General features: G+C 33.1%; 9 protein-coding genes across 13 annotated transcripts; 2 read left to right on the forward strand and 7 right to left on the reverse strand.

Annotated features, from left to right (window-relative positions):
* Positions 1–7,086: 7,086 nt before the first annotated feature.
* LOC107946666 (dolichyl-diphosphooligosaccharide--protein glycosyltransferase subunit DAD1) lies at positions 7,087–8,868 on the reverse strand. The gene is made up of 5 exons (XM_016881083.2): positions 8,396–8,868; positions 8,258–8,305; positions 7,767–7,854; positions 7,641–7,684; positions 7,087–7,395 (listed from the first exon to the last, which is right to left on the reverse strand). Exons 1-5 carry the CDS (start codon positions 8,483–8,485, stop codon positions 7,312–7,314), a joined length of 354 nt encoding a protein of 117 aa, XP_016736572.2. The 5' UTR covers positions 8,486–8,868; the 3' UTR covers positions 7,087–7,311.
* Positions 8,869–9,034: 166 nt separating this feature from the next.
* Positions 9,035–11,597, reverse strand: LOC107946667 (uncharacterized). The gene is made up of 5 exons (XM_016881084.2): positions 11,425–11,597; positions 11,233–11,306; positions 10,283–10,917; positions 9,940–10,051; positions 9,035–9,458 (listed from the first exon to the last, which is right to left on the reverse strand). The coding sequence occupies exons 1-5, from the start codon at positions 11,497–11,499 to the stop codon at positions 9,419–9,421; spliced, it is 936 nt and encodes a 311-aa protein (XP_016736573.2). The 5' UTR covers positions 11,500–11,597; the 3' UTR covers positions 9,035–9,418.
* Positions 11,598–23,807: 12,210 nt separating this feature from the next.
* LOC107944153 (uncharacterized) lies at positions 23,808–24,317 on the reverse strand. The gene has a single exon (XM_016877986.1). It carries the CDS (start codon positions 24,315–24,317, stop codon positions 23,808–23,810), a length of 510 nt encoding a protein of 169 aa, XP_016733475.1.
* A 6,836-nt stretch (positions 24,318–31,153) lies between these two features.
* Positions 31,154–35,850, forward strand: LOC107946668 (inactive poly [ADP-ribose] polymerase RCD1-like). Its single transcript, NM_001327516.2, has 8 exons — positions 31,154–31,232; positions 32,045–32,192; positions 32,370–33,618; positions 33,888–34,126; positions 34,521–34,624; positions 35,108–35,293; positions 35,387–35,482; positions 35,564–35,850. The coding sequence occupies exons 3-8, from the start codon at positions 32,492–32,494 to the stop codon at positions 35,636–35,638; spliced, it is 1,827 nt and encodes a 608-aa protein (NP_001314445.2). The 5' UTR covers positions 31,154–31,232; positions 32,045–32,192; positions 32,370–32,491; the 3' UTR covers positions 35,639–35,850.
* Positions 35,851–36,209: 359 nt separating this feature from the next.
* LOC107946669 (probable inactive shikimate kinase like 2, chloroplastic) lies at positions 36,210–40,110 on the reverse strand. 2 transcript variants are annotated; one of them, XM_016881089.2, is made up of 8 exons: positions 39,636–40,110; positions 38,955–39,145; positions 38,682–38,876; positions 38,208–38,269; positions 37,549–37,615; positions 37,359–37,477; positions 36,797–36,973; positions 36,210–36,402 (listed from the first exon to the last, which is right to left on the reverse strand). In XM_016881089.2, exons 1-8 carry the CDS (start codon positions 39,846–39,848, stop codon positions 36,284–36,286), a joined length of 1,143 nt encoding a protein of 380 aa, XP_016736578.1. In that variant the 5' UTR covers positions 39,849–40,110; the 3' UTR covers positions 36,210–36,283. The 2 variants fall into 2 exon arrangements, with proteins under 2 accessions (XP_016736578.1, XP_040963227.1); XM_041107293.1 differs by lacking the exon at positions 36,210–36,402 and having other exon boundaries at positions 36,799–36,984; positions 39,636–39,981.
* A 9,663-nt stretch (positions 40,111–49,773) lies between these two features.
* LOC107944161 (probable transcription factor KAN2) lies at positions 49,774–55,314 on the reverse strand. The gene is made up of 6 exons (XM_041107294.1): positions 54,165–55,314; positions 53,885–53,961; positions 53,052–53,097; positions 52,483–52,654; positions 51,365–51,422; positions 49,774–50,479 (listed from the first exon to the last, which is right to left on the reverse strand). The coding sequence occupies exons 1-6, from the start codon at positions 54,832–54,834 to the stop codon at positions 50,357–50,359; spliced, it is 1,146 nt and encodes a 381-aa protein (XP_040963228.1). The 5' UTR covers positions 54,835–55,314; the 3' UTR covers positions 49,774–50,356.
* A 32,721-nt stretch (positions 55,315–88,035) lies between these two features.
* On the reverse strand, positions 88,036–95,643 carry LOC107946671 (lysine-specific demethylase JMJ706). 4 transcript variants are annotated; one of them, XM_016881091.2, is made up of 11 exons: positions 95,040–95,643; positions 93,283–93,667; positions 92,978–93,134; positions 92,665–92,884; positions 91,617–91,670; positions 91,463–91,542; positions 91,096–91,373; positions 90,622–91,017; positions 90,182–90,534; positions 89,816–90,088; positions 88,036–89,010 (listed from the first exon to the last, which is right to left on the reverse strand). In XM_016881091.2, the coding sequence occupies exons 1-11, from the start codon at positions 95,040–95,042 to the stop codon at positions 88,639–88,641; spliced, it is 2,571 nt and encodes an 856-aa protein (XP_016736580.2). In that variant the 5' UTR covers positions 95,043–95,643; the 3' UTR covers positions 88,036–88,638. The 4 variants fall into 4 exon arrangements, with proteins under 4 accessions (XP_016736580.2, XP_016736579.2, XP_040963230.1 ...); XM_016881090.2 differs by having other exon boundaries at positions 89,816–90,091; XM_041107296.1 differs by having other exon boundaries at positions 91,463–91,554.
* Positions 95,644–107,957: 12,314 nt separating this feature from the next.
* On the forward strand, positions 107,958–109,076 carry LOC107946673 (probable calcium-binding protein CML11). Its single transcript, XM_016881095.2, has one exon. It carries the CDS (start codon positions 108,258–108,260, stop codon positions 108,741–108,743), a length of 486 nt encoding a protein of 161 aa, XP_016736584.1. The 5' UTR covers positions 107,958–108,257; the 3' UTR covers positions 108,744–109,076.
* A 4-nt stretch (positions 109,077–109,080) lies between these two features.
* LOC107946672 (binding partner of ACD11 1) lies at positions 109,081–111,423 on the reverse strand. The gene is made up of 5 exons (XM_016881093.2): positions 111,294–111,423; positions 110,579–110,682; positions 110,415–110,490; positions 109,952–110,035; positions 109,081–109,879 (listed from the first exon to the last, which is right to left on the reverse strand). The coding sequence occupies exons 1-5, from the start codon at positions 111,300–111,302 to the stop codon at positions 109,301–109,303; spliced, it is 852 nt and encodes a 283-aa protein (XP_016736582.1). The 5' UTR covers positions 111,303–111,423; the 3' UTR covers positions 109,081–109,300.
* Between the last annotated feature and the right edge of the window lie 2,548 nt (positions 111,424–113,971).

Consider the following 113,971-nt stretch of genomic DNA (forward strand, 5'->3'; position numbering starts at 1 on the left):
AACTTAATTCAAATATTTGCTAAGAGTAAAGTTTATTATAAAAATTAAATATTAAGAAAACAATTAATGAATGATATATAGCCAGATAAAAATCATAACATAAAAGATAAAAAATTGATTAGAGGAAAATTGAAAGAGTCTTAGGTTGTCCACAAAAGAAGTATGCCAATCTTATCTCATGATTCCTTCTCGAGAAAAACGAAAGAGATCCATCAATGTCCCAAATCCAATATGATCCAAATCTTTTGGTTGGTCCAATAGATTTATTTGTAGTAATCTCTTTTTTATTTGAAGGAAAATACTGAATTGCCCAAATAATAGCTCAAAGACTTATGAAAGGAAATTTAAATATATTTATCATACCCTAATATAAAATCTTAAATTTTATGATTAACCCAATGCCATTTAAACAAGTTGTTTAGATTTGTAATGTCTTACAAGAATGGAAATCTGTGTGTTTTTGTGTTTAATAATTAATTGGTTGAAGGCCACCGTGTGATGATGTGTGGTTTGAAATTCCCTCCACCTGAAAGCACCCGTTGTTTCCCAGAGGAGGAGCAGATTGGGGTGGCGCGTGGGTCTCACACCCCACTTGTCAGGGGACATTACGAGTATCCTTGGGGACCTTCATTTCTCATTTGACTTGAGGAATGTGGAGTCGAAAGGGAATGCAATCAACTTATCGATGGTGATGCCTCACCCACTTCAACATTGTTCTCAATCTTACGGCTCTCTACATCCCACTTCTCTACCAGTCTTTCTCCACCACGTGTTTTCACCGGGTCGACTCTGTCTTGCAATCATATTTTGCAGACAATTTTTGCCACCTTTTTAGTAATCCTTTTTTTCCCTTATTACAAATCAATAATAAAAATCGATTTTGACAAAATCATTTTTAGTTTTACAAAATCAAGTCATATCAATTCGAAGGAAAAAAAAAAGTAATTTCAAACAGGGACTTACAAGTAAAAGTTATCAAATTGGCAAAGAAAGTTTAAAATTTCAAATAGGACACGGTCCTTAAAAGATACACGGACTAACCACACGGCCGTGTGACCCGATTGTATAATAAACACAAGTTGTGGCACGATTGTGTGAATGCAAGAAACAAATATTTTTAAAATCAGACGGTTCTCAAAATCCAGACGGCCCGAAAATACAATTATGTGCCCTGTTTTTCACAATAATCTTTATTTAACTTTAGAATATTATCTCAAATACAATGATGTTAAAAAGATTACCTAGCTCATCTCCAATCTCGATGATTAATTAAAAATATTCAACAAGATATATTTTTACTTTGAACAAAAAAATAAAATTTATTATTCTGATAATTAATGTAATATTTCTATACTTGGTGGGATTATGGTGTGGGATATAGGGATGTTAAATGCGAGTAGGAACACAAATCACATTAAAAGTGAGGGTTGTAAGAGGCTAAGAGCCATGTATCTCTAAAACGTTAAAGTCTACATAGATTAGAAAGTGGGCATATCAATGCCAACCAAATATGTTAACAAGTGCATAAAATTTTGGCCAAATTCATTTCAAAGATTCCTACTTGATATGGCAGAGATTCTTGACGTTGATGTTACTAGGTATCTGCCCATCTGAAATTGGTTTTGAGTAACCCAATTTTTCCTTTTTTTTTCTTTCAAATAATTTGAGTAGAAATGAAATTCAAGATTAAAAAAAAAATGGTCAAAATCAATTTCTCTTTCCTTAAATCAAAAGTTTTATATATTTGTAGATAATCTCAAACTTACTATAAATTTGCAAAAGAAGAGTGTTTTGCTTGGTAGGATGAAAAGAAAATTGAAAGCGTAAGGATCGATCGTATAAATAACGAAATAGAAAAGATATAAAAGATTGAATACAAATTTTAAATTGAAAACTCCCTTAAAAGATGATAAAAACTATGGGCAAAGGAAACTTTAACTTTTCACTAAATGAGTAAATAAATGAGAGTCCAATATGAAAAAAAATAAACCTAAATGTACTAAACATGCAAACTCAAATCCCAAAAAACAAAGCCGTAACTCTCGTAAAGTTCCCTCAAAAGGGGTACAAAATTCTCTTCATAGTCACCACGAAAACTCTCTCCCAAATTCATCTGCGACTGCATCTGGTCACCTCCAAAAGAAATGCATTGTAGTACTACATCTTTAATTGTCTTGCCGAAACAAGGATACGAGACCCCTTTAAATAGGCTAAGTTTAAAGGGATAAAACGACTAAAATATCTCTGAAGTAATCATAGTTCGATTAGGAGATGAAGTCCTACTTGACTATCAAAATGCGGCTGTATTACTTGAGGAATGCGTCATGTCGTCGTGACGTCCCATGCATGCTTGTCACAATATCACCCTCTCTGTCAATCGAAAAACTCGTCACAACGTTCTGACATCCCTTGCCGTGATGTCGCCCCTCATCACGATATCGATGTCCTCCACATCATGACGTCATGCATATTTCACATCTGTCTTTATTAAGTGCCTATAGACTATCCGGTAAATTCGAGTCACACTCCACAGAAAGGATGGACCAATAGAAAGATGAAAATATAATTTTCCTTTCCATTAGTGTACTTAATAGGATAGATGGAAAAATTAAAAGAAAAAATCGTTTTCTTTCCATTCATTACTTGATAGAGTTAAATAGTGGAGGAAAGAAAATGAAACTAATGAAAAATACATTTTTTTTATTCCACCCCTTATTTTCTCTCATATGGTTCTAATTTGGAATAAACTGTTTTTGTAGATTAAGATTAATGGAAAATAATCATTTATGATGTTTTCTTTCTTCTCCCTTTTTCTTACGGTCAAGTATACTTAAAATTTATTTTTTTTCCTATTTTTTCACAAAAAAACTCATTTGGCGTCAAACGTGAGGGAATGCTAGACGTTTGGTAATTTATCCTCCGGCCAGGAGAAAAGATACCATTGAAGCAGCCAATCCTATGCATATTGTATGCACATCTGGTTGCACAAATTGCATAGTATCATAAATAGCTACTCTGAGGATTACCCATCCGCAAGAAGAGTTTATAAACAAATATAGATCATTGGTATCATTCTCTATACTGAGATATACCATAAGACTAATAAGTTGATTCGAGATCTCATTATCAACCTCTTGGCCTAAAAAAAATAATCTTTCTCAATAAAGTCGGTTGATTAGGATAAAATTGTATCCTTTAGTAGTTTTTTTTTTCGACTCAGCTAAGCACACCATTAATTTTTCTTGAATAATTTTTTATATTTAAAAATATTAAATAATTTTATATTTATTACATTTAACTCAATATATAGAAGTTGTAGCTTAGCCCACTTAATATTCAACATTTCTTGATATTTGTAACTTTTTTGAGTATTCGTCATATCTGTTTTATGGTTTATGTTTGATGTTTGTGGTTGTCTTTTTTAATAACATCATCTCCTTGATTTAAACATGTACCTCTAGTTAAGAATAAAACATGTCCGATCATTATATCCAAAACTTATATCGGTTTCATTTATACCAAAAATATCCATTTATTTTTATTGGGTATAACCTTTTGTTTTAGTTTATTAGGGAATAGGACCTTAACTATTATCAAAGACACATTTAATAACTTTGGGGTTTAATCTAAATCAAATCAGATGAGAAAGAAAGAGATAATGAATAATCATAATAAATCACAAATAAGTAAGTAAAAGGAGATAGGGGATGGTGGAGGACACAATTAGTTGAATTTCTGGGAAGAACATAATTAGTTGGGAGAGTAATAAGAACAGGTAGCATGGCATGGCATGCATGCCTAATGCCTTTGTTTCTTTCAAACACTACTGTACTTCATAATGTGTTACATGGAACATAATAACCATTCATTAACCACATCATATCTTATCAACAAAATTCAATTTTTTTTTCAGTCCAATTGATTAAATCTAATCATTGAATTAAATAAATTATTTAATAAATATATAATTAATTTAATGGTATTATTTCAAACTCATCATTTATATATAAAAATATTTTTTAAAATTATATCAAAAAATAAATATATACATATAATTTTTTACTTCAACGATTTTTACTAGTTCACTAAAAATTGGATTCATAATAATCACTCCTTTTATGAAGTCAATTGACCCGTTTTTTAGGAATGCAATCATCTCTGCTTTTTGGGGCAAAGTTTTCTTAATTTTCTGTCCATCATGTAAAATGGTATAATTATAATTTGGGTACAAATGAAAGGTAGGTTTAGATGGGTGGTAGACTGTAGTGCGGTGCATTTAGTTTACTTTTTAGTTCATGTTATAGTATTTAATATCATCATTATCGCTGTTTTTATACTAATTACAGGTAAACGCATCGCCCATCTAAACTCACCCGAAATTAAAAAAAAATTATAATTTTTTATACATCAATTAAGATACATGATAATTTTATACTTTATTTGTGAAATTAAAAATTTCACAACTTATATATCAAAGATTTGTTGTACCAAAAAGAACATGCATCATGACAAGTATATTTGCAGTTACTTGCTGATGATATTTAATTATTAACTCATACTTATTATGTTGAATTGGGTTACAGATTAATTAGGTATAAATTCAATTGGAAAAAAAGTTAATATAATCTTATTAATGATAACTAGTATTATTACGATCATATTTTTGTTTAATATTTAAATAAAATAACTAAAAAAAACCACTATCCAAGAATTAAACAAATGTTTCCTGTTGAATAAGTTTTTTTTTTTATTTTATCCACATTCAGAAATTTTAATTAAAATTAAATGTATTGATTTTATTTTATTTAGTTGCATTATGCTAGTTTGAAATTTAGAGAAAGGGTTTCTTAAGCTTTGAACTCTTGACCTCATATACTAACTTAATTAGAAACTAAAAATGTGGAAGTGAATTTTTGTGATTAGATCCGTTATTTTTATTCAATGTGATGGTAAGATGTTTATTTCTATAAATATATAATTATGAGGTGTCAGAAATCTAAGGCTGATTAATTAATTACATGTGAAGGAAGAACAACTGTAAATTTGGTTTAGAAAAGAAATAAATAAGAGAAAGACAGGCATCATAAATCAGGTTTAGTTACCAAGACATGGCAATTTTTAAAACATAGTTGGAGCACTCACTCACCCTAAACAAATGCATCTATCTGTCTCTGAGTATCGTTACAAGCAAGATGAATACAATTTTTGGACATTTATCAATGTGAGATGATACGAAAACCTCGTGCATCTAACATTATTATATAATAATATTAATAGATATGCTGTAGGGGGATGTAATCTAATCCTCATTGAAAACTAACATCAAAAGAGTGAAAGGAAAGCATTCTCGTGCTTTGTTCAGTGCGTTTTTAGTTTAACAAATGGGAAGCTGCACAACCAACAATAAACATCGAATACAAGGAGACAAAAAGAAGGATTTTTTTCTTTTAAAAAAAAGAAGAAGCTTTGCTAGTATTTTCTGATGTTTTCTTCACTCAGCATGTGAGCTGCACCTTATATATACACTAACTACATATTACTGCCTTTGTAAATCTCCAGAAACAGACATAAATATTAGATGTATGTCAGGTCTCTTTGTTATCTAATAATGGAGTGTTTTTTTTTTTTTTCCACAACTTCTGTGGCTGTTAGGACTCTCATTAAGGCCTTCGTAAGAGGCGACACAACCCACCTCGTCGCATTTCCACTCCACGGATCTCTTGCTTGCAAATGGCTCAAATATGTCATATTGGATAAGGTTAGGCCCAATATAAGCATATAGCCTCATGAGAATGCATTAGATTTAACAATTCCTTCATGTTTCATGTTTTTTTTCTTTTTGGAAATAGAAGAGAAGGAAGTTCTAAAGCCGGTGTTACAGAAACAAGTCGTGGTAAAAGTAAAACCCGCTGCATCGATGTGAAGGATGGTTTCAATCTCGTTTGTCCTAGACCTTCCAATGTATCAGCCGCACGATTAGATATGGTTTATTTGGACCTGTCACTGCCTATGAGTAACCTGAATAAGGTTATTTACCATGCTAAGATCTCTCCTGATCATTTCTTTCCCTGTCAGAAGCTTCGCAACAGTTTCAACATCATTCAAGCTTCAAGCCTTCATACACCCCCCACACCGCAGGCCCTAAGCTTCGAGTCATCCTGATCTCCAATCACCTTCAGACTCCGCAGCTGCTCTATTTCCACATTGTCTTGCAGCACTGTATATTTAAGCTTGAACCAGCCTTCCTACGGTTTCTTCCACCCAATTTGCCTCTCCATCATGTATGGTCTTCTCCCTCCATCCTCATCTGCCCTACTCACATACCTTATCCGAGTTGGCATCTCCGACAGCAAAGATTATACAATTTCTTACTAAAGCCCGCATATCCAACTAAATGGGGTCATTCGCCCTTTCACGCTTACATCTTTCATTCATTATATTTATAACATTAATTTTTCATGTTTATGTAAATATATGGCATCCAAAATTAGTTTATATGTAATGTCTACGGATAAATGTAGGGAAAATGTTGAATTCGCATACGTTTCAAGCCCATGCATTGCCGATTGCAATGGTTGCATCGACTCTCCGTAAAATTATCCAATTAAGAATTGATGTTATGTTTCAACAAGGTAAATAGAGACCTAACTTCTTATCATAAAAATTGATCAGTCAAACCATGCATCACACAATTCTCATTGGCATACGCAACAAAAGGGTTTTTGCTCACTCTTAGGTCCTGGCACGTTACTTTTCTGCTCAAGGTTGCAACACTTTAATTGAACGAGCACCAATAAAGAACTACAGTGGCAAGTATATTGCTGTAAGAGAAATTTAAGCAGTTGGTAGGTACTTCCTAGTCCACGTACGTGCTTCATTAGTCCTACAACTTTCAAATGATCCATGTATATCCTAGATTAGAAAATCATGAGCCAGTATATGCTCTTAGTAGATGTAAATTTCTAAGTTGAATTTAAGTTCAATATGAATTTTATGTTTTTCTTTTAAAATTTCCAGCTACAACTTGTCAAACTATGCATGAAAGAGATCCCAAAATATAAAGTGCTTGTATAAATGACAATCATGTAAAGAAATCAGAATGATCAAATCTATACTCAAATGTCTTTTGTTTCTCATCAAGTTATCTTGAAACTCTTTAGCCAAAGATAAAATATCAAATTCCTACTACAGTTCTGGATGTATGCTCAAGCTCATAATGATGATCTAAGAACTTCATTTCATGCTAAAATTATGAATCACGGCCGGAAACTGAGAAAACACGCAGTCCGGCAAAACCTGGAAATTATGATTTTATCCAAGGAAATTCATGATCACCAAATGGAGCACCAAGTTGCAAAGAACAAAATCTGCAAAAGCTCTCTCAGGTGGTAGATCCTGCAATTGATATGAATATTTTCAAGTTGAGGATTTAACATGCAATCAAATGTTCACACCTATATACATACACCCAGTTGAATTCCCCCCAAATCCAAAAACTTCAAAGGAGAAAAGATGTTATTCCGTGAGGTTAAATTGAACTCCTCAATTTGAAGTTGGACGGATAATAAGACCATCCAATTTTGTTTTTATTCTCCTGCCCGAAGAACTACTGGAATGTAAGATAACTTTGAAATGCTTACCTTGAATTCCTTGTTTTCCTTGTTCACCTGAATGCGAAGACAAACTGCATCAATCAAAACCACAAGGGTGTCAGGTAAGTCTTCTATCTAGTAAAGCCAAAGAGCGATGATGCAAAGTCCACTTACCAGCAAGGACAGCAGTCCCAACACAAGAAAGCACTCCAGAAAGAAAAGAGTTGAAAGGAAATGATCCCACACTAGCCATGTAAACCACCTGTGGATCCTCAAGGTAACTCAAGATTTAACACTGTACAATGAACTAAACTAAATATATTCGATAGAATTACACAAACAAAATCAAAAGATACACCACTCAGTACAACAATTAAACAGTCGGCAATAGTTTGACACTATTATAAGCTGGTTTTCATGGAATTTCATTCAAAACATTGAGCATGATTTTATACAAACTCATTAATTCCTTCAATCTATACTTACATTTCCAATTTCTTATTCTGATTATCTATTTTTTTAAGTGCGTTTCAAGGAAGACAGCTACGATGGATTAAATATAGAGCGAAAGCAAAGAATTAGAAACCCCAGAAGAACAAATCAATGTATTTCAGTCACTAAAAATGAGGGAGAGAAAACGGATTTCTAAAGATGAGCGAAAGTACCTGGATCAGAGCAGTGAAGACTGCGAAACCCACATACAGATCAATGATCTGTACTTAGAAAACCCCAAAAAAAACACACAAGGATTAGAAAAAGGAAGTGAGAGCTAAAAAGGGAAGGAAGGAGAGTGCAAGAGAGACCTTGAGATTGACTGGAGTGGCAGCATAAGCAGAGCGAAGAGAATGGAATAAAGCTTGAGCATTTTCTTTGCTGGATGATGTTCTCGCCATTTTTGCTCTACCCTAATTTCCCAATTGCCCAAAGGGTTTTCTATTGCTGAACTAGCTAACGCCTTACTGAATCGTCTCTCTTATAATAACAATGAACCTTTTTGGTCAACCGAGATCGAATGTCAAGATTCAATCTCCACCATTCATTCTTCTTATTTTATTTAAAATATACATTAATCAGTTTATAAAAAGAAGAAAGAAATAAAAAAGCTAACTGATGTTAAAATCCATCAAATCACTAGTTTATCAACTCCATAATTAATCTATATTATTAAAAATATATTTTAAAATTAATTCAACTAATTCTTTAATTCACCAGTTTGTGAATCAGTGAATACGATATTTCTCTTCATACTGATTAATCCGATGATTAATCCTACCATAAGAATTCAGTGATAATTCTAGTAAATTTAAAAGAATTAAATGTTTAGAATTTATTAGCTACTAATGCAATGTGACGATATATAATTTTAGTTTTTTTTATGATAATATGATTATTCATACCAATGATGTTAAGTGGATTTGAGCTTATGTTGAATCCAACCCAAATTAACAAAAATGAATGTTGATCACTTTGATGGCCTTCCCATTACTTTTAACAGTACAAGCAACACATAATAAGCAGTGCAATCCAGAGTATCTAACAAAGTAACATGCCTAAGCGAACTTAGCACTATTTAGACTCCAACACAAATCCCTATTAACAGGATCATCAGCAAAGCTGTTCCTTAAACCATGCAGCCGTTATCTGATAATTTCTTGAATTTGTTGCAAAATCTGAGCCTGTCTACTACACTTCGTATCTTGGTCATACGTTCTCATGTTCCTTTCTCGCCTACCAAATAAATGTAGGGATTCCATGCAATGTGCAGGACGACTGATATCAGGGATCTCGCCTTGTAGCAGTCCACATTGCACAATAAGAATTGCTTATCACTGCCTTCTCTTAGCAATACTCTGCTCCACAAGGTACCTGCATATCAATGTTAAACTTCTATATGATTACAGAGCTCAGCAAAACTCTATTATTTTATTTGATACATACGTTTAAAAGCAATGTATTGGCAGAGTTAACAAAATACTTTTACATCTGAGATAGGGAATGTACTGGCATTACCCAATGAAAGAAATAGTCAACACATCCAGCAGGCATGTATCAACCTAATTAATAAATTCTCTTAAGAGATCACATCAGACTGGATACCTGATTCTTAGTGAATTATACTTGCCATTTAAACAAATTATCACAAATATGTATCCCACAAGACATATTTATTAATTTCAGATGCTTGTGAGTTACTTATTAGTATTAGCGTTAATACAAGACCGTCTGAGATGAAAGATATATTTTTGCAAATGCTCATTCATCATAATCATTCGGGGAAAAGAAGAGAAGAAAGAAATGTATTCAGGTTTCTGACAGTTCGGAGAAGTGGCTTAGTGGAATCACTTACTTTCCTGTATAGAAGCCGGCAGAATACCATGCATTTAAAAGTACAGTGAGATCAGTTTCACAACTAGTACTTTGATTCATTTCCTCTTCACCATCTTTCTTCTCCTTGCTCTCTGCATTCAATGCAAATATAAATCTATGAGAAATTTAATACACATCAAAATAGTGCTGAACAAGATTCAACCATTATTGAATAACAAAAAAGGCAAGAGTATACTAATCAACTTGGGCTAAATTTATGGGCATAACACTTCACTTTTCCTAACATATTACAGAAACAAGCTTGAGACGGTAAAACAAAAAGCCCGATAACTCTTTACGACACTTGGGAAAGCCATAGTTACCTTCATTTACATTAGGATTAATAGAAGCTTTTGTTGTCATAGAGGATATAGCTCTTTCTGCAGCTCCCATAGCTGTTTTAACAATGTCGGAATCTATGAAAGGTGGTAAGTTTCCATAAGCCACTGCACCGTTTGGTTCAGTGCTAATTTTACCAACAGATGTCCCAGCCAAAGAACAGCAAGGATATGATGTGCATGTTGTTGCCAGAGATTGACATGCATATGGGCAACACGAACAGATGACAGTGGAGTGTGAAGCTTGACTTGTAGGAATTGGATACTCCTGAGAAGCACAGGAGGTACCCCACCGTGCAGCTGTGCTAGAACCCTCACCCGAGTATTGATAATTCCAACTACCAAATTGCTGAAGCTGCTGCAGAATCATTTGCCTCTTGTCTTCAACCTTATAATACTGGGTGAGTAATTGGTTATAGTCCTGCGCAGCTTGCGAATCCGAATAGGCCTTATCCCCATCTTGCTTATCCTGCATTGGCAGACTAGATGAATCTATGCAAGTCTCAGGAGTCTGTAACTTTACAGTATGATTTTCTTTAACTGGTTCAACATCCTTCGCCGCCTCCATTTCCATCCCAGTATTGGCTCTGGAACTGCTGTTCTCTCCTGCATCCCTGGGTCTTTATAAACCAGAAGTACGTAAAAATGTAAGTAAACAAAGAAAATTTTAAGTAACCCTAAAGAAGGAGAAAGGCAATAAAGATGGGAAGAAATCAAACTGGAATAACATATCTTGATTCTTGAAATTCAAAATTACCAAAATTGAACTTCATATCAACATCACATTTGATCAAGAAGAGAATTATTACATTCCCAAGTGGTTAAAAAAATATACCATCAACAGTATATTTCATTCAATAATAATTTGTGAATATCAACCAAAATCGTATTTTCTGCAAATAACACAGGAAAAAGGTAACTAAACAAAGGCTTACTTTATGGCCTCATCACCGGTTTGATGAACAGAAACAGAGACATTGGCCTCACTGTTTTTCTTTCCATGCATTTTCTGCAGCAGAAATGCATATACCATTAAAACAACAACTAATTATAAACTTGAAAAAAGTTTGATTGTTGCAACCACAAACCCAAATTAAAATAAACGAAAAGAAGAGGGAGGGGGAAACCTTATATTTGGACATGGCGTTGTCGAAGGCATCGATGAGGGCGGAGTCGTCCCAAAGCTCACTTTCTTTACCCATGTTTTCGTTCGAAGGTTTCCAGAGCAGTGGCAGGAAGGGCTAAAACCCCTGCCCCCTTTCATAGTTTCTTTTGGGCCTTAAGCCCTAAGCCCCCTTGTGCTTTAGTCACGGTATTCTCCATGACGGTATATCTACTATTAGAAACCACTTAATTGTGTTTGTGTTAGGTGTTAATCGAGATAATAAGATTTCAACTCATGCCTCTTTAATTTTTCACCTTTCAATTTTATCAATAAATAAAATATATTATATTATTTAAAGACATTTTTGTCTTTTTATTTTTTAACGACAATTAAAAAATTACATATATAGGATTTTAAGCTTAGATGTGATAATGGGTTGGGCTCATGTAAGATATGTAGTCAATTTTTCAAACTCGAGTCCAATCCAATTCAAAAAATGGGTTTATTTTTTGTCCAACCCAAATTAAGAAAGATAAATCAAGCCCTACTAGACTTTTCCATATTTGATTTTTTTTAGATTAATTTTTATCTAAAAATATTTTTTTTAAATATATAATACACTAAATGTACTAAAAACTACCAAAAATAAATGTTTTCTTACACATTAAAAATACATTAAAGAAGTATTTATATTAAAAATACTAACATAAATATAATAAATATTTTATTATATTAAATATATCTTTTAAATTTTTATATTTTGGGTTAGGTTATTTAGGGCCCCTTTGGATGGGCGTATTCTTTCAATGCAGTGTGTTTAGCTTTTTTTGGTCTTACATTATAATATCGTTACAATATATAATCTCACTACTACTATTGTTTTTACACTAATTACAGGAAAATGCACCACCCATTCAAAGAGGTCATTAGTTGGGTAGGTTTTTTTGGGCTTTAGATAATGAATTTAATTGTTATTGCATGAGTGATTCAATATAAATATGTATAATTATTATTTAATATATATAATTAATATAATTAATTTTTATAATAAAAATATATTATGAGCCGAGCTTTCGGCCAAACAAATATTACCTAAATCCTAATTTATATAGAAATCGGACTTTAAATTTTATTTAAAAATTCATATTTTTATTTAAACCCTTTCATTTTTAAACGAGCTTTCAGATCTAGATGGATGGTCAGACGAGACATATTTATTGGTAGGTATGTAGATTTAGAATGTGCTTTGAAATGATGTGTTAAACATGAAGGTTATGTGTAGTTATTGATTTTGTGTTTAGGCTTTACAGCCTCTTTATCACCGAAAAGAAAAATTATCCAAACCTTTTTAATGTTTTCTATAAATTTAATTATTATCTAATTACAATGATTTAAAAATATAAAATGTTGTTTGAGACAGAGCTTAAGCGACGTAGAAAGTTGAGATGGACCCCTGAAATTTAGTCCAATGTAGGCCCAATATGGTTTTCTCAAGTCTAAGTCTGAAGTCTTTGTTTTTTTTTGTTTTTTTTAATTAGAACTACAATGCTAATTCGGCTTTATTGGCAAACGGCAAAGTAGTAGGCGAGAAGCATCGTCTTCATTTCTTTTTTGCTGGCGTTATAAAAACTAGAGTGAAATAGATTTGTCAACATGTAAAATCAGAAACACCCAAGAAAGATTCTAATGTTATTGTATAAAAATATCTGGATGGTGTTAGGGGCATAGTTGGGGGCTGACAGAGACCCGCCTGCTAAAATAGAAAATTATTTATTTAAATTTTTTAAAAAAAATTAAAATTTTAAATTAATAAAAATAAATTTATACTTTTCAAATTCATCCTCTAAAAAAGGCTATAACCACTAAGAAGGAAGCGTTGAAGAAAAAAAGGGCACATCAATTTGCATAGAATAAAAAAATTTGAAAAAGTGGAATTATTCAGTGTAGAATAGCCGGCACGTGGAATATTTAATTTTCTTTTTGGGTCGACTACTTGGCCAACAAGTTTATGAGGTCACCACCCCACAATTATTGTCCATGCATTCCCATCCAACTAAACAAATATCTTTTACCTAATTGATTTATTCAACCTTCTACCAAGTCTTTCTTTAATAGGGATGTTGAAGTTTTCGAATTTCCAATCTTATTTTATATAAAACAATTTGTATTTATTATTATATTTTTAATATTAATCTTATTATAATTTTTTATTATATTTGTTTTTTATATCATGCTTAAAATTAGATATAGTCCATTTCAACTTTTAAATAAGAGGACAATGCAATCAGCGTATTTAATTTCATGACTTCCTACACTGACAATAATATTAATATCGATCGAGCTAAAACTCAATCGGTTAATACTATAGAAAAATAGTCCATTCCTTACCGTTTATATGTTTGGAAAAACAAAGGTTGTTTACCATGAAAAAGATTATAAATGATTGACATGTTTAATCCACTAAACAACATCGACTTTTTTACAATTTAGGCTCCATTTGATTTTTGTTAACACAAGTTGTTTTTATTTTAGTTTTTGTGAAAAAATGAAAAATACTAAAGAAAAAATGTATTTAGTTTAAATTTTTAAAAATTATTTAATATATTAAATAATATGTTTGTTACCCTTAGTTTAGTGTAGTAGTTACACAAATAATTATACTCAATTCCAATTACCATGCTGCTTTCAAATATACTCCTACTTAATTTAAGTTTAAAAAGTTATTTTTATACCATAACAATAATATTTTAATTTTAGGTCATATATATATAATTATATGTTATTTTACTAATCTCATTTAAACAATCTGTAAATTTTATTAACGAGATAATTATTCACACATTTTGATCTACTAAATAATTAACTAACTTAAATAGTATTATTACACCCTATATCCTATGAGACGCATGAGTCTCCTCCCTCAGTAGAGTGACTTGTTATAAAGATCCTCCTGCAAAGGTCTAGTTCCACGTCCCCGCTTAAGTTATACCGACTTACTTTTCTCCCAAATATCACAGCCTTGAGACCCATGCGGTAACGAAGGCACCCATCAATCCATCACATCTTATAGCTCCTTTACCTAGTCCCTTCAAGTCAAATCCCATAGCACCCTAGGCTAACACCTACCACCTTACCATGGCCCTTAAGCTCGGTGGATACTTAACATCACTCTGTTTAGATCTCTCTTCATCACCTCTTTAAGTCTCCAAGTATAGCTATTCTCTACACCTCCTACAATATGAATCGTCCTCGCCCTAGCAGCTCTTTACATCCAATATGGTGTAAGCCGTCATTACAAGCCACCATCATATTTTATATTGTAACAAGTATTTATTGTGAATTAATTGTAATTATTTTAACTAATTTACAAAACATTTATTATTAATTATCTATACTTGGTCAATAATCAAGCGTTGATGATAAGGAGTACACGTTTAATGTTAGAGAGGGAACAACCTAACAAATATAAAATGCTTGAGTAAATAAATAAAATTGCATGGGATGTTTTATTTTTTGTTAATTATACTAGTAATCATATTGTTGAATACTACTAACATATTAAATTTGATGATTTCATTTCAAATAGTTACTTGTTTAGAGATTTTTTTTTCTCAATTACAATTGATCGTTTTTATAATAATTAATATATTTTAAAATCATGTAGTTATGTAATTACAATTTATGCTATCAAACATGACATAGGGAATTGCGATCTAATTGCATTTTGTAAATCAAACACATCTAGGTAATTAGAATTATCTAATAATTACACTTTCATCCAACTACTTCGTGATGTCCAAACACACACTTAAAAAATTAATTTTATTGAAAATAAAAAAACTTTGACATAAATATTTTAAATGTGTTTGATGATCATGTTATTTTTTATCTAATATAAAATTCTCAACAAAAACTTGGTAAATAAGATAAGTTGCCACCTATCTCTTAATATTGAAATTGTAAAGTTGTCTTTTTAAAATAATTATATTTGAAATAAATTATCTCTATTTCAGTTTCAACATATTACTTTTAGGGACAATGTCATATTTGCCTCTTGCACTTTATCAAATCTTTCAATGTGGTATTTACAATTTCAAATGTTTAATGTTCCCCAATAGTTTTATTTTGTCTTCTATTATGGTATCTGGGTCTAACGACATTAATGCTTGACTTGTTAAGACACATAGACCACTCTTATCACGCCATATGTCACATTTGTATAGAAAAATAATATCATATGTCAAGTCAAAGGGCTTTGAAATAATTTTACCGATTTTTCTTTTCCAATGCAAAAAAATTCATACAGCAGTAGAAGCGACGTTAGAAGTAAGTCCGCTGCCTAAAGGTAAGCCCTTTTCAAGTTTGAGTGAAACACTGAAAGAGTGAATATTGAACATTTTCATAGTGGCAATTGTTGTGATGCCAACATTTTCATAAGGAGTTTTGATAAAAAAAAGAAATTAAACTTTTGCTATGCCTAAAAAATCTATTTTCTAAATCAAATTTTCCAATAGAGATTTGCTTTATGGGCTTGGAATAATATTCTTGAAAGAATGAAGCTCCTAAAATGATGGTTGTGTTGGAATGTTGGAAATGGTCGCGACATTTTGATTTGGTGGGACTAATGGATCCTTAACATTGAAAGATCTCAAGTTTCAAATAACCCTACCAAGGGGATACTACTTTGGTGAGTGGACTTACTCTAGTGACTCTTTTCCTATAAAAAGGTTTAGGCTATTCACATTGGAAACATGTAAAAAAAAGGATGACATAATATGGTATTCCACAAATAAGATATGAAGTATATAGTGAGGTAAGGGTATAATATACTAGTGAATTCACCCATGGAAGGCATAGTGGATGAGACCTTTAATCAAACCACCAATAAAACAAAACTTTGGAAATCTATTTGGAATCTCAAAACCACCCCTAAGGTTAAAATGTTTGTTTGATATATGTGTATTAATGTTATTGCTTCTAAACAAAATATGACGAAATGACATAGAAGTTTCATGACAGATTGTCATAGGTGTGAGTAGGGTAAGGAATATATGGAAGACATTCTTTTCTATTTCTGTTGGGGATTGATCTGTATAAATAATGAAAGAGAAAAATAGAGAAGATCAAACATACAATTTTTTTTTGTGAAAAACTCCTCTGAATAAGATAAAAATCATGGAGAAAGGAGGTTTCGACTTTTCACTAAATGAGTAAACAAATGAGAGTATAATATGGAGAAAATAAACCTAAATGTACTAAATATACAAACCCAAAACCCCTAAAATAAAGCCTTAACTCCTATAAAGTTATCTTAAAAAGGGTACAAAATTATATTCATAATTACTATGAAAACTCTAGCCAAAACTCATTTGTGGCTAAATCTTGTTGCCTCCAAAAGAAAATCATTGTAGTACGACATCTTCAATTGCCTTATTGAAACAGGGATACGAGGCATCTTTAAATAGGTTAAGTTTAAAGGGCTAAAATGACAAAAATATCCTTAAAGTAATCAGAGTTCGACTAGAAGAAGTTCTGATTGGCTGTCAAAATGCGATTGTATTGCTTGAGGAATACACTGTGTCGTCGTAACATCCCATGCATACTCGTCACGACGTCGTCTTTCCATCAATTGGAGAACTCATCATGTCATCACGACGTCCTAACATCCCTCGTTGTAATGTTGCCTCTCGTCACAATGTCGTTGTCCTCTACGTCGTAACGTTGCACCTATTTTTTTGTCTTTGTTGAGTGCCTGTAAACTGTCTGATAAATGTGAGGCACACCCAACAAATCTTCACCTTGACTCGTATTTATCATACATTCTTCTCCAGGCCCCTTCATGGGTCAAACTAGATCTTTGTAAAATGTGAACTGAGCCCAAACTATTCTTGAACTTGGAAACTAAAATACTTCTAGTCTTCAACTCAAGGTTTTATAATGCAACCAATGCTAGTGATACACAAACGGACGTGTGCTTCGCAACAGGAGAGAAAATATCGAGTAAATCAACTCCCTCCACTTGAATGTCACCCTTTGTGACCAACATTGTTTTAAACATTTTGTTTTATCCGAAATTGCTACAATCCGAAATCTATGACTCTAGCAAACTTCTCGATATTGAAATTTGTTGTCGCCATCCCTGAATGAGTCGATTGCGAAAACATAACCTTGCTTTGATACTAGTTTGTTGGGGATTTTCTTGTATAAACAATAAAAGAGAAAAACAGAGAAGATCGAACATACAAATTTTACGTGGAAAACTCCTCCGAAAAGGATAAAAACCATTGGCAAAGGAGAATTCGACTTTTCACTAAATGAGTAAACAAGCGAGAGTACAATATGGAGAAAATAAACCTAAATGTACTAAACGTACAAACCCAAAACCCTAAAAATAAAGCCCTAACTCTTATAGAGTTCTCTCAAAAGGGGTATAAAATTCTCTCTATAGTTACTACGAAAATTCTCACCAAGACTCATCTGTGATTACATCTTGTCACCCTAAAAAAAAGCCATATAATACTACATCTTTAATTGCCTTATCGAAACAATGATACAATGCCCCTTTAAATAGGCTAAGTTTAAAGGGATAAAAAAGACTATAAATTTATTGAACTACTATAAATTTACAATTTAACCTAGATAAGTTCGTATGGTTAAAGTTTAATAGTTATTTGGAAATTGATGAATGATGTTACGTATTTAATAAATTGTTGAAAATGGAATATTGCTAAATTTATTGTGTATTTAATATATTATTGAATAAAAAATGGAATATTGTTGTATTATGAATTGGATTGGATATCTGGCTAAAGTGGAAAGCAGGATTGAGTACATTCATTCTGTGCAAATGAGGAATTGACGGTAAATTACCCAAGTAAACCGGGGGTTCAACATTTGTTGTGAACCTCTATGTTTGCTTTCCATTTAGCTCTCGTGAGCTTCAATTAACTCATATGAGTTTCAGTTTAACCCTTCTAGGTTTCAATTCAGCACTTTTGAGCTTCAGTTTAACCCTTATGGGTTTCTGTTAAGCTCTTATGAGCTTCTGTTTAACCCTTACGGGTTCCCGTTTAGCACTTATGTGCTTTTGTGCAGCTTTTGGGCTTCCATATAATATGTATTCATACTCGTAAGACGTTCTCCAATTTGAAAAAGGCTGGTAAGTGACATATAAATATTATTTGAAGACTTAATGATGTTATCGATTTTGAGATGAAATAAGTGAATTCATCATTTGAAGTTGTGATTGGAAAGAAATGTGTAATGAACGATTTACTTAAATGAATTATTATAGTATGTTCGATAAAATTTAAGTTTAAAGCCAACGAACTTACTAAGCTACATTAAGCTTACTTGTGTTGTTTAATGTTCTTTGTAGATTTTCGAGAAGTCGGGAGGTCAGATCAACACATCGAATCACACTATCCAACTTGCTGGTAGATTTTGCTAAACATACTATGTTTTATATGGCATGTATAGGATGTTTGGTATAAGTGGTAGTATGGGTAATGAATGAATTGGTATAACATGTTAATATAGTAGTTGCATGTGTGGATTAATTTATGTTCCAGTTTAAATTATTAGAGTATTTGTGATAATATGACCATAATAATGATAGGATTTGTTGTTTTGAAGATCTTGTTATGGCCTATATGTGTGAAATTTGATATGTGTAGGCTGGAGTCGAGAATGGGTTAGAAAAGATGCCACAAAATGGCCTATTTTCGTTCATACGGGCAGAGACAAGGGCGTGTGTCATATGGGCATGTGGTCTGGTCGTGTGTCCCCTGCACCTTAAAATTTTGAAACAGAGTGCTCAGGTTTTAGCACACGAGTGTGTGGCTTGACCGTGTGACCCAAGTCAGAGAGTTACATGGGTAATGACATGGGATGAGACACAACCGTGTGCCTCACATCGAATGCCCACATGGCCTAAGACACGAGTGTGTGTCCCCTGCTTCTAAGAAAAATTTTGAGATTTTGGAAAAAAAATTCTCTGAGTATCCGGATTAGTCCCGATTCACTTCTAAGGTGTATATTGGGCCTCGAGGGTCTATCTAAGGGACAATATGAGTATTTTATAACTGATTCTTGATATGTAAAACAAAAGTTATGAAATGTTCGTATTTAATCTGTAAGGTTTGATAATGCTCTTTAACCCTGTTTCGGCGACAGATAAGGGTTAGGGGTGTTACACGACGTCACCCTCTCCGTCAATTGGAGAACTCATCACGACGTCCCTTATCATGAGGTCGCCCCTTGTCACGACGTTGGTGTCCTCCACGTTGTGATGTCGTGCCTATTTCACCTCTGTCTTTGTTAAGTGCCTGCAAACTATCCGATAAATGCGAGGCACACCCTACAATTCCCTTTTGCCCAATAAATGTGGAAGGCATCTAGTTTTATTTATTCTCAACCTTCAATAATTCCTTCTTTTTTGTTGATAGGTGGGTTAAAGTTTTGGACACGTTCAATTAGAGTGGGCAAGGTAATAACCTAAGCCCTATTGCTTAGATTTGTTGGAGCATGTGAAAAGATTGAAATGATTCTACTATTAACAGAATCAAATTAAGTTTAGAGATGGTTTGGTAATCAACCATGACCAATCACCATGAGTTCATAATCCATAATAGATTTATTTCTTCACCAACAAATAAGAGTACAACATTCATTGAATAGTACCCTTTAGCGATTAATACAATCAAGATTAATACGAATTTTGCTTGGCAGATAAGGTGGATGCTTTTGGCTTAGATACCAGAGTCAAGGATGGCAATATTTGATCATGGAATCTGATAATTTGGGTTTGATTAATATGCTTAGTGGTAAATGTGATGCATTTAGGATATTGATGTGATCATTTATGATATCCAACAACAATTGTTATCTCCACACTCTATCATTAAGTTTTGTGAAGGAAACAAAGTACTGGATCGGATGGTTAAGAAAATGATGAATTGAATCTACCCTCCTAATTGAACTGTATTCGTCATTAATGAGTTGAAATATTTGTTGTAATTTTTATTTTTATTTTGCGAATCAAAGATATTGTTTACATCCATTTTACAATCTACGGAGACTTAATATTTTTGAGTTTCATGATTAACCCTTTTAACAATGTTATTTTCAAAATTTGGATCAAAATTCTTTCACTAAGAATTTAATGTGTCTTAACATTATGCTTAACACTTACTTGTTAACATTAATTTTTTATATATAATTCCTACTACTCATACCCACAATCCTTAATTTGAAGCCAATCCTCCTAATTGTTGGAACAATAATAATAATTGACTTAAGACTTAATTTACGTTAAATTTCTATTTTTTTAACGAAAAGAAATTATAGTTAGAGTGTGGAAGGGGCTAGACCAAGGAAAAAAACCCGTAAGAGTGAGTCACCCAAATCCGATCCTAAAGCTTATTCGACATCGAAGTCACTAACTATAGTAGATTTTTACTTCGGTTATTTTACCAAATTAGTCCAAAAAAATATTATATTTACAAAAAAAAACCCAGGTTTAAAAACAATCACCAAAATAACCTAAAATGAACAGTACCCACTCGTTTTTTGCACCCATGATTGCCTAATAATTGTGTCAGACTTAAAAAAATTAATTTTTTGGGTTTTGGCCTCTCAATGGCCGGAACCCAGGTATTTTTTTTAAATTGTATAATACTGATATACGAAAAAAATGAAAAAAAAGAAAAACGAAAAAAAAATTTGGGTGCTGGCTTGTCAATGGCTGGCACCCAGTACAAATTTTAAAAAAAAAATTCTTTTTTTCGTGTCAAAATCAGATATAAATATACGAAAAAAAATTGGTGCTGTCCTGTCAATGGCTAGAACCCAGTACAAATTTAAAAAAAATTATTTTTTTTCGTGTCAGAATCAAATATAAATATACGAAAAAAATAAAAAAAAAAAGTTTGGTGGTTGCCTGTCAATGGCCGGCAACCAGTAGAAATTAAAAAAAATTCTTTTTTTTTTCATGTCAGAATCATATATAAATATACGAAAAAAAAATTTGGTGCTGGTCTGTCAATGGTCGGCACTTAGTACAAAATTTAAAAAAAATTCTTTTTTTTTCGTGTCAGAATCAAATATAAATATACGAAAAAAATAAAAAAAATTTCGGGTGTTGGCCTGTCAATGGCAAGCACCCAGTACGAATTTAAAAAAAAATTATTGTCAGAATCATATATAAATATACGAAAAAAATAAAAAAAAATTTGGGTGCAAGCCTATCAATGGCTGGCACCCAGTACAAATTTTTAAAAAAAATTATTTTTTTCGTGTCAGAATCAGATATAAATATACGAAAAAAATAAAAAAAATTTTGGGTGCTAACCTGACAATGGCCGGCACCCAGTACAAATTAAAAAAAAATCTTATTTTTTTCGTGTCAAAATCAGATATACATATACGAAAAAAATAAAAAAATTTTTGAGTGCCGGCTTGTCAATGGCCGGCTTCCAGTACAAATTTAAATTTTTTTTCGTGTAAGAATCATATACAAATATACAAAGTCATATATTACAAACATTTAGATTTTCTTCACATATTAATTGCCTTTTTTTTTCTATTTCCTCCTATTTACTATTACAAAATTAAAATCCCCCAAGTCCTATATATTTTTTGTAAATTTAGAATTTAGTTTGTATATTTTTTTAAAGAATTTAGTCCTTATATTTTTAAATATTACGAAGTCATATATTCAAACAAATAATTATGTTAGATTCATTAAATACATATTAAAAAAAGAAAAAATGTAAAAATAAAAGAAATATTTACATAATAAATTTTAAGAAAGTCAAAATTAACATAAAAATTTAAAATTATCGCGATCCTGGGGACGTCCCCGGCGCTGGCGTGTAACGATCCGGATGCCTCCGTCGGCGATGCCGTGCACCTTGCTGAGGCGTTTGATAATTGCTCGGGCCAGAGTCCTGTGTCCCTTCCGGTGTAGTTAAAAAGGGGGAAGAATTATATTCATTGAAATCGAGACTTAATTGGTATTGCGTGACCAGAGGTGCCGATGGAAAGATATCCTCAATGGTGGGTGTACGTGCTTCGGGGTGGAAGTTCGGGTGGTATGAGGATGACGATCCAGATCGTGTCGGATGTTGACGGTGGAGGTTGTCACCCAAAAAATCTTCAAATGATGGAGGAACTTCATGCACTGTATTCGGATCTACGAACTGTGATGATGAATCAGATGCTTTATTTTCGGCCCCCAGTTCGGCCCCGAATGGTGGAACTCGGTTACTACGCGGTTGGGCGTTTCTTGATTGCCATCACGAAGAATCATGTCGCGCGTCTCTTTGAATCAACATGTACTGACCCTGGAATATGAAGGGTTTCCTATGTGCCATATACCAAGCTGCGTACTCGGACGTAGGAGAGAACCCTCCCTCTAAGACATACAAGGGTGGGCGCCTCAAATGTCGCTGATTCCACAGAAAGATATATGGTTCATGTTTCTGTGCCCAATTTAAAGAGTCCCGACCCGGTCCCTTTTTATCTATTCCGTAGACATCTGAGATGTCAACGGGAGGGTTCGGGATAGGCTATGCGCAACCGAATTGCCTCAAAACCCGACCTCCATCGTGCCACTCCACCATATGAAAATTAATCAACAGCACATTAGATACGAACACGTGTTGCTGCTCGACTACCCATAACGGTATGAGTGTCGCGAGATCTTCCTGAGTATATGGCATCTATATAAACTGCAAAATAAAGACAACACGTTACTCTATATTTTTATTTAGATTTAAAAAATTATATTTGGAATCGTAATTTACGCCATCGCCGGAATGAGTCTCTATCATCATACGGTACACAGGTAGTGGCGGGGATCGTCCAATTCCCGGTACAGTTGTCCATCTAAAAAAAATTTATCAAATTATTTTTCTCATGCAAAAAATAAAGAATATTAATAAATGGCCAGACATATTTAACTACATATTTACCTATTAACAAATGGCCAGACATAGGGTTGATGGCCCACTGATGCAAGAAATGGCATTCGGTATAATGCCCAAGACTGTAGTAGAAGGCGGCAACCGCCCATTGTTTTCGTAGTCAGCTTTGTCGATCGACAAAGCTCGCGGTATAAGCATGCCAACACTGCCGAGCCCTAACTAAATTTTCCAGTATGCTCGAGATCCTCTAACAAGGGGAGATACATTATCGAGACTTTATTTTGATTGACCTCGGGCAAAAGTATCCCACCTATTAGTTGCAGAATGAACGCTCTTGCAGCGTACATAATGTCCATCTGCGTTGGACTGCTCGGAAGATGCTCAAATTTTATATTTCCAATGCAAATTTCAAATTTTGCAAGAATATGCGCTTAATAATCTATCAGTCGTCATCTTGGAGTCTAGCATTACGAGACGATTAACCAGAAACGTAGACACGATGTGGGCATGTTGATCGGTTGTGTTCGGATGTTCGACACACAGTGCACAATTTCGATTCACCCGTCTCCCTAACGTCTATGTCATTTCGAATTCTTGTCGATTGAGGTCGACCTTTAGGATGCCTGCAGAGACTACGGCCAGGCACCATCTCGAAAGTAAGCGGTGGAACTTCCCAGATTGAGACATCGGGTATTACAGGAAATTCGTTCCCCCATATACATAATACGCGTTGCAACGTGTAGATCTCGTCTATGAATTGTTCAACATTTAAGTTTGCTCTCGCACACGCTGCATGAAGATGCGCACACGGATATCGAAGAGTCTGAAATATCCTGCACTCACATCGCTTGTTTCGCAGATCAATTACATACGACCTAGGTGGAAGACCCGAACGGTGACCGATGTACTCCTGTACTTGGAAAGTCTCCAAGTCACGTAAATACAATTCTGCGTTCATTGTTTGTGCCCTTCGACTATATACCGCCATGGCCTTTCGGACGACCTCTACGTACACGTGCCTAGCCTCGATCTAATTAGCTTGTTTCAACCCCATCTTAGGCATCAATGTCGCCAACCTATAGAATGTTGCCGAGAATACAACAGAAATCGGGAGATGGCGTGTACGCCTCAATACAGAGTTGACCGCCTCCACGAGGTTAGTCGTCATCTGCCAATACCGAAACCCTTCATCGTAACATTGAGTCCATTACCAGTTTTCCATGCTCTCCAACCATATCTGGAGATTTGTTAGTAAATATGACAACTAAGATTCAAGCCTTGCGAACCTCTGCTTGAATCTTCTCGGTTCTAACTCATAGGCTGCATATTTAATTTCACTCCACCAAATTAAAAACAATACAATTTTTGGAAAGTAATTTTTTAAATAAATACAAACAAATTGTTTTACCCATGTTCACAAGTTCTTTTTTCCAATCTTTATTCTTGTAATCTCTATGAAAGTTTGCCGCGATGTGCCGGATGCAATAAACAGACCTCCACGGAACCCCCGATTGCCTTATCGCAGCAAGTAATCCTTTCGATCTATCTGATATAAGACAAATATTGTCTTCTCAGACAACGTGCCTCCATAAATTTGTGAGGAAAAATTCCAAATACTCGAAGCACTCATGTTCTACGATGGCGAAAGCGATTGGAAGTACATTTCGATTGCCGTCTTGTGCAACAGCAGTCAGGAGGATTTGTGTGTATTTGCTATACAACTACGTCCCATCCACCTGCACCATTGGCTTGCAATAAAGGAAGGCCCTAACGCACGGCTCGAACGTCCAAAACAACCGGTGAAAAACTCATTTCCCCAGTTGTATCTCCCCGTTAGGGCTTTTATATGGCAGTGTCTGCAAATCAGTGACTGTCCCCGGCACATACTCATGCATTTCAGCTATCCACCCTTGAAGCTCGTTGTATGACACATCCCAATCACCATACAACTCTCGCATCGCCATTTGCTTTGCCCACCATGCCTTTCGGTAGGACACTTTATACTTGAATCGAGCTTGCATATCCGCAATAAGGACTGACACTTGAATGGTGGGAGATTATTTCACCAAAGGGATGATGCAGTTGCATATAATTTTTGCATCTAACTTTCTATGGTCTTGCGATATACGAGCAGACGTGCATGTGTGTGGACCTTCTAGTTTCCTTATCATCCACATCTGTGTCCGCTGCATTAACGCGGCCCGGACACGACATTTACAACCAGTTGACGCTTTCCAACATTCTCCTGCGTACAAAGACTGCGTCGACTTCATTACTTTATAATCCACACCTAACTTCAAGCTAAGTTGTTTGATAGCATGTAAACAGTCTTTTTTGTTGTCAAATTGTTGCCCTATAAACAACTCGTCTTCATCAAATTCATTGTGAACTAAGTGAGTCGGCACAATATCTGGGTATTCCGAGAACTCGCGTGCAAGAGCTGCATCAGGATCCACGTCGCTCATGAAGGTTCCTGGATTATTTCTTATAACTATACCAGGGCCCGTGTTTCCAGCCGAATGGGGGATCGCATTTTCACCCTCTACCGGCCCTTCCTCGTCTATGTCTTAAGGGATATCATCTAAATCAGGGTCACTAAAATCATTGTTGGGATCACGATGGGACTGATCATCATTATCGAACCCTTCATCATAATCTTCTATGGTGGCCAACACCTCTGGATGGATCTATAGACAATGACTCGAGTATAGGGTGTTTTACGAACATCCACCACTGTTTGGATTTTCGGGAGTTGGCGCTGACAATACAAACCCTGACTGATCTTCCCAAGGGACGTTAAGATCAAAATCAATTCCGGAGCGCTGGCTTGCTGGAATTACCATTTGAATGGGATCCGGTTTAGTTATCTCCGCGGACAACTCAACTGGACTGGGATTTTCTATACCAGGGGGCAATAAATTGCTATCATTGTACCTAAATCATCATCATCTTCAAGCTCCATTTCTGAGAACTTTAGCGGATCAGTTGAAATCGGAAATCTATAAAACAGTCTCGACATTTGCTTTCCGCAACGACTTGCTATCTTTGTACTGATTTTTCGTTTGAAATCCGACAGCGAAATCTGTTTGTTGAATCTCATTCCTATTTTTTTCCGGCTTTGGAATACACATTCTTCTTCATTTGTATTTATCATTTCACCATCGAAATGAACATAAACAAAAAGTATTTGAGAACTCATTTTCAAAAAAAAATTGCTTTCTTTTAAACAAAGGGAAAAAAAAACTTTTCAAACTAGACAAATGGAAGATGAAATGACCTATATATATATGATTGTAGTGGGTGCCGACCATTGACAGGCCATCACCCAATTTTTTTTTAATTTTTTTCGTATATTTATATCTGATTCTGACACAAATTTTTTTTAAATTGTACTGGGTGCCGGCCATTGACAGGCCAGCACCAAAATTTTTTTATTTATTTTTTTCGTATATTTATATCTGATTCTGACATGAATTTTTTTAAAATTTGTACTGGGTGCCGGTCATTGACAGTCCAGCACCCAAAAAAGTTTTTTTTTAAAAATTTTTTTCGTATATTTATATCTGATTCTGACACGAAAAAAAAAAAAATTTTTTTAAATTTGTACTGGGTGCCGGCCATTGACAGGCCAGCACCCAAAAAATATATTTTTTTTAATTTTTTTCGTATATTTATATTTGATTCTGACACGAAAAAAAAGAATTTTTTTAAATTTGTACTGGGTACCGGCTATTGACAGGCCAGCACCCAAAAATTATTTTTTTAAAATTTTTTCGTATATTTATATCTGATTCTGACACGAAAAAAAGAAATTTTTTTTTAAATTTGTACTGGGTGCCGGCCATTGACAGACCAGCACCCAAAATAAATTTTTTTATTTTTTTCGTATATTTATATCTGATTCTGACACGGAATTTTTTTTTAAAAAAAATTTGTACTAGGTGCCGGCCATTGATAGGCTAGCACCCAAAATATTTTTTTTTATATTTTTCGTATATTTATATCTGATTCTGACACGAAAAAAAAAGAAATTTTTTTTCTAGAATTTGTACTGGGTGCCGGCCATTGACAGGCCAACACCCAAAATAAATTTTTTTTCTTTTTTCCATATATTTATATATGATTCTGACACGAAAAATTTTTTTTTTTTTAAAAATTTGTACTGGGTGCCGGCCATTGACAGGCCAGCACCTAAATTTTTTTTTCGTTTTTCTTTTTTCCTTTTTTCGTATTTTAGTATTATACAATTTAAAAAAAATACCTGGGTTCCGGCTATTGACAGGCCAAAACCCAAAAAATTAATTTTTTTAAGTTTGACACAATTATTAGGCAATCATGGGTGCAAAAAATGAGTGAGTACTGTTCTTTTTAAGTTATTTTAGTGATTGTTTTTAAATCTGGATTATTGTTGTAAATATAATATTTTTTTGGACTAATTTAGTAAAATAGCCTTTTACTTCTAAGCATATCTCCGTACAGTTGATCCCTACAAATATCACCTTACTCGACAATCCAAATAATTTAACTTTACAATACAATTTCCATATGCATATAGTTGTACACGTTTGGTGGACGAAGCTTCCCTTCGCTCTTGGACCCTTCTCATTTTACCCGAAACCAAATACTTTAGTACTAAAAAGAAGTTGATAAATCATAAGAGCAAAGAAATATTTGTACTAGTACGTAGGGCTAATAGCAAATCGATTTTAATTCTACTGTTTGGTTTTATTTTTATTAAATTCCACTTGATTTTTATTTAACTATTACTTAAATTTATTCAGTTCGATTTATAACATAAATTTTTTTGTTATTGTTTAAATCAAATCAAATCAAATCGAATTTTATTTTATTTTTTAATTTATAATTAATTTACAAATTATTTTATATTTTTATATAATATAAAAATAAAATATTTTAAATATAAATTAGAGAAAATAACATAAAATATATACAAATATACTTTTATTTTTTTTAATAATCATTTACCTGAAGCCATTTGAAATTAGGTTTCGGTCTGGTTGGATTACTTTTGATAGTAAACAATATGATTTGTACGCTTTATGTTAAGTTGATTATTTGTTTGTATTAAATTATGAAGTAAAGATATGAAGGTTAAAATATGCTCTAAATCTCTATACACTTTTTATATTTGGAATTTAGTCTCTACTTTTATTTTTAGGAATTTAATCCTTCTACTTTTTAAATTTAAAAATTTAGGTCCAATTGTTATCACTATTAAATTTCTTCTATTAAATTTACTGAAGTGACATTTTGAACTTAATATATATATATTCAATTGGTAGTAATGTAACAATAAAAATAATGTTGTAAATATTGATTAGGGTTTTTTTTTTGTTTGTTAAAAGCACTTGTTCGAATTCATCATATGATAAAATAAGTTTTTTTGTTGTAGTGTTCTTAAGAAAAATTGATGTCCACATTTGGTTTATATAATCATCAATATTAACTATTTAGACTAACCAATGACATTATAAAGTCGAGGAACCAATTTATACAAAAAATATTAAATCTCAAGTTTCAACATAGTATGGGAGTCAAATTGAAATTTTACCATGATCTTATAATGTTAAAGAAAAGAAGAAGATGGTAAACTCAAAAGAAATGGAAGCCACTCATCAGTCTCTAAGACTCTTAAGACATTCAGATTATATATAACCACGTAATTTCTTTATGAAAAATTAACAATACTAACTAATTGGACTAATTAATAGAGTTATAAAAACATAAAGACTAAATTATGTTAGAAATTAAGATATAGAAATTAAATCACAAATTTAGGCATAACAAAGGGACACAATTGAAATTTAGCCACTGATATAATGTAAAGAGAGAAGAAGGTGAGCACCATGACTTGCCATGTGTTGGACTTCCTTTCTTATATAGAGTTAATAATATTTGTAAATACTATTAAATAATTTAATATAACGATGTATAAAATAAAATTTAATATATTTATACACCTTTTAAATAGTTAATGTCTAGTCTCGATTGATATTTGGTTAAAAAATGTTTTTTTAAAAGTGTTGCGAAAAATTGTAATTCGTTAATTAAATGTTTTTTTAGATATGATGTTGAAAAGTAAAAATTAGTTAATTTATATAATATTTGAATAATTTAATATGATGATACATGAAATATAAATTTAAATACCTTTTAAATAATTAATATAAATTACTTGTAAAATTAATCATACATAAACAAAATATTTTAAAATTTTAAATATAATGATAAACAATATTTTAACAAATTAATATAATGATATTTTAATCATATTTAATTAAATCAATATAGTGATTAATGATATTTAAATAATTTAATATTATGATACATAAAATAGCAGTTAATCTAATTTTTTATATAGGGGAAGGATTCATTTGTACCAGCTTAAAATTTAAGTAGTTTTACACTATTCCATAACATTTTATATGATTAATACTTGAATGATCCAACTATTAAATTTATTAAGATGTTTGTACTTGCTATGCATGTAAAATTTTTAGCCGATTCGATATCTCTATTATATCGATTTAAAATATTGGCTATATATTAATATATATTCAATGATTGAAAGTTTTTTTACATAAAACGAGTGGGTAAACATTTTAATTTATGCGAAAGCTAACATGCATGATCTATATGGATGGAGCATGAAAGATGAAATATGTCAATTGAATTGTTAAAATATTAATCGTATAAAAAGTTAAGAAAAAATATAAAACCACTTAAATTTTATACCGATATAAATGAATACCGCTCTTATTTTATATATCTTTTAATTATAATTGGTATAAATAGTAATATTCTGATAATTTTAAACGTAAAAATAAAAAATATCTAAATTTCAACTTTTATGTTTAAAAAAAATAATTTTTAACAAAATTTCTACTCTAAAACCTATATATTTGTCATTACTGGTGAAAAAATAATTTTGATTTCGCCACAATAATGAAGAAATCGTTAAGTATTTTTGATTGATATTGCGATGAAAAAGCATTTTTGAACTTTTTAAATAAAAAGGACCCACAAGTTTTCAGAGCATCGGCTACGAGACACGCCGAAAGCCACCGTGCTTTGGGCTGTGGAGTCCATGCGTCTTCACTTGATCACAATTTATAAGGTTGCCACGAACCTCGCTTATCTTCTTCTTTTCAATTGGGCCCACTCTATGAATTATTTTGTCAAGGTGATCATTCAAAAAAAATTATAACACAAGTTATTAAGAGTGTATTCCCATTCTACCCCAACAAAAAGTTTTGATTCCCCAAATAACCCCTCGCAACAACCGCCTCTCTGTCTGATTTCTTCAATCCCGAAAATGACCCTTATCTACCCCAAAATTTCAAACCAATCGACTTGTTTTTCATCCAGTGCAAAACTCCGGAGTCAAACCAAACCACGGAACTTAAATACTCCAATCAAAACCGACAGGGTGGTGACAGAACAATGTATGACAGCAGGTAACTTTATCATCCCCAACGTTGATGTTCCGATTCGCCCTTGCTTTTTGTTCAAGTAAGGGAGATTAGAAGAAGAAAAAAGAAAAAGGAGAAAAAAAAGTATTCACGGAAAATATCAAAAGCAAATGAGAGGAGAGAGATACAAAGACTTCCGACTCTGAAAACTCCGTCAACGCTAGAGCGATATAAGAGGAAGACTCGTTTCTATAACGGCGTCGTATATCATTCAGTGTTAGGGTTTTTTTTTTTTAATTTTTCTTTTTTCTTTCTCTCCCTTCTTCCCTCCCCTCCGCCTTCTCAAAAAGAAAGAAAAAAGAAGAAAAGAAAAAAAGAAAAAAAGAAAAAAGAGAAATAAAAGAATAAAAGTGAATGAAAATTTCTCTCGTTTGAGAAGTGAATCACTACAAAATATATATCTTCCGCAGGTAATATCTTTCATTTTCTTTTAGTTTAAGGTTAATTTTCTTTCTTTTTTCCTGGATTCGATTTTTGAGGGTGGATTCGGCATAGATCGGGCCAGATCTTGCGATCTGCATGTTTTTGAATTAATTTTGTTGAACGACTAATTTGTTGATGGTTGATTTCTGTGAATATTGCTTTTTATTTGGGGATCAAGAAAGATATTTTAGTATGTTATTTTGAGAAAATTATGCTCTAGGGTTTTCATTTAAATTTTTTCGATCTTGCAGTGTTTGCAAGAAATTAAGATTTTCTGAACTTTTTATTTTTATTTTTGATTTGTTTCAGCTTTTCGAGACAAGAAAAATGTTTAGTTTGTTAATTTGGTTTGTCAATCCTCAATCTCAAGACTCTCAAGTTTTTTACGAGAAATTACTAGATTTTTTTGGATTTTTTTCTTGGTTTCTGATTTTTGGCTCAATGTTTCTTGACTGGAATCAGCGTAGAGGATTTAAATTTCTAAGATTCTTTTGGTTGTTTTAATTTTGCCTAAAAGGTCAATGGCGTTTCATATAAATTTTCGTATTTTGTTACTCTTGTAGAAAGTGCTCATTTTTCCAAGTCAACGCTGTTTCTGTTTCACGATTATGTAAAAAGTGATATGGTTACTTTGACCCGCGTGAAATTTTATGATTTATTTAAGATCAACTTGATGTTCGATCTGTAAAATATGTTGCTGAAAAAGAAAGAAATAAAAAAGAAACCAAATAATTGTTGAACCATAATTTATGAAATTCTCTGCCACAATATTCTTAGGTGCTCTTATTTGATGTAATAGGAGGCAGAATTACTTAAGGCTGTAGAGTAGAAACGGAGGTTGCTTTCTCTTTTATGAATTTCTTGTAAAGAATAAAGAAGAGAAAAATGTACAAGATGAACATGTGCGACATGGATATGTACAGCATCAACACTAACTGCAGTTTTAGGTATGTATTCCTTTGTCTATATGGTGATTCTGATAAGTTCCGTTTGATATGCTCTCAGCCACTATGTTTGAAAAATTGGTTGTGCGCAGTCTGAACTTTGTTACTTATGTTCCACTGTGTGAGTTGTGATATTTATGTCATTTAATGTCCTAACCATTATGTTCATTTTATTTTCAGGATTTTCATAACAAGTTTTAGGAGACAGTTTCTTTTGGTTTGGTAGAAGATAGGCCTCATAGTCGTTTTTACATTAGAAGGGTTGGTTTTAAGCTTGTTGATAGGGATTGATCTAGGTAGAAATGGAAGCACGGAACGCCATGGTATCGGATAATAAGCCTGGGTTTCTGCACAATAGGAAGAGAAAGCGGGCTGCGCAGCATTCAACTTATTTTCCTGGAGCTTCGCATGTGATATTACCACAATTGCCCAACTTGAGTTTACCATCCCAGAAGCATGGCAAGCTGAGGAGATTGGAGGATCACAAAGACAAAGTTGTTAGTTTTGCTCATCCTTCGAAAAGATCTTTGCTGCTTTGCTATTCAAATTTTAAGAAAACTGGCATTCCGAAGCGCATCATGTTCTTTGAGAAAGGTGAATGGACTGATTTTCCCAAGGATCTCATTGCTTCAATTAGGAAAGATCTCATCACAAAGAAGCCATTTATTGAGCTGGAGAAAGATGGTCAATCTTTTGTGCTTGATTTCTTGCATATGTTTCGACTGGATGGGAAAACTGGCTTGAAACAACCAATTGCTTGGATTGACGAAGCAGATGGCTGTTTCTTCCCGGAGACTTTTGCTGTGGAGGATGAACTATATCAGGCTCATGAGTATGAGAGTGATCATGAATCATATGTTCCCCCTGAGATCAAGCTACATCTTGAAATTGACATTAATGGTGATCAATCTAGGTTGAAGGAATGTAGTGGGGAGTCAAGTTCTTTTGTTAGAAATTTTCAAATTGCTCAGAAACCTGCCACCAGTTGCTGTGCCATAGAAGCTGAGGATAATTGCAACAGGGATGGTGATGCAAAACACAGCAAAATCATTGAGGATATTCAACAAACAAGGTTAAATTTTCCTGAAAAGGAGTTTGTGGATGTAGAATTTGGAGAACAGTTGGATTCTCAAACTGTGGAGACGATGTTCCTGTTGGGCATGAGCTCTTCGGGTGGTTCGGATGTTATTAATATAAAGCCCTGCTCCAGTTCTTCAACGCAATATAGGTTAGAGCGTTTCCTGAAGCAGGTTCAAATTATGAAGAAGTATCGGGGTGATGCAAATGTTCAGCATGCTTGGCTTGCTTGCTCTCAGTCAGACTTGCCAATCATCATGATGCATGGGCTTGGGGATTGTCGTCTTTCCAGAATTCCACACAAATATGGCACTGGTGTTCATCTTGCCACAGTAGAATTTACTAATACCAGGTTGGAGTTATTTTTTATTTATTTATTTGCTATGAATTCTTTTGAATATGCAAGTCTTCTATTGTTTATGTTTCTGAGAGAATGATGAAAGGCTTCTACAATTTTTCTTTTAATGACATAATACCTGTGAATGAAGGAAAGTACTATTGAACCGTCTCCTTGTTGCCTTTTTCTTATACTATTTTAAGTTTCTTGACAGGGAACATTATCAACTTCCACCTTTTTGGTTAGTGGTTTTGAGGACTGAAGTTTATCTTTTGTCTGTGCAGTGCAAACTATTGTGATGTTGACGAAAATGGAATAAAGTATATGATACTATGTCGTGTAATAATGGGAAAGAGGGAGCTTCTTCGTCCTGGAAGTGGACAGTGTTATCCTATCAATGAAGATTTTGATAGTGGAGTGGATGATCTTCAGCATCCAAAGTACTATATTATCTGGAACATGAATATCAGCACTCACATTTATCCAGAGTTTGTTGTTAGTTTCAAGATCTCCAATGCTGAAGGTGATATATTTCTCCTTTAGAATGTTGTTTATTTGATGAATATGTTCATTCTTCCTTTCTTTCATCTAACATCAAATTGGAAACTCTACATGGCGTTAAATTTTAATGGTTTGCAACCTAAATGTCCTCAAACGTTCTATCTCCATTTCAAACATGGATGGAAAATGTATAAGTTTGTTAATTTAAAGAATCAAGGCTTCTTCTATGATGCGTTGATATCTCCTCTGGTGGGGCTTTTAGTTTTTTTTCATTCCAGAATAACAGATCACTCCAACTACTGGTTCAATGAGTTGTAGTTGGCTGTGTCTTCTGCAAATTCTGTATGACTATCATATGTTTCCTTTTCTGAAATATTTCAGTTCTTTAGCTCTTGAGGTTTATGTTGTTCCCACAGGGCGTTTGATTGGAAGTGAGACTAATCATGCTGTTTCAGGCGTCACTGCATCTACTCCAGGACTTCAGGGTCGTTTACCAGTATTATCATCTGCCGGTGAATTGGTGAGTAATATATCTGTATTATGCTTTTCTTCTCTCTCTCCCTATAAATGTATCTATGTGTATATGAATGTATATATTCAGTTTGACGACATGATGGCCTAGGCCTTATGGTAAGTAGGATAATTAAAAGACTTGATCCTACTCTCTGGTGGGCGACACTGGTGCCTGACAATGTACATACTGTGGTTATTTATCACACTATTTATGAACTTGTAAAAGTTGCAAAATAGCATTTGGCTGTTTTTAATATCCTGACTTATGCTTGGTTCCTGCTGATTTATTTGTCTGCTTCTTTGTCCTGCAACAGTGTGCCATTTCTGGTTGCTGTGTGCTGTTTTTAGCACTCAAGAGTTTTATCATACAGCAACTCAAATCACCTCTGCACTAATGATAGTTGCAGGGGGGGAACATATGGGTTTTGATAATATACGATAATTTTTTGAGGTTTGCTAATGTTTTACTGTGACGTTCTTTTGTCCTTAGGGGAGTATTAATCACCAAACCTCAGAATCAGGTGGATCCCACGAAAATGATCCTAGCCTGGGTTCAAACACTTCAAAGACCCCTAAATCTCCTTGGATGCCTTTCCCAATGTTGTTTGCTGCTATCTCAAACAAAATCCCTCGTTCAGATATGGATCAAGTTACTAATCATTATGAACTATTCAGGGTATGTTGAATCAGATGATTTATTTTTAGCTCCCTATGTTTAAAAAAAAAAAGGTTTCTGATTCTTTGGCATTTTTTTTTGGACGCTTATCAGGCAAAGAAGATAAGTCGTGATGATTTTGTCAAAAAGCTGAGATTGATAGTCGGAGATAGTTTGTTGAGATCAACAATAACATCTCTGCAGTGCAAGGTATGATTTAAACTTTAGGAATGATTATCAGCTCAGGTTGATTTTGATATTAAACTAATCAAGTTTTCTGGCGATTTGTAGTTCCCATCTAGACATGAATTAGAAGCGGCAGCAGCAGCAAAGCAGAAGAACATGAATGGTCCTGGCGGCCTTTGAACTTGGTGATCTCAAGTTGACGGTAGTCTTTTAGTTTGGTGCTTGTTACAAAATGTGTCGACATGATGTGGATATGTTTGATTGAAGGTAATGTTTTCATCGGAACTGTCGTGTTAGACCCGCGTATTTTAGTGTGTTTTTTTGTGGTTCTCAATGTGGACTCGTTGCTTTGTTATCGTATAATACAAATTGTTGTTGCCTGGGACTTGAAATCAAATCATCTCGTGTCTTCGAAGGGAAGAAAAATTGTTCATTTTTTTTATCAGAGATGTGATAAAGCGGAAGTTTTTGAGGTGTTTCAAAAATGAAGACGTCTTAAAATTCCACTTTGTTAAGTCAAAGATGAGCCAATCTACTTAAAATACGGTGCCTTCGCGGATATACATGTATAACAGAAAGACTTTAGACTGCATGAGAAAGAATGTTCTTTCAGATCGCATATATGATATAAAACTAATAAACCGCGAGGAACGTCAGCTTTTTTCTATTCTGGCAGTGTCAATGCCAGTGCCATAGATAAAAGATAAATCTTCACAATAGATAAATTGACCTAAAATATAAGCACGATGGATAAAGAAAGGCTCTCTTAGATCACATTATATATATGATATAAAATGCAAAACATGTTGGTGTTTAAAATGAAAATTAATTTGGCAATGTAGCAGGCGGGGCTGCATCAGCAGCATCTGATGGATCCCACCCCGGTGGTTTGATGTTTGGCCAATCCCCACGACATCCTAACCTTATATAAAGGCTCTTCTTACCTGCACAAAAACACGCTACTTAGCTCACCGACCAGCAGCAATTTCTCCTAAATAATTGCTTGTTTTTATTCAAATTAGATAATAAGAAATGAGGTTTAAGTTATTTCCTTACACGACTGGCTAGTTCCTTAAAAACTTAAAAGCGCAAAGGGTCTGAAGGCCAAAGGCCACTACTCTCTGTTTAGGAGAGAGGGTTTTGGGTGGCACCAATGCGGTCTTTCCTGTCAACACCTACAGGACTGCTTTCTCACCCTCCCCAAAATATCTCCTCCTTTTTTACTTGAAAGTAATTTACTCAGTGGAATATCTTTGTGCAACACGAGTATGCACCAGAGAAAAACTGAGGACTAAGGAGGTCCTATAATTTTGATGGATAGATAGATAGATAGATTACCTGGAAGTTTCTTGTCAGATAGAATTAAGCGTTTGAGGGCACTCAAGGATGCCTGAGCTACACTTTTGGCATGATCAGCATCCCAACCCTGGAGCTTCACAACCACATCTGCATTCGTGTAGCCAACATTACCATCTTCAATGTGCCTTCTCGCTTCCTCCTTTGCTGAATCCTCGTCTGCACAGTGACTGCACAACTTAATACATAAACCATTCTACTCCCTACTTTTTATCCACCTTTACTTCTTCCACAAGTATTAGGTGCCTAATTACAGTTAATGGTACTCATACCAGCTAAAATGAGATGCATAGTATGCATTTTGATGCACCCAAAGCTTATAACAGGATTGCTTCATGTAAAACTCAGGTTTGACTTTCTAGGTAATCATTTATATTTTTAAAGAAAAAGATATTGCGAAAATACAGGATTCATACCATGTCAATAAGCAAATCAGTTGGCCCGAAATTGTTTGAAACAACTTGACCAGCAAGAAACAGATTGATGACTGTAGCTTCAGTCTATGATAGATAAATAAATTGATACAAAGTAAATGCAAATTTACCTGTAGCTTCAGTCTGTGACAACCAAATGCTAAACCCTGAATAAAGATGTCTCCATTTATCGGTCCGTGCTGCGGCCCCATGAGACCCTCCTAAGGTTGCAACAACAGCCCGGACATGACTGCCAGGACAAGCAAGCCAAGGTGATGCCTTTTTACATGTTTTTAATAATTACTGAGACATACTCCTTACCTACTTAAGCTTTCTAGTACTGCACTTTCTGCTTCAGCCACAGAGTCAGAGCCTTCAGCGACCACCCCTGCGATAGATCAAACTAATTAATAGCTGCAAGCTGGTTACGAGATAGCACTCTAAGTTTCTAGAAAACTGTATATTGAAATATCATTTCATGAAATAATAGTAAATCACATTTTTCTTTGAGAAGTATAACTTCAAAGTAGTAATTAGCGAAGATATCTATAATCAGTGGCTAACATGATCGCGTATGAATTACATAGCTAAATTGTGCGAAAAGGTGTGCAAGCTCTGACATAAGGATTTGTACTGACCATATTGAACAAGACAAGATGAAGAATGGCAACTACCTTTCTCATCAGCGATTTAACGAATCCACTCAACATGTACATGGAGATTAGATGTAAATATGAGTGACATAGTTATAGACTTGTGGTGCTTCTAAAGAAAATTTTATTGACTTTTAGAACTACAGACACAGAAAGACGGAGAGGAAAACCACGGAGGCATATCCATATCCATGAACGTGTATCATTTGCGTAACCATGCATGAGTGATGGAATTGAGGTCCAGTCATGTGCATATACTTGGGACTAAGGAGATAGGTTTAATGATTAAGCATCCCACATTTAGTGAAACAGAAAGATGTAACTCACATGAATCAACAGTTTGCTTGGCAAAAGTTTCTAATAGTTCTTTTGTAACGAGGGGCGTGTACCTGCGATCATATAAACTTATTAAATGGTAAGGGCAGGGGACATGTGAGAAATAAATGCTTGTTTGTACTCATTTATAAGCCATTCAAGGTACAAATATAAAATATAGCTATAACACAGTTTTTGCTTTTAAAAACTAAACCCAGAGTATTAGTATGCCACCCGAAGGTCATTAACTTAGTTTGAGGAACAATGCCTACTTTTCATTTCATCTGCTGAAATTAGGATGACAGGCAGGAAAAGGAGACAGTTTAATTTAAGAACACATGAAATGGAAATGTTATAAAGGAGAAGAAGCAACAAATATTCTTTCATCTGCTGAAATTAGGATGACATGCAGGAAAAGGAAGACATGAAATGGAAATGTTATAAAGGAGAAGAAGCAACAAATATGTAGTAGGACAAGTGGGATACCCGAGAGCAACAGCGAGTTCTCGGGCCACTTTTTGGTTAATTTCAGTGGAATCCCCAACAATGTAAATTGATGTTCCTTTAAGAAGTTGCATAGAACCAGCTGACAATGACTCCCATGATTCCATAATATCTGGCCATTTCAGATTCGGATCCTGCTTCTTTAAGCTAATAACAAGTTGATCATCGTCTATATACCTGCTTAAGACAAGACGGTAAATCTAAATGCGTAGTGATCTTACATTACTGAAGTTCATTCAAAATTCAGCGACAAACCATATTGTTTCAGCAGGCTTTATTTTCTCAAACAGACTATTAGTATCTATAAGTGTGATGATGGACCCAGCCTGCTGTACTTTGACTGTTAGAGAAGTACCATCCGCATCTACAAATATATCTTTAGCACTTCGAACATCTTGACCACCAAGTTGCAACCTTAGTTCCACTTCAGAAGACCCATCAGAGAACTGTAACATGCTCCATAGATTAAGTATGGCTAAACAACAAATCCCAAATTGTAAAAATGATTGGGAAATCAAAAGAAAAACATTCTCAAATTCATGAACTCCGATATAGAAGGACACCCCTTGCAAGGTTTGTTATCATACATGGGCACAGTCAATCTAATGAAATGAATTGCTATACAAGTTTCATTATAGGTGAAATTCAATGGGCATAATTATTTGGTTGTACTGATAACTACACTTATAGTGACCCAAACTAGAGCTATATACAAGTTTGATTCGTTCAGATTCAACCTTGTTTGGATTATTACACCATAAGAGCCCAACAAAAGGAAAGCAGAGAGTAAAAAAACTTAGGAATAGACGAACAAAAAACAGTTCTAGTTCCTCTATCAGTCTTTAATTAAAGCAATAGGCCTAGTCAATTTAGTTTTGAGGAAAACAAGAAAGAGGCAAAAAGGAAAATAGATTAAAAAAGGCAAAGATTGTTGACCTCATAGTGCGTAGTGTTGGTGGAGGAACAGTTGCAGGAGATGCCACGAAGTGGACTGATGGGTGTGACTCCCGTAGAGTACCGACGGAAGGCAGGAAGTTGGGGTTTTAAGAAGTGAAAAGAATGTGTTTTGATAGAGAAATGAAGGGTTTTGGTTGGGTTCTGCAATGACAAACAGAGCATGGAACTGGCGCTCGCAGCTGCACTAGCCATTGCTTTACTTTCATCTGATATTATGGGTAATCAAAAGGAGAGAGTCAGAGTGGATAAGAAATCAGACAAGTACTGTGTTTCAACTACTGGGCTGAATCCAACAGATTGAAGTTGGGTTCATGGCTTAACTTCCAACCCAAATATGCTTTGTTGTTTTCATTTCGTCTTTTGAGGTTAGAGGTGGGCCAACACACAACTTGTTATGGGTTTAGTTTTTCACCAAAGTTCCAGTTTTTGATCCGATCCGAAGTCAGTAAATGTTCCATTATTTGTCACGTCACCGCCATCACCTCGCTTTAAATGCTTACATACAAGCATCTGACATCTTCGCCTTACCCCCTAATTTACTAAAGCATACCCCCAAGTTCCTAACTTTCCTTTTCTATCTCTTCATAAATAAAAAAGGGTGGGCATATCATCACATGAAATGTTGTTAGAACCATGGCATATATCATTAATGCAATTCCAAATTAATACTATTCAATACTCTTCTTCTTTGCCTTTATATGACCATATGTCTAACCACTCCACCATCTTTTTTTTTTATAATATTTTCCTTTACAACATTCTTTTGGTGTCAGTCAATTAAAAAGCTTACCAAAACCGCCTTAATTAACACTGTAATGCATATCATTAAGTTTGGACCAACATTACAATCAATCTTGTATTCTTTACACGCCTTTAATACCTTATTTAATTTAGACATAATCTAATCATTGATTTTAAAGCTATATATTATTTTAGTATTTATTTTTTTTATCCCGTCAAGTCAAGCAAGTAAACCTTGAAGTTAAAAATTTCATCCCCAATGTCTCAACCTTGAGAAGGTAAACTTCGAGAATTGTTGGCATTACTAGGCATTATAAGAAAGGAAGAAAGAAAAAAAAAGAGATAGAATGATGTAAAGGAAAATAAAAGAATTTTAAAAAAGTATTTTTTAAAGTTTATTGACGTGACAGGCTATTATTAGCTGGGATTTTTTAAACAAATATAACATTTTGGTATAAAATGGGTAATGAAAGAATAATTTAGATACCATTTGTGAGTTGTGACAATAAAGTGTTTAGGTACCAACTTCGAAAAAAGAGAGTATGATTTTAGGTATTAATTCGTGAGTTAAGTTTTTCTTTGAAGAAAAAAAATAGACTTAATGACATAACTAACGGTTGGAGTAACAGAGGTGCCAACTTGTGAAAAAAAGTTGTTTAGCTATTGCTTGTGGCTAAAAAACGTTTAGGTATTAACTTGGGAAAAAGAGTATAAATTAAGTACTAATTTGTGAATTAACCCTTTTTTTAAAGAAAAAGTTTAAGAGTTTAAATAAAGGAGGTGCTGACTTAGATGAAAAATAAATTAGGTAGTGTTTATAGGAAAAGAAAATTAATAGAAAGATGGAAAAAAGTAGAAAGAAGTGAATTAAAATTGTAATTAAAAAAAGGGTTGGAAAATTATGGAAGAATAGAAGTTAGGAAAAGGAAAATGGTGGTGAAAAAGATAAGAAGATTGTTGGTGGTGTTGTAAATTGTAATTATTCTATATTTAGTTTGTTTGTACGTTAGAGCCCTTATTAAGTGCCGGGCAGATAAAGACAGGACTGCCCTTAGGAAGGGGAAGAAGGGACGTATGGTCGCCATCACACTGCCCGCGTTGCCCCTTTTTACATATATATTACTAGTTGAATGAAACGACAGAGCTTTTGCTGCTGTTTTTCTTTTTCCTTTGTTGCAGCAGCAGCTGCTGCTTCTGCTACGCTGACAGCGCTGTCAGCGAGGCATCAATCATAAAGCAATGGATTGCAATATGATTTTTGCCTTAATTCTCGCGCCCTTTTTTCCCCTCTCTCTCTTCTCTGACAGTGACCCTATGTCTTTGACCATATCCACCCCCTTTGGCTTCCACTTTCTGACACGTGCGAAATGCATTTTAAGAAAATATTGCTTATTACATGCCTTCTGTTTTGTTCCATAATGAAGAAGAAAGAAGAATGGCTCCCGCGAGATTCTCGCCTTATTATTCGTCGTCTTGTAACCAAATTCACACTCACATAAACTAACTTCCTATATTACACCTTCAACGGGAATTAGGATGTCAGAACAGATTTTATAACGGTCCAAATCCTTTTCTTATTTACTACTCCTTCAATTCAATTTAATTTTGATGTAATTATAGCTTAAAATGCTCATACAACGCCAAACATTAGGTTTTCACAAAAATGTTTAGACTGTGTAATGATAATTCTTTGGGTAGGGTTGCGTGGCATCCAAGAGAAAGTTAAAATTATTTAAACACTTCACCAAATTTTGAATTTCCGACATATCAAGTTGGAGGTGGACCAATATGCTTTTGCATGGTACGTGATAGTAAGGTATAATATATAGCTACATCTTTTGAGGGCTCTTCTATGTATGACAAGGATTTTACTGTACTAATTAATTTCAGTTTTCACCATTAATCGTAACCACTAAGATTTGGGATTGAATCTTAATTCTAAGGCAAGATTATATTATTTTCAAGTTAATGTATCAAAGTACAATTGGGTTTTTGTAATGGGACATTTATTACTGTTATCTTCTAGGTTTGGACAACTTGAAAAATATGTTCATAGATTGATAGACAGCACTAAATAACACCTTTATGTTGGGATCTAAAATTGAGAAAAGTGACTGGATTTTTTCTTTTTTAGGTTTTTAGGTCAAGTTTGAAACTTGAAGGTGGCATTGCTGCTATTTTACCACTCAATCCAATAAATATCGATAAATATCGACTTTTTTAATAAGAGGGACTAAATTTAAATTTTAGAGTTAAAATGAATAGTGATGTTTTAGCACTAAACGAATGGGGCTGGTTGACTAAAACAGGCAAGTTTGTTTGAGGAAGAAATAAATAGTTGTAAATGGCAAGAGCTAGAAAACGCAAAGAAGGGAGTTGAATATACCATGCATCCATTGTGTGACATTATGACTTAACATTGGGCCCTCTTTCCCTCCCACATTTTCATGCAGAAGTTCTCGAGCTACTCAATCACTGCAAACTATTTTAATTTATGAAACAAATTAAAAAAAGGTTTCTTCATTAGATGAAAACAAAGAGCGTCAAATATATAGGTGGAGGTGACAGGGTGGGTGCAGGGAGGGGTCACTATCCCCTTATTCAAAGAGCCCAATAAATCCGATGGCTGACACTCTCTCCACTCGTCCACATCAACCCAACTTGATGTTGGTACGTGTTCAAAAGATGGTGGACAGGGAATGAATGAATGAATGAATGAATGAATGATAGTGTAATGATGATAAAATTATTATTTTGACATTCTGCAGACTTCGTTTTCTGAATATATAACACTGGTGAGTGCTGCAGCTTTGATTTATGAATAATGGATGGAGGGATGAATTTTTACTGGCTCTGACCCCTATAACCAAAACAAGAGTAAAAATGAACCCCACAGTACGGCCTCTCTTCCCAATACTGATGGCCCTGGTTTCATTATTTGTTTGAGTAGCTCAAGGCTTTTAGCCTCTGTCTCTGTCTATTGTTTTACTTGTTCCCACTGCTATTCCACTTTCTTCCTTTGCTTCTCTCTGTTTCTACTCCTCCCTCCTAAATCAGCAATTTGATTTTGATACATCATTTCTTTCTCTTCTTCAAATTCATAAAAACGTTTTAAAATTTTATTTAAACTCATGGCATGTGTGAATGAGTATGTTCTATCTATTTTTCTTTGAGGGCATTGGGTACCGTCCTATATGCCATAGTAGGCCGAAGAGTGTGGCGCATATCTTGGTCAATGTCAAACTTATTACCGTGCTACTCTCTCCCTATACGTATAGTTGAGGCCATTCAAGGTGCCCGGGGGGGGCTGCAACTGTATATATTACGCATTTTCAGCAGCTGAACAAGAGGGATTTAATGTTCTTTCAATTCATTAATATTAAAAATTAATCCTATTTCAATATATGTTCTTTTCTCCATCAAGGGTTTGCTTGTTATAGACTTCCTCTAATTCACTTTTAATAGCATTCATCACGACCTCAAATCCAAGGAGTAGTTAGCTAGTTAAATCTGAAGTAAAGCACCCAAATCTTGTTGAGGTTCAATATCTGAAAATGATATAACCTCATTAATGGCTACCAAAACAAGGGTTAATTCATCTTGAGGGTTTCTTAAATGTTCATATCGCCCTTACAACCTTACGTAATTAATTTCATTCCCATTTGAGCTTCAAGTTGTTAAAAGTCAACAATCATGGCTTAGTGCTTCATTACTGGATGAGTCGACGTTTGATAATTGAAGCATAGCATTGCCAATTCCCTTCATAATTTCTTTGATTTGTCACCATCAAACTCATTCATTACAAAATAAAGTCTTCCAATTCGTCTTTTGCATTCAATTCTTTTTACACGTAATTCCTTTTATCATTATAATATTAAAAGAGGAGAGATTAAATGACACTAAATGAAATCGTGTCACTTCAATACTACACACCATACCACGATATAATTATAACATCTAATAAAATAATATGACCCATAAAGTTAAACTTTTACTAGAGGAAAGGTTGTGGATTTATTGGGCAACCAAAAAAAGAAAATTATTACAAGTTCTTGTATTTTTCATAAACTTATAATTTAGTCATTGTATTTTTATTTCTAGGAATTTAATTCTTCTACTTTTCAGATTTCAAAATTCGAGTCTATTTATAAACACTATAATGACATTTTGAAATAAGAAAATACTCATTTGATAGCCATGTAACTAAAAAAAATGACATTGTAATGAACATAAATTTAATAATATAATTTTAACCGTGTTAATCGTTTCACCTGGATTTTGATATTTGAAAAGTAAAAGAACTAAATTTCTCTAAAAAAAGGTATAATGACTAAATTCTAAATTTATAAAGAGTACAAGGACTTATGTTATATTTTAACCAATTACAAATGGGTGAAAGGTCAAAGTTAAAGAAAAGAAGTTATGATCCGGCCCTGATGGTCCAACAATTATTGAATTGGAAAGATGAAAAGCAAGTGTACAAACTAGAAAGCCTATTTACACACCATGATTAGTTTTCAAATTAATGCCATAAATTCATTCAAACGTCTCAACTCTCTAAAATGAGGTCTACTACTCCAATTTTATAGATATAAAAAAAGAGTGAGTTATTTATCCATTTATTCATTTCTTTTATCTTTTTAGTCCTTAAATTTATATTTTTGTCAAATTACTCTAAAATAAATAAAAAAATTTAACGTTTATTAACTTTGCTGACATGACATAATCCTGGATTACCACATGAATGTCACGAAAGCCGTTAATTAATTTTTAAAATTTTAAAATTCAAAAAATATTTAAAAAAATCTAAAATTATTAAAATTACTAAAAAAATATAAAAATATAAAAAATTTAATCAATTGTTGATGTGGCATACATGTGGCAATTTATGTATATGCCATGTCGACAAAATTTAAGAAACTTTTTTTTATCTATTTTGGAGTAATTTGACAAACAATTCAAATTTAAGGAACAAATAAGGTGAAAAATTAAATAAAAAACTAAAATAATTTTTTTTATAAAATTAAAGGATCAAATAAATTATTATGCCTAGAAATAAAATTTTTTGAAGAAATTAATGCAATTCCCTTCTCCAATCCATAAAGTAACGCACCGACTAAATAAATATGGCCTGCTAATAGAACATATTGCTTATAAATATATTTGGCACACATGTAATTTTGTAGGCAATGTAAAATTTAGCCATAATATTTATCTATTTTGTTAATTTGGTCCTTTTTCTTTTTGTTGAGTTAAATTTAACTCTCAATTTTTTAAAAAGTCAAAATTAGCAATTAATATTTTACAAAAGAGTTAAATTGATTTTTTAACGAAAATACGAGCTAAAATATTAAAATTTTAAGGATGATAGTCCACTTGACAAATCAAATGTGCTTCATGTACTTTTTATTAACTTTTTACATTTTTTGATTTTTTTTTATAATTTTAAAATTATTTGTTAGTATATGTGACAAATAGTACTATGACAACATTGAGTGCACGTGAACTGTCAAAAGGCTGAGTAAGAAAAATTAAAAAATTGAAATCCAACTTGAACCGATGTGTTTGTACAATTTATGGAATGCTAGTTTAAAAACCTCGATTATTCAAAGCCAAACCGAAACCTATTTTTTATTTAATTTATATTTGATTTAATATTTTTATGATATAAAAAAATAAATATTATATGTTTAAAAATAGGGAAAATATTTTAAAAGTTCTTAAAAAATTATTGTATTTTAGAAATTATAATTTTTTTAAAAATTAAATAATATTTAAAAGCCATAAAACAAAGTTCATTTTATTAAAGATAAATTTAAAATTCTAAAACCAAAATTTAATATAAAAAAACTTAGGATTGAATTGAGCTGAATTGAATTATAAAGGACAATTACAAAAATTAAAAAAATTCGATCGAACTGAACCAATATCATCCCTAGACCATGATGCGGATAACCACGGTAACAATGTTTTAATTAATATTTTTTAAAATAATTAAATTATTTTTAAAAGATTAATGGAAAAATTAATAAAAATGTAAATATTGAAGGAATAGGGGTTAAATAAAAATGAAGTGAGTGGCATGTGGGTGGGTTGCGAAAGAGTAAAGAGGCAAAAGTCAAGCTTCCTTCCCCGGACCTTGCACATTAAAGTAATAGTAATTTAGCTCACCATAATTTCCATTTAAAAGAAAGAGGTGTAATGATGAAGGTAATAATTGCTAAAAAGCTACCATGCAGAGAGGAGTGTAATAAAACGGCAACGTGGCGGCACCACAATCATCATGTTTCTAATGAAGACAGCCGGCTCTTCCTTCGTTTCATTCTGTCCTGTCCACTTCAAAAGTTTGAAAACTCCCCGCCACTACCCGTCACGCGCCTATGGTGAGTGAGTGAGTGGGGGGTCCATTTCTCTGGTTTATATATTGTCCCATATGACTTTGAAAAAGAAAGACCGACAAATTTCTTATTTTTAAGTAAAAATAATTTCCCACCAAATATTCACTTGTCCATGCAAAAGCAAAAGATAAAGCTAAATTCCATGCTACGCTGGGATTGGCCTGCATGCACACACACACACACACTTTTTTCCTTTTGTTTTTACTTTGATCAAAATATCAAATCATTGTCCCTTTGTCCGAATTTATTTCTCAAAATCCCATATTTATTTGGTCAAAATATCATTTAAATTTGAGTATTATAGATAAATAACAATAATTTTATCATTCGTTAAAATGTTTGGTCCAATTCAATTTCGATACAATTGAAATCCACCAAACATCTCGTACCCTTAAAAAGGAAAAATCCCAACACGTACTTTAGTGAGGGTTGGTAAGAATGATTACTTGTTTGAGGTGGATTGTCAAATTTAACTAACAAATTTAGTAGTAATGATTAAGTAGCTGACTTTGAAGTTAAGTTTGGGGAATCCTAATTACGATCCATATACAGACATTGTATGATCCAGCATTCAACTTGATCCAATTGTGTAGGATTTCTTTTTTCTTTACATAGCAGTAACATTAGAAGATACATAGTCATATATGTTTAATCATAGTGCTGATATAAGATTTCAGGTGGTAGGAAAGTGTTATATGGATGCAAAGGTAAGGTTCCAGATGACTTGGTTGGTAGCAAGAACTTTTATAGGGGCATTTTCATGATTAATCTTACGCACAATACTAACACTTTTATCATGAGTTATGGACAATACTTTTTATCAAAGGAATCTATCGACTCTAAAATAGACGATACGTTGAAAATTGATATATCATATGGATCCTTAATTCAAAATTCTTCTTCTTGATTTTAAATAATTAAACCTTAACTAAATTCTTAAAAAAAAACCGGATTGATAGGGTTTACATGTTGGTAAGAAAATGCATGAAATGATGTTTTATAGGTTGCACGGTTGAAAATTGATTAAATTCCTAATAGCTTTTGAGTATTGCTTTGATTTTTTTGGCCATAACTTTATTTGATTCTTATGGGTTGTCTGGTTAAAGCTAAATCCCATTATATCACTTTCTTCTTGCTCAGTTTGATTTTAATTTTTCTGTTTTCTAGACTGCATTTAATACTTACTTTCATCTCTCTGCTCCATTAATATCTTCCTCACATGTATATGGCTTTGGGTGGTGTATATATGTATATTTCTTCTTAATCCTTATTAAAAATAAAATACATGTACATCACTTATTTCAATTCCCAATAAAATAGGTGTCTCGTGTGACAATGGGGCCTGTAAGCTTTAAGCCAAACCTCCCTTTGTGTAAGACCTCAGCAAAGCAAATAAAAGTTGAAAAACAAAATAAAGGAAAATAAAGGAAAAGTTATTCCTTCTTTTATTCTCGTGGATTTTAACACCAACACCCTCTTCCCCACCCCTTTCTTTTATTTTATTTTATTTCCTTTTTCTTTCTTTTCATCTAATCACTTTATCTTCTCCCATATGTGCTAATGCTTAAAGTCTTCAAGTAACCTAATCAAAGCAACTCAAAGAGAGAGAGAGAGAGAAATCCATTCCCCCCAAAGGTTTTATGAATTTTAACCCATTGCCTTCTAAAGAGCGTATGCAAGTTATCTCACAAAAGCCTAAAAGTTTATGGCTAAAGTGACATCCAAACCTAAGAAAGGAGTTGGAATCATAAGCATTACTTGTTTATAATGTGTGAATCAGTGATTTGCTTCTGTCTGTGAACCGTCACCTGGCAAAGCTTTCCTCTTCGTCACGTACTTGTATATGGTTTTAGTAAGGAGTAATGGCTCCTATTGGACCATACATGTTTTTATTACTCAACCATATGTCTTGTGCAAGGCTTTACTTGTTTTAGGGATTGCCAAATGTTGAAGGAGATTAAAAGATTAATAGCATCATTCGTGGACCAATTGATGTGGGGTGGGGCGCATCGAGTTTGTCTTCTTTTGTTTTGTTTTCCAAAAAAGAGAATCCCTGAATTCCTCGCCACAAAATTTGCTTAATAAAGAAAGATTAGGGGTACTTTAGTCATTTCGGATGTTTGGAATTTGGGGTCCTTGATCCACGATTGTGACCAAACAACAAATATGTATTGGACCCATTTTTGTGCTACCTGGTAATCATAACTTGAGCCATGCAAATGCACATTCAAATCGAAAATTATACAAGCCATCTATGTAAGCCAAAGGCATAAAATTTGGTGTTTATAGAAGGAAACATCTGACTACAAAACAAATATTTGTGGTAGGAATCTTTATGTGTGCAGAAGACTACATGTTGCTGTTGTTGTCGTCTTAATTAAAACTCCCTAGCCTTCTCTATATTTACTACTTTTTTTTCTTCAATCATTCTGTTTGATTTTTGTGTTTAAAGTTGTGTTGTGGGGTTCTTCACACCCTCTTGATTTCAATATTTTCGGCTTTTAGATTCCTTATTTGTTGCATAACAATCCTTCAAATTTTTACATCAAACACGCACACAAAAAGAAACAACCCATAAGATTTTCCATTCTTCATGGAGATCAGATGGAAGCTTAGAAAGACTAAATTTAAGAGGGGCTCATCATTCATATCATGTTGTATAAAAATTGATTTCTTTACTAAGTTTCTTTTTTTAACCTTTTGCTTTTGACTAGTACTTTTTATAACCTTTGATGGATATGTGATTTTTTGAGAAAGGGAATTGAAAGCTTTTACTTTTTAAACACTCTTTCTTTTTGTATTTTACCCAAATTAATTTTAGTGTAATAATTATACCTTTATATACATATTTCCTACCTCATATTCTTCAAAGCTTTTTAGTATTATTTTTATTTTTCCTCACAAAGTGTACAGCATGTGACAATGCCTAGGAATTAAGAAAATGGAGAATAATTGAAAAATCCTTTGCTCAAAAAAGAAAATTCTAAAAAAAATATTTTATAGAATGTAAAGTGCTCCATTACAATTACCAAGGATCACTTCATAGCTTCAAAAGATAGTTAAAGGGTCACTCGCTCACTCACTCACTTTTCTCTCAATTTCCTTTTCTTCATCATCACGATCATCCTCCCTCTGTCTCAAAGTGCAAAACATACAAAATCAATTAGATTGATTATATTTACTTAGTAACATAATATGTTGATTTGGATCTCTCACAGTCACAGACAGGCACAGTTGCAGCAGCAGCTTGATAGGAAGGACGTGTGCTTTTTTTCTTTCCTTTGTTTGCTTTTGGTTTTTGGGGTTAATTTTTTAACCACTGCCATTCTCTTCCTTTGTCGCTTTCTGTCTTTCTTGTCTCCTTCACTTTCTTTAGCTCTCTTTTCCTTTTCCTCTGAATATATTTTTTTTTCTGAAAGGGTACCTGATTCTCTTTCACCAGCTACTTCACTTCCCTCTTCAGATCAGAGATTATAATCATTTCAAAATGAGTAGTAGTACGCACACAAAGATGTAAAAAAAATATTCTTTTTTTTTGGTTATATAGATATTTCTTTTATATCAATGTGGCAGTACCCCCAAGGTAAATTCCAAATTAGGCTTCTTAGGGCTTGTCCCTGATAGGCTTGATGAACTTCCATCTGATACTCTCTCATGGCTTAAGCACTTTGGATCCATATCCTTCTGCAACAATACAAAACAAAATGAAATAAAATAAAGATGAAAACCATGAAAACAAGACAAAGAAAAAGCAATAAATCAGTAGCTAGCCTAATACTATATATGTATGAGCATTCATTGAGCAGTCGCCACAAGGCAACTGTGTTTGAGTAACTGAGGTAATGGGATAATCAAAGGACACTTTGACTCTGGAATATATATATACATATATTTAGTTTTAGGGAAAAAGAAATTGAAAAAGGAAAGCTTTAGAGGTATAGGGTACAAAATTTTGAAAGCCTGCTACAGTCCCTCTCCTGTGTGCTACTCCCAAGACTTTATCTCCATTATTGTTATCAGTCTTTAACGTTATATTTTATGACTGTTCTGCTGCATATTATCCATCTTTTAACCATACTCACTGATCCATAACCATAAACCATGAATGTTTCAATGTGAAACCCAATGAGGTTGATGCATGGGTCAAGGGATTAGGTTTTGAGGTATAATACAAGTGCAGTGAGAGATTGGTGATGCACGGAGAAAGGATTCTTTAGAGAATAGGGAAGAGCTTTTTTAGACATAATTAAATCACCTTTTCTCTTTTCTTTTTCTGCCAAAATTACTAAATAGCCCCACCTACTAGACTTTGTAAATATCTGGATATTAGAAAAATGGGTTCAACATTTGAAAAGCATAGCATGTTGAAATTGTGCATGGCTCAATGAAGAAAGAAGAGCAAAAAAAGTTACTACTTACTACTACTATTATGCCTCTTTCTTACTACACCTTTTTTCTTGGGGGGTCTAAATTATTTGGTTCATTGCTAAAAATATAAATTTGCATCAGAATGGGGAAAAAAGTTGGAAACCAAAGGTTATTAAGAAAGAAAGGGTTCGAAATTAGTACCTGGAGAGATGGTACGTTTCCAGCAGAGTCCTTGGGTTTCCCATGCAACCAAGCTTCCCTGTTTAAAAATAAATAAATAAAGAGACAATGAGAGAATATTTCCTATCAGTGGGAAAGGAAACAATGAAGAAGAAAAAGCAAAGTGAGAAAAGAAAGTTATCTTTTACTGTCTTTGTTTATGTTATGTTAATAGTAGTATAGTTGCTCACACTTTACATTTTTATTTTATGCTGATTGAAATAAAAGTGAAGAACCCATGTGATTGCCCATTGCCCATAACCACACACAAATAAGGTTCAAAGTTGCATGTTTATAAATATAATTCTATAGCTTTAATACCAACAAGATTTCCACTAATGGGGCCATCTCAGAGTTTAGCTTTGACACTAAGTTTTCCATTTGTAGGCCCCATTTATTAGCCCTATATATGAGCCCACAAAATCCAAAGGAAAGAGATATCTTCATTTTTTTAGGATGGATTTGTCTTTCAGGATTCTCAAGTCTTGGAATGTTATAGAGGGGAGTGGGTGCTTTCCTTTTTACCATTACCCACACCAAAACAACAATTTGTAGTAGTAGTAGTTGCATTACTATTATAATTTATAATAAGTGTAACAAAAGCATTTTTTTCGAGATCCTTGCCGTAAATTACACTCTGTCACGGAGTTTCAGCCTTTTATGGTAGTCCAAAACTCGACAGACAGAACAAAGTACCCAAGTCACTTCTTCTTTTTTGTGATATCTTGCATGCAATGTAACTATGTTTGTTGTCTTTGCATGCATGTGATAGTGGAGAGGAAGAATATTAAGGGCTTCTTTTTATTTTGATTTTATTACATTTCTTAATTCATCAACTAGAGAAACAAAAGATCCCTTGAAAATAGATAAGCTGTTTGTCTGTTCTTGTCAAACAAACGGACAAATCAAAACAAAACAATCTTGTCTTACTGTACGATAAACTTATATATGTTTTTAACCCTATATACGAGATATTAATGCATTACAAAACGACCGCAGAAAGGGAAACAAGATGATATAAACTAAACTAAGCTTGAACTACATTAAGTGAAGTGTGAAATACTGTATATTAGGAAGGAGGGTAGAGAGGAGATACTAACCTTGATGAATTGCTCCAAAGGCCATGGTACTCCTTGTCTTGATAAGCATTTGATGATGATGATGATCTTCCCTGCTGAACTGACACCTCAGATCTCCTTGGGTTTTGAATGTCCATCATCAAATCTTCAGAAGTATCCCCAGATGATCCATTCTCAAATGCATCTGATTGTCCTGTTTAAATTAATTAAACAAAATTAAGTTTTATTTAAAACCCAAATTTATGAAAAGAAAAAGGGACCAGCTTTAGCACTATTCTCGAGACCATTTGGAACAATGGACTCAAAAGCTGCTGAATATTGGTAGCTATTAAAACTACTTGGGAAGTGTTTCAGTGTCAATGGTTTGGTCATTGAACCAAGCCCAAAAATAGCAATCCACTTGTGCCTAAAATGGAACTGTATGGTTTCTCAAAGATTGATGGCACGATGGAAGCAAGAGGCCAAGTGCAATTACAACGTGTATTGCGAGAGGAAATGGTGGGTTCGCTGATGCATTAGCATAGACTGCCTTAGATAATGCATATTGGTTGTATAAAAGTCAACATGATGAAGTAACATTGCATACTTACCAGAAGATGCAGCTGCTCTGTCTGTGGTCTTCACAGTTCGATACATCTGCGAGTAGGGGAAAAAAGGGACAATTAACTAGGAGTAAATAAGATTAATGCGTTAGGATAGCTGAAGAGTAGGGTAATAAAATAAAACTTGATCACCATCATTTTTATCCCTTTTTGTAGGTTATATATAAGAAGGATAAATAAAGTAAAAATCAGAAAGTAGACCAATGATAAACGGTTCTCTAAGTGTAACACAGTGCATGCAAGTACTTGCTGTAAAAAAGAAATGGGATATATGTATATATAACGAGGACGGGACTGGTGGGGGGTTCTCTCCCAAAGGCTTTAAATTCTTTTTTATATTATATGAAGTTTAATGTTACACTCTGACCAAAACAGAAGTTTAATTTTACATAGATAAAAAAATGTCTTCAAACTGAAAAAAAAAAATCCTGATTGGGTTCAACATCTTTGAAGACGAGAAATGTTAAACAGGAGGGTTTAACCGTGCTTAAGGAAGAGATTTACAAGAAATTTATGTGAGGAAGATATCATTGAGAAATGATTGTGCTGTTGTACTTGAATTTGTTTATATTTACCTTTTTTTTTTCTCTCTCTCTTTCTTTCAGTATTTCGAGAAAAAATAGTTTTTTTTTTAAAGAGAAAAAAGGGAATAGTAATGGAACCGGGGTTGAGGAAGAAGTTATAGTAAGAAAAGGAGAAAGCCAAAGTTGCAGATAGCTTAAAAGTAAATAGTTGAAGATTATAGGTTAGATGGAAAGCCTGCAAGTAGATGAAACCCTGGTGAGATTATATGGCAAACAAGGATGACAAATTTATTTTACCTGTAGATGGGATTTAACATGTGCTAAGGTAAGATCTTTGACATCCATTAGCTCAAGAACTGACTTGGGTGTAGCTCCTAAAACCCCCACAAGAAGAAGAATACAGAATAAATATAAAATGGGAGGACTATAATAGTTAATATAACTCATAACTCAATTAAAATAATACCCTTCCTTTTTCCCCCAAAGATGCTTGAAAATCAAACGAAGCAATGGTGAAAGAAAAGAAGGGCTGAAAAGTGAATAGTAGAAGAAGAAAAGAAGGATAAATAAAACATACTTTCGTGACCACCCAATAACTCCACAGCATGAACAAAGCGAGCATGGAGTGTAGTCGTCCACCGCATCCTTGGAGCTCTCATGCTTCGTTTGGCTGGAAACCTTGACATGAATCTCGATCTCATCAACCCTTGAGACTGAAAGGGGCTCAAGCTTGTGCTGCTGGTATTAATAGTATTACTAGCCAAAGAAGAAGGAGAGGAAGCTAAAGATGAATCTAAAGGTTGTTGAGCAAATGGAAAAGGCGGAGGAGGAGGGTTTTGGTAGACGGGAATTCCCCTTATGGGTCGCAAGAAGCCAAGCTCTTGCCCCAGCCCTTGTTGTTGTTGTTGCCGCTGCTGCTGGTGCTGATACAGTAGGGGATGTTGGAGATGCTTGTGATGGTAGGGGAAGTGGTTTTGGTTATAGGCGTGGAAAAGGTTACCATTGCAATTGGCGGTGCCGTTGTGGAGGAGTTGAAGGTGGTTGGAGTTGGACTCTGAAATCCTAGGATTGGACAAAGATAGGTCGATGCAGTTATCAGGTTTAGCCATTGAAGATATGGAGTTCCTTGAGTCCAGAGGTCTCTTCCAGAAACCCAAATCTATGTCTTCCTCCCTTGTCCTACATGTGGATGTAGGTTTGGGGTTTGGAGGGCTGATCTGCAAGGATAAATCTGGGAATAGCTCCATCTTTTCTTTCTTAACACCCAAACAATCACTTCCACTCTCCTAATCACTCCTCCTACTCTTTCCCACTGTTTGTGGTTCAACAATAAGTATTAGGTCTTTCCTTTATATATCTATGAATTTAAAGAGAGGTGTTAATTGGGAGATATATCCTAGAAAGAGAGAGAGAGAGAGAGAAAAAGGGTTTGAAGTAAAATAGATTCAGGTGAAAAATCCTTGGGGTTTCTTCAGATTGGGTGTGGTGATCAATGGTGTAGAAGGAAAGGGGGGGGGGTAGTTGCAGGGATTGGAGATAGAAAGATAGAGAAGAAATGACAAGGTATGAAGTATGAAGTGAATGGTTGTTGAAAATGACACTTGATGAGGGGGGGGGGTTACCATACATACATTACACCAATTTTAATAAAATTTTCAAAGAAAATAATACTAAAAAGAAAGAGAAGAGAAAAGAGGCCTACTCCTAGTATTTCTCTACATCTTTCTTTCTTGCTTTTGTGGATGTGATGTTAAAAGGTTATTTAGGGTGAGAAAGGAAAACAACAAACAAATTAAAGAGAAAAAGTAGTAAATACGTTTTGAGGGACTTTGATTGATTCCTTTTTACTGCTACTCTTTTCCTTCTTTTTTCCTTTCTTCTTTTCTATCTTTTCCTTCCTTTTTTTCATAAGCAAAAGTAAGCCTATATTTTATATTTTATTATATTCATATACTGCAATTACCAATGGTGCAGGAGGGACAAAACTACACTACTAATTTTCCTTCTATATCTATTTCAATTCCACTCCAATTTTTATTAAACAGCTGCTAAATTGCAACAACCTCAAACCTATCTTACTCTAACCTCTCAATTTGCCCATCAACTCAATGATTCATATCCTAACACCTTCCCTCCAAACCCGAAAATTATTTTATAGATCCTTCTTATCACATCATTTATGATTCATTTTTAATTATTTATTAATAATTTAATAATTTTTCCATGTCATTAGTACATAATATTAGTAATTTTTTAACTCTGAAGCTCGAATTCCGAACCCTAAACCTCAAGCCTCAAACTCTACACTCAAAATTTAGGATTTAAGGTTTGGATTCATAATTCAAGGTTCATAGTTTGAGATTTGGTGTTTGAGTTTGAGATTTAGGGTTTAAAGTTGGGGTCGGAGTTCAGGGTTAATAGTTCTAAGGCAAAAAATTACCAAAACTATGATTTAAAAAATTTACTGAAATATCATTAAAGAATTGAAAAAATACTATAAGTAATATGGTGAGAAAAATCCATAAAATAATTCCTAAATTGAAAACATAAACAAACTTTTCTCCCATTAGTTTCATTCTATCAATTAAAAGTTTTTTAAGTATCTTTAAAATACAAGAACCTATCTGTTTCTTTCTAAATATTTTCAAAGTAGTCCAAAATTTAAGTATATTGAATTAATATTTCTTTAATACAATCCATCTAGATTAAATTTAGACAAAATTTAAAGGTAAGTTTACAAGTACAAATAATGTACAATCACAATTACGTTCTAGGTTTCCATGCTCTTTGTATACTTGGAATTTCGTTTTCTTATTTTTATTTTAAGAAATTTAGTTCCTTTACTTTTCGGATTTAAAAATGCAAGTCCAATTGTTAATGCCGTTAAAATTTATTTATTTTAATATGTCATACTATTGAATTTAATAGAAGAACTATAATGATGTTAACTGTTAGACTTGAATTTTGAGATATGAAAAATATAAAGACTAAATTCAGAATGTATGAAGAGTACAAAGACTTAGAGAATATTTTAACCATTAGAAATACATGTACAAACAATTAAAAATATAATCAAATCAATGCAAATCACAACAACAACATACAGTGAAAATGGAGACGAAAATTGTGCACAATAAAACTCAAATTTAAGTACTTAAAACCCAAAAGTTAAACCCCCTCATTAATTTTTTTTTGTAATATAAATGAAAAAAATTATGATATTTCAATTTTAATAATTAAATTGGACGGATTATATTAGTAGTAGATGTTAAAATTAATATCAAAATACTATACGTTTTAAAATAATATACTATATACATATTCCCTTGTAAACATAAACATTAATTTATACACTCTTCTCCAAATCCACTACGCAGATTCCAACCACTCATTTGGGCATAATAAAACCCTAATTCCCACAATTTTGCTTTCTATATGTATGAAATTTCTCTTCCATTAATTATATTATTATATAATCTCGTTGGATTTATCGATATTTTTAAATATATTTAATATATATAAATAAGATTCTTAAATATCAAATAACTGAAATTAAATAAATTTTAAAAATAAAATAAAATATTCATCAATAAATTTTATAAACAAACAAATAAAATAAATCATCCCATACATTAAATAAAATAATTTATCTCAGACTAAACATATAAAATACAAGTTCTAAGAATACATATAAAAAATGTCAAACTCAAATAACGAATAATATATTAAATCTTTGTTACTATAAATAGTAAATAAATTAATAATTTTTTATTTGCAACCGTATACAATATTTCGACAATGTGATCAGAATTAAATAGAATGAGACAATACAATCTGTACAAATTGAAAATTTTAGATGTGCAAAAAAAAAAAAAAAGTGAGTTCTAATTTTCAACTAAAATAGTATGTACTGAGTTTTTCCGAATAAGCCAATTCATTTGGGATCCCTCAAATCCATTCTTTTTCTTATTCAAAGATCAGTCCTTTGTCTCTGAATTTTACACTGAGAATTCTTTACAGATGAAGAGATGTCAAAAGGGCTTCTTACTTTCCAAACAGATCCTCCTACATCTATATATAAAAATTTATTTATCAAGAATACGCAAGAAAAACACTTTGAATTATTGATTCATCGCTAAAATAATTTAAAACCAATAGTTGATTATCTAATGAATTTTTCCGTTTTAATACTCGATACGAGAGTGTACAATTGGAAGCAGTGCCAAACTCACTACGTTGATATGGGATCTTACTATTTGAGGGGGTGGAGCAGGTACAAAAAAAGTCAAGTTAGTCCCGCCCAATATAAAACGAAATAGGGTGATTTATAGGGGTAAAGATATAATTTCATACGTGGACAAGCGAGGCACCGGTCGCTGCCCAAATGTTCTATGGACAAAATGGTTAGTAAGTGGATTAAATAATTTTCAAAGGACAAGTCCTTTTTACAACGACATATTTGGATTATTGGTCTTTTCATGTGCCCATTTTCTAATCAAATTTAATTAAAGGGTAAATCAAATGTCTATGAAATTGTATTTTAGTCCTCCAGATTAGTAGTACCGAATAAGTTGGCTTATTAAACTAATTTTTTAAAAATATAATTGACTAAATCTATCATTTTTACAAAACTTATAATGCTAGATTACATGACAAAGTCACAAGTTGTCTAATAGATGATGTGGCAATACCATATCTACATTCTATTAAATGTAATGATAAAAGATTCAATTCCTGTATTCATGTATAATGAATAGTTATTCTAGTCTTTCATTTAATTTTCATTCTTCTTTTAATTTTGAATTTGTATTATTTATCAAATCATCTCAAAATAGATGGAAAAATTAATGTGTGTTAATTTTATCGACGTAGTGTCCACATTGCAGTCTATGTGCATGTCACTTTAGTGATTAATTAAAATTTTAAAAAGATATATATATTTTTTTATAATTTTTATACTTTTATATTTTAAACTATTTTTATTTTTTTAAAAAAATTAATTAATTGGAGTCCACATGGGTGCTACGCTGACGTTAATTTTTCCATCCATTTTAGGTGGTTTGACAAATATCGCAAGTTTAAGGCGAAAATAATTTTTTAAATAATGTTAGAAGGCCAAATAAGTGATTATGGCTATAATCAAAATGTTACCACGAAATAAATATTCAAGAACAACTTTTAAATGTAGTTGATGTTTTGGTTGAATATGTTAAATTCGAATTTAGTTTGATTACGTATTTGGTTATTGAATTTAAAAATTGAACTGAAAAAGAAAGGAGAGGTTGAGTGTTGATAGGGTTTTCCAAATTGCTTAAATTGTTAAGACATTGGATTTTTGATATCCCATTCGGACCATTAACGATGCCTCACTTTTTAATGAAAACTCCCTTCACTTACACTTTTCACTTGTTTCATCAATGAAACTGTAAATCTTAGATTACCCGCCATTTACACCAGCATGCAGTGTATATACATTACATGTGATTTTTTTAATATTTTGTGATAGACCTCTGTTAACCTCTAACCCTGTTTATAGAGTCTAAGACCTCTATTAATATATTAAATAAAAAAGGAGTAAATATTTAACCAAATTGCTTTCCAAACCTTTGGAATGGACTTAGAAGTTGGGATAATAATGGTGATTTAATTTATGCATGTGCATGATTTTGTATGTGTCAGGTTTGATGTGCTTCGAAATTTGAATGTATGATGCCCCAAATGCCATGTGGTTATTTAATGAAAAATGCATTCCATGCAACATTCAAAGGCACAGTTGCCCAACATACTTCAAGTTTAATATTCATTCAATTTTTTATTAAGTTGAATTAATAGGTACAAACTAAATTAAGGTATTCATTGAGTGTAAATTAACAATAAAACACTTAAATATAGTAGGATGAGTATAGAAAAGATTGAAATCATGTCGATTTTTGGATTTCAAAATACATATAATTTCATTATAGGTTATGACCACATGTGCTCTTTATGGCACAATACTTAAAACTGTCCATAATCTTTTCCCAACCCATAAACAGGAGGATAATACGTTTTAACGCACTCAAACTAATGTCCTCCTGTTTTAATAAAATGTAAATGTCAATCAAATTAGAACTCAATCAACCATTATTTTTTATATATATACAACTGTTAAGAGTGTATTGAAAAACGTAAGACAAATGCTAAATGTTCAAGTATGTAATGAACGGACACTGCTGGGCCTAACAAGCTCAATGAAATTATTATACCTAAAATGCATATAATAATATGATAAAAGATTACGTCAGGGTGACAAGAAAAAGAATAATGAAGGAAATTAAGAGTGCAAGTTGAAGGAAGCAGAAAAGAAGAGAGGATATATAAAATGATAATGCGAGGAAGGGATTGATTTGAGGGTATGGGGAACAAGTTGGGTCTTCTTTTTGTCGGTAAATTACTTGCTTTTCTCTCTCAATTAGTCAATCTACACAATGTTTTACAAACTTGAATGACATCAATTAGGTTTAGCTTCTTCCCAATTTCACATAAAGTTGCCTTTTAACCTTTTACTTTATTTTGAAATCTTTATACTTTTAGCTTATGAGATTATATTAGGGTAAGTTTGATCTCAATGTATGTGTTTAAGATTTTTTTTTTGTTAAATTAGATACCCAATGTATGTAGTTTACAAATTGGTACTTAAATTTGGTTTTTTGATTCAAATTTATTCAAATAATAAAGTACTAATTTAACCAAAAAGCCGAGTTTTGGTACTATTTTGAATTAAGAAGTCAAGTTTAAGTTCTTAACTGGGCCAAAAAAAACTTTAGGTATCAATTTGAACCCTAAAGCCAAGTTCAAGTACCGAAATGTATATTTACCCATAACTTAGTATCATGGGGTTTAATAATGAATAATATGATTTCACAAAATTTGACAAAGTTAGTCACTCTACCTTATTTTGTTAAAATTTGATTCTCGGGCTTTATGAGAAATTAATTTAATTAGGTAATATCGTCAAACCTTACTATTTATTAGTTTACATGGAAATTAGCAAAACAACAATGTATAACCGAGTACTTCAACAATTTATACATATAACATATTAGCAAAATTATGTTGTTTAAGTTCATGCGAACTAAATTCTTAATTTTTATAAAATGTGATCATCGAATTTTAATAAATTTAGATAGAAGGACACATAATGAAACCAATATACTATGAATCTTGCGATTTTTTTTTTCAAATGTATTCAACTGTATTTATGGTAATCGTAATTTACTCTAAGAAAGGTAATTATTAATTTGAAACTAGACATGTAAGCTTTGGGTCTCCGATTCATTTGATTAGAGACAGTAAAAAAACATTCATTAATCAACAACAAAGACATCCACGAGACTGTCAAAACTGTACCCTTTTTAGTTTCTTCAACAATTTGAGTATATCTTACTCATGCCATTATGTTGTCATTAAATCCTACGACAAAACTTGAGTCTGCCCAACTTACTCTTTGGGGTCTTCATGTTTTTACTTCAAAACTTTGTAGATTCCCATAATTACTTATTAATCTTAGATAAATCTAAAAATGTTGTACCATACATCAACTTTATTATTATCCATGAATCTTTTAACTTTCGGTCATCATATATAGCAAACCTCATGGTGGATTAATGGAGCCTGGCCACAAAGAAGGGTTATTCTTCCTTCTTTCTTTTCTTTTAAAGATTTATTAAATTTTTTCATAATTAGAGTATTAACCGTCACTCACCACAGATGTTCTTTGAAAAGGTAAATGGCTGCTCTATCCCCATTAGTAGGAATTGAATTCCTAACCATATCACACCTCATATAAATACAACTTTTCAAATATTGTTTTATTTAATTAAAACCCGAAATATAAATAAAATTTTTTCACTAGAAAAAGGTTTGGTGAAGAAGGGCTATTTATATGGATTTGAAATTAGAATAAAATAAAATATTGAGGCATTGGATTGTGGTGTTTACTCTTGTTCATTTAATTTCAAGATGGGGCATCTCCTTGTTTCAAGCCATTCTCATTAATTAAAATGCCAACAAATCCTACCTTGAGATCAACAAGATACCATAGGTGGGACTGATTTCCATTGAAAAAAGACATTTCCATCTTAAAATTCTTATCCATTGAAAATTGAGAAATAATAATGTCACCCCAACTGGCTCCTCCTATCCCATCGTTGGATCAAGCAGATTCATATATAATTACATTTCTTCCATGTAAAATAAAAAGGAGAAAAGAAAATGGTGTTAAAAATACAAAATATTTTAACCTAGGGTTCCCGACAGCATTGGAAACAATGTACTAAACACACATTTTATATGTATGTGTGTGTTTTTTAATAATATGTTGTAGCTACCGACACCGAGAACAGAAATAGAAGACTGACAATTTTGTTTTCTGTAGCAAATAAATTCATCAAATGTGGATGCATTATACATAAATCATTAAGGAGAGGATTAAAATAATGGGATGAATGTCAACCTATTCCTTGGGAATGTGAAATAATGTTAAAAAAACATACGTGTTTTGAGGAGTTGTTTGTAAAGGGATTCCTATGTGTGGAAGCATCTATCTTGGTCAGGGAAAGTAAAATCCTATTATTTACTAATCTTCTTCTTAGTTTTCCAAGGCTATAACTAGAGAGGTCAAGGAGAAGGAATCTTACATTAAAACCTCCATTTTTTTTCAACTTTTTTCTTTTTTCTGTCTTCCATCCTAACTCTTTCCTTTTCTCATTCCATTGCATACCCTATAATATTAAATTTATTTCTTTTTATCTATTTTTTAAAATTTAGTTAATAATAAAGTACACGCGGGTGGTCATGTCAATAGCATTAAGATATAATAATTCTTTATTAAAAAAATATTCTGACTACATTTTAAAGGATGAGGATCAATGTAATTCTTAAGTGAGTTACAATAAAAAGAGTAAGATAAATAAAGCAGCTAATCGATTACGCAACTTAGATTCAATCATATATCTTTAAGACCCTTTTTAGAAATTTATACACTCAACCTCACACTTGTTGAAGCCTCATGCCCATGTATTTATAAGGATTAACTCTTCTTAAAAATCTTCTCACCCAAAGTTTAACTTAAATTGAAACAATAATTTAATTTTAAAATATTGAAGTAAAATAAGTTTCTCTAATGTTTTAGCATTCTAAACTCAAGATATAGGCGTATTTGGTCTTCACTAATCAAGCTAGTGTGGCTGCAATTTGACTTTTACAATTTCGATCTAATTGGTCTTCTTAAGGAATAAAATAAAGATAGATCCCCTTCACATAAATTTCTTGATTGCGAGTCTCAAATAAAAAACATACACTCACACTGGATCACTTCAACTTGTCTGCTTGACTATTTTTTTCTTTAATTAATCACAAAATTGGAACCTTTAAGGAGCTGCACAAAAATAGACAAGTCTTAATTCAATTGCTAAACAAGTTGTGCACCAACAATTTCCTCCAGGGGTTGAACAAAACTTTCATACAATATCTTATTAAGCAAATTTCAATCCATTTTGATCCGTTTAAATCTCATTAAATCAATTACCTTTAAGATACATATAAAGATTAAAAAAGAATTTATAAGATAATTTTTTATAAAATCATTCCACATCTTTTGGGGACAAAGATTGAAATAAATCTCCACATAATTAACCCTCATCTTCGTGTGATAAGGAAAACCCGTACATCATAATTAATTAGACCTCTAATAAGATCATCAAATTTAATCATTCGAACATGACAACTAATTAATACAATAAGCATGCAAAATTAGAAGTAATGTCCCCCGCAAATGTTTATGGAGTTGGAATTAGAAGCGCAACTACTTCTTTAGTTTCATCTTTAGGATTTTGATGTTCTTATTCCATTGCTACATCAGTGCCTTCAAGAGACTCCTTGACACCAAAAGCAACCTTTGGTTGTTACTCGTCAATTGAATCACCCTCAATCATCTCATCAATAACAAGCTTGTGTCATATCTTCTTGAAGGACAACATAACCTTTAATTAATGAATCAATAACCATAGAGGTACCTCCTTGAGCCTTATCATTACTAACATCAATTTCTACTGTTGTGGTCTTTTTCAAATCAATTTTTGAACCTATAAGATCTTCATGCCAAAATAATATATAAGCTTAAGAAATACAAACATGTTTTATTTTTCTTTTTGATACAATATATGTTTTTTAAATAATACGTTTCTATAGAAACCTTAAAAACCTTTTAGGGAAAAAATATGTAAACTCAATTGATAAGCACACTTACTAGTCACCTAACTCTATTTGTACAAGTAATAGAAAAATTTAGAATGTGAAATTACTAACATTATATATACTACTAACAAACACACATCAAATCAAAGCCTTGAGAACACTTGTTAACATGTTAACTATGCATATATTTATTGGAGAATGATTCCGTTTAAATACTTAAAAAGATGAAATGAACACCTATGTACCCTTAACATATATGTGTTATCTTCAAGCTCAAAACACAGCAAGAATGCATGCATGCATGCATCTTGATTTGCAACATGTCTCAAGATCTTCAAACCCAATGGATGCAATTATGGATGGGCCATTCATTGAATTGTTGAGGTGGGATCAATTGATCGTTTCTCCTAAAGTCAATATAATATATGCAGCAAGTTCAGAGGGATTTGCTTTAAAAATCCATCACTCAAAATTAAAAAGAAAAAGTTTTTGTGCCCAATATTGACTTATGGATTCGAATGTAAAGATCACGTGATCTCTAGTTAATGATTCATAGAATGTGATGAATTTGATTGTGACCAATGGGACTTGACGAATAGTTTTGATTAATCATAGAAGCCAGAGGGGAGTGAAAATTAATCATACCGACAAACAAATATATACACACATCTATACTTTATGGACAAATTTGTCACTGAAAAATGGCAAAAGGGTCAACATGTTTCCCTTTGCTTCCTAAAACTTTTAAAGGGAAATAATTTGAGGAAATTTAAAGAAAAAGACTGATTATCTAATTCACTGTTAATCAAATCCTCTTTGACTAAGATATCATATAAATAAGATAATTATATTACATTGTAGAGATGATTGTTCATATTAGGAGACTCTAGCTGTAATCAACTCACGTAATGTAATGTAATGTTGATAGATTAGATATGCAAACAAGTCAAGCAAAGATTGGTGTTAGGTTATGATGTTAGGAATTGACTGAATGTTACTGTAAAGACACAGTCTTACAACGAGAACCTAACCTATATTGACAGGGATATTAACAACATAACAAGAGGAGACAATCTAAATTGAGCATCAACGGTTACAGCATATATCTGGTGTAAGAACAGCAGCACATACTTGTTAGGGTCAAATGTAGTCATTGCTTTTTGTATGAATTCTCTTTATACAACTGCATTAATGCAGCAGGTTAGACAAGTATGTAAACAATCACACACAAACACGAAGCAAGTGATGTTATGGTCAAATATTCATCCGACAAAGTGACATTCTTCATTCTCTTGCATAAACATTCTTACCAAAGGAGATGGGTCAGGATTGCTTAATTATTTTATAAAAACCTAAAAGCTAACAGAATAATTAGTGTAATTAATATTAGAAGATTTTGTTCCAAAATTTACTCAAGGAAGTGGAGTTCTCAACTAGCATATGTTCCCCCTTGCATTCCATAACCAAAATGAGAAGATTTGAATGAAGAGTAGTAAAATAGCAGTCAACTTTGTAAGGTGCAAGGTAAATCATAGTCAGCTATTGCTTAGAATCTTAGACAGATGGCTTTGCTCTATCTCTTTATTAATTTATTGCTGCTTATTTATTTTGGATTAGATATGAGGAAAAAGCACTTGTTCCACATCAAGATTTTGTTCTTAGTTAACAGCTAGAGCCCATTTTTAGATTCTATTTTGAATCAACAATACTCCTTTTAATTTATTCATTTTTAATCCATCTCCTACACTTACTCTTTCTCATCTAATTTTACACATCTTATATATATATATATATATATATATATATGTAAAACTATGGTAAATCCACCTCTCTCCCCCTTTTTAATTTCAATTTCAATATTGAGTAAATTGGTTCTTCTTTAAAAAAAATTCCAAACAATTTAATTCTTATCAATGTCAAAAGTGAGCAACTAAAGACAATTAAGCGCGACGTTAATGTTTTTCGTTACTTGTACATAATTTTGGTTGGTATAATAACAAATTTAGCCATTACAAAAAGCTTAAACATTTACACATTCTATTGATTTGGCCATGATTCTAAGAAAATCGTCTGGACATTACAAGAAGTGTAAAAACTAAATAATAAAAAATTAATTTATGCAATTTTTAGTTTTTTTTAAGAATTACAGCTAAATTAATCGAATGTGTAAATGTTGAGGCTAAATTTGTTAAGCTTTTTAGAATCATGACCAATTTGACAGAATATGTAAACATCAAGGGCTTAATTTGTTATTATACTAATTAAAATTGTGTACAATTGACGGAAAACATTAATGCCATGATTAATTGTCTTTAGTTGCTCACTTTCAAAATTGACAAAGATTGAATTGCTACGATATTTTTAAGATGGATGAATTTGCTCAATATCAAAATTGAAAGGGAGACTAGAGAGGTGTTTTTATCCAAAATGTTTGCCAAAATATCCTTTGGAATTTCAAATTAGGGAAGGTATCCTATTTCAATATGTAATTTTATTATTTTATTTAAACTTAAATTAATAAATATCTAAAAATAGATTTCATATGGTTGTATTAACATACTTTTAAATATGAATCCGTTACTAATTTATTTAAATTTAAAATCGACATTTTTTTATTTAAGTATGTAATGTTATAAAATGATTTTGGAAAAAAAAACTGTATTGAAAAGTTTATATTTTTAAAAAAGCAACTTATTTTGTAAACATTTGATAAGTAGACTTATTCATGGACGGAGCCGAGGCTCGAATTTAAAAAAATTATTGGTTTTGAGCCCGGCTTAACTCAACCCATCCAAATAATCCACATTAGTATTAAAAAAATTAAAAAAATATTATTTTATATTAATATTTAAGGTTAGTACTTGTTACATTGATATACATTTTTTATTCCACGAACAATCTTAAAAAATTGTCACGTGTCTTTTTTTAAATATTTATTTTTCTTAATATTTTACTATAATCCTATAGGACACTTGTCAACCCTCTGACATTTTTTGTGGAGCCTAAAGACCCCATCGACAGTGTACCAAATATTATTCTTAATATTTGTATACTTTACAATTAAATTTAAAATAAAATTAAAATTTTATTTAATTTAGGCCTGAGAGAAAAAACACCTTTGCCCAAGCCCAGCCGGAGGGAAAAAGTTTATTTACTTTTGCCATCCATTATTTTGGATGAAAATTTTTTAAATATATTTAATTTATTAAAATTAATTTTTAAATTTTATGTCCTGAAAATTTTCTGTTTTATTTTAATTTTGATATTATCTAAATAAAAAAGCAGATATATTTATATTGAACTGTTATACATTTTAATACATTCTAATTTTTATTTCAGTCGATAATGGAAGGTGAAGACAAAAGTGTTGGGGATTAGCTCATGCTTTATATATTTAAAATTATACTAATCCTTTGTGTAAATAAAGTCTAACCTTTTCCAAATTCTAAAACCTCTTGGTTTGAATGATAAAGGTGTAAAAAAGGAAAACTAAGAGAAACTATAGAAAGATATAAAATATATTTTTAAATATTATAGAAATTAAATGGATAATGGAAAATTAATTTTAAAAACTATAGAAATTAAATAGATGCGTCATTTGTCATCTCCTTTCTCTAATTATTTTTGCGACCTATGCTCAAATGATTGAAAATGTTCATGAGATAGGAGAACGAAGCATTTATGACATCTTTTCAACAAATAAATTAATTGATTGAGTCTTAATTCGATTGTTATGAATATTATTGTCAATGTAGAAAGATGTAGGTTAGAGTGTGCTGAAGTGCATATCCTCCTATTTATGGGTTGATAAGAGACTATTGGTAGTTTTAGATGTGTAAAAAAAGAGCAGATATGATCAACAAAGGCGAAGCCAGAATAATTTTTTAACGGGAGCCAAATGAAATTTTAATTTTTTATAGTCTATATCTTTATAATTTTTAAAGGATTAAATCAAATTTTTATAATTTTAGGGGGGAAAAGTGTAATTTTACCTTTACTAATTTAAAATTTTAAAAAAATTTAGAGGGCCTAAATAGTAATTTTCCATTTTAGGGGGGACCGGGGCCCATGCCAACCCCCTAGATTCACCTTTGATGATCAGAACCTACAATGATATTGTTAAAAATAAATAAATAAATTATGTGCTCTTGGGTGAAGCTAATACATGATTATATTCTACTTGAAATTGAGTAATAACCCATCTTCTTTATATATATATACATATATTCTTCATGTTTGTTCTATAATCCATGTTCGGGGTTCGTGATTGTCCCTTCCAACAGTGTCGTCTCTAAGGTTCAAACCTAGATTCTTCCCTTAGAAGTGTCATATATCTTACCATTGCACCCAACCACTTATTTATTATTTAAATCATAATATCTTACAACCTTCTCTTATTTCATCATACGTTGTATTAACAGATTCTCGAACAATCATTGTTTTATTTAATCTTGATATAAAAAATACATGCAATTTTTACATGTATCAAAAACTTTAACTCTTGCCGTGTGTATAGCCTAAATTTAGCCCGGGCCTCACCAAATAAAATCAGGCCCAATACCCCAAGCCCAAAACCCATAGCCCAATATTCAAAAACCCTAGCCCAACACCCAATAGCAGAAAACAACAAACCCTAACCCTAGGTGCGCCGCACCTAGGGCCTACTAGTCAACCACCCCGCCGCTTTAGCAGCCACCAACTCCTGCCACCGCCACCTGATATCTGCCACCGCCGTCGTCCACTTGCCTACAGAGAAATGACAAGAATAAATTTAAATATTGTAAAAAAATGGCTATAAAGCCATATCAAACATTGTAAATAAGGGGGATTTTTCTTTTGGGGAAATAATAAAAGAAAACGGTTCAAAAAAGGAAAAGATTTAAAGGTTGTTTTTTTTTCATTTTTTTCTTTATTTTTTTTATTTCGAAATATTAAATAACAAAAGAAAAAGGAAGTTTTTTTACCTTTTCGTCGTTGCCGGAGTACTCGGAGAGCGAAGGGCTACATCGGAAAAAAATTTTGGACTCAACACTGCCGTGCATGGCGGTGCCGGCGCAGACGCGGTGGACAATCGCCAGCGTCCTGGCCGGATTCAGGGGAGAGGGAGAGAGTTTTGAGAGGATTTTCAGTTTTTTTTAGAAAGAGAGCTGAAATGAAATTTTTGAGAAAATTTTGACTTAAATAGGCTTCCAAAACGACATTGTTTTGGGCAGCTTTCTCAGGCAACAAAACGATGCCGTTTTGACCTGACCTGTTGGCCGACCCGACCGCTCCAGGGGATCCGCGTGTTTTTAAGCTTTGGGTTATTTACCATTTTAGTTCCTCCGCATTTTAATGGTTTTTCAATCAAATACTTTAGGATTTTCAATTTTACCCCATAATTCTTCGCATTTATAGTTTAGTCCCTATTTGAACGGCGCCGTTTTTGTGGGGAAGAGAAAATTTCCATTTTAGTCCCTTCATGTTATGCGCACGTTCAGAAAGATCCCCATTTTTATTTTATTTGCGGATTCCCCCCAAAGTTCCGTTTTCAGTTCAAATTAATCCATTTTTGTTATATTTTGCTATTAAATTAATTGATTTTAAATAATGTTATCGTTATTTTCACTATTATTATTATTTATATTGTTATTGCTATTATCATGTTTATTATTAGTTACTCATTTATACCTTTTTTATATTTAATTATATATACATACAAACTCATATTTTTATATATTTTATAATTTATATATACATATACTTATATCTATATACATATTTTCTAAATTTTTATAAGTATATATATTTATATGTACATACTTATATTTTTTTATACTTTCTAATTTGTATATACATATTTACATCCATATTTTTTAATATATTTTAAACATATATATAAATTATCATTATTTACTTGAATATATTTTTATTATTTTCAAATTTTGATGTATACTTACATATATATCTCTTTTATAATTTTATTCATTTCATTTACTTATTTATTTACATTTTCAGTATTATTTTGAAAGAATGTTTCAGTTTTTTTTATGTACTTGTTATTTTGTATGTAATTGATTTATCCTTTTTATTTATCTTATTTTCGTTGTTGTTGCTCGTATTATCCTTACACTATCGTATTAATTATTGTTTTGCTATGTATATCAATAATGTCATTTGTTTTCGCATTCTTTTTATCACGACATCATGCTTCATTTTACTCAATATGTCAAAATTTATTCTAAATAAATGGCCTTTCGTGTGTTTAGATTCGAGAAGGTCGTACACTAACTTACTGGGTTTCGACTTTCACAATAAATCTAAATACACGAATCTTTTCAAAACCTAAGCTTTAAACGATCTCGGAAATTAAGAAAAGATCAAGTCTTAACTTACTGGGCCTGATCCCTTTTTTTAAAATCCGAGATAACTAAATATCTTTTAAATAAGAAAATTTTTAGCATTTATTCGCGTATCGGGAATTCGAGACATTGTGTCCTAACTTATTGGATATGATTCTCTTTCTCAATTAACGTGAAATATGCCCCATCTTCTCGAAAATTTTCAACATTTTAATACAAAGATCGTATTTTTAAAATTCTTTAAAGTTTTCAATTTTCGAAATTAAGACATTAACTAATCAACTAGGTACCAATTTTTGGGCGTTACGAGGGTGCTAATCCTTTCTCGTACGTAACCAACTCCCGAACCCGTTTTTCTAAATTTTGTGGACCAGAATCGTTGTTTTAATAAAATCAAATCATTTATTAAAAATAACCACTTTTCAAGGTGATCCGATCACACTTTATCAAAAAGGATTGGTTGCAACTCCCGTTTTCGTTTTCGTTTTCAAAACCCAAGTCGACCTTGTTTTATAAAAAAAATGGTGTCAACAGCTTGGCGACTCCACTGGGACCCAAAATAAGAGAGTCAAGCCATGAGTTTATTATTTTTTGTCTTTTGTCGAAAATTGAAAACTTGGTTTAAATGTACGATCCTTTCATTGCATTTCATCGGTCTTTATTACAATTTTCATCATTGAGGTTTATAATTACTGTGTTAGTTTAAGTTTTGTATCTTTCTGCATTGCATTGCATGACCGTTGGTTATACCCTTTTAAGTGGGAGTGAGAAGCTAGTCCTTTGTGAGGTTTTCACCTTCGTGCAGGATAGTGGATCACTTTCGGGATACATCCGTACCTATGTCTTCGTGAGATTTTCATCTCCGTGCAGCCATAGGGAAATGTATTCCCCTGAACCGAACGCGGTCCGTATGAGCCTATAATAGGCGAAGATCGAGGAATCTGCTGGTTCGGGTACCTTTGCTTTAGAACCAAACCACATGTAGAAGACCTTAAGAGCCCACCCTAGGTAGAACCACTTCAAGGCCCTAGTGGTTACCCAAATAGGTACTTTATTTTTCTTGTTTACTTTTGCTTTGTACTAACCTGTTTCGTTTTGTTTTGGTTATGATTGCATTGCATTTTCATCATAGAAAAGAGGTGTTGATTCAAATTTGATTGCTAAATAGAAAAGTTTGTCATGGAAAACGAATTTCTTTATAAAGTAGAATATAATGCGACTGCCCGAATATGGACCGATTAAACACAACGAGAGAAGGTTAAAAGTTTGTGGAGGAATATACGACTATACTTTGCTGCCCGAGGATTCAAACCGATAAAGATTATTCAAGAGCTATCATGTCTCAAAGGAAACTAAAGAGCATTGCGGGGTGAGCAATAGGTCGTGGCTTGGAAGAGACAGAATTTGGAAAATTTGCAACCTTTGATCCTAGCATCCGGATATGAAGGAAAATATCGATGTCTTCGCCAGGAATATGAGGGTAAAGCCGCATATGTAATACGTTTTATGTAAAGAAATTTGTCTTCTAGAAAAGTTATTCTAATGAAATTGAATTCAGAATCAATGTCTGTCTTTCTTGTTGCATTCATTCTATGCATTTGTATTACATTGCATCATATGCATTAGATTTTCACAAAATGACCCTAATTAGGTAAAATTATTTCAGTTGCCCTGGAAACCAACAAAAATCTGCCAACTAGATATCACTACGGTACTCGCTGCAAAACCAAATAAATGGATTAAAAACTAGAGAGATTAGAGCAATTGCAAGAACAGATGCAAGCCCAGATGCAAGAACAACTAGAAAAGATCCAGCAAAACATGGAAGAGTCCCAAAGAAATTTATTGAGCCGATTGACGTAGTTAATGGCTAGGGGGCATGATAAGGGAAAAGCCCTGCAGTCAATCTTGGAGATGATCATTAAGACCCTGCCTATCCATCGGGTTTCATTTCGACTAATACCCAAGCACAACCGGAGGTAAATCTACAAGGGGCACCCGTACTCTAACAAGATCAGGCTGGCGCCTCGACTTCGGTGAATTACCAAACAGGCTCAGGTTCCAATCCGGGGGACAATCCAACCAATCCTGTAGTTCTTGATTTAGATGAAACGGCAGAAATAGAAAAAGCAAGAGTGGAGCTGCCAAAACAGCTTGAAGATCGGTACAAGTGGTTAGAGAAAAACTCCGAGCAATGGAAAATGCTGATTACCATCACGGGGTTGACGCTAGGGATCTGAGTTTGGTCCCAGATTTAATACCCCCGCCAAAATTTATGACTCTAGAATTTGAAAAGTACAATGGGACTAGTTGTCCTGAAGTTCACATCACGATGTTCTACCGAAGAATGACAGGATACGTTAATAACGATAAATTGTTAATTCATTGCTTCCAAGATAGTTTGATTGGGTCGGCTGCCAAATGGTATAACCAGTTAAGCCGTGTCAGTATCCACTCATGGAAGGACTTGGCACAGGCTTTTATGAAGCAATATGGCCACGTGACAGACATGCCACCTGACAGAATTACACTGCAAAATATGGAAAAGAAGCAAAGTGAGAGCTTCAGGCAATACGCTCAAAGATAGAGGGAGGTAGCGACACAAGTCCAACCACCACTTTTGGAGAAAGAAACCACAATACTTTTCATCAATATCCTGAAAGCCCCATTCATTAACCATATGTTGGGAAGCGCTACCATGAGCTTCTTAGATATAGTAATGTTTGGCGAGATGATCGAAAACGCAATAAAGAGTGGGAAGATAGATATGGGCGAAAACGTCAAAAGATCAATCCTGAAGAACAAAAAAAATGAAGTGAATAACCTGAGCCTGTATAATAAAGAGTATCCCAAATGGGTCACCGTAGGCCAACCAAGGGTTGTAGCTACTTGTTATCAAGGCCCTTCAAGACAAGAATCCAACTCGTGGCCAAACACAGAAAGACCCCGGTTTACACCCATCTCGATGACATATAGAGAGTTGTATCAAAAGCTATTTGATGCGCATGTGGTATCTTCAAGCCCGTACAACCTCCGTACCCTAAATGGTACAACGCAAACGCACAATGCGATTATCTTGTGGGAATTACGTGGCATTCCATAGAAAATTGCATTGCCTTCAAAAAAATGGTTGAAAGGTTTATCAGTATGGGCGTTGTCAAATTTGATGATTCCTCCAGTGCAGAAAATCTGCTACCCAATCATGATGGATAATGGGGAGAATGCGATGTATGAAGAAGTGTTGGGAAACGTTCACATCAATGCCATACATGAAGACAACTGAAAATGGACCTCATTAGATATTCGCCCTTATAAACTTAGGAGTGTTCTAAATAATTAGACTACAGAAGAGATCCCTGTAGTATTTAGAGCTTACTTAGTGTAATATTTAGAACATACTTGTTGCTTTTAGCCTAGAGGCAATAAGAACTCTTTTGTAGAATAGGCTCATGTCTGAACGTCATTATTTTAAGGAAATGCATCTTTGCGATCATTTTTGAACCAATATTCTTTCATTCTTTACGAATAATTATTTTTGATTCTTTCATTCTTTTGGATTTTCTTCCTAATCAATCTTTCATTCATAATCATACTGTACAGATAATTATTCATAAATTCATACATTCTTTGTATATTCTTTTGTACCTACAACAAGTCCCTAAATATCAACGACATGAGTGACGCTACTATAGACTCAGAATCTCCTTTTGAGCGAGACATGTGACTTCGAAGATGACATAAATTGTAGTGTATATCCGGACTTGTTGAGGATGGTAGAATAAGATGAAAAACAGATCCCACCTTACAAAAAAAATCAATGGAGTCCATGGCTCCTCCCTATGTGGGGCATGAAGGTCATTGGGTCAATCTCGCCAACAGATTCTGGCGGTCATCGATTTATCTTCGTGGGTAGAAGCCACTTTATACGCCAATGTCACAAAGTCGATAGTCAACAAATTCTTGAAAATTTCATACGTCATATCTGATAATGCACTAAATTTGAACAACAGCACAATATCAAAAGTGTATAGTCTGTTCAAGATTAGCATCATGTCGCCCAAACTGAACAGTGTGGTGGAGGCAAAAAAAAACTCTACTGAGACAATACCTTTCTCTTGGGCTTATCGCGGTTTTACCTGTTGAAGATAAGATTCTTTCTCTCTGAGTTATTAGATCTAATCCCGATTGAAGAGGAATGTTCAAAGTTATCTATCATGGTCAAATACGCCAAAAGCAAATGATGTGAGCTCACAAAAAAAAGTTCGTCCTAGAGAATTTCATGAGAGGGGCCTGGTATTGAAGAAGATCCTTCCCATACAAAAAGAACTTCATGCTAAGTTGGAAAGAACCTTGTGTGGATGGTCTTATCTGGAAAAGCGTCAATCTTGATCGGAAGGGGTAATAAGGACATTCCTAATCCTATGAGTTCAAATTCAATAAAAAATATTTAAAGAAAAAAGAATAAAGAAAAGAAGAAAGAAAGAACATAAGAAAAAGAAAAATGAGAGGCCAAGGTGAAAACCTGTAAAGGGCGCATTGAGACCAAAGGGGATTTGAGTTGAAAACCCGAAAAGGACGGCTCAAATTTTGACCAGAGTGGGATATAATGTGATCAAAGTAGCTCAAATTTTGATCAGATTGGGGCATGTGGTGATCTTGCTATACCTGAACCAACAGAAAAGGGTAGACGACGTCTTAAGGCATCGACAAAGTACTATAGATCTCCTAAACACATGTCAAACTCAGAAAGGTCTTCAGAAAGTTTGTACAGAGAAGTTCAAGCTACGATATTTGGGGCACCTAACTTTCATACTATTTATATATTGAATTTGTTGTTCTTGGAATACTTCTTTCTTTTTCAAGATACATGTTCCAATCAATTCCTCTTATTCTTACTATCATTGATAATTTATTTCGAGCTATGCTCCCGAATCAATTCTATTTTATCCATCATTATGATTTTTTGCAAGCATGTTGCATTGGAATAATGATTAATTGACTAATAATACTTTCACAATGGAAGTTTTGCATATTACTCTAGAAGTTTCTAAATAATATAGGAACCTGAAACAGGACTATTGTTTAGAAAACACCAAGTTTAAAGGGTGAAACATCTAAGAAGGAAGAGTCTAAGTTAAGACTATCCTCTCGGATTTTGTTGTCCAAACATTGATTGAACAAAATGACAAGATGTCGTGGTGGTGACAAAGCTTCAATGAAAAAACAAGGATCATTGAGTGATAAGAAGAGGTTTTTTCGGAAGAAAATTCTGCAATTGTGTATAAATATTTGGTACGACACCCTGGGAATAGTGTAGGAGACCAAGGAGATTCAGATCCTGCATCCCTGAATTGCAGTAGGAGAGGATTGGGCAAGAGCCAGATTTTATACTCAATGGGAGGAAGATGGTTCAAATCTTTTATCCCAAAAGTACAGTGGATCGAACCTTGAAGATTACAGTGCGGGCAATCCGATTAAGTAAGATATGAGTATTACTAACCGAACAAGATAGCATTCTGACGTGTTGGCAATAAAGCCTTATTGAATAATAAGCAATAACAACTCGAACATTAAGGAGTCACTTTCATGACATTTTGCATTCATGCACGCACATTTAGTTAGGAGATTTTGATTCATTCCGATCATAATATTCTAATCACTATGCATAAATAAGCCCATGAAATGGATTCTACAGGTTATGTTCCCCAGAACAGATCGGTGAAACCACCAGTCCTATCTCCCTGAGCAACAGTGGAGTAGGTCAAAGATTTTAGATCCTGTCTCCCTAAGTAGTAGTGGAGCAAATCGAAGATGGTGAATCTTATCTTCTCAATGTAGTAGGGAAGCAGATTTAAACCACTAGTCCTATCTCCCTAAGTAGTAGTGGAGTAGGTCGAAGATTGTAAATCCTGTCTTTCTAAGCAGTAGTGGAGCAGATCAAAAACGGTGAATCTTATCTTCCAAATGTAGTAGGGAAGCAGATTTAAACCACCAGTTCTATCTCACTAAGCAGTAGTGGAGTAGGTCGAAAATTGTAAATCATGTCTCCCTAAGTAGTAGTGGAGCAGATCGAAGGCAGCGAATCTTATTTCACTGGCGGTGCAGTGGAACAGATTAAAGCTGCAACGGCAAATCTTGCTTCCCCGACATTGCAATTAAAATATTGAAGCTACAACAGCGAATCTCACTTTTCCAGGCGGTGCAGTGGAACAGATTGAAGCTACAACGGCGAATCTTGCTTCCTCGATATTGCAGTTGAAAAGATTGAAGCTACAACAGTGAATCTTACTTCCCCAGATGGTGCAGTGGAACAGATTGATGCTACAACGGTGAATCTTGCTTCCCCGATATTGCAATTAAAAAGATTGAAGCCACAATGGCGAATCTTACTTCCCTGGCGGTGCAATGGAACAGATTGAAGCTACAACGGTGAATCTTGCTTCCACGACATTGCAATTAAAAAGATTGAAGCCACAACGGCGAATCATACTTCCCTAGGTGGTGTAGTGGAACAGATTGAAGCTACAACGGCGAATCTTACTTTCCCAACATTGCATTTAAAAAGATTGAAGCTACAACGATGAATCTTACTTCCCTGGCGGTGCAGTGGAACAGATTGAAGCTACAACGGTGAATCTTGCTTTCCTGACATTGAAATTAAAACGATTGAAGCCTCAACGGTGAATCTTACTTCCCTGGCGGTGCAGTGGAACTTATTGAAGCTACAATGGCGAATCTTGCTTCCCCGACATTACAATTAAAAATATTGAAGCCACAACAGCGAATCTTACTTCCTTAGCGGTGTAGTGGAACAGATTGAAGCTATAATAGCGAATCTTGCTTCCCCGACAATGCAGTTAAAAAGATTGAAGCCACAACAGTGAATCTTACTTCCCCGACGAACAGATTGAAAACGGCAAGTCTCATCTCTCTGAAGTTGCATTGGAGCAGACAGAAGAAGCCATTCCTATCTTTCTGAAGTTACAGTGGAGTGGATTAAAACCACAGATCTTATCTCTCTGAAGTTGCAGTAGAGCAGATCGCATCTAGTCTTATCTCACTGAGGTTGCAGTGTAGCAGACTGAAGATAGCAAATGTTTTCTCGAAGAGCCACAATCATATCTCCTTGAAGTTGCAGTGGAGCGGACCAAAACCACAAAACCTCATCCTCTTGAAGTTGCTGTGAAGAAGATTGAAGCTACAAAAAGTGTAATGGAGTGGATTGAAACAACAAGACACAACATATTGAAATAAAGTTACTTGAAGAGAAGCGTCAAGAGAAGTCAAGACTCGACGAGACCGGGAAAATTTAGTCTTTTTTAGTCTTTGCTTCATTCCCGTTGCACGACAATGAAACAAAGAGGGCCAGCTGTACAACCCAAATTTAGCCCGGGCCTCACCAAATAAAACCAGGCCCAATACTCCAAGCCCAAAACTTATAGCCCAATATTCAAAAACCCTATACCAACACCCAATAGCAGAAAACAACAAACCCTAACCCTAGGTGCACCGCACCTAGGGCCTGCTGGTTAACCACCCTGCCGCTTTAGCAGCCACCAACTCAAGCCACCGCCAACTGATCTCTGCCACCGCCGTCGTCCACTTGCCTGCAGGGAAATGACAAGAATAGATTTAAATATTGTAAAAAAATGGCTATAAAGTCATACCAAACATTGTAAACAGGGGGGATTTTTCTTTTGGGGAAATAATAAAAGAAAACGGTTCAAAAAAAGAAAAGATTCAAAGGTTGTTTTTTTTCATTTTTTTTTTATTTCGAAATATTAAATAACAAAAGAAAAAGAAAGTTTTTTTTACCTTTTCGCCATTGCAGAAGTACTCGGAGGGTGAAGGGCTGCATCAAAAAAAATTTTGGACTCCATACCGCCGTGCACAATCGTCGGCGTCCTGGCCGGATTCAGGGGAGAGGGAGAGAGTTTTGAGAGGATTTTCAGTTTTTTTTAGAAAGAGGGCTGAAATGAAATCTTTGAAAAAAAATTTGACTTAAATAGGCTTTTAAAACGACGTCGTTTTGGGCAGCTTTCTCACGCACCAAAACGACGCTGTTTTGACCTGACCCGTTGGCCGACCCGACTCGCTCCAGGGGATTCGCGTGTTTTTAAGCTTTGGGTTATTTACCCTTTTAGTTCCTCCGCTTTTTAATGGTTTTTCAATCAAGCACTTTAGGATTTTTCAATTTTACCCCATAATTTTTCGCGTTTACAGTTTAGTCCTTATTTGAACGGCGCCGTTCTTGTGGGGAAGGGAAAATTTCCCTTTTAGTCCCTTCATGTTATGCGCGTGTTCAGAAAGATCCCCATTTTTATTTTATTTTCGGATTCCCCCCAAAGTTCCATTTTCAGTTCAAATTAGTCTCTTTTTATTATATTTTGCTATTAAATTAATTGATTTTAAATCATGTTATCATTATTTTCACTATTATTATTATTTATATTGTTATTGCTATTATCATGTTTATTATTAGTTACTCATTTATACCTTTTTTTATATTTAATTATATATACATAGAAACTCATATTTTTATATATTTTATAATTTATATATACATATACTTATATCTATATACATATTTTCTAAATTTTTATAAGTATATATATTTATATGTACATACTTATATTTCTTTTATACTTTCTAATTTGTATATACATATTTACATCCATATTTTTTTAATATATTTTAAACATATATATAAATTATCATTATTTACTTGAATATATTTTTATTATTTTCAAATTTTGATGTATACTTACATATATATATCTTTTATAATTTTTTTCATTTCATTTACTTATTTATTTATTTACATTTTCAATATTATTTTAAAAGAATGTTTCAATTTTATTTATGTACTTGTTATTTTGTATGTAATTGATTTATCCTTTTTATTTATCTTATTTTCGTTGTTGTTGCTCGTATTATCCTTACACTATCGTATTCATTATTATTTTGCTATGTATATCAATAATGTCAGTTGTTTTCGTATTCTTTTTATCACGACATCATGCTTCATTTTACTCAATATGTCAAAATTTATTCTAAATAAATGGTCTTTCGTGTGTTTAGATTCGAGAAGGTCGTACACTAACTTACTAGGTTTCGACTTTCACAATAAATCTAAATACACGAATCTTTTAAAAACCTAAGATTTAAACGATCTCGGAAATTAAGAAAAGATCAAGTCTTAACTTACTGTGCCTGATCCTTTTTTTTTAAATCCGAGATAACTAAATATATTTTAAATAAGCAAATTTTTAGCATTCATTCGCGTATCAGGAATTCGAGACATTGTGTCCTAACTTACTGGATATGATTCTCTTTCTCAATTAACGTGAATATGCCCCCTCTTCCCGAAAATTTTCAACATTTTAATACAAGGATCGTATTTTTAAAATTCTTCAAAGTTTTCAATTTTCGACATTAAGACATTAACTAATCAACTAGGTACCAATTTTTGGGCATTATGAGAGTGCTAATCCTTCCTCGTACGTAACCGACTCCCGAACCCGTTTTTCTGAATTTTGTGGACCAAAATTGTTGTTTTAATAAAATCAAATCATTTATTAAAAACAACCACTTTTCAAGGTGATCCGATCACATCTTATCAAAAAGGATTGGTGGCGACTCCCGTTTTCGTTTTCGTTTTTAAAACCCAAGTGGACCCTGTTTTATCAAAAAAAATGGTGTCAACACCGTGCATCATTTGGCAACTCAAATTCCATGCCAACATATGGTTGTGATATAGTCAAAATCATTGATTGTTGGATAGCATGTTCTATTGTATCTTCATCTCTAAGGACTTGAATGTTCTTCAACATCTTCTATTTCTACCAAATTCATCTCTAAGGATGTATTCTCCATTTTAATCCTAAAAAAAAAATAAAAAGTTAAAAGTAAAGGATATGTTTAAAGCTATCAAATATAAGAACTTAAATTTCTATCAAGTGCATAAAAACAATTTTACCTCATCAATATAAGATTAAATATTTAAACTAAAACCATGTGCATCTCTGATCGCCTCTTAAAATGAAAAATTATTACATTAGTTCTTTAAAATTTATAAATTAATATATGATAAAATTATTGTATGGTCTCAAAAATGTTAGAATTTTAATTCAGTCATTCTAAAGATATAAACCAATGTAATGATGAAATTGTAGTTTAACTCTCATAAAAATATGCAACTTAATCTCAACCCTAAAAAAATATTGAATTTGCCCCTCATAACTATTTATATGACTCAATAATCCCAAAAATAGGCATGCTTGTGAATGAAATAATTTCCCATCAAATAATAGTAAAATGATATTATTATATATAAGAAATAATTTTTAATACAATATAATAACAAACTTTAGAATTATAATTGTAGAATTTATGCAAATTATTAATTAAATAAAAATATATTTTAAATTTATTTGTAAATGTCCTTAATTTTATAATACTTAATTGAAAATATATATTAATATTGAAAACTAACTAGATTAAAAATACATCAAATTAATTTATAAAATTATTATTACAAAATATTATCATGATATTAATTAAATAAAGTAGAAAAAAAAAGCAACTTAATATTCTCAATTTCAAGATTTTCATTTCTCTCGAAAAAATATATTTTTATTTCTCAAGATATTTACTAGCAGGAGTCCTCTACAATTTATAAACCTGTTAAGAAAAATTAATAATTACATATTAAATATCTCCCCCAATAAGGAAAAAGAAAAGAAAGCAAATCCATGTGAAGTCTTGGTGGTACATATAAATTAAATTTTACACTAAAAGAATAATTAAAATTTCCCAAACCCTGGTTAACCCAAAACCCAACCCATCGTCATTGCTAAAACCCTAAGTTCAGGGAAGAACTGGGGTTTAAATTCCGTAAGTAACTAAGTTTGAAAATGTGCAACCTATAAGAGCGTTTTAAGATTTTAGCCTTTCCATCTAAGGGATGAAGGGCCGCCCGTATTGTGTTGTGCAGCTACCTAAGAATTTGTTCCTCAGTTTGGGGCAAGAAGAAGCTACGGCAAAGATAAACATGAAGAAATTTTGGGTAAATCAAGGAGCTTATAGCTTTGAGGCTTCCATAGGGAAGTTTGATATATAAATTGAAAATCTCAAGCAGGGAAAATGAAAACTAGCAACGACGATGTTTTTTTATTAGGTAGGAACTGGTTGCAAATTTTAATTTATATGTATCAATTAAAATTTGACACGTGGATTTGTTATTTTTTTATTGCCTACTCTAAACTCAGAAGAAATTATTGAGGCTGTAATTAATTATTTTTAGTTATTCACGGATTAAATTATTTTATTCTTAAGAAATATCAATTTGGGAGGAAATTAAGACATCGTTTTACTTTTAGATAATTTGTGTGAAAATTTAGATAAAAAAACTAAAATATAGGAATATTATATTTTTCTATTGATATAAGAAAATTTCTAATATTTAATTATGTTTTGAATTTGTCATATACAAATAAAAATAGATTTAGGTAAAAGCGAAGACCCATGTTTTCAGCTAAGTTTAAATAGTTATATATTGATATGGTGAATGAGATTTAACCCGATTCAATCCATAAACATGATTAATGAAAAGGATTTAGAGCAAGATTTGAGATAGAAAGTATAATTAGTGGAAGGGTTGAATAATTAATATACCCTATCCCTAATAATTAAAAAGGAGAAAATGATGGTGGGTTCTTTTCCATCATAAGAAAGACCAATATTCTTAAGGAACTTGACCATACTTTAAAAAGAAGAAGATTACCCCTTTAATCAAACCCACAAAACAAGACTTAAAGTAGTAAGGGACTCCTTTTTGTATTTGGGATAGAAGGGGGTGTGTGTATATAGGATCATATTTACAAATAATAATTAAAGGAAAAGTGGAAACATTTTGAATCTTTTCCAACGACTTGGAGCAAAAGGGAAGCTTAGATAAGTGCCCTACAAATCTAGATAGACGAGTGATTGAAAGAAATTTTGTAGATTTTGACAGCAACCTATAATATATTAACATATATTTATTTTGATTTTGTTCCTTCCATACCAAAATATTGCCCTTTGGTTTCACTTTGCACTCCACAATTTTATTCTCTTCCAAATAAAGGTGGGAATGATTAATATGGGCATTGGTCCCACAATCCTTAAGCCACACTCCAAATCCAATCACACATTGGTGAGGTCAGTCAAGGTTGTAGGCTCCCCACCTCTTCCAATTATTACAAATTAATCACATATTTCTTTGTGAGATTAAATATGTAAACCAATCTTACCAAATTTTAATTTTATTTCCTTGCTAATTCACATTTACTTCTCATTGCATGAAAAATCACCAAACTCTAGACTAGTATTAAACATTCGTCTGGTGCATAGAAAATGATAGACATGTATAACACACATGTAAAAGTTTGGTCATAAATGAAACACAATTGGCAGTAGAATCATCTATCTCAAGTTTACTGTAACACCCCTATCCCGTATCCGTCGCCGAACAGGGTTATGGAGTATTACCATAATAAACAGATTAAATACATACATATCATATTGTTATTTAACATTCATGTTGAATATTATTCATAAAGTCCCTTATGAGAGCCCTCGAGGCTCAAATTTCACTTTAGAATCGAATCGAGACTAAATCGAAAACTCAGAGAATTTTTCGCAAAATTTCAAAATTTTCCAAGGTGCAGGGGACACACGCCTGTGTGGTCAGGCCATGTAAGCCACATGGCCAAGTGACACACACGTGTCTTAGGACGTGTGGTATTTGAAGTAGGGCACACAATCGTGTCCCCATCCCGTGTAACTCACTGACTTGCAATACATTTAAGTGCAAGGGTCACACGACCAAGCCACACGCCCATGTGATCAATTCTGAGCATTCTGATTTGAAATTTTAAGATGCAGGGGACACACAGCCAGAACACACGCCCATTTACTAGGCCGTGTGACATGCCCGTGTCTCTACCCGTGTGGACAAAATAAGGTCATTTCCAAGCCTTATTCCTCACCCAATTTCATCTTCCACCTACATAAACACTTAAACACATTCACCAACCAATTTAAGACATTTAAACCAAGTCAAAACCAAGTCTTATGCATGATATATTAGTACCTATGATCAAATGTCCAACTTACCAAGATAGCCTAATACTTATAAATATGTTTTACCAAATACACTATCATAAACTAATATCCAATATACTTATATGATTTTCCTCATTCAACCCTTTAAACATACCCATCAAGCATATTAAGACTATTTACATATCAAAACATATAATTTAATAGCCATTCCAATGGCTAATTTTAACAAACATTACATTGCCATCAATGGTAACATTTAACCTATACATGCCATTATTACCAAAATTAGTTTACTATTTATATATACCGAAAAGTCCAGGGGATAATGTGATGTAGCTCTGACTAGCTTCTAACCTTTACAAGCCTTCGAGTACTATAAAATAGAGGAAATAAAACAAAGTAAGCACTTAATGCTTAGTAAGTTCGTATAACGAGAAATTAACTTACCATTCATTTACTTATATAATAAACATGCATAATACATCCAAAAGCAATTTGGCAATTAACCTAACACATATAACCTCAACAAACATGTTAGTCATGTATTTTATGTGAATAACAAGAATAACGATGAGCTCATCAGGTATCGAGTTTCCAAGTATTTCAAAGCATATACAGATTATAGTTTCATTTTGATTTCACATGTTCTCATGTCAGAATTTCACCCGTTAAACCATTCGAAATCTCGATGGATACTTGGGTAGTACACCTGAAGTGTACAATGCTATAAATCTATCAATTCATATCCGAGAGTGCTTTTATGAGCACTTAAACAGAAAGCTCTCTCTCAAGCACTATAACGAGAAGCTTATTGAGCCTTGTAATAGGAAACTTATCTGGGCAATATAATAGGAAGCTCACAAAGAGCCTATAACGGGTAGCTCCGAAGAGCAATCAACGGGTAGAAAGAGCAATTAACGGGAAGCACCTGATAGCCATATAACGAGAAGTTCAAGCGAGCACTGACGGGAAGCTCATAAAGAGCCTTTAATCTGAAAGCTCATGAAGAGCCATATAACAGGACGCTCATAAGAGCTGCGGTGTGACCACAACACATGTAGGGTCACAACTGATCGGGATGCTCTGAAGAGCTATTAACGGGAAGCTCGCAAGAACACTATAACGGAAAGCTTGAAAGGGCTTGTAACGGGACTCTTTCGAGCTACGGTATGTCCGCAACATATGCAGGACCACTACCATTTCGAGAAACAGAACCCTGTATCCATCGAATCTCATTATCCAAACGAGACTTGTTTATTTATCAGAGAATTTCAGTTATGAAATCAATTACATACACATATATGACATTTCCACAATTTACATATTCAAGACTCACTATAAGTATATAAATATACACAATTAAGTTACATGAAGTTACCTCGACAATTGTTCGTGACCTGTAAACTACGTTTTTCATCTATCCAGATCTATATGAGTAAATTTAATATCAATTTAATACAATTTACATTCAATCCAATTCAAGTCACATCTTAGGCAAAATTACCGTTTTGCCCCTATACTTTTAATTAATGACGATTTCATCCCTAGGCTCGGAAAATGAAATTCATGAAATTTAATCCTTATCCCAAGCCTAGATATTTTCATATATATCAATATCAGCCTATGAATTCCATGAAATTTCAGAATTTCCATGAATTCAACAACTTTTCAATTTAATCTCTAAATCATGATTTCATCCAAAATCCTTTAATAAAATACCTTTAAATATCCATCAACATCTAAATTTCATCATCTAATAACTAAAATCATATAAACTTATCAATGGTATCTTCCAAAACTTTCAACAAAATCAAAAACTAATGAAATGGTTAGTTGGACCCAATTGTAAAAGTCCCAAAATATAAAAATTTCAAGGAAAGAGCAAGAACTAAACTTACATGAAGCAAGTATTAAAAAACCAGCTTAAACCCTCTTTAATGGTTGTTTTATAACTTAAAAATGATGATGAAAATGTCTAGAATTTAAATTTCCATTTTATTTCACTTAAATTTAGAAGAAAATTATAATTTTGCCCTTATTTCACATCAATTCCTTGATTTTTCTATGCTTATGCCGCCTCAGCCATCCCATGTGGGTCCAATTCCCTTTTAGTCCTTCTTTATTTACTATTTAGGCTATTTAATCACTATTTCTTTAATTAGCAAGTTTTGCACATTTTACAATTTAGTTCTTTTTAATTAATTAACTACCAAAACATTAAAATTTTCTAACGAAACTTTAATACTACCATAATGACAACCCGTAAATATTTATAAAAATATTTACGGCTCGGTTTATAGGACCGTGATCTCGATACCTCTTTTCTGAATCACTTAACCTAATAAAACCTTATAATACACAAATTACTAATTTAAAAATATTTTAAAAAACCACATTTGGCTCATAAATATTAAATAATATAAATTTACGAGCTTATTTTCTAGATGGTCTCGAACCATTGTTTCCGACATCACTGAAAATCAGGCTGTTACATTTAGTCTCACGTCTCACCACAATAATTGCATGGTCAAATCCATAATAAACTCCGAGAGCCTCTACCAGTCCTTTCCTTCTTTAGAATAGGGCTATGGTAGAGTGGAACCAAAGTCTAAATATTAGTAGGTTTGAAATTGACTAGAAATTTAGAGTTTTATATTTAGGTTAAGTTCCTTCTATCATTTATTTTTAGATTTGAACTTGATTAAACTTATGCGTATTGAAGCTTAAGCTTAGCTTGATAATTAAACTTAGGGTCAATAATATATCTTAAGTGTAGTAATGTAATTTAATAATATAAAAATATTCAATATATATAATGGAAAGTTCAATAAAACTGTGAGTTGTTCAAGCCGAGTATTACTTTGGGGGAAGCCAAGAATTTTTTTAGGAGAGCTAGGATTATGCTATATATTTATATGGGTGTTAAAATATAATTTCATCGTTACATTTTGATTTATGTTTTTATAGTTTTTTGAAGAATTAAATCAAATTATTATTTTTTGGAGGGCCAAACTATAGTGTTATCATGTATTAACTTATGAATTTATATATTTTAGCAGATGTAAAATAGAAATTTTTCCATTTTTTAAAGGGATAGGTAGGCACTAGTATCACTAAACTTGAATTCAATTCGACGATTACCAAATCAAATTCAATTATTTTTCGAATCAAAACTCAAATAATTTACGAACATGAATATCTCATTTACCCATCTAGAAATTGATAATAAGGCAAATTAAATACCCTAAAATGTTATTTGGACCTAACAATTAGCATCTAATCGATACACCTTATTTGTAATAATTAATATCCAGATTCTTAGTTTTCAATTATGGAACTTCCACAGTGAAAACATTTTGTTTTAAGTTGTTGTTATTGAAGCTTCCGATTTTGTCATGCTTTTGGAACATAAGAAGTGAATTACATAATGGTAAAAGCTCTATTCCCTCTTACATGAATCCCAATTGAAGTCAAAGAATATTCCAACACTGAAAGAAATTGGATCGAGGGAATTGGGCTCTAAATTCCACGGCTTCGCTTTAACTGAGTGATGCTGTGGGTTAGGTAGCAGGGCCCATTTTTGTTAAGGGTTGCTGTCATCACAATACAAACAAAATGTGAAAAAAGGTGATTGCTTGTTCAAGGGTTGGCCCTGAATCTCTTTGGATTTAGTTGAGTAAACGACACTGATGTTCACAAGATTCATTCCTTTTTTGTTCTGTGTATTCCTTTTTTATTCCTTTGGGTACAAAATCATTTTTTCCTTCTTCTTGTGATAAAGATAATGGACAGTAGAAAATAACAGATTCAAATGTCCAAGAATAGCCCAAGCCACCGTCTCTATGGCCCGTAAAATCATAACTTGAAATCTGTGGCCCGTCCATCTCATACTTCCTAACACGGACAAATTCCAAGCATGCTTTCACTTCAATCAAACATAAGGTTTTAAACCATGACAGTAATGCTACATATTGATGCTGGTATATTTTGTGTATTTTACCAACTGATTCACCGACCAAAATTTACATTGAAACAATTTTTTGTTTTATTTTTTTCGTTTCGATTGATTGTTACATTCTGAGATATCAATACGAAATTGACTTATTTTAAACCCCCAACAACAATAATACGTTAGCTGATTGTAAAAAACCATGGACTTTGCGGACTCGCATTGAAACGACAATAAATCGTACATAATGAAAAGGAAATTTCACATTTAAAGAAAAAAACAGAAACATTGGAAAAGCAAAACAAGATTATAAACCTCAACATCAGCAAACAAGGAATGGAACAAACAATATGGCTACGTCGTTTGCGCTTCTGAATAGAATTAAAAAGGATGTGGCAACCATGGAATTGTCTCGACTTGTTAGAAATGGGCTACTTATGGAAACAGGACGGTGGTCCATACAGGACCCCAGCATTGACACAATTGCTTCAACGCAGAGGAGACCCATTTCTAGACCCCATGAAACTAACAATACACTCCTCCCTTCCTCCTTTTGCTTCCCAATAGTTTCCAAACCACAACAGCAAAAAAAGGTCGTTGCTGGCTTGTGCACCCAAAGCTAAAAAAACACCAACATTGCAGGCCCATCCGACATTGCCAACTGCTATATGGTGTTATGTCAATTTCCAATTTGGAGTTGGCCCCACAATCTTATAATCCAGGACAAAGATCATTAAGACCAGGAAACATCTACGACTGGACTCATAACACAACATGGTTCACACAGATAGGATTAATGAAATGTAAGGTAATGATTTGAGAAACAAAAATTAAGGCCGCATTACTCTGCATTTTATTTAAGCAGTGTACAACATTGCTACAGAAAAACGAATAAAGAGCCTAGTAGGGGAAGCAGAAGACTTCTAAAAATTAGAGGTTGTGGAATGCCCAATTTCCTCGGTAAGAATTAAGATTTGAGTGGCGAACAAATTTACGAACGTAAATTTTACTAAACCGAATTCTACTTTTCAGCTTTTGATGCATTAAGGTTGGTTCTCCAGCCATCGAAGGAAAAACACCCCGGGCCTGAGTGAGAACCATAAGAATCACATCTAGGACGTGCAATTTGCCCCAGTTTTGGAGGCCTGCACAAAGAATAAAACTATTAATGTTCTAAGCTTGGTTAATCTTCCGCTGCTATCCCTTAGTTGAATCGGTCATTTGGAATTTTATTGTTAGAACCCCCATCCAAGTCAAGCTCCAGAGTCAGGACCCAATCACCAGCCATCAGTTTCTGCACATCTATATCTTTGGAATTTTATTGTTAGAATCCCCATTTACAAGGAATGAAGTTAGCCAAGTCAATCTCCAGAGTCGGGACCCAATCACCAGCGATCAGTTTCTGCACATCTATAACTTCAAACCAGTCTGCTTTCTGAACCTAGATGTATTGGGCTTGGGCCTCTTACTTTAAGGCGCTTTGGACCCATCTCTGAAGGAGAATCCCTCTTGCTCTTTCCTAACTCCTGCTGGAACCTATCATTTCTGTGGTGCTCTCGCTGCCCGCTACTCATTCCTGCCTCACTGCCCATCTTCTTATATTTTATAGAAATGGGAATGGGAAGGGTGCCTCTTCCAAGTCTGTCCTTCACAGCATTCTCCAGAGCTTTAGAATCAGAACTACAATTTGTATTGCGGTTTGGTTCGTCGTTTCTACAGCATTCAGATGCATATGCCACTGGTCGCCCACATCTTCCTTCATGTTGAAGTTTCTTTAATCGTTTGAACCCCTGCCATATGAATTAAAGGCATGAGGACAAGATAACTGAAGTCCCATTAAAGTGAATAAGCAAGGCAAGAACTGATTAAGCAAAATACAAAAAGCAATATCAGAATAGTCAAAATTTGAAGACAATGCTAAAAAATTGGGAAAATAACTAATAGCTAAGACTAATTTAATGGTCATTCAAAAGCTTGTCATCCTCTAACAAACCATCAAAAAACTTCCCTGGAATGCAACAGCAAATGAGTGATGAGATGCTTTCTCTAAAGTAAATCTATTGTAGGGGCCAACGTACAAATGACAATTACAAAACAGAAAGAAACCGGCCAGTGACAAAGTAAAGACTACAATTTCGTTTTTTCTTTTTTTTTTTTAATTTTATGCACAAAGACTACAATTTTTCGATCAACAAAAAGGGCAAATTTAAACAACAACAAGAAAATGTGAAATCCCACTCAGTTCCCGCCCCCTCCCAATTTTTTTTTTCTAAAATGAAAATACAAAGATCATGTAACTCCAAGTCTTTCATCATTAAAAATATTGTCAAGTCAAAACATTTACCAAAAAGGCCCTAAGCTAGGGCCTTTTTGGATTGAATCCTTAGTCCATCAGCGGTGTGAAGCAGTTTTGCCCTTTCCAGAAGGGGAGTGAAAGTTTAGGTTCGCAGTTCTACTCAGGTGTGGCATTCCCCCTGGACTTACCTAACGTCTAATAATTGCACCTTAAATTTCCATGGGCCCAATGATAAGTCAAAAGTTAAGATAGTAACTTTATAACAGACAAAATATAACTATGGGAAGCTAAAACTATACCTGGTGTTCTGAGTTCTTTGATGATATGGTATCATTCCCAAATCTTTTCTCAACCTTCGAGAAAGGACGTTTAACCCTAAATATTGGTGAATCGGAACTATCACTGTTTTCATCCACTATAGACCTGCTCACTGGGTCATGAACATTATCTTGATGGATACTTCGATGATCTTCACGTGACAAACAGGAAACAGACAATTCATATGTATTCTCTGAGACTTCTTCAGGGAATCTTTCACCATTAACGCTTACTTGGTTAGCTACCCTCTGTACCTGCTTTGAGTATATACCAGTTGCACACTTAGTGCAGGAGCAGAAGATTCATGTTCAGATTAAGAGACTCAGCAGGCAGAGAGCTAGACTTACAGTTTTTGGTGATGATCCGACTTGCTCCAAATTAGTCTCAGGTTGAAATTTTCCATGGTTCATAGACGATATATGTTCTAGTGGTTGACCCATTGTATTTATTGCGGCAAAATCAGGACCCAAAACAACATTAATCTCACAGTATGGAAAGTATCCATCCTCTACATCAGTCTGCAACTTATTTGACAGTGGATACAAATACAAGTCATCACCATTTTCAATTTGTTGCTCAATTTCTTTTGATATGGCATCATCTTGCTCAAACTTCTTGGCAGCGGCCTCCATCTCTGCAACATCATCCCTCAAGAAAAGATAACGATAGCTCCCACATGGGAAGTGCAGTGACCTGATATCTGCAGAAGGTAATTAGCTCATCATAAGACAAAATTATATATCAAAGGGAAAACTACCAAAGCAAGGCAGGATCTGGGAAAGACTACCATGTCGCAGGCAAACAGGATGACCATTACAGCTGCAGTTAATGAAAGCAACATAACAATCGCGTTTGCATAAAGTGCAGACAATAGTTCTATAATAGTTTGGGGATATACTAGTGCATGCCCTTGATTTCATGACAGACCAAAGCGCCCGGTGCAGGAAACGCATTAGTTTTACAAATGAAACCTTGATGCAATGATGAGCAGCCAAGTCTGCCAGTGAATAATCCAAATCTTCCAGTTCTAAACTTGTATAGAGAAGCATTGCTTCTTTGCACAGAAGTTCCTCGTGAGGAAGGAGAGGCGCCCTGTTGAGATGTGCATAACGCAAGCTTGCTATAGCCCCTAAAGGAAACCAATCACCAATAGCAAAGTTGACAGCCTCACCACAGTTGAAACCTAAATGATTAAAGTTAGGAACATATTCATTAATTCTGTGGGAGCAAATATGAACAAATTAAGTAAAACATGCCTTACCATGACTAAATCCAGCATGATATGCCCTTGGAAAGGTAATTACAAACTCTCCCGGCTTCTGCACAGCCTTGTAGACAGAGACATCATGTTTCAACAAAATACTTGGAGGAAATAATGTCGTTTTACCCAAAAGCACATCAAAAGCTCCATCTTCACCATCCGCAGATAGGATATCATTACTGTACACATGTTCTTTGACAACCTTCTCAAATTTTGAAGCAGCATGACCAGGTATACCATACCAAGTTTTCGAAGCCCCACAGTGATGATAATTAATGCTGCCACAAAAGAATAGGAGAAGGATTGGTTAAAGGATTAGTTAAAAGAAAACAACTGTAAAGGAACTTAGTGTTTAATGTCATTTTACCTATACAAATAATGATCCTCCACGTGCCAAGCAAACATACTAAATAGCATTCCTATGTAAAGCATAGGGTCAGTTACACCCTGAAACAAAGACTGAGAAGATCAATTATCCGTATGTATACAGTGCCAAATTGAGATTAGGATCATTTTGATACCGGAATTGCTGTTTCAAGAAGACGCAAGGTGGACTTTGGCAGCCGTGAGAGTCGCTGAAATCAAACAAAAGGAAGCATATAAGAAAAAATTGAACCAGAATCCAGAACAGGGATAGAGCAAATCATGATAAGAGTAGTATCAAATTGCTTCCTCAATTTAAATCGACCTTGAAATTACTAAAATTCAAGAGAATTTTGAGAATCATACAACATTACTTTATCTGAATAATGTCAATAAGTAATAACATAAATAACTACTTTCCCACTTATAACAGACCTTGGCAACTTGGGGATGGAATAGAGAGGTATCAACTCTGTTGGACCCTCCTGGAACCAATTTGCAACAGGAAACATTTAAGATATTACCAAACAGATACTGACAGGATGACTTAGATATAGCAGCTTTAACAACCACTATGCTAGTTTGACAGGATCTATCTCCTTAGGACCACATATTAAGTCATAGTATCAATCTTAGTTGACAGGGTCTCCTAGATTTAAATTTTGAGACCACATCTATACTTCAGTTGACCAGTCTTACTAACAATGAAAATCCTAAATGACCAGTCTTACTAACAGCGAAAATCCTAAATGACCAGTCTTACTAACAGCGAAAATCTTTTGATAAACTTTTTTGGCAGGAAAAGAGATTGTGGTTCCTTGTTTACAAACAAGTATAACTTATGGCCAAACCAGCATTGGAGCTTTCATTTCAATCCAACACATATGAACATCTAAACTTGCTACACTTTATGAAGCAGTGTGATAAGAAAGGATCAAAGAGACAACACAAGATCAGTCTATCAAGCATAATCTACAAAAAAAAAAAAAAAAAGTTACATGAATATCCAATAACATGACCCAAAAATGAGATTGATCAGCTATGCAAAATCATGACCCAAGAATGAGATTGATCAGCTATGCAAAATAATAGCCATAGTACTTTTCTAAAATTTCACTATCATGGTAAAATTAAGCAAACAAAGCCCTACAAGAAGCATTCAAGGAGGAAAAAAAACTGAAAAGATGATAGTACTGAAATCAACACCTCCAAATTCCATTTGCTACTTCCAAGTGGGTCACTGGGAGAAGAAGAAAAGGCACTACCCTCAACATCACAAGCATATTCAACACTTTCTGTCTTCCCATAAGCAATTTCATGCCAAAATTCTTTTTCCAAGTAAGTTGCAGAAAGACAGCCAGCACTATAATATCTACGACCAAACACCTTGTTCGCCATTTTCTCGAAATCACGAAATGTATAATTTCTGAAAAGTCATGCTCACATTCAAAACCAAAAAAATTGAAAAAAAAAATACTCAAGGCACAAAATAACATCTGTTTCAATAGAGTGAGCTCACATTCCACTCATGAAAAATGTGACTTGGTCATCAGTATCCCACTCAGAAAGACGAAAAGGCTGTACTCTAGTTGAGAACTTGAATCCTACTTTCTCCTTCATCAATACAACTCCAGCGGGAACAGTAGCAACTAGAGGGGAAACAATCTTGCAAATACCTAAGAAGCATACGCTCAAAATGCTTCAGTGTTTATCATTAAAAATCTAGAGGCAATTTATACAAAATTTCCTTCAAAACCAATTGATAGAGAGAGGATGGATATCAAAAGTGTTGAAGATAGAGACTAAAAGCAGAGAAGGTGTTACCATATCTCGAAGCTTCAGGAGCTATCTTCTGCAAATAGACCAAAGGATCTTCAAACTCTTCCTTTGTAGGGCAGTACACAGGACATTCTGGAATTTTCTCAGTCCATTCTAGATCACTCGTGTCAAACTTATCAACCTTGTGCTTAGAAAAGACATCATTCTCACATGAAGCGTCATTTGACCTGGAAAATGATCCTGCATTCCCTTGTAACCTTATTCCACATGATGCTGAAATTCTCAGAGCATCTCCTCCACTTCTAGCCATCATATTTATGAGATAAGACGTCCCAGAGGAAGATTCTGATTTTATTCGTTGAAGCCTTTTATGCTTCAAAAATTCTAACCCGTTTTTTACCTTCTTTGACAAACGAACCCTTCCTTCCACCTGTAAAAGTAGGCAGATAACTACACTTAATATATATATACCAGTATATAGAAGCATACTTGAGAAACATGTAGCAAGAATACAAAACTCGCCTCAATATTTATTATATACAAAGTTAAATTACACTTTTCAATTGTGTCAGCACCTAATTGCCATCCAAGTGACCACAATTCATGTCCATGCAGCTACAGTATTTATAACACACTAACCACACACAATTGACACCATTACTTTATTAGTTCAAACTAATTAGCTATATCAGCTCGACCAATGCAAAGCATAGATTTCGAAAGAGCTCTTAACAAACAAATATTATCTGATACTTCGGTAATTTGTTTGCGTCATTCTCTTGACAATAATAAATGGGGAAAAAAAACATATTCTGGCCACACAATCAAAGATTGTGTACAAAGGTGCAAAGGCCCAATCCAGTCCATCCATATAAGAACAGCTCAATAAATGTTAATGAAAGAGCACCTATAGCTGTATTTCAATCACTGTCACTAGACTAGACTATCCACTAATTAACCGAAAAAGGGGGCCAAATTCATTCTGAAATGATACAGTCAAAAGAATAAATTTGAAAACATGCATAACCATTTGTACCGAAATCTGAGAACATAAACCGAAAATCCGACGTCAATCTGAACCGGGATAATTTCCAAGGCACACAGAAGATGGATGGTTGGCTGAATGGAAATCAAATCAAAGCCCCGATAATAGATTAAATTTATACCACCAAAATTTCCCATTAAAATCGTGCGTCAAAGTTTACAACCAGTTGGATTCATCATGCATAAAGTCAAAATATGAGTAATTACATATACCCGATAAAAAAACTAGACAAATTAAACAATAATACACGGTATTACCAGATCAGGTTTTTAAATAACAGTAACAATAAAATTACTTGAATAACTAGAATTTTATCCAATTTTATCCACAAAATTAAAAGACGCAGTGAAAATAAAGCTCTACTTTAAGAATAAATTCAACAAATACACACGTGAATTCTCTTACTAATTGAAAAATAAATCATGATAGAAATACAGAAAATAAAGTCTGCAAAATTTTACAAATGAAAGATAAAAAAATTTTAATGAAAACCTGTCCGATCCAAAATGCAAGAGTCACAGTATGAAATTTTCATCGAAGAAGGTTAACTTTTCTAGGTTTCAAATTTTAATTTCTATAATTCTCTAAAGATGTAGATAAAAATGTAGGAAGCGAGAAAAGTTATGGAAAAGCTAAGAAACGGTTTCAGAATTAAAACAACGTCTACAACGACAAAGTAAATAGAACCAAGGAAAATTCATTAAAAATATAAAAGAAGAGAAATTTTGAAAGAACCCAACAGAAAAAATTAGCGTACCATCTCATGCCGCAATGGTTGTTCGCGCGCCACCGTTTTGCCGAGATTCACCAAAACAAACAATCCAATGGAAAATGAAAACAAGAAGAAGCCGCAAAATCCGCAAATACCAAACGTTAGGTCGCAATCTTCGCCATTTGCTATCAAAACAAAGTATCAAACGTCAACCAAACTCGCCACATTCGCACAACGAGCAGCGTATACAACCGGACCTGGTCAAATTCGGAGATCCAAATCCGAATCACGAAAAGAAACGCCCAAACTATACGCGAAATTACCGAAAGTTGAAAGATGCTTTCCGGCAAATTAGACTCCGTTCGTCGGATAAATAGCAGTTTCCCGGTGGAGAGAAGCAGTTTTTCGGCAAAGGCAAGAGAGAAGCAAAAATGAGAAACGGTGAGAGAAAAAAGGAAAAGGGTAAGGCTTGGAAAAGCGGAAAAGAACTGCAAGAGGATGATTTACAACATTTTATAGCCAAATATTAATTAAATGAAATTAAAATATAATTTAAGAAACTCTAAAAGAAATGTAAAGAGGTGGAGTTGTGAAAGGCTGGAAAAGTGGTTGTGTTACTTGTTAGGTGTTTCAACCAAACGCCTTGCTTGCCGGTCAAAACGCGCTTTTTTGGCTTGGCGCGTTTACAAGGAACCTTCCATTCTTTGTCTCTTTTTACCTCATTACCCCTTTGAGTTATTTTACGTATGTTTTGGTTAGGGCTTTTTTGTCAATCCAAAGGGACGGTGTAAACAAAGGTTTCTGTCTGGTCCTCCGTTTGGGTCAGAAAGAAAAAAGTGTGTGGAAGAATTGACATTATCACCTGTACCCAACCCCAGAAGCTAAATAGTAAGTTTGCATCTCAATTGAATCTGACCATCAATTGAATTTAATCAAATGGACGTTTAACGGCCAAAAAAAAAAAGTAACGAACTCCATAGATCCGGCACAAATAGCTGGCGTGTACTTGTTAATTTGAACAGCTGAGTTGTACAGTAACAGCTTCACCTACCTTCTAGTTAGGCTACCATTGGATAAGGGTGCCCTTTCCCCCTTTTTTTTTTGTGTGTGTGTGAAATAATAAGGGTGCCCTTTCCGTACGCAAAAGGAGGGTATTTTCGACTTCTGCAATCATTAAAGTCACCAGACGCGACTCCACAAATAAGTGTGAACTCGAAACGTGGCCCAATCAAAGGGAGTGATGAGACACGTTGCAGTAAGATGTTGTCGGGTTCCGCCGCTCATGCTTGTGCTACTGTTCCGGATCAATTTTTTTAAAAATATTAGGGTTATCTTATAATATTATTTAAAAATAAAAAAGTTAAATCAAAACAAACCAAATCATACTGAATTGATTTTATCTGAAGCAAGATTTTGATCATCAATTTTTGAAAATAATTTTATTTTATAATTTTAAAATTTGATATAAAATTAAATGAAAATTTTAGAAATTAATACGACTGAGATAATTATAATTTTTAAATTTATACAAAATAAAATGAATATTCCAACCAGTTAAAAAAACCTTAATATAAGGACAAAGCCAACATCATTTTCGTTTTCCGTTTTTAATAATTTTTTAAGTTTGGCGGCTCTAATTATCAAAAAAGGGAGCAGTTTGGCGGCTCAATTTTACACTCAGACAGTCAATGTTAGTCTTAAGCTCGCCGGCTTAGATTCTTAGTAAGTTGGTCTTAAATATGTCAACCATCATCGATAAATTTTTCAACATTTATATTATAAATTCGTATTTTAATTATGAAATTAAAAAAATTACTAATAAAACAATAAAAAAATGCGTAAAATTAACCACTTTTTGTTTGACAGGAAATGACAAAAGAGCCCTTTCTTTTTATTATTTCAAGTAACTGCCACAATAAAAGTACAACCATACCAACCACAGTGCTTCAGGTCTACGCTTTATGTTATTTGCCAATTCTCGACAGTTGTCAAATTGCGGTAAGTTAATAAGATTACGATTCTAGAAGGTTCAGTAATTGACGAAAATGCCAGCGTGAACAGTGCCCCTTTCACAGTTTCACTTTTTGCATGTTTGGTGAGTTTATCTTTAATGTTCTAAGAGTGTGATAAAATTCGAGTTGCTGGGCCACCTAAGAGCTTCTTAATTACATCCAAATCTTGTTTTCATGAAACCTAAAATCTTATTCAATCTGTTTCAACCTTATAAAGTTGATTCTTCCTAGCTAGCATCCGTATTTTTTGAAACATTTGATACTTAAGATTAGTTTTATTTTTTGACAGGAAAAACTATTAATAATATAATGCAATACATGTTGATAGAGTAACTTTCATTTTGGTGATGAGATAAATTTGCCTAGAAAAAGGTAATATAGGGCAGGCCACGGCTCACAAGCAAGGCATGGAGACCCATGGTTAGTTAAAAGTTGGATGAGACTTTAGTCTCGGGTAGGCCATAAATTGGCATATAGTAGATACTTGTAGCATACAATCTTTTGATAGATTTTATGGCACTACCTTTAATTACCACCGTCAGTTGTTATTGTTAACCAACAAAAGTGAGCAATACCAACCCAAATTGGGTAATTTTCCCAAAAGTCGATTTCCCAATTACACCCCAAAAGATAGCGTATTAGTATGTCAACTTCTAGGGAATTTAAGTTCCAATTGGTTAAATAAAGAAAATAGTATAAAAGTCTATAGGTCATAAGCTTCCTTGAAAACCAACCTTGCTCATAAGAATTCACACCAAAGCCTCAAACCAACATTTGCTTAATTACTATCCTTTTCTTTTTTGTGTGTCACATTCTCAATGGGATTTTTTTTTACTATATTCTTTTCTACAAATTGCAAATTTGTATGCATAACAACCTTACAAATGAGGGTGCGAGACAAGCTTGCTCGGGGATCACAACACAATCGTTGAGATTACAATCAATTTTAGCATGTTTACCAATCTAATCCGCCACTTTATTTTCTTCTTTAACAAGAAAAGAAAATTTTAATTTCCCCAAAAGAAGAAGTCAAGGAAATAATATCCTGCTCAATTGCAAAAGTATTCCAAGACTCGGATGGCAAACCTAATTTGTCACATTTGATGTGTAACGTCTCAATTTTCAATGGTGTCGAAAAGTATAGTTTTGAAACTCAATTCTGTAAATCGAGTTAGTGAATTTATGAATAAGAGAATTTATGTGCTTAAATTGAAAACATATTAATGGACAACCAAGAAATTAAATCGAGAAAATCGTTAATTATACTTCAGGGATTAAATTGTAAGAGTGCAATTGCTATTAAATTTTAATCTATAAAATGCTTGAGGACCCAATTAGTAATTGACCAAAGGATCTAATGGTTATTTAACCATTAAAGTCTTTAAGAGCTAGTGGACTATGATGTTCATCCACTTAGTTTTCATTAAGAAAGGTTCAATAATTAATTAAGCATGCTTTAAAGTTAAAGTTAATTAAGCTTAATTAAATAGTTAATCATCATATATAAGGCTGTGTGAGCGAAGAGATGAAAAATATTCATCTTTTCTCCTTCATTGTGCCGTCCAAGTGAGGAAAAGAAAAGAAAGAAGAAGTTTTGCTCTTTTTCAATTTTGTCCAAAATCCCTAAGGTACTTAAGTTGCTTCAGCAACAAATACGGCATCTCACATCTCGGATCTAATGATCAGATCGAGAGTAAGGTGTTACATGATGACACTACCATGATTGATTTCAAGAATAATTTTGGTTCACCTTTTCCTTTTGCAAATAAATAAGCATGGTGAATGGCAATTGCCTCAACATCCTCTGTAGATGCGACATTGATATTCTCAACCAAACCATCAATCACCAAGCCATAATGGTCTCGAAAGGCACTTCCAGTGTCAAACCTGCCAGACATGGGATTGAAGGAGGCATCACAATTACCTTTAACGAAGGTAAGAGGAGGTGCCATCCACTTTGCAGTGAATCTCTCTTATAATAGTCTCACTAAATTTTTGACAAAGTTGTTAAGCAAAGTAAAATCGCTAAAAGCATCGTGCCAAACCCCTATCAAGTTAATCATAGAATCATTAAATGGGAAGTTGTTTTGTGCTTTCCATAGTTGCTAACATATATAAGCAACTGTTCTTTGGATGGAAAACCTTCTCGATGTGATTGAAAACTAAAATTAGATGCACCCCATGAGGCCAAAGCAAAAGGACAAAAAGAAACGGATATGTTCAATAGTCTCTATTTCCTCACCATATAGAGGGCAAGAGGAGTCAACCTCTTTTAGTCGATTATGGAGATTCTCCTTTGTAGCAACAACATTGTCGCAAGCTCTCCAAATAAAACATTTAACTTCTAGTAAAGTTGCAATCTCTTAGCATATGCAAACTTGATTCTAACTCAACAACACAACAAGGACATCAATTATCTATTGTCATCCGTCCCCTAACTCATTCCTCATTTGTCAATAACCATTCCTTAAATAAGATCAAAAGAAATTGCTTAACTCATTGGGGGCAGATTGCATTTCCATACTAACTCTCATGTCTCATCATCTTCTCCCCAATTTCCCCTACAATAGCCCTACATGTCGTCTAGATAGAGAAATCACCATTTTGAGACCACTCCATGCTAATGTATCCTCGTCTGCATCCTTTGATGGTGACAACATGCCAACAATTTTCGTTACAATGTTTTTAAGGTAAAACCATTCCTAATTTTTGCCAATACCAATCCCCATTTGTCTTGGCCATATCCTTAACACATAATCCTCTCTTAATGATTCACTCCCGACATGTAGGTGCTTAAGCAACCATATTCCCCTCCCCCAACAATCATTACAAAAATTAAATAATTTTATCATTTTACCTACTATTCTTTCTATAATTCCGACCTCCTTACTTAAAAATATAAAAAATAAAAAAGTTATTTTTCCAATTTAGCAACAAAAATACCAAAAAAAAAACCACTAAATTAATTAAGGGATCTTATGGAGAAAATTAATAGCCTTTACATGAATTAAGTAAATCCTGTAGTGCAAAAGGGGAGCCTTCAATGTCCCCACCAATCAAAATCATAGAAGGGAAGCAAAGTAAGTAGATTATGCAAGGAAAAAGTAAACCATCCAAATTATGTTAAATCAAACGTGAATACCCGATTTTGGGTCTAGTCAGAACAGTGGTTTTGGGACCACAAATTCGACGAGAAAAAATGTAATGGCCTGAATTTTTAAAGGTGTCGGAACGGTGATTCGAGATCACTAAATTCGACAAATGGGTAGAAAATATTATTAATTTAGTGAGTATAAGTTAAATGTGAAGTTAGGAAAATTTTTGAAATAGTGAATAGTACACTAGAAATAAATATTAAAATAATTAAAATCGAAAATAAGGTATCGAGACCTCGGGGATTTTAAACCGAGCCATAAATATTTTTATAAATATTTATGTAGTGTTAAAAAGTTAGTATTAAAGTTTCGTTAAGAAATTTTAAAGTTCCGATAATTAATTGAACAAAAAGGACTAAATTGTAACAAATGCAAAATTATGGGAAATGATTAAATAACTTAAATGATAAAAGGAAGAGGGCTTAAAAGGAAAATAGACCCAAGGTCTATTTGGGCTGGACGGCAAAGGCATGAAATCAGCAACAAAGTAAGGAGAATTAAGGGAAAAATTGGAATATTGCAAAATTTACTTAATAAAGTTAGGACCAAAGTGGAATTATCTAGATTTCTCTTTATTTTTCTGCATTCTCATCAGCAAAAACACCATAGAAGGGTTTCCTTAAGCTGGTTCTTCCTATTTTTACTGAAGGTAAGTTCAATTCTTGATTATTTCTTGAAAATTTTATATATTTGTGACTTTTACAACTAGGCCCACTTGTTGAATTCATTAGTTTTTGATTCTATGAAAGAATTTGAAAGTTGCTATGAATATGTGCTGGAAGTATATGATGATTTAGCATGCAATTAGAGCTTTAAATTGTTCATATGCTGATTTTATTGAAAGAATTGAATAGAAATTGAATGTTTGGGACCTAATAGTAAAAGAGTTTGAAGATAGAGTTATATGTGGAAATTCTGAATTTAAATAGTTGTGTAACAACTTATAATGTCTAGGTAAAGTATTAATTGAGAAAATTAGATTAATTGAGGGGTTAATTGAGAAAAGACCGAATTGTATAAACTGTGAAATTTGGGGCAAAATGGAAATCAATATTTTGCACTAAAGCAGTTTTGGACAGCAGCAGTAGTCTAACTTTGAAAAATTACCAAAAATTATGGAAATTTAATTAGAGGATGAATAAAATATGAAATTAAAGCTTGTTGAGTCTAGTTTCTCATAGAAGAAACGGTGTAAGTAATGGAATTGTAAATTTTGAGATATTTTAAGTTTAGTTAGACCGAGTCAGAATGAGTTCGGAATCCCCTGTTCTGAATTTGGAAAATTTTTAAAAATTGTAAAAAAATAATTATGAGTTATAGTTTATATGCTTAGAATCCTTAATGAGTCTATTTTCAAAAGAAATAAATGGAAACATCATCCGAATTCTGTACAATGAGATAATTAATTTTTAGTGAAGAGAGGTCAGAACTATCAGACAACGAAACAGGGGAAAATTTAAAGAATAAACTGTACTATTTGGCTAAACCAAAATTTCTGAAATTTTTATGGTAAGAAGATATGTGAATCTAATTTCGGGTAAATTTTACGGATCTTAATTTGAAGTTCTGTAGCTACAGGGAAAAATAATTTAGTGACTCTAACTCAGACGGACAGCTTGAATTTTACATACAAGAAAATAGTGAAAGTACGAATAATGTTGTTTAAATGTGTTATACACATTAAGGATGATGAATGGAGAGGAGGTGGAGGAAAATTGGGAAATATATGAATGATTTGTGTATAATTGGTCATATGTTTGATTATAACTGATAAACAATGAAATATGAATGATGCTTATATTTGTGTATTATTGGTCATGGTTTAAGCTCATGTGTGAAAATAAAATTTCATAGTATGTGTGTATGGTACATTCGGTATATGATTTGGCATGAAACAATGTCATGAATGGTTTATCATGTGGTTAGTTCCAAAAAGAGTTATGTTTAAATACACTAGCTTGCAACTATGGTTGAATGATATGTTTATATTTTGTGTGATGTGCATAGGAACAAGTGTGGAAAGATAATGAAATAGTAAGTTCATATGGCTGAAATTTAATGATTAAATGTTAATTTCATGAATTATATAATGTATGATGAAATATATATTTATTGTTGAAATGAGGATAGAATAAAAATGCGAAAACTGAATAAATGATCAAATTGAGCGGAACGCCGGATTTGAGTACTTCTGATCAAGTGACAAAGTGATAAGTGGTAGCCTAGCTACACTTATCTGATCAAGTGACAAAGTGATAAGTGGTAGCCTAGCTACACTTATCTGATTAGGGACAAGTGATAAGTGATCATACGTAAGACCATAGTTATACTATGGCCAAGAGGAAGCGAAGTACTCAATTTTCTGTAACCGTTTCTTAATTTGATTAAGGATGGTAAGTGACAAATGGGCCCAAAAGAATTAAAGCAAATGGATAAGTGGTTGTGTATTTATAACAGGATGATGTTGTTATTTAAGCTAAAGTGATATTTTCATTGCAAAATTGAGAATTTCATAAATGTGTTATTGAATGGTATAATCGATAAACATTGAGATAAATGGTAAATACGTATTAGTGTTGAACTTAATGTCATTGAATTGTACGTGAATTAAATGGAAATTGCTAGTGATATGATTTAAATTGTGAGCATGAGAAATTGCGAATTGAATGAAATGGAAATGAAGCATTGAATTGCATGAGTATGTATCGGGTCTCGTAGGCCCTAATTATTATGATTATAATATTTTGAGGATATATTGTGAAAAGTTATAGAAGCATGTTAATTATTTTGAAAGTTTTAATTTAGATGAAATTTTACGGTTTAATACGTTTACAAGTGTATGTGTTTTGGTAATGCCTCGTATCTTATTCCGGTATTGGATACGGATAATGAGTGTTACAGTGAATAAGTGGATATGTATCCATCACCTAAATGTAGCGTGCTAAGGATCATATAGTGTGTCTTGAATAGGGTAAGGTCACATTGAATGATCTTTGATTTAGGATTGATGGGTTTTTAAAACAATGTCGTAATAGAACAATAAAGAAAAATTATATTAGGAGAATAAATCAATTTAATAGAATGTTAAAGTGGAAAGGTATGAAAGTTTGATGTTATGATTATGGCTAGAAAACTAAACAATTAAAGCTTAAAGGGAATCAATCCTTTTGCATATGAGTCCATGTGCCTACATTGATAACAACCTTTAACTTGGGATCCTCCTTTGCATAATCATGATATTTTAAACTTGAGGGCATAAGATATTTGTTAACAAAAACAATTAATTTAAGTTTGAAAGGGTTTCTAATTTCCATTGACCAAGTCTTGGAAAGCCAGGTCAAACAATTTCGGAACTGAATCCCGACATTAACCAAAACAATTGTCAAAAAAAAAGTCCACTCCACATGACTTAACATCCTTATACCTCCCTAGATTTCATGCATCGGGGCAAAGTAGGAGGTAATTTATAAGAAGCTGCCCAAATAATATAAAAAGGACCCAAACAAGTCTACTTCTACAGTGACCTAAACTCCGATGCAATCTCATTTTCATGGTACAAAAAATGCTGTGTTAAAACTCGTGGGTTATTTTTTAATGAAAAATATATTCTAGGATAATTAATTTATTGTAATCTTTGATCATAAATGTAGTTATTTGAACTGTATAAATATAAATGTACTAAAAAATCTATTACTTAAAAGAAGCACAGGAACATTTTAATATTTTATACCACTATTTTGACCTAATGACTTGAACCAACTTGGATTCGTTTATTTGCCTAAATTTCAGCTTTTTATTTATTTAGGAGGGTGAATGGAAGAAGAAAAAGAAAGATGTTTGTTTATGGGAAATGGTAAAAGAAAGCTCCACGTTGCACAGGGAAACGAAAGCAAAAGGCAACTCTTTTTATATACACATTAAAAATTGTTAAGACAGTTTGCTGGCCCCGTGATTCAGTGCCACATCTTTTTTTGATTTTCTCGCCTTTACTGTCTTTGTGATAAGGCACAAAATGAGGGGCCCAATTGAAAGCAGGTGATTAATACGATTTAAATCTAAATTATATTTGATTTATTTAAACTAAACCAATGCGGTTGGATTAGTTCAATTCATTCCTCCTTGTGGAATCAAATACAAAGCTCTTCTCAGCAGGCTTCTCGATATATAATATTAGATTTGATGATCCATTATCCTTTTTGCGTAGCAATTCAGAATCTCTGCCTTTATTGATGGGTCCATTTCTAAAAAGGATTTAGACATCAATTTTAACCTCGATGAATAAAGAAAAAAAACAGCCATCCCCTCTCTCTCTGTCTCAGCCTTTTTAAAGTTAATTTCCAGTTGATGGAGACATCAAAACTTGTCGCTGTTATTGTAGATATGGTCATGTTAGTGGGTCACCCTTATCAACTTCAAAACAAGAATGGGTCACATAAGTTTAAAGATTAGAGACAAGGTAAATAACCGACATCCAATTCCTTTACCGTGAAACCCAAGTCCAGACTTTTTGGAAGTGAGTTGCGGTTTTAGACGTGAAATCTGAATGGAACCTGCGGCGTTAATCCCTCAAAATATCAAACAACAAGGCCATTGGGTTCTGTGGGATCTTAAGACATCAATTTTGTTTCTACGTGATCATTAATAATAAATTGGAAGAGTACAAATATAATTTTATAATATTATTTAAAATAAAAAGAAATGATTGTCGAAACTGTTTTTTTGAAAATAAAAATTTAGTTGTCGACTTTAAAAATAAAATTAGAGTCGCCACCGATCCTTTATTAGGGTGTGATCGGCTCACCTTAAAAATTATTTTGGCCTACGAATTTTGAGAAAACGAGTTTGGGAGTCAGTTACGCACGAGGAAATGTTAGCACCCTCGTAACACCCAAAATCGGTACCAAATTGATTATTTGATGTCTTAGTGTCGAAGGTTTAAAAAAGATTTTAAAATCAACTCAAACGATAGAATTTGAAAATGGATAATCAATTGCTCAAGTCATGTAAAGAAATCGAGTCCCAATACGTTAGGGTACAATTCTTCATAATCCCCGAACTTTGAATGTCACTTTTATTTTATGTAAAAATCTTCATTTTGAGAAAGTAACATGTCACACCCAATGCGTTAGGACACAACAAGTTAAGTTCCCAAAAATGATTTTTATACTCATGCATTTTGAATAAATAATATTCTTGGTTATTTAAGATTAACAAAGAAAATCGGAACCCAATACGTTAGGGCTCAATTTTCCGCGAAAATCCCAAACTTCAAATAATGTTTTTATTCAAAAAAAACTTGAATCAAGATAAAATGATTTTGATATACCGACAAAACCAAATATGCTTTCCTTTTTAAAAAAAATGATAAAAAGTTAATATACCCCATAAAACAAGCACTTTAACATGAGTTAAATATATATATTTACAATATGTGTATATACATAAATAAGTACAACATGTAAGTAATTTTGGTAATATGTGTATGTATTTTAAAACACATACATATGGGTATACATAAAAATGAAACCTGTAAAACTTATAATAATTTCTAAGAAAATATGTATGTTTATTTTACAAAAATAGTACATGTGAAAATTCTGTAAAATAAAATATAAAAATATGTATTTATGTATATATTTAAAAATAATAGAAATGTATAAATATATATATATAAAATATAAAGTATATAAAAGTTTAAAAGGAAAAAAAATCAAATAAAATGTATGTAAAACGTATGTGAAACATATGCATGCTTTTTTTAAAGCTCAAGGACATATATATATATATACTAGTAAAAAAAATAAAAAAAAAGTTATACGTTTGTAAAAGTAAAAAAAAATGAAACCGAAATATAAAAACGATATGTATATATGTACATGAAAATAATGAATAATATTAATAATAATAATAGACAATAATAGTAATAATAAACAAGTAATAGTACCATAAAATAATAACATAAAAAAATAATTAAAATAGTTTTAAAAAATGGATTAAATTGAATAAAAGACGAAAAAGCAGAGGGCGAATTCAAAAATAAATAAAAAGGGATCAACTCGAACGCACGAGCAACAATGGGGGACTAAGAGGAAAATTAATCTCACCCTCCAAAACGCTGCGCATTGAGGGACCAAATCAAAACAAAAATAAAATACGCAGCCAATTTTTAAAAAACAAAACAGGTCTAATTGAAGCGCATTGCAAAAAGGGAGGACCGCACGCGCAAATTCCCCAATTGGCCAGAACGCGCGGATCCTCCCCTCCGGGTCGGGTCACCGCGCAGGTCAAGGCTTGGGTAAAACGGCGCCGTTTTAATCTCCTATTTAAAGCAGGTTTTTTTTTTCTAAAACCATTTGAAACAGAATAAAAGAAAAAAAGTAAAAAAAAAACTCAAAGGCCTCTGCTAGGGTTTTCTTTCGCCCCCTTTTGGCACCGCCGCCGCAAACGGCCTCCGTCGCGTTTTCGCCGATCGGAGATGCGACGCGATGAACTCCGAAGGTAAGTTTCTTTCCTTTATTTTTTATTATTGCAATATATAAAAAAACCAAATCGAAAAAAGAAAGGAAAAAAATCTAAAAAAATCGAATGATCACCTCCTTCAAAAAACGAATAATCGATTTGCTCTTATTGATTTTTTCCCTCTGTTTTTCGGTCTCTCCCCATTACAGATTCAACAACAGCTTTAAATAGCCGAAATGACAATAAAATAAGCAACAAAATCATATCTCCCTTCAATATTAGTTGCGATTTTTGCTACTACTCTGCTATTGCTGCGCCATATGCTTCTTTTTCGCAGGTGTGGTGGCTGTTGAGTGCGCGCGATGCGTGGGAGCGACAAGCGTGATGTGCGGGAGCGACGGGCGCGATGTGCGGTGCTTGCGAGGGGTGGTGCACAGGGTGATGCGGCGCTAAAGCAGAAAGGGCTAGGGTTTCTGGACTAGGCTAGGGTTAATGTAATTGGGCTGAATTTTTGGGTTTAGTCTGTAGATGGGTAATTGGGCCTGCTATGTTTTTATTTTATATGGGCCCAAGCAGAAAAATTGGGTATTACAATAATAATTCTTTTTTTAAATATATTCACAAATATTGCATATTTATATTAAAATTTTATTAATAAGAAAAATAATTAATAATAATTTTTATGTTAAATTATAAAGTGAAATAAATTTATAGAAAACATTAATTTAATATAAAATAGTTTTAATACTATAATTATATATGTATAATAAATATATAAAGTTAAAATTTAATGATAGTATAATAACATATTATATAATTATTACCAAAACCGAAGCTAATTACACCTTAAATCGATATACTAAATTAGTACATTATAATATATAACTATTACTAAAAACATTAATACATATATCACTATTATTATAATATAAATTATAATAAAAGATATAATATTAGATTATATTGTAATGTTTAATTAACGATGCGAATATATAAACTATTAATATATTATATGATATGATACAGAGAGATAATTTTTAAATATACGAAAAGTGTAGGGACTTATAATATATTTCAACTAGTATAATAATAAAAAATAATATATGATAATAATTCATATATTGTGTATTATTCTACTATTATAGTATGTGATAAATATTGTATAATGAAATAATATTATTATATTATAGATTATAATAAAAGATATAACATGAATAATTATGTGTAATTTAAAAATATACCATGAATATTAGAAAGAATAAATTTAAAAAGCCATGAAAAGCTTTGATTTTAATGTTGAAATATTTCCATTTTTGTTCTCTACCCAAAGTTTTTTTTTTTTTTTTTAAGTTTGAAAAAAACTGGAAGAATTTCAAGAACGATTATCAAGGCAATCTTGGATCCAATAAAATCAACCCATATCTCGGAATAAACAAATCAATTAACCCAGATGCCAATATTCATCTCGATTTTCCGACACATCGTTAATGGAAGTGATGATCCAAGCTGTCTCAGGCAATAATTTCTGTTCCACTTATTAGTTTACTAGTGAATATCTGCATTTTGACTTTGTTGTGATCGATTTGACTGTTGATTGAGAGAATATATTTATAGAGATTTGAGGTTTGTTATGAAACATGAACGACAAGCAACCCGCGAAGCTAGACGAAGAGCAAATGGCTGAACTACGAGAAGCATTTCCTTCATTTGATAGGAGCAACGATGGTAGCTTAACGCAGCTTGAATTGGGTTGGCTTTTGCAGTCCTTGAGGCTAAACCCCAGCAGCTCAGACCAGGTGGAAGCCCTGATACAAAAGGCTGATTCAAACAACAATGGGTTGGTCGAGTTCTCGGAGTTCGCGACTATGGTAGCACCGGAGCTTCTGTCGGAGAAGTCACCCTACAGCGAAGAGCAACTGAGGCGGCTGTTTAAGATGTTTGATACGGATGGGAATGGCTTCATCAAAGCCGCTGAGTTGGCACATTCCATGGCCAAACTTGGAAATGCACTGACAGTGGAGGAGTTGTCGGAGATGATCAAGGAAGCCGATACAGACGGGGACGGTAGAATGAGTTTAGAAAAATTCTCCCATGCCATTATTTCCGCTGCTTTTGAATTTTGATAATTCTCGGGGTTGATCAAGGCACATGATGCATTGATTCAAAGGGAAGTTTTGTGGTATTGAAACTACCTGAATTGCTCTATAAATGTTGATCAACCATTAAATGTTATTAATGGCTGAAGGACATTATTAAATTGATTGGGATTAGATGATTTTAGAAATCAGAAAAATCAAATTTCGTGAAGGGACTATGAATGGTGAGAAAAACAAGCAATAGGTTGAACCATGATGCAGTATTGTACCCTTGCAAGGCTTTTTGTACCATCTGTTTTGGTTGCACGTGTAAACTTAAAATTGAATGTCGATTTGTGTTTGTTGGCTTTTGTGTTATCATCTCTAATCAGATAAAAGTATATAAAAATTTATAAAACAAAACCACCACCAACGATGGAACTTTAGTTCAATTCACTCAACACTGCCCAAGATTATAGTTTAATTATATACTGATATGCTATAATGGACCATTCCCACACCAGAAATAGAAATGCGAGAGAAACTACTAAGAGTCGACAGACTTCAATTCCAAAGGTATTAACAGCAGCAGCAGCAACAGCAACTCAAAGGATCAGCCCTTGAGCAGGTGCAGGCTTAGAGGGATTATGTTGTTCGTTTGGTGCAGAAGCTTTAGGTGACTCAGATAGATGAATCTGTGCAAAGTCATCCACCACTTTTCTTTTTCGTTCTTCTTCAGCCGCTCCCACTTTTTCCTTTGTTTTCTGGCCAACATCCCCTGCTGCTTTTGCAACCTTGTTGAAAGCACCAGTCACCCATGAAGCTCCGGTGAATACATACCTGTTCTTCATTATGGCAGATCCTGCACTGCTCACCTTTTGCTCGGCCGCAGAGAATGCTGATTTGGTTTTCTCTGAAACCTGAAATTTTTTATCCACTTCCCTAACTTTCCCACTCACCGCACTAGTACCAGCACTTACCTTCTCCGTGAACCCAATTTTCTTGTCAAAAGATGCTACCTTGGATGAGGCTGTTGATGTTAACCGGTGCTTCTCATCGAAGCTCTTTGCCTTGTTGACTGCATCTTTGCCCAATATAAAGCCCTTAGCAAGCATGCCAGTAACAACATCCTCTGCCTTTCGCATTGCCGAATCAGCACCAGCAGGAGTTTGGTTTTGTATTGGCTGCATAAAATAGAATTGTAAGCTTTGTTCTAGCGTTTAAACTAACCATAGACCATAGAGTGTGACACTTACAGGAGGCGGTGCAAAAGCAGCAGTAGGCAATTTGTAGTCTGGAGCTAACGAAATGCTGACAGACAGATTGACTATCGTTGCTCCCTGAAACACAAGTACTCACTCAAGCAATCCGTTATTGACATCTTAGTAACTATTTATAGAGATTAATAGCTCATGAAACCACAAAGAAAGATAAAAGAAAGTAAAAAAAAAACAACAAATTTGAAATAAAAGATAAGATAAATTAAGTTTAAAAAAAGATAACAGCAAAAAAGATAACAAAAAAATATAAAGTCAATGGTTGTTATTACTGTTTAGTCATAAAAATCAAAGATTTTTCAATATTTGCACGGTCTGGCAAGACAAGAATCGCGCTGCAAATTTCTTTTACTATGGTTATGAACAAAGAAACCAGAAGCAACCATTTCCACGAAAAATGTCACGTATTATAGCATTTATTAATAGTATGCAGTTGAATTACCGAAAGAAGAATAGCAGTCTCTGCTCCTTGTGAATCCTTGAAGGTAACATAGGCAATTAGAGACCGCTCATTGTCACTGCATAACCATATAATAAGCTTTACACCCATCGAAAAGTAAGGATAAAAGGTGCTAGGAAGGAACTAACGTAAAAGGTGCAACCAACCTCTGCATTTCTACATATTCTATATCACCAGAAAAGGAAAAGAACTCATTGATGTCTCGCTCAGTAGCTTGTAAAGAAACATTGCTGACCTTAATGGTTTTAATCTGCAATGGCAACAACAAGCATCACTAATACAATCTTCACAGTAACTAACCAAAAACGAAAATCACTGTAAATATATGCAAATTAACAGCCCAAAAATAACCATTTCTCATTAATTTTATATTATATCTGCGAGTCATAACCTATGAACTCCAATGATTTATCATGTAAGCACTAAGCAAAAGTCAACCTCAACAAGCTTACAAGTAGAAAGAAACGAAGCAATCTGGGAAAGAAAATCAGAAAAATTAAATGGTAAATCTAGAATGATTCAATCAAGCAAAAGACGATCAAATGCATAAGGCAATCTCAACTCAAGAGCTATAACCCATTAACTCTATCTTATATTAATCAAGTCCTCCACCCCTTCCCCAAGAATCCTTTGAAATACAAACTGCATTATGCACAAAGTTACAGTAATTGTTGAATCAACAAACATATATATCAAAAGAGAAATATCAAAGATTGGAACGAAGAAACAGCAAGTGTGAAAACCAACTTCGGATCGCAAAGAGAGAACCAACAAAAGGAAAACAAAGTTAACATTCATGAATCAAAAACAAAAGCTAATCGAAGAAGGAGAAAACAAAGGAAAGGAAAAAGAAGAACTAACCGACGACATGGTCAAAGAGAGATGAGAGCTTTGCAGCCAATTAATGAAGCCTTTGTGACTTTGTCTTAAGGAAGAAAGAAAAATGAGGATACCGAGGGTAGCGAAATAAGACTATAAGAGGTTTTGGACACACGTGCGAGGGTTGGGGTGGTGGACAAAATGGGAAGTGCCTAGCACGTGCGCGAGAGAGAGAGAGAGAGCGAGGAGGAGTTTTCTTGGGGCCAAACCGTCAAAGCGAGAATTTGTTTTAAGGCAATAATTACAGATTCCGTTTCTGGAATCTGGATTGCTTGGTTTAGGCCAACCTCACACGTTATTCCGACAAACAAAATCAATTTAATTATATAAAATAATACAGGAGTTAATAGTCACAGTTACTTCTGCTTCCTAATAATATCATTGAATCACTTAAAATATTATTAAAATTTCTTTTATATAAAGTACAAAATATTTTTTAACCTCAATTAAAAATATATATACCTTAATGGTGATGAATATTCATTTTATCTTTATATCTTGTGAAATTTGATGATTTCAATGATCTAATTAGTAAAAATTAACGATTTTATATTTTTTATGCAATAAATACATTATAATCAAATATTTAAGTTCATATATTGACTAACAATTGGATTGATTTTTAAATTTTTATAAAATTATAATTATACTTATAGTTTGTCATTAATCACAAGTGTTAGAAATGTATACGAGAAGACATACCATATTTATCTATTAACTGCTATTTTAACATCCAAATAAAATCAACTTACATTGTTCCTTAAGAATTGCAAATGAATTGGTGCTGTTTGCTAAGCACAAAATTCCATTTTCTAAGGTTTCAAACAGAAAATTCTCACCAAACCTTAAAAACTATTATCTTCCATGAGGGGTACCTCAAATTCCCTTTAAGAATGTTCTAAAATGATAGTTTTGTCAAATGACTATCAACAAATACGATTCGGCCTTCAATCTGCTAAACAGAAGTTTAATTATAAAACCTTAAGGACTAATCCCCGTCAAACAATAAAATTGTGCATGCACAACACGTGGATCCTCACCAATTACATTGAAACCCACGTGGGAGTAAGACAACACATCCTTCAGTTACTTCAAAAACACAGATTAAACACACTCCATGACACATTTGGTAATCTAGTTTCCCATTCATACTATGACAATGTCGCAAGTAAATAGTTTGACATAAAAATCTCCTACTTCAAAATACTTTCATGTTGAAACTCTGCCAAAATTTTCTCCAAACCTCTAACCTTTCAGCACTCATCTCCTAAAAACGCTCTCGGAATCACAAGAACTACCTTCCTCTTTTATAACCCAAATTTAGCATGGCATCAACAAATTATCTATATTATTATAATGTGTTGGATTGAGTTGGTAATACCCATAGCCAGGTTTTAACTTAGTTGTAAAATTACCAAATGTGTATGCGCTGATACAAATAGTTCTTTGATATGCTTATTTAGATCCCTGTAATACCTCGAAAATTACTATAGTAAAAAAGTAATATATTATCCTTGATATAGTAAAATAAGGAAATAAAATGACAAAAAGGGAAATTTTGAGTTATGTCAATATTGGGAAGTATATTATGATATATTGATTCAATAAAGGACTAAATTGCAAAAGTGATAAAAGTTTTGTGGCCCAAGAGTAAATACTCAAAATTTGAGGGTTAAAGTATAAATATGAAAAGTTAAAGAACCAATAGTGCAAATATGTTAAGGGTGGAATGATCTAGAAACTAATGAAAATAGATGAATTAGGACCAAATTGAATAAGTGGAAAAAAGTATGAGGGGTTAAATCAAAATTTACCAAAATAAGTGCTGAGCCAATGGAGGATTTTTGAAGAATCATAAGGGGCAAAATGGTCATTTAGAAAGGAAGATAATTTTGAAGAGTAATGATGATGTCGGTGATATTTTAGATTAATTAAATAAATAATTATTAGCTTATTAATATTTTGATTTGATTTTTAATTAAATTTTATTATTTTATTTAGTATATAAGGAAAGAAAGATGAGAATTCTCTTCATCTTTCCATGCTACCAACGTGAGAAGAGAAGAGAAAGAAAGAAATTTTCTTTTCTTTACAATTTGGTCATTTCACCAAAAATCTACCATTTTCACCGAGAATTTCAATAAATTTTCATAATCACCTAGAGGGAAAAGTGATAAGGAGACTATGGAGAATAAGAAAATTATCTTGGGTTCAAGAAAATGAAAGTTGGAGGAGAGAGAAAATTAAGTTAAAGATTGAAATCAATAGGACAAGGTAAGAACATCAAGATTTCAATATATTTTTAAGTTTGATATTATTGAAAGTGCATGAAAATGATGTTAAAGTAGAGTTTTTTTTATATAAGGTTATATGTTCTTGAAATGTTAGTGAAGGGAAATAAGAGGAAGTGATGGGAAATATTGTAAAGAAAGGAAAGGAGGGTGTTATAAATTTGGTTATCAACATTTTGCACTAAAACAGTTTTGGACAGCAGCAGTAGTCTGACTTTGAAAATTCATCAAAAATTGTAGAAATTTAATTAGAGTTTAATTAAAGTATTAAATTAAATCCTATTGAGCCTAGTTTTACATAGAAGAAACTTTGTAAGCAAAAGAATTTCATATTATGAGATATATGAATTTTTGTGAGATAAGGTCAGA

This window comes from Gossypium hirsutum, chromosome D12 (assembly GCF_007990345.1).
Source record: "Gossypium hirsutum isolate 1008001.06 chromosome D12, Gossypium_hirsutum_v2.1, whole genome shotgun sequence".
NCBI classification, from domain to species: Eukaryota; Viridiplantae; Streptophyta; class Magnoliopsida; order Malvales; family Malvaceae; genus Gossypium; species Gossypium hirsutum.

Bases quoted from the DNA above. Each gene is read 5' to 3' on its own strand.
- LOC107946666 (XM_016881083.2), bottom strand. From the start codon at position 8,485: ATGGCGAGAACATCATCCAGCAAAGAAAATGCTCAAGCTTTATTCCAT. The intron at 7,855-8,257 runs GTACTTTCGCTC...GAGGATCCACAG, and splicing joins TCTTCACTGCTCTGATCCAG to GTGGTTTACATGGCTAGTGT. The intron at 7,396-7,640 runs GTAAGCATTTCA...TATCAATTGCAG, and splicing joins AGGAAAACAAGGAATTCAAG to GATCTACCACCTGAGAGAGC.
- LOC107946667 (XM_016881084.2), bottom strand. From the start codon at position 11,499: ATGGGTAAAGAAAGTGAGCTTTGGGACGACTCCGCCCTCATCGATGCC. The intron at 10,918-11,232 runs GTAAGCCTTTGT...TGGTTTATAAAG, and splicing joins ACCGGTGATGAGGCCATAAA to ACCCAGGGATGCAGGAGAGA. The intron at 10,052-10,282 runs GTAACTATGGCT...CATTGAATGCAG, and splicing joins TAATCCTAATGTAAATGAAG to AGAGCAAGGAGAAGAAAGAT.
- LOC107944153 (XM_016877986.1), bottom strand. From the start codon at position 24,317: ATGGCGGTATATAGTCGAAGGGCACAAACAATGAACGCAGAATTGTAT.
- LOC107946668 (NM_001327516.2), top strand. From the start codon at position 32,492: ATGGAAGCACGGAACGCCATGGTATCGGATAATAAGCCTGGGTTTCTG. The intron at 34,127-34,520 runs GTGATATATTTC...TTGTTCCCACAG, and splicing joins CAAGATCTCCAATGCTGAAG to GGCGTTTGATTGGAAGTGAG. The intron at 35,483-35,563 runs GTATGATTTAAA...GGCGATTTGTAG, and splicing joins TAACATCTCTGCAGTGCAAG to TTCCCATCTAGACATGAATT.
- LOC107946669 (XM_016881089.2), bottom strand. From the start codon at position 39,848: ATGGCTAGTGCAGCTGCGAGCGCCAGTTCCATGCTCTGTTTGTCATTG. The intron at 36,974-37,358 runs GTAAATTTGCAT...GTCACTGTGCAG, and splicing joins GTCACAGACTGAAGCTACAG to ACGAGGATTCAGCAAAGGAG. The intron at 36,403-36,796 runs GTAATCTATCTA...GTTTTTGTGCAG, and splicing joins ATCTGACAAGAAACTTCCAG to GTAAGAAGAGCCTTTATATA.
- LOC107944161 (XM_041107294.1), bottom strand. From the start codon at position 54,834: ATGGAGCTATTCCCAGATTTATCCTTGCAGATCAGCCCTCCAAACCCC. The intron at 53,098-53,884 runs GTAAAATAAATT...CCCTACTCGCAG, and splicing joins ATGTTAAATCCCATCTACAG to ATGTATCGAACTGTGAAGAC. The intron at 52,655-53,051 runs GTAAGTATGCAA...TAATTTAAACAG, and splicing joins CAGAGCAGCTGCATCTTCTG to GACAATCAGATGCATTTGAG.
- LOC107946671 (XM_041107295.1), bottom strand. The intron at 91,671-92,664 runs GTGTTGATTTCA...GTTTGATTTCAG, and splicing joins GTAGCAAATGGAATTTGGAG to CGACTCTCACGGCTGCCAAA. The intron at 90,535-90,621 runs GTAGTCTTTCCC...TACCTTCTGCAG, and splicing joins TCCTGTTTGCCTGCGACATG to ATATCAGGTCACTGCACTTC.
- LOC107946673 (XM_016881095.2), top strand. From the start codon at position 108,258: ATGAACGACAAGCAACCCGCGAAGCTAGACGAAGAGCAAATGGCTGAA.
- LOC107946672 (XM_016881093.2), bottom strand. The intron at 110,036-110,414 runs GTAATTCAACTG...CTTGTGTTTCAG, and splicing joins AGACTGCTATTCTTCTTTCG to GGAGCAACGATAGTCAATCT. The intron at 109,880-109,951 runs GTAAGTGTCACA...TATTTTATGCAG, and splicing joins CTGCTTTTGCACCGCCTCCT to CCAATACAAAACCAAACTCC.